Here is a 144,179-nt window from a genome sequence, read left to right on the forward strand (position 1 = left end):
TAAAAAAAATATGTATTCGTCCTGGCTGAGTTATTGTCTGAGTTAATTTAGTTTTTTCCCCTAAATGAAAATATACTATACCTACAACCTAGGGATTCATATTTTCTCGAAAATCTACCAAGAATCCATTGACATAGCACAAAAATCTACCAAGATTCCCAAGAGTCCAGGGACATACCACAAAAATCACAAGTGCCTGTTTAAAGTGTTTACAACTTTGTGGTGTTGAAAACACAAACCATGTTGAAGCGCCTGAAGTCGGTATCCTTTGCTTATTGGTTGTAAGGTAAATTGGCACAGTAACCTGTTGCTGGAATATTCATTGAAAATATTTTATATAGTTATAAGGAATAGTATGTTCACATCTTACGTAAGTATAAATGTGAAATGTATTCCTATTCAGCATCTACATGGAGATAATTATTATCTGTAAGCAGTGAGGAAAACCCATACTTTGAAATGAATTGTTATGACATTGAATTGTTATACGATTGAAGCCCCTAAGACCATCAAAAACTTTTACAGATGCACCATTGAGAGCATTCCGTTGTGCTGTATCACCACCTGGTATGGCAACTGCACCACCTGCAACCACAGGGCTCTCCAGAGGGTGGTGCACACAGCCCATCACATCACCGGGGGCACACTGCCTACCCCTCAAGACATCTACAGCACCCGGTCACAGGAAGGCCAAGAAGATCATCAAGGACTTCAGCCACCCCGAACCATGGCCTGTTCACCACGACACCATTTAGAAGGCGGAGAATGTACAAGTGCATCAAAGCTGGGGCCGAGAGACTGAAAAGCAGCTTCTATCTCCAGGCCATCAGTCTGTTAAATAGTCACCACTAGCCAGCCTCTACCCAATACCCTGCCCTTAAAACCTCTTAGTTATCCCTTCATGCGGCAATCCCTTTAGCGGGATCGATTTGACAACATCCGGTGAAATTGCAGAGCGCCAAATTCAAACTAGAGAAATATCAATATTCAGCATTCACGAAAATATAAGTGTAATATATCAAAATAAAGCTTCACTTCTTGTTAATTCAGCCGCTGTGTCAGATTTCAAAAAGGCTTTACGGCGAAAGCACACCATGTGATTATCTGAGGACAACGCCCCGCATACAAACACATGAAAATAATTTTTCAACCCAGGCAGGTGTGACCCAAAAGTCAGAAATAACGATATAATAAATGCCTTACCTTTGAAGATCTTCTTCTTTTTGCAATCCCAAATATCTCCGTGACACAATGAATGGTCGTTTTGTTCGATAAATGCCTTCTTTATATCCCCAAAATGTCCATTTATTTGGCGCGTTTGATTCAGAAATACACCGGTTCCAACTCGCCCAACATGACTACAAAGTATCTAATAAGTTACCTGTAAACTTGGTCCAAACATTTCAAACAACGTTCCTAATCCAACCTCAGGTATCCTAAAATGTAAATAATCGATAAAATTTAACACGGGATAATCTGTTTCCAATACTGAAGAAAAATAACACGGAGCGTGCTCCTGTTCACGCGTAACAAAAGATGGGGGACGTTCAGAGTGACACGTACAAAGAACAGCACTACTTCTTCATTTCTCAAAAGAAAAACATCGACTAATTTCTAAGACTGTTGACATCTAGTGGAAGCCATAGGAACTGCAACCAGGTTCCTAATAATTAGGGTATCCCATAGAAAACCATTGGAAAATCCTATGACCTCAATTTTTTTCCCCCTGGATGGTTTGTCCTCATGCTTTCGCCTGCCAAATCAGTTCTGTTATATTCACAGACATTATTTTAACAGTTTTAAAAACTTTAGAGTGTTTTTCTATTCAAATCCTAGCTTCTGGGCCTGAGTAACAGGCAGTTTACTTTGGGCCCGCTTTTCATCCGGACATCAAAATACTGACCCCTAGCCTTAAGAAGTTTTTAAACCTTAGTCACTGTTCTAACCAGCTATCAGCATTACTGTTGGAGCTAGGAACATCAGCATTACTGTTGGAGCTAGAAACATCAGCATTACTGTTGGAGCTAGAAACATCAGCATTACTGTTGGAGCTAGGAACATCAGCATTACTGTTGGAGCTAGAAACATCAGCATTACTGTTGGAGCTAGAAACATCAGCATTACTGTTGGAGCTAGGAACATCAGCATTACTGTTGGAGCTAGAAACATCAGCATTACTGTTGGAGCTAGAAACATCAGCATTACTGTTGGAGCTAGAAACATCAGCATTACTGTTGGAGCTAGGAACATCAGCATTACTGTTGGAGCTAGGAACATCAGCATTACTGTTGGAGCTAGAAACATCAGCATTACTGTTGGAGCTAGGAACATCAGCATTACTGTTGGAGCTAGAAACATCAGCATTACTGTTGGAGCTAGGAACATCAGCATTACTGTTGGAGCGAGGAACATCAGCATTACTGTTGGAGCGAGGAACATCAGCATTACTGTTGGAGCTAGAAACATCAGCATTACTGTTGAAGCGAGGAACATCAGCATTACTATTGGAGCGAGGAACATCAGCATTACTGTTGGAGCTAGGAACATCAGCATTACTGTTAGAGTGAGGAACATCAGCATTACTGTTGAAGCGAGGAACATCAGCATTACTGTTGAAGCGAGGAACATCAGCATTACTGTTGGAGCGAGGAACATCAGCATTACTGTTGGAGCTAGGAACATCAGCATTACTGTTAGAGTGAGGAACATCAGCATTACTGTTGGAGCTAGAAACATCAGCATTACTGTTGAAGCGAGGAACATCAGCATTACTGTTGGAGCGAGGAACATCAGCATTACTGTTGGAGCTAGGAACATCAGCATTACTGTTAGAGTGAGGAACATCAGCATTACTGTTGAAGCGAGGAACATCAGCATTACTGTTGAAGCGAGGAACATCAGCATTACTGTTGGAGCGAGGAACATCAGCATTACTGTTGGAGCTAGGAACATCAGCATTACTGTTGGAGCGAGGAACATCAGCATTACTGTTGGAGCGAGGAACATCAGCATTACTGTTGGAGCTAGGAACATCAGCATTACTGTTGGAGCTAGGAACATCAGCATTACTGTTGGAGCTAGAAACATCAGCATTACTGTTGGAGCTAGAAACATCAGCATTACTGTTGGAGCTAGAAACATCAGCATTACTGTTGGAGCTAGGAACATCAGCATTACTGTTGGAGTGAGGAACATCAGCATTACTGTTGGAGCTAGAAACATCAGCATTACTGTTGGAGCTAGGAACATCAGCATTACTGTTGGAGCGAGGAACATCAGCATTACTGTTGGAGCTAGAAACATCAGCATTACTGTTGAAGCGAGGAACATCAGCCTTACTGTTGGAGCGAGGAACATCAGGATTACTGTTGGAGCTAGAAACATCAGCATTACTGTTGAAGCGAGGAACATCAGCATTACTGTTGGAGCGAGGAACATCAGCATTACTGTTGGAGCTAGGAACATCAGCATTACTGTTAGAGCGAGGAACATCAGCATTACTGTTGAAGCGAGGAACATCAGCATTACTGTTGAAGCGAGGAACATCAGCATTACTGTTGGAGCGAGGAACATCAGCATTACTGTTGGAGCTAGGAACATCAGCATTACTTTTGGAGCGAGAAACATCAGCATTACTGTTGGAGCGAGGAACATCAGCATTACTGTTGGAGCTAGGAACTTCAGCATTACTGTTGGAGCGAGGAACATCAGCATTACTGTTGGAGCGAGGAACATCAGCATTACTGTTGGAGCTAGGAACATCAGCATTACTGTTGGAGCGAGGAACATCAGCATTACTGTTGGAGCGAGGAACATTAGCATTACTGTTGGAGCTAGAAACATCAGCATTACTGTTGGAGCTAGAAACATCAGCATTACTGTTGGAGTGAGGAACATCAGCATTTACTGCTCTGTTGTGCTAGGAACATCAGCATTTCACTGTGTTGGGTATTACTGTTGGAGCTAGGAACATCAGCATTTCACTGTGTTGGGTATTACTGTTGGAGCTAGGAACATCAGCATTTCACTGTGTTAGGTATTACTGTTGGAGCTAGGAACATCAGCATTTCACTGTGTTAGGTATTACTGTTGGAGCTAGGAACATCAGCATTTCACTGTGTTAGGTATTACTGCTCTGTTGGAACTAGGACCATCATAATTTACTGCACCTGTCAGCATTACTGTTGGAGCTAGGAACATCATCATTTACTGCACCTGTGTTAGGTATTACTGTGGGAGCGAGGAACATCAGCATTACTGTTGGAGCGAGGAACATCAGCATTACTGTTGGAGCTAGGAACATCAGCATTACTGTTGGAGCGAGGAACATCAGCATTACTGTTGGAGCTAGGAACATCAGCATTACTGTTGGAGCTAGGAACATCAGCATTACTTTTGGAGCGAGGAACATCAGCATTACTGTTGGAGCGAGGAACATCAGCATTACTGTTGGAGCTAGAAACATCAGCATTACTGTTGGAGTGAGGAACATCAGCATTACTGTTGGAGCGAGGAACATCAGCATTACTGTTGGAGCGAGGAACATCAGCATTTACTGCTCTGTTGTGCTAGGAACATCAGCATTTCACTGTGTTGGGTATTACTGTTGGAGCTAGAAACATCAGCATTTCACTGTGTTAGGTATTACTGTTGGAGCTAGAAACATCAGCATTTCATGTGTTGGGTATTACTGTTGGAGCTAGGAACATCAGCATTTCACTGTGTTAGGTATTACTGTTGGAGCTAGAAACATCAGCATTTCACTGTGTTGGGTATTACTGTTGGAGCTAGAAACATCAGCATTTCACTGTGTTGGGTATTACTGTTGGAGCTTGGAACATCAGCATTTACTGCTGTGTTGGAGCTAGGAACATCATAATTTACTGCACCTGTGTTAGGTATTACTGTTGGAGCTAGAAACATCAGCATTTCACTATGTTAGGTATTTGAATGGTGCCAGAGGGGATGGCTGCCGTTTTATGGGCTCCTAACCAATTGTGCTATTTAGTGTTTTTTTTTGCATTGTTTGTAACTTATTTTGTACATAATGTTGATGCTACCGTCTCTTATGAGAGCGATTACTAACCTCAAACTGGACAAAGATTTTTTTCTTTAATGAGTCTGACATGTAGGATATAATGTTGCTCTCAGACAAGGCCCAAATCCCTGCCATTCCCATGAAGAAAATAAGGAAATACAGGGGCGCAGATCAAGGTGCCTTGTGAGAATTAGTCGTAAGTGGGTAACCCACCTCTACGATACGTTCTATTGGCCAACGTGCAATCACTGGAGAATAAACTGGATGAGCTCCGTTCGAGACTATCCTACCAACAGGACATTAGTATAGTATCTTATGTTTTCACCGAGTCGTGGCTGAACAACGACACAGATAATATACAGTTGTCTGGGTTTTCCGTGCATTGGCAGCACAGAACAGCTACATCCGGTAAGATGAAGGGTTGAGGGGTGTTTGTCTATTTGTCAATAACAGCTGGTGCGCGATTTCTAATATTAGCGTAGTCTTGAGGTTTTGCTCGCCTGAGGTAGAGTACCTCATGATAAGCTTGTAGACCACACTATCGACCAAGAGAGTTTATCTATATTCTGTATTAGTCAATACAGGACTAAGATTGAATCCTACTAAACCGGCTCTGACGCTCACCTGATGTGGCAGGCCTTAAAATATTATGGACTACAAACGGAAACACAGCCATGACGAGCTAAATTACTTCTATGCTCGCTTCGAGGCAAGCAACACTGGAGCATGCATGAGACCACCAGCTGTTCAGGACGACTGTGTGATCATGCTCTCTGTAGGCGATGTGAGCAAGACCTTTAAACAGGTCAAAATTCAAAAGGCCGCGGGGCCAGACGGATTACCAGGACTTGTGCGCGCAGACCAACTGGCTTCACTGACATTTTCAACCTCTAGCTGACCAAGTCTGTAATACCTACATGTTTCAAGCAGACCACCATAGTCCCTGTGCCCAAGAAAGTGAAGGTAACCTGCCTAAATGACTACCGCCCCGTAGCACTCACGTCGGTAGCCATGAAGTGCTTTGAAAGGTTGGTCATGGCTCACATCAACACCATCATCCCAGAAACACTAGACCCACTCCAATTCGCATACCGCCCCAATAGATCCACAGATGACGCAATCTCAATCACACTCCACACTGCCCTTTCCCAACTAGACAAAAGGAACACCTATGTGAGAATGCAGACAGGGGCAATATTTCTGGGAATTAATGGGCAGATATTGTTTTAGGTTTGGCCTTTTTAAGACAATAGTGGCTAACCAGGGGTGGGATAATGTCAACGTTGCGTTGATTGCGGTGTCTGATACTTGTGAGATTGCATGTACTTTCAGAATTGTTTGGAGAACTACTCATAGGTGGGCTGCGAGCTACTGGTAGATAACGATCGACCTGTTGGAGGCCCCTGTTGTAGTGACTCCACAGTAATGACCTAAATGACAGAGTGAAAAGAAGAATACAAATATACAGAATGCAAATATTCGAAAACATCCATCTTGTATGCAACAAGGCACTAAAGTAATACTGCAAAAAAAGAGAAAAGGATTACACTTTTTGGGCTAAATGCAAAGCCTTACACAACATCACTGAATAACTGCCTCCTTATTTTCAAGCATGGTGGTGGCTGCGTCATTGGTATGGGTATGCTTGACAGCGGCAAATATTGGGGAGTTTTTCAGGATGAAAAAAAATGGGATGGAGCTGAGCACAGACAGAATCCTAGAGAAAAATCTGCTTCAGTCTGCTTTACACCAGACACTGGGAGAGGAATTCACCTTTCAGCAGGACAATTTTTATTTTTTATTTATTTAACCTTTATTTAACCAGGAAGGGCTCATTGAGATTTAAAATCTTTTTTTCAAGAGCGTCCTGGCCAAGATAGGAAGTATCAAGTCATTACAAAAATGACAGACAAACAACATGAAAAACTACAAGTAATCTAGTAAAAACCATAGAATTCACAAGAGTATAACAAAATCAAAAACAGTAAATTAAAAACATTGACAGGTCAGGTCTCAAGATCATTCATCAGTGATTTAAAAATACCAATCGGGACAAGTTCTTCCAGTATAAAAGTATTTTGTAAGACGTTCCAAGACGATGGCGCAGAGTACATAAAAGCCCTTTTACCAAATTCAGTTCGAACATTTGGAACAGTTAGCAGGATAAAGTCCAGCGAACGAAGAGAGTACCCACCACATTTCTGAACAATAAAAATGCCCAAATAAAAAGGTAGTAAACCCGAAATGGCTTTGTAAATAAAAGTATACCAGTGACTGAGCCTACGTGTGACTAGAGAAGGCCAGCCAACCCTGGTATACAAGGTGCAGTGGTGCGTAAGGGTTTTGCAGTTTAAAATAAATCTCAAAGTGCCATGGTAATGAGTGTCAATTGATCTCAAACACTGAGCGGAAGCATTCATGTATAAAATATCCCTATTGTCTAGTAAAGGCATAAATGTAGCTGATACTAGCCTCCTTCTGGCTTCAAAAGAAAAACAGGCCTTATTCCTAAAATAAAATCCCAATTTCAGCTTCAATTGTTTTGTAAGTTGTTGAATATGCAATTTAAAAGAGAGGCCGTCATCAATTAAAATTACAAGATATTTATATGAGGTTGCAACCTCAATCTCCTTGCCCTGACAGGTAGTAATAGGTGAAAGGTTCAGAGGTCTATTTCTTACTTTAGAAAACACCATTAGTTTAGTTTTGTCAGTATTGAGGAAAAGCTTCAATTGACACAAGGTATCTTGAACAGTATAAAAAGCAGTTTGCAAGTTTTGGAAAGCTTTTGGAAGAGACGAGGCACAACAGTAAATAACAGTATCATCAGCATAAAAATTAAGTTGCGCATTTTGGACATTTTTTTCTAAACCATTTATATAAATAGTGAATAAGAGAGGACCAAGTACAGAGCCTTGGGGCACACCATTAAATACAGACAATTTAACAGACATAAGCCCATCAAATTGAGTGCACTGCGTTCTATCAGACAGATAGCAAACCATGCAACTGCATGCTTTGACCTACACTCGACAATCTCTGCCTTAGTATAGCATGATCAACTGTATCAAAAGCTTTAGAGAGATCAATAAAAAGTGAGACACAGTGCTGTTTTTTGTCAAGGGCTTCAGTGATATAATTTAAAACCTTCATGGCTCCTGTAATTGTGCTATGCTTCTTGCTGAAGCCCGATTGGTACATTGATAAAATAGAGTTAGTAAAGAAAAACTCTTTTAGCTGTTCACTCACAAGGGTTTCAAGTATTTTCACCAGGGGTGACAGCTTTGAGATTGGCCTCTAATTATTTAAAAGAGTTGGATCTCCCCCTTTTAAAAGTGGTAGGACAAATGCTGATTTCCAGATCTTTGGAATTTCATTACATTCCAGGGTTAGATTGAACAGATATGTAAGAGGTCCAGCTATGAAATCAGCTGCCAGATTTAAAAAGCAGGGATCCAAAAGATCGGGACCTGCAGGCTTTCTCTGATCTAAGGATTTCAGGGATTTATGTACCACCTGCACTGAGAATGGCAAAAAGCTAAAAGTTTGACCAGCTCTCACTGGTTCATCCACACAGGGTTGTACAAAGACATAGGACACTGAATCAAACAGCCTACCAGATGATACAAAGTGCTCATTGAAACAATTCAGCATTTCAGTTTTGTCATATACAGCAACAGTAATAACATACAACACAAGGCAAGGCCAAATCTTCACTGGAGTTGCTTACCAAGAAGCCAGTGAATGTTCCTGAGTAGTCGAGTTACAGTTTTGACTTAAAGGAATACCTGGGGATTTTGACAATGAGGCCCTTTATGTACTTCCCCAGAGTCAGATGAACTTGTGGATACCATTTTTTTGTCCAGTATGAAGGAAGTTAAAGGTAGATTCTCAAGCCAATGCTAACTACCATTAGCGGAATGACTGGAAGTCTATTGGTATCTACTAGCATGCTATCGAGAAGATTGAAATACTGCCCGTTTTAAATTATACTGCCTTTTCTGTCAGCATTCTAGGCTATCTAATGCTAAAGCAGCACATTGTATTCCATGAAAATGTGATGCCTAGCATTGGGGTAGCTTACCGGAAATGTTGTGGAATCCAATGTGTTGCTTTAGCATTAGCAAGCCTAGCATGCTAATGAAAAAGCAATGGCTAGTCTAGCATGCTGACGGAAAAAGGGATCTGATTCTGATTAAACCTCATAAAAAGACAGTTTTATCATGTGGATGCTTGATAACTAAATACTCTTTGTCTTTGTCAGGAGAGAGACCAGACTTAGAAACCACAGCCAGAGACGTCCAAACCAGTGAGACCAGAACAGCGTTCCCACTGTGGAATGAGTTTGTCGGTTATATGACCTGAAAATACACGAGAGAACGCACATTGGAGAGACCCCTTACCACTTCTACCAGTGTGGGAAGACTTTTACCCCATTTAGGAAACCAGAAAAAGCACGAGAATACACACAGAAAGGAGGAAGATCTTCCACTGCTCTCAGAGTGGAAAGACATTTACTATGTTATGGTCCCTGAAAATGCATGAGAGAATAAACACAGGAGAGAAGCCTTACCACTGTTCTCGTTGTGACATGAGTTTAATGTGGTTAGGGAGCCTGAAAAAGCATGAGAGGACACACAGACGACAAAAGCCCTACCAATGCTCCCTGTGTGAAAATAGTTTTACACAGTTGGGAAACCTTAACCAGCATGAGAGGACACTAAATGGGTTAGGGTTAAGGGAAGGGTTTAGCTAACCCTTCCCCTAACCCCTTTAGCTAACCCTTCCCCTAACCCCTTTAGCTAACCCTTCCCCTAACCCCTTTAGCTAACCCTTCCCTTAACCCTAAGCCCTTTAGCTAACCCTTCCCCTAACCCCTTTAGCTAACCCTTCCCTTAACCCTAACCCCTTTAGCTAACCCTTCCCCTAACCCCTTTAGCTAACCCTTCCCTATACCCTAACCCCTTTAGCTAACCCTTCCCCTAACCCCTTTAGCTAACCCTTCCCTATACCCTAACCCCTTTAGCTAACCCTTCCCCTAACCCCTTTAGCTAACCCTTCCCCTAACCCCTTTAGCTAACCCTTCCCCTAACCCCTTTAGCTAACCCTTCCCTTAACCCCTTTAGCTAACCCTTCCCTTAACCCTAACTGTGTATTTGTATTTATTACGGATCCCCATTAGCTGCTGCCAAAGCTACTCTTCCTGGGGTCCAGCAAAATTAATTAAGGCAGATTAATAAAAAAATGTAAACATTACAATACATTCACAGATTTCGCAACACATTGTGTGCCCTCAGGCCCCTACTCCACCACTACCACATATCTACAGTACTAAATCCATGTGTATATATAGTGTGTATGTTATCGTGTGTGTGTGTGTGTGTGTGTGTGTGTGTGTGTGTGTGGTGTGTGTGTGTGTGTGTGTGTGTGTGTGTGTGTGTGTGTGTGTGTGTGTGTGTGTGTGTGTATGCATGTGTCTGTGCCAATGTTTGTGTTGCTTCACAGTCCCCGCTGTTCCATAAGGTGTTTTTTTAATCTGTTTTTAAAATCTAATTTTACTGCTTGCATCAGTTACTTGATGTGGAATAGAGTTCCATGTAGTCATGGCTCTATGTAGTACTGTGCACCTCCCATAGTCTGTTCTGGACTTGGGGACTGTGAAGAGACCTCTGGTGGCATGTCTTGGGGGGTATGGGTGGGTGTCCGAGCTGTGTGCCACTAGTTTAGACAGACAACTCGGTGCATTCAACAAGTCAATACCTTTCATAAATAAAAGTAGTGATGAAGTCACTCTCCTCCACTTTGAGCCAGGAGAGATTGACATGCATATTATTAATATTAGCTCTCTGTGTACATCCAAGGGCCAGCCGTGCTGCCCTGTTCTGAGCCAATTGCAATTTTCCTAAGTCCCTCTTTGTGCCACCTGACCACACGACTGAACAGTAGTTCAGGTGCTACAAAACTAGGACCTGTAGGACCTGCCTTGTTGAAGCTAACCCTTCCCTTAACCCCTTTAGCTAACCCTTCCCTTAACCCCTTTAGCTAACCCTTCCCTTAACCCCTTTAGCTAACCCTTCCCTTAACCCCTTTTGCTAACCCTTCCCTTAACCCCTTTTGCTAACCCTTCTCTAAACCCCTTTTGCTAACCCTTCCCTTAACCCCTTTAGCTAACCCTTCCCTTAACCCCTTTAGCTAACCCTTCCCTTAACCCCTTTAGCTAACCCTTCCCTTAACCCCTTTAGCTAACCCTTCCCTTAACCCCTTTTGCTAACCCTTCCCTTAACCCCTTTTGCTAACCCTTCCCCGTTTAGCTAACATGCTAAGTAGTTGCAAAGTAGCTAATTAGCTAAAATGCTAAAGTTGTGCATGATGAGATTTGAACTCACAACCTCTGGGTTGCTAGACATTCGTGTTATAGGGAAATAAACATGGACAGGTTCTTTGTGAGTATCGACTCTACCAAAAAGGGACATTTTGGCTTGAAATACAGCTTTGCTAAACATCGGTTTCAGACCGAGGTAAAATTTGTTTTATATTGGATATTCGTTTTTCTCTTATCAGTGGCTATTGAACCAAACATGTCATGTATATTCTGAATCAGGGGGTGGATGGAGAAAAATTCCCCACTTTTTCAAAGTTTTTATAATAACATTTCATATTTAAATCTTCAATAGCTCTTAAACAATGCGTGCCATGACTATGAAAATGATATATTCTGAATGGGGGGGGAGGATGGACATTTTTGTTGTTGTTGGGAAATGTTTATTTTTGAGATGCTTTCAATCTTAAAATAGGTCTTACACAAAGCTGACCATACAAAGACATCCAGGTTTATTACAAGTGATGTGATACAGGATTTTATACAGTACAGCATTAAGAATGAAGTACATTACAGTATAAAATGAAACAACAGCATATGGAAGTACATTACAGTATAAAAGGCAAACTTATATGTCTGTTTACAACAGTTCTTCTGCAGTGACGACCCTTTGGCCTGAGGATAATGAGGGCAGATGGTTGTTGACCTGAGGTGGACCTCTCAGTGACTCCCCAGTAGGGACTGTTGACCTGAGGTGGACCTCTCAGTGACTCCTCGGTAGGGACTGTTGACCTGAGGTGGACTTCTCAGTGACTTCCCGGTAGGGACTGTTGACCTAAGGTGGACCTCTTAGTGACTCCCCAGTAGGAGAAATAATAAATAAGCTTAATAAATCATTTATTAATAAATAATAATTAAACAAGCTTAGTACTGTAAATCCTCAACACCGAAGGCCATGGGGCACCAAACTAATAGCATCTAATGTCTACCCAGACTAATAGCATCTAATGTCTACCCAGACTAATAGCATCTAATGTCTACCCAGACTAATAGCATCTAATGTCTACCCAGACTAATAGCATCTAATGTCTACCCAGACTAATAGCATCTAATGTCTACCCAGACTAATAGCATCTAATGTCTACCCAGACTAATAGCATCTAATGTCTACCCAGACTAATAGCATCTAATGTCTACCCAGACTAATAGCATTGACACCCAATATTTGTTTAGTTTTTTTTACACCGACTCTCTTGCACACTTACTGGACTCTACCCACACATAGTACAACGACACTCCAACACACACACACACACACACACACACACACACACACACACACACACACACACACACACACACACACACACACACACACACACACACACACACACACACACACACACACACACACACACACACACACACACACACACACACACTCTCTCTCTTCACAAATGCTGCTGCTACTCTGTTTATTATCTATCCCGATTGCCTAGTCACTTTTACCCCTAACTACATGTACATATTACCTCAATTACCTCAACTACCTTGTACTCCTGCACATTGACTTGGTACCAGTAGTCCCTTGTACCACAGGAGGTTGGTGGCACCTTAATAATAGTGGAATGGTATCAAATACATCAAACTCATGGCATCTATTCACTTCATTGGGGTTATGAAGTGTTTCCTCAGAAACTTCCTGTGACAAAATAACATTAGATTAGAGATAGAGGAAAACAAACCTAACTGTGCATGCCCCAGGCCCAGGCCCATCGTCAGACCACAGACAAAGAGGTGCACTGAAAACTGCACACAAGTTATAATATAACCATCTCATTGCAAATGGGGAGGGAACACCAGAATTATATTTCTGTTTTAAAGAAATTAGTTAAACCCTTCAGATAACTCCTCCTTTACCCTGTCCATTGAGCAATGTATGCTTTCTTAACATTGTCCAATCCAAAAATCAAGAGTGTTTACCTCACTGTACAATCTACCCCTTGATTCAGACCTGTCCCTCTGCTTCATACTGAGCCTCCCAGCTGCAGTTTCGCCACATTCTTATTGACAACCCCAACATCTGTCTCTGAAATGGTCAATTATATGAGGTCAACTACCTGCCCCTTGGACCCTGTTCCCACAGTACTCATACAACCCAGCCTCACTCTTCTCAGTCCAACTATAACCACAATCATAAATAACTCTTAATTCAGGCACTGTGCCTTATTCCCTGAAGACTGCCTCCATTAAACCAACCTTGAAAACACCTGGACTAGACCCCAACACCCTAAACAACCAATAAAACACCTGGACTAGACCCCAACACCCTAAACAACCAATAAAAAACACCCGGACTGGACCCCAACACAATTACAAACCAACTTACAACCTGCCCTTTATTTTATTAACTTGTATTTTCCCAGGCAGGTCAATGACAGCCTGGAACTCCTGTTCTTTATTTATTTATTTTTAATTTACCTTTACTTAACTAGGCAAGTCAGTTAAGAACAAATTCTTATTTAGGATGACGGCCTACCGGGCAACAGTGGGTTGACTGTCTTGTTCATGGGCAGAGAGAGATTTTATTTTTTACCTTGTCAGCTCGGGGATTCAATCCAGCAACCTTCAGGTTACTGGCCCAACTCTCTAACCACTAGGCTAACTGCCACGGGGCCCTGTTCCAGGTCTGCCACAGAGCTCTGTTCTAGGTCCACTCCTGTTCTGTATAATATACATGCTGCCACAGAGCTCTGTTCCAGGTCCACTCCTGTTCTTTATAATAAACATGCTGCCACTTGGTATGCTAATACAACTTTATGCTGATGATGCACAAATGTATGTAAGGACAAAAGGAACAACACAAACTGTAACAACACAAACTGTAACATCCAAACGGACAGACTGTCTAGATGGGGACACAGACTAACAACCAAACGGACAGACTGTCTAGATGGGGACACAGACTAACAACCAAACGGACAGACTGTGAGCAAAATCCAAGCCATGAGGTCGAAGGATTTGTCTGTAAAGCTCCGAGACAGGATTGTGTCGAGGCACAAATCTGGGGAAGGGTACCAAAACATGAAGTCACCCTTTTTTTCCCTTTTTTTCTCCTACAAATGACGTCACACAGAAATGTGTGTCTTTTCACACGAATTAAGCCACACAAAACGCACGAAATCTGCCGAAATAAATTTAGTCAACGTTTACACGAATGAATGTGAGATTGTTTTGGTTGGAGTGATGCCGGCTGTGTGAACACATTGCAAATAGGCTCAGAATAACTCCTGATAAAGTTGGGTAGCTGATATTCAGAGCTTAAATAGCGAAACGGATTAGTCACCGGAATCAGGACTAATAAAGCCAATGCAACAGCTTGCTTTACAAACGTTGGACCTAATATGGATGGGAATTCATACAATTCCACTGCAGGCCGACAAGGTAGGCTACACCCCAGTAAGCACACACAGTCCGACACCGACGTCTTTTGGAAGTCTTTTTTTTTTTTGTCCTGACCAGAACTCTTTATTTGGTGCAGTCCAGACAGACCTTGATTTCCACATTCCACGGAGGTTGGTTTTTGGTCTGGTTTGGGCCGGGCCGGGCCTTGATTTTGGTCCAAACATAGACATCTATAGATGACGTTTTTTCAAATTTCATTCAGAACCGAAAATGAACCTGATTTCAACGTCCTGAAAATACTTATTTTCAGCTTTCATTCAGAAGTTAAATTGAACCTAACTTCAACATCTGGAAAATATGTAACTTAGATGTCTTTTCAACGTAATTTTGATAATGTGGACTATTCTAGTTTTGCAAGGGAAGCAATATTTTTGTCTCAGAATGTCCAGGACCAGTCCTGAATGCAGGAGTAGCACTACTTTTGTGAGAGAAAAATGTTTTCCTGCACTGCAGACGGCTATATCAGTCCACTAATACAGGTGTCGTAAAGGCCCAGTGCGCTAATACAGGTGTTGTAAAGGCCCAGTGCGCTAATACAGGTGCCGTAAAGGCCCAGTGCACTAATACAGGTGTCGTAAAGGCCCAGTGCACTAATACAGGTGTCGTAAAGGCCCAGTGCACTAATACAGGTGTCGTAAAGGCCCAGTGCGCTAATACAGGTGCCGTAAAGGCCCAGTGCACTAATACAGGTGTCGTAAAGGCCCAGTACACTAATACAGGTGTCGTAAAGGCCCAGTGCACTAATACAGGTGTCGTAAAGGCCCAGTGCACTAATACAGGTGTCGTAAAGGCCCAGTGCGCTAATACAGGTGTCGTAAAGGCCCAGTGCGCTAATACAGGTGTCGTAAAGGCCCAGTGCGCTAATACAGGTGTCGTAAAGGCCCAGTGCACTAATACAGGTGTCGTAAAGGCCCAGTGCACTAATACAGGTGTCGTAAAGGCCCAGTGCACTAATACAGGTGTCGTAAAGGCCCAGTGCACTACTTTTGTGATTATGTTTATTTAAATGTTTTCTTAATATTTTTTTATTTTTCAGGTGATGCTGCAACACCCTCAGCACCCAAACTTCCCACGGCTATGAGAGAGAACTCAGATTTCTCTGCAATGTAGGTAAACTAATGACAACACCATCTATATTGCTCCGTTACACTAATATCTCCCAGTGCCTCAAACCGAGGAGAAAAATAAAAGTTGATCAACTCAAACAAACCGGCCATAATGTCAACCTGTGCATGAGATGAAGCCAAGCCTGCCAAGTAGCCTACACTAACGTTTCTGCATAATGAAGGCTCTTTCTCATAATAAAGTGCAACTGGATGGGCCTCCTGAGTGGCGCAGCGGTCTAAGGCACTGATCAGTGCTAGAGGCATCACGGGTTCGATCCCGGGCTGTGTCGCAGCCGCCGATACCGGGAGACCCATGAGGTGGTGCACAATTGGCCCAGCATCGTCAGGGTTAGGGGAAGATTTGGCCCGGCTGGGATGTCCTTGTCCCATCACGCTCTAGCGACTCCTTGTGGCGGCCGGGCGTATGCACGCTGGCTTCATTTGCCAGCTGTACTGCGTTTCCTCCGACACATTGGTGTGGTTGGCTTCCAAGTTAAATGATTAGTGTGTCAAGAAGCAGTGCGGCTTGGCGGGTCGTGTTTTGGAGGACGCATGGCTTTCGACCTTCGCTTCTCTCTCTGCACAGGAGTTGCAGCGATGGGACAAGACTGTAACTACCATTTTGAAATAAAAAATAAAAAAGGATAATTAAAAAAAACTGGAACTGAATTATTTTTTGTTATAACATGATCTTTCTCGTAATAACAACATTTACATTTACATTTACATTTAAGTCATTTAGCAGACGCTCTTATCCAGAGCGACTACAAATTGGTGGATTCACCTTATGATATCCAGTGGAACAACCACTTTACAATAGTGCATCTAAATCTTTTAGATTACTTTATCCTATCCTAGGTATTCCTTAAAGAGGTGGGGTTTCAGGTGTCTACGGAAGGTGGTGATTGACTCCGCTGTCCTGGTGTCGTGAAGGAGCTTGTTCCACCATTGGGGTGCCAGAGCAGCGAACAGTTTTGACTGGGCTGAGCGGGAACTGTGCTTCCTCAGAGGTAGGGAGGCGAGCAGGCCAGAGGTGGATGAATGCAGTGCCCTTGTTTGGGTGTAGGGCCTGATCAGAGCCTGAAAGTACGGAGGTGCCGTTCCCCTCACAGCTCCGTAGGCAAGCACCATGGTCTTGTAGCGGATGCGAGCTTCAACTGGAAGCCAGTGGAGTGTGCGGAGGAGCGGGGTGACGTGAGAGAACTTGGGAAGGTTGAACACCAGACGGGCTGCGGCGTTCTGGATGAGTTGTAGGGGTTTAATGGCACAGGCAGGGAGCCTGTGATCTTTCTCGTAATAATGACATATTTCTTGTTATAACATGATCTTTCTCGTAATAACGACATATTTCTTGTTGTAACATGATCTTTCTCATAATAACGAGATCATGGATTATTTCATTATAACAAGTAATTGAACTATTTCCTAATAATGTGATCTTATCTCGTCATTATATATTTTTTTATTGTAGTGGCGGCATACGCCAACGTACTTCTCTTTGTATGTCGCAATATAATAATACTATTTAATAAAAATAAACATTTGTAATTCTCTGAACTGCTTTATCCACTCCAGTCAGCAGATGGCGGTGTGTGTATTTCAGGTGAAGCTACCAGCATGACGTCTAATCTAGTGGACGGGACGATTCTTCAACAACAACAACAGTTGGTCATCCACCTCCGTAGCTTGTTAGCTAACAGCCGAAACACTAAAATTATTTAGCCACTGTCGGTGTATATTAGCCAATGTGTTTGAAACACAAGTCTGTCGAATAGCTGGTTGCCGCATTTAATTTCATTTTACGTTGCTAGTAGTTAGCTAGCTGACTGGTTAAATCAGAAGTAGCACTCGGCTAATCATTAATGCTAACCAGCTAACTAACATCCCCGACCATGAGTTCCCTAAACTACTCCCTCCCTGCTAAAGAAGAGGAGGTCTGCTGGACAGAGAAAGAATCTCTCGCGAAAGAAGAGAAGGAAGAAGAAGCTGTCACAGTTAAACAAGAAGTAGAGGATGAGGCTGTTACAGTGAAAGAAGAAGAGAAAGACGTTACAGTGAAAGAAGAAGAATCGTTCAGGTTGAAGGAGGAGAAAGAGCAGGATGCAGTGTTTGGAGTGAAAGAGGAGGAGGGGGAGTTGACGGTCACAGTGGAAGAAGTGTTTGGAGTGAAGGAAGAAGGGGAGATTACTGTCACATTGGATGAGGAAGAGGGAGAATTAGAGAAGACTAGAAATCTGATTAACACCAGTGAGTACCATCTTAAAAACAGGGCCACAAATTCTGCAGTTGTTGAACTAATGTCTGGTTTTTAAAAGAGCATTCGACACTTGACTATGTTGTTCTGTATTGTAGGAACTGTTTAAAGGTACAAAGAATGGTGGTCAACCAACCAAACGTTAATGGATTAAAAGGCTTCCCATTATATTACCTATTCATACACAATTCATTAAATCCATATCAACAATCCTTCCCCATTCCTGTAAAAAAATGTGTCTAGACAGGACAACCCCATAGATCTAGTCAAGTATATGGTTTCCAATAGAGGGCATTTGTATAAACCTTGCTACAGTGACTAATGAAAGTCTGCATTTTGCTGCCCTAAAATTAAAACAAAAAAAGAGATTACATTTGATATTTGTCCCTACTTACCTACACAATCGGCTCCACATTTTCAAAGTGAAAGAAACATTATATATATAACATTTAATTACAAATTCACCCCAGAGTGAATACTTACAGCTGTGGAATCATTATGAAGACAATTCTACCAACTTTCATAACTCTTAGGTTAATAAACTGTTACAGTGCATTCAGGAAGTACTCTTAGGTCAATATACTGTTACAGTGCATTCGGGAAGTACTCTTAGGTCAATATACTGTTACAGTGCATTCGGGAAGTACTCTTAGGTCAATATACTGTTACAGTGCATTCGGGAAGTACTCTTAGGTCAATATACTGTTACAGTGCATTTGGGAAGTACTCTTAGGTCAATATACTGTTACAGTGCATTAGGTCAATATACTGTTACAGTGCATTTGGGAAGTACTTTTAGGTCAATATACTGTTACAGTGCATTCGGGAAGTACTCTTAGGTCAATATACTGTTACAGTGCATTCGGGAAGTACTCTTAGGTCAATATACTGTTACAGTGCATTCGGGAAGTATTCAGACCCCTTGACTATTTCTACATTTTGTTACATTACAGCCATATTCTAAAATGAATTAAATAAATAAAAATTCTCATCAATCTACACGCAATACCCCATAATGACTAAACGAAAACAGGTTTTTAGAAATGTTTGCAAATGTATTAAAAATAAAAAACACATACCTTATTTATATAAGTATTCAGACCCTTTGCTGTGAGACTCAATTGAGCTCAGGTGCATCCTGTTTCCATTGATCATCCTTGAGATGTTTCTACAACTTGATTGGAGTCCACCTGTGGTAAATTCAATTGATTGGACATGATTTGGAAAGGCACACACCTGTCTATATAAGGTCCCATAGTTGACAGTGCATGTGAGAGTAAAAAACCAAGCCATGAGGTCGAAGGAATTATCCGTAGAGCTCAGAGACAGGATTGTGTCGAGGCACAGATCTGGAAAAGGGTACCAAAAAATGTCTGCACCCCAAGAACACAGTGGTCTCCATCATTCTTAAATGGAAGAAGTTTGGAACCACCAAGACTCTTCCTAGAGCTGGCTTCCCGGCCAAACTGTGAATCAGGGGAGACAGAAATCCAGAGTTCCTCTTTGGAGATGGGAGAACCTTCCAGAAGGACAACCATCTCTGCAGTACTCCACCAATAAGGCCTTTATGGTAGAGTGGCCAGACGGAAGCCACTCTTTAGTTAAAGTGGCACATGACAGCCCGCTTGGAGTTTGCCAAAAGGCACTGAATGATTCTCAGACCATGAGAATCAAGATTCTCTGGTCTGATGAAACCAAGATTGAACTCTTTGGCCTGAATGCCAAGTGTCACGTCTGGAGGAAACCTGGCACCATCCCTACGGTGAAGCGTCATGCAGTGACGCTCCCCATCCAACGTGACAGAGCTTGAGAGGATCTGCAGAGAAGAATGGGAGAAACACCCCAAATACATGTGTGCCAAGCTTGTAGGGTCATTTCCAAGAAGACCAGAGGCTGTAATCGCTGCCAAAGGTGCTTCAACAAAGTACTGTAAAGGGTCTGAATTCTCATGTAAATGTGATATTTCAGTTTCTTTGTGCAAAAATGTCTAAAAACCTGTTTTTGCTTTGTCATTATTGGGTATTGTGATGTCATTATGGGTATTGTGATGTCATTATGGGATATTGTGATGTCATTATGGGATATTGTGATGTCATTACGGGGTATTGTGTGTAGATTGATGAGGGGAAAAAAACAACAATTTAATCAATTTTAGAATAAAGCTGTAACGTAACAAAAAAGTGAAGGGGTCTGAATACTTTCCGAATGCATTGTGTGTCCGCACTATATCCTCTGCTGGAAAGATGAAATAAAACTAATTTAGGGGAGACCGGGGGCAATTATAAAACTTTGAATTTCTCCAAACAGAAACAAGACAGACTGATGAAACTCATCCAGTACATGTCCATTTAGATTCACTCCCTGCTTGAAAGTTTTAAAATGTTTGTTTTTTAGGGGTGAAAGTCGTTTTTCCCCCCGCCGGCTTTATTTTCCTTATACAGTCCTGAACATTAATGTCCAAGAATTCAAACTAGCATGATTGACATGTTCCGCTATTGTTGTCTCTTGCTAGGCACACGAGGTGTTGTCATGACAGCTGGGTTGGTTAACACCTTGTTACAATTGCCCCCAACGCAGTGTTAACATTGCCCTAAGCCAAGCAGCCAAATTATGAAAACAACTAGTGATTTAACTTTAGGATAGTATAAATTATACATGAATGATCATATACTCACTTTAACCAGCCTTGGGGTCCTGTAGCAGCCAAACAAGTTCTAAAGAGATATGGGCACCATGATGGCCATCAGACAGATGTTTTGAGAGGAAATGAATGGCAATGCAAAAACAGGGCTGTTACCGTAAATATTGGTTACGTACATAAAAATACTTATATTTCTAGCAAAATCATTACATACGTCTATGATAATTCATAAACATGAATGGTTTTGAAGTTAAGTAGATTTATTTAGTACAATTTTTCGGTGTTACATCGACTGTTACAATTGGCCCTGGCACGGGGGGCAAATGTAAAGTCCAGACTTCTCAGATTAAAATCAATATTGTGATCTGACCATTTTATGCACAGACCTATAAATGGTATGAATGATTATGAGACAGATGTGCGTTTGTTATTTCAAACAATGAATTTGCCTAGTTCAAGTGTTTCTGAGAAATTGAGTAAAACACCCCAAAAAAGTACAATTGCCCGTGATCTCCCCTACTCATTAAAATAATGTTTTTAATGAAAACATGTAGTTCCTCTTTTTAAAATGTTTTCTAAATGCAATAAGGCACTCAAACCTGTGGATTATGGTGAATAACACACTAACAACAGCCCTTGTGTTATTCATGATAATTCACAAATTCACCTGCCTTATTGTGTAAATTAAATGACCTGAGGCATAGATAGATGACACAACGCCACAGATGATGTCATAGATAGATGACACAACACAACGCCACAGATGATTTATATATATATATATATATATATATATTTAACCTGAGGCATTTAATCCAGATCAAAATTATTCTTCCTTGTCTTGGTTCTGTCCTCTTCATGACCTAAACATCTAAGGACTTAAAGACACCATTGAGATTTTAAAAACAAATGATGTAGAGCTTCAAATCACGTTTAAAAAATCTATATTTATTTTGCCCTCTAGTGGGATGTTGAGTATAGACTCATTGAGGGGTTGATGATTAGTTGACAAGTAGAATCAGGTGTCCCGGGCCACAACAAAATGTGTGCTGTTGGGGGTACTGGAGGACTGGAGTTGGGAACCACTGTCATAGAGGATGATGTCATCCTCCTGAGAAGGATGAGCTGTCCAATCAGCAGTCTACTTGCATGAATATTTTTTTGTGACCATTATACGCCCACACCATTCCAACACAGAAAAGCTGCTTTTTAACTTAATTACAATTTTGTTGGAAGGAAAACTATTTAACTCCTATTGTACTTATACAGTGAGCACCATAATTCATTGGACACTGACCATTTATTTGTTATTTTGCTCCTGTACTCTAGCACTTTGAGTTTGAAAGGATACAATGACAATGAGGGTGAAGTGCAGACTGTCAGCTTTAATTTGAGGGTATTTTCATACATATCGGATGAACCGTTTATAAATTATAGAAGCTTTTGTACATAGCCTCCCCCCCCATTTTCGTGCATCAAAAAACATTGGACAGTTTAACATAATTTAGAATGAAGTAATCATTGTTAATATTTGGTCGCATATCCTTTGCATGCAATGACTGCTTGAAATCTGCGATGCATCGACATCACCAGACGCTGGGTATCTTCCCTGGTGATGCTCTGCCAGGCCTGTACTGCAGCCATCTTCAGTTCCTGCTTGTTTCGGGGACTTATTGCCTTCAGTCTCCTCTTCAGCATGTAAAATGCATTTTCAATTGGATTCAGATCCGGTGATTGACTCGGCCAGTCAAGGATTTTCCACTTTTGGCCATCAAAAACCCCTTCGTTGCTCTAGCAGTATGTTTAGGGTCATTGTCTTGTTGCATGATGAAGTTCCATCCAATGAGTTCGGAGGCATTTGGTTTTATCTGAGCAGATAAAATACACTGCTCAAAAAAATAAAGGCAACACTTAAACAACACAATGTAACTCCAAGTCAATCACACTTCTGTGAAATCATACTGTCCACTTAGGAAGCAACACTGATTGACAATAAATTTCACATGCTGTTGTGCAAATGGAATAGACAACAGGTGGAAATTATAGGCAATTAGCAAGACACACCCAATAAAGGAGTGGTTCTGCAGGTGGGGACCACAGACAACTTCTCAGTTCCTATGCTTCCTGGCTGATGTTTTGGTCACTTTTGAATGCTGGCGGTGCTTTCACTCTAGTGGTAGCATGAGACGGAGTCTACAACCCACACAAGTGGCTCAGGTAGTGCAGCTCATCCAGGATGGCACATCAATGCGGTGTAGTGTCATTGTATCCTTTCAAACTCAAAGTGCTAGAGTATAGAACCAAAATAACAAAAAAATGGTCACTGTCCAATGAATTATGGTGCTCACTGTATATCGGTCAGTGTAGTGTCCAGAGCATGGAGGCGCTACCAGGAGACAGGCCAGTACATCAGGAGACGTGGAGGAGGCCGTAGGAGGGCAATAACCCAGCAGCAGGACCGCTACCTCCGCCTTTGTGCAAGGAGGAGCAGGAGAAGCACTGCCAGAGCCCTGCAAAATGACCTCCAGCAGGCCACAAATGTGCATGTGTCTGCTCAAACGGTCAGAAACAGACTCCATGAGGGTGGTATGAGGGCCCGACGTCCACAGGTGGGGGTTGTGCTTACAGCCCAACACCGTGCAGGACGTTTGGCATTTGCCATAGAACACCAAGATTGGCAAACTCGCCACTGGCGCCCTGTGCTCTTCACAGATGAAAGCAGGTTCACACTGAGCACATGACAGACGTGACAGAGTCTGGAGACGCCGTGGAGAACGTTCTGCTGCCTGCAACATCCTCCAGCATGACCGGTTTGGCGGTGGGTCAGTCATGGTGTGGAGTGGCATTTCTTTGGGGGGCCGCACAGCCCTCCATGTGCTCGCCAGAGGTAGCCTGACTGCCATTAGGTACCGAGATGAGATCCTCAGACCCCTTGTGAGACCATATGCTGGTGCGGTTGGCCCTGAGTTCCTCCTAATGCAAGACAATGCTAGACCTCATGTGGCTGGAGTGTGTCAGCAGTTCCTGCAAGAGGAAGGCATTGATGCTATGGACTGGCCCGCCCGTTCCCCAGACCTGAATCCCATTGAGCACATCTGGGACATCATGTCTCGCTCCATCCACCAACGCCACGTTGCACCACAGACTGTCCAGGAGTTGGCGGATGCTTTAGTCCAGGTCTGGGAGGAGATCCCTCAGGAGACCATCCGCCACCTCATCAGGAGCATGCCCAGGCGTTGTTGGGAGGTCATACAGGCACGTGGAGGCCACACACACTACTGAACCTCATTTTGACTTGTTTTAAGGACATTTCATCAAAGTTGGATCAGCCTGTAGTGTGGTTTTCCACTTTAATTTTGAGTGTGACTCCAAATCCAGACCTCCATGGGTTGATAAATTGTATTTCCATTGATTATTTTTGTGTGATTTTGTTGTCAGCACATTCAACTATGTAAAGAAAAAAGTATTTAATGAGATTATTTCTTTCATTCAGATCTAGGATGTGTTGTTTAAGTGTTCCCTTTATTTTTTTTGAGCAGTATATTTCTCTAGACTTCAGAATTCCTTGTTCTACTTCCGTCTGCAATCACATCATCGATGAAGACAAGTGAGCCTTTTCCACTGGCAGCCATACAGGCCCAAGCCATAACACCCCCTCCACCATGTTTCACGGATGACGTGGTATGCTTTGGATCATGGGCATGTCTTTTTTTTCTCCACGCTTTCCTCTTTCCATCACTCTTGTACATGTTATCTTTGTTTCATCTGTCCACAATACTTTTTTTTTCAGAACTCTTGGGGCTCTTTTAGGTGCTTTTTAGCAAACTGTAATCTCGCCTTTCTGTTCTTCAGGTTTATCAGTGGTTTGCATCTTGTAGTGTACCTTCTGTAGTCCTGCTGGTGTAGTCTTCTACGTATGGTAGACTTTGACACATCTACACCTGCATCCAGGAGAGTGTTTTTGATCTGTTGGGCTGTTGTCAGGGGGGTTTTCTTCACCATAGAGAGTATTCTCCGGTCATCCACTACAGTGGTCTTCCTCAGTCTACCGGGTCTTTTGACATAATTGAGTTCACCGGTTGTTTTTTTTCTTGTTAATGATGAACCAAACTGTTGACTTGGGCGTGCCCAGTGTTTTTGCAATGTTCCTGATTGATTGATTGATTTTCTTTTCTGAGCCTTATGACGGCCAGCTTCATTTGCATCGACACTGCTGTCTTCCTCATGTTGTCACACCCCAACAACAACCTCCAAAGGCAATAGCAAAGTCTTGAATCAATACTGTTCATCAACAGCGCTCCTGCATTCACTAACGACACAAATGAACACACCTGTGAAGCCAATTCAACGAATACTTGTAGTGCCTTAAAATAGGGGGGACCATGTACAAAAGGTGCTGTCATTTCTAAACGGTTCATCCGATATGTATGAAAATACCCTCAAATTAAAGCTGACAGTCTGCACTTCACCCTCGTTGTCATTGTATCCTTTCAAACTCAAAGTGCTAGAGTATAGAACCAAAATAACAAAAAAATGGTCACTGTCCAATGAATTATGGTGCTCACTGTATATCGGTCATATTTCGTAGAAATCTGGAAACAGTGGACAGTTACTTTAAATAAGATAAGCTAACATTGCTAATAATAAAGTTACCTATCTTATCAAGCTAGCTAAAATCGTATTAGTTGAAGAATTGGTCCGACTTAAAAAGCACTTGAACCAGTTTCCCACTTCCAAGGAGTACATGAATGCCCCGTAGTTCCACCATGTCATAGAAACAAACACAGGTGCTGATTGTAAAAAGATTTGATTAATGCAACAGAATAATTCAAATGTGGAACGACACTAGTAGATGTTCATTATATACATCTACATGATGTATTGTTACACCATGTAGGAGCAGTATAGACCTAGTCTGTTCATTATATACATCTACATGATGTATTGTTACACCATGTAGGAGCAGTATAGACCTAGTCTGTTCATTATATACATCTACATGATGTATTGTTACACCATGTAGGAGCAGTATAGACCTAGTCTGTTCATTATATACATCTACATGATGTATTGTTGTTACACCATGTAGGAGCAGTATAGACCTAGTCTGTTCATTATATACATCTACATGATGTATTGTTACACCATGTAGGAGCAGTATAGACCTAGTCTGTTCATTATATACATCTATATGATGTATTGTTACACCATGTAGCAGCAGTATAGACCTAGTCTGTTCATTATATACATCTACATTATGTATTGTTACACCATGTAGGAGCAGTATAGACCTAGTCTGTTCATTATATACATCTATATGATGTATTGTTACACCATGTAGCAGCAGTATAGACCTAGTCTGTTCATTATATACATCTATATGATGTATTGTTACACCATGTAGGAGCAGTATAGACCTAGTCTGTTCATTATATACATCTACATGATGTATTGTTACACCATGTAGGAGCAGTATAGACCTAGTCTGTTCATTATATACATCTACATGATGTATTGTTACACCATGTAGGAGCAGTATAGACCTAGTCTGTTCATTATATACATCTACATGATGTATTGTTACACCATGTAGGAGCAGTATAGACCTAGTCTGTTCATTATATACATCTACATGATGTATTGTTACACCATGTAGGAGCAGTATAGACCTAGTCTGTTCATTATATACATCTACATGATGTATTGTTACACCATGTAGGAGCAGTATAGACCTAGTCTGTTCATTATATACATCTACATGATGTATTGTTACACCATGTAGGAGCAGTATAGACCTAGTCTGTTCATTATATACATCTACATGATGTATTGTTACACCATGTAGGAGCAGTATAGACCTAGTCTGTTCATTATATACATCTACATGATGTATTGTTACACCATGTAGGAGCAGTATAGACCTAGTCTGTTCGTTATATACATCTACATGATGTATTGTTACACCATGTAGTAGCAGTATAGACCTAGTCTGTTCATTATATACATCTACATGATGTATTGTTACACCATGTAGCAGCAGTATAGACCAAGTCTGTTCATTATATACATCTACATGATGTATTGTTACACCATGTAGGAGCAGTATAGACCTAGTCTGTTCATTATATACATCTACATGATGTATTGTTACACCATGTAGGAGCAGTATAGACCTAGTCTGTTCATTATATACATCTACATGATGTATTGTTACACCGTGTAGGAGCAGTATAGACCTTGTCTGTTCATTATATACATCTACATGATGTATTGTTACACCATGTAGGAGCAGTATGGACCTAGTCTGTTCATTATATACATCTACATGATGTATTGTTACACCATGTAGGAGCAGTATAGACCTAGTCTGTTCATTATATACATCTACATGATGTATTGTTACACCGTGTAGGAGCAGTATAGACCTCGTCCGTTTTATTTTTTCTGTAGTGAGGCAGCTTGATGTACCAGTACACCCCCTAGACAGGACACTAGTCCAGGGCCTTATTCCCAATCTATCTCCTAAATGCTGAGTGCCAAACAGATACATTAGTGTTAAACTAAATAGTCTCCTATTTTTGTCTTTGGCAGGAGAGAGACCAGACTCTCACTCTGACAGCAGCAAGACTCCTTCAGGCGAACCAGAGCCAGAGCTGTCCAAACCAGCGAGACAACACCACTGCTCTCAGTGTGGAAAGAAATATACCAGGTTATGGAACCTGAAAAGGCATGAGAGAACACACACAGGAGAAAATCCTTTCCAATGCTGCCAGTGTGGAATGTGTTTTACCCAGTTAGGGTACCTTAAAGACCATAAGAGAACACACACTGGAGAGAAGCCTTACCACTGCTCTCAGTGTGGGAAGAGTTGCTCCCAGTTAGGGAATTTGAGAACGCATGAGAGAATACACATAGGAGAGAAGCTTAACCAATGCACTAAATGTAGAAAGAGATTTTCCTCTTCCGAATACTTGAGAATACACTCAGGCGAGACACCTTATAACTGTTCTCAGTGTGCAAAGAGTTTTACCCGATTAGGGTCCCTGAAACGACATGAGAGAACACACACAGGGAAAAAGTATTTCCTCTGCTCCCTGTGTGGAAAGTGTTTTACTGAGTTAGGCAACCTGAAAAAACATGAGAGGATACACTCAGGAGAAAAGTCTAGTTTTTCCTCATTGGATTATCTGAAAAAACATAAAATAATTCACTCTGGAGTACCACCTTACCAGTGCTCAGACTGTGGGAAGAGATTTAGCCGATTAAACCACCTGAGACGGCATGAGAGAACACACTCAGGAGAGAAGCCCTACCAATGCTCCCAGTGTGGAAAGCGTTTTACCCAAGCTGCACACTTAAAATATCATAAAAGAACACACACAGGAGAAAAACCTTACCTTTGCTCCCAGTGTGGAAAGAATTTCACCATGTCATGTAACCTGAAAAAACATGAGAGAATACACTCAGGAGACAAGCCCTATCAATGCGCCCAGTGTGGAAAAATGTTTACCCAGCTAGGGGACATGAAAAAACATAAGAGAATACACACAGGAGAAAAACCCTACCACTGCTCCCACTGTGGGAAAAGATTTACCTCATCAGGGGACTTGAAAAAGCATAAGAGGACACACACAGGAGAAAAACCTTATCATTGCTCCCAGTGTGGAAAGAGTTTCTCAGAGTCAAGTAACATGAAACAACACGAGAGAAAACACTCAGGAGAGAAGCCCTACCACTGTTCCCACTGTGAAAAGAGTTTTACCTCATCAGGGACCCTGAAATATCATGAGCTAACACACTCTGTAATGAAGCGTTTCCAGGGTTCCCATTGTGAAAGGAGTTTTAAGAAGTTAGGGAAACTGAAGCAGCATGAGAAAATACACACTAGGGAGAAGCCTTTTGGAACTGTTCCCACTGTGGAATGATATGTGCCTGGTTAAGGCAACTGAAATTACATGAAAGAAGCCACACTGGAGAGAAACCTTACCAATGCTTTCAGTGTGGAAAGATATTTACCCAGTTAGGGAAAGACCATGAGGTAACACACAAGGGAGATTTCTTACCACTGCTCATAATGTGGAAACAAATTCTTCATATCACATGGACTCAAAGTGCATCAGGGAGTACACATACGGCTCCCACACTCTGCTCACAACATTGACATAGATACAATGGCACTGCCTGTACACTGACAGACTCCATAATGAGACTGATACAATGTTGCGATCTCTATGCGACAACGAGACAGAGAATGAGGAAGTGGATAGAATCTCCTTATGATTATCAGTAAAATGAACAAACTTCAAAAATATTGATGACTAAAGACCACCAAGCTTTAGAGTAGTTAGAAGGGAGACATTTTGGTTCTTAGAAGGTCTCTCTGCTTCTGAGAGGAGCTGGCTACAGTACCGGGAGACATCTTGGGTCTTAGAAGGTCTCTCTGCTTCTGAGAGGAGCTGGCTACAGTACCGGGAGACATTTTGGGTCTTAGAAGGTCTCTCTGCTTCTGAGAGGAGCTGGCTACAGTACCGGGAGCAGCAGGCCCGCTTCTGGGGGCTGGCTCGTCCGGGAGACAGGGTCGGGTCTCTGCTTCTGAGAGGAGCTGGCTACAGTACCGGGAGACATTTTGGGTCTTAGAAGGTCTCTCTGCTTCTTAGAGGAGCTGGCTACAGTACCGGGAGACATTTTGGGTCTTAGAAGGTCTCTCTGCTTCTGAGAGGAGCTGGCTACAGTACCGGGAGACATTTTTTATATTTTTGGCAGAGACATAAAAATGCTTATCATGAGTTTGTGTGACTCTAGGTAAGTAGAAAAATAACAAATCTCAATCTCGCAGTATCCCTTTTTAAGCCATGTCAGTGTCTGGAATAATATTCACCATTCTTTCTGCCATGAGTCATTTATAACCAGTGGTGTACAGTACTTAAGTAAAAATACTTGAAGTACTACTTAAGTTGTATTTGGGAGGGGGGGGGGGGGGAATCTGTACTTTTACTTCACTACATTCCTAAAGAAAATAATGTACTTTTTACTCCATACATGTTCCCTGACACCCGAAAGTACTCGTAACATTTTGAATGCTTAGCAGGACAGGAAAATATTGTAATTCACACACTTATCAAGAGAGCATCCCTGGTCATCCCTACCACCTCTGATCTGGTGGACTCTCTAAACACATGCTTCGTTTGTAAATGCTGTCTGAGAGTATTAATTTAAGAAACAATCAAATCGTGCCGTCCAGTTTTCTTAATATAAGGAATTTGAAATTATTTATACTTTAACTTTTGATACTTAAGAATATTTTAGCAATTACATTTACTGTTGACACTTAAGTATATACCAAATACTTTTACTCAAGTAGAATTTTACTGGGTGACTTTTGCTTGAGTGTCACGTTCTGACCTGTAAAGGTGTTATTTGTTAGTGTTTAGTTTGGTCAGGACATGGCAGGGGGTATTTGTTTTATGTGGTTCAGGGTGGTTGTGTGTATGTGTCCATGTAGAGAGGGGTATTTGATTTATTAGTCCAGGGTTTTGGTTATTGTTCTATGTTAGTTTATTTCTATGTTCTGTCTAGTCATTTGTATTTCTATGTTTAGTTAATTGGTGTTGGGGCCTTCAGTTGGAGGCAGCTGTCTATCGTTGCCTCTGATTGAAGGTCCTATAATTAGGGGTGTGTTTGGATTGTGGGTAGTTGTATTCTGTTTTGTGGTCTTCACCTGACAGAACTGTTTGTGCCATTTTCGTAATTGTATACGTGTTTCATTTTGTTTCACCTTCTTCAATATTAAAAAAAGAAGATGAGTATACACTTCCCTGTTGCGTCTTGGTCTCTAACCTACGACAACCGTTACATTGAGTCATTTTCTATTAAAGTATCTTTACTTTTACTCTAGTATAACAATTGGGTACTTTTTCCACCACTGTTTCATAATTCATATTATTTTTATAAACAATATCATGACACCCGCACACTGTTAAATACTAATTTGCCATCGATAAACAAACAAAAACCTACTCACCAGTTATTGCGGTCAATTTTTCAGGATCCAATCTGTCTTTTATTCTATCCCTATTTTCTTCTCCATGTTTAGCTTTGAAACCTATAATTGTTCAAAATGAAATACGTTCAATGTGTCAAATAATTCTCCAAAGTCATAATGACACAGCCAGATATTTAAATGTGTTGTGTCTGAAGATGACTCGGGCTTAGCTGTACAACGCTACAAATAATACATACATATACATACTGTACCACAGCCATCGACAAACAGAACGGACATTCCCATCTGAAACAGGACTGTACCACAGCCATCGACAAACAGAATGGACATTTCCATCTGAAACAGGACTGTACCACAGCCATCGACAAACAGAACGGACATTCCCATCTGAAACAGTATACTCTACCTCAGCCATCGACAAACAGAACGGACATTCCCATCTGTAACAGTACTCTACCTCAGCCATCGACAAACAGAACGGACATTCCCATCTGTAACAGTATACTGTACCACAGCCATCGACAAATAGAATGGACATTCCCATCTGTAACAGTATACTGTGCCACAGCCATCGACAAACAGAACGGACATTCCCATCTGAAACAGTATACTCTACCACAGCCATCGACAAACAGAACAGACATCCCCATCTGTAACAGTATACTGTACCACAGCCATCGACAAACAGAACGGACATTCCCATCTGAAACAGTATACTGTACCACAGCCATCGACAAACAGAACGGACATTCCCATCTGAAACAGTATACTGTACCACAGCCATCGACAAACAGAACGGACATTCCCATCTGAAACAGTACTGTACCACAGCCATCGACAACAGAACGGACATTCCCATCTGTAACAGTACTCTACCTCAGCCATCACAAATAGAATGGACATTCCCATCTGTAACAGTACTCTACCTCAGCCATCGACAAACAGAACGGACATTCCCATCTGAAACAGTACTGTACCACAGCCATCGACAAACAGAACGGACATTCCCATCTGAAACAGTACTGTACCACAGCCATCGACAAACAGAACGGACATTCCCATCTGAAACAGTACTGTACCACAGCCATCGACAAACAGAACGGACATTCCCATCTGAAACAGTACTGTACCACAGCCATCGACAAACAGAACAGACATCCCCATCTGAAACAGTATACTGTACCACAGCCATCGACAAACAGAACGGACATTCCCATCTGAAACAGTACTGTACCACAGCCATCGACAAACAGAACAGACATCCCCATCTGAAACAGTACTGTACCACAGCCATCGACAAACAGAACAGACATTCCCATCTGAAACAGTACTCTACCACAGCCATCGACAAACAGAACGGACATTCCCATCTGAAACAGTATACTCTACCACAGCCATCGACAAACAGAACGGACATTCCCATCTGAAAGTGTTGTTTTGGGTGAACAGCAACTAGCCTCTTTTCACAGGCGATGTACATTGCCTTCAGAAAGTATTCACACCACTTGACTTTTTCCACATTTTGTTGTGTTACAGCCTGAATTTAAAATGGTTTAAATGTACTTTTTTGTGTGTGTCTCTGGCACACAATATCCCATAATGTCAAAGTGGAAAAGTCTTGACTCAAGTATTCAATCCCTTTATTATGGCAAGCCTAAATAAGTTCTAGAGTAGAAATGTGCCACAGCCATCGACAAGTCACATAAGTTGCATGGACTCTGTGTGCAATAATAGTGTTTATCATGATTTTTGAATGACTGCCTCATCTCTGTACCTCACACATACAATTATCTGTAAGGTCCCTCAGTCAAACAGTGAATTTCAAACAGATTCAACCACAAAGATCTGGGAGGTTTTCCAATGCATCGCAAAGAAGGGTAGATGGGTAAAAATAAAAAAAGCAGACATTGAATATCCCTTTGAGCATGGTGAAGTTAATTACACTTTGGATGGTGTATTAATAGTCACTACAAAAATACAGGTATGCTTCCTAATTCGGTTGCCGGGGAGGAAGGAAACCGCTCAGGGATTTCACCATGAGGCCAATTCTATTTTATGTATTTTATTTCACCTTTATTTAACCAGGTAGGCCAGTTGAAAACAAGTTCTCATTTACATGATGGGTTGCCAATGCAGTGGCAACCCATCATTCAGGGAAGGTGGGGCTTGCCTTTAAATAACAAAAAAGTTGGGGGGGCATGCCTGTTTTGCATTTTATTTTTGCATTAATACGTGTCATATATCAGTTTGCAAACAATGTAAAAAATAAAATAAAAAAATATATATATACAGTCGTGGCCAAAAGTTTGGAGAATGACACATTAATTTCCACAAAGTTGGCTGCTTCAGTGTCTTTAGATATTTTTGTCAGATGTTACTATGGAATACTGAAGTATAATTACAAGCATTTCATAAGTGTCAAAGGCTTTTATTGACAATGACATGAAGTTGATGCAAAGTGCTTGGAGTTTGTCAGAATTTGTGGGTTTTTGTTTGTCCACCCGCCTCTTGAGGATTGACCACAAGTTCTCAATGGGATTAAAGTCTGGGGACTTTCCTGGCTATGGACCCAAAATATTGATGTTTTGTTCCCCGGGCCACTTAGTTATCACTTTTGCCTTATGGCAAGGTGTTCCATAATGCTGGAAAAGGCATTGTTTGTCACCAAACTGTTCCTGGATGGCTGGGAGAAGTTGCTCTCTGAGGATGTGTTGGTACCATTCTTCATTCATGGCTGTGTTCTTAGGCAAAATTGTGAGTGAGCCCACTCCCTTGGCTGAGAAGCAACCCCACACATGAATAGTCTCAGGATGCTTTACTGTTGGCATGACACAGGACTAATGGTAGCGCTCACCTTGTCTTCTCTGGACAAGCTTTTTTCCGGATGCCCCAAACAATCGGAAAGGGGATTCATCAGAGAAAATGACTTTACCCCAGTCCTCAGCAGTCTAATCCCTGTACCTTTTGCAGAATATTAGTCTGTCCCTGATGTTTTTACTGAAGAGAAGTGGCTTCTTTGCTGCCCTTCTTGACACCAGGCCATCCTCCAAAAGTCTTCGCCTCACTGTGCGTGCAGATGCACTCACACCTGTCTGCTGCCATTCCTGAGCAAGCTCTGTACTGGTGGTGCCCCGATCCCGCAGCTGAATCAACTTTAGGAGACAGTCCTGGCGCTTGCTGGACTTTCTTGGGCGCCCTGAAGCCTTCTTCACAACAATTTAACCGCTCTCCTTGAAGTTCTTGATGATCCGATAAATGGTTGATTTAGGTGCAATCTTACTGGCAGCAATATCCTTGCCTGTGAAGCCCTTTTTGTGCAAAGCAATGATGACGGCACGTGTTTCCTTGCAGGTAACCATGTTTGACAGAGGAAGAACAATGATTCCAAGCACCACCCTCCTTTTGAAGCTTCCACTCTGTTATTCAAACTCAATCAGCATGACAGGGTGATCTCCAGCCTTGTCCTCGTCAACACTCACACCTGTGTTAACAAAATAATCACTGACATGATGTCAGCTGGTCCTTTTGTGGCAGGGCTGAAATGCAGTGGAAATGTTTTTGGGGGATTCAGTTCATTTGCATGGCGAAGAGGGACTTTGCAATGAATTGCAATTCATCTGATCACTCTTCATAACATTCTGGAGTATATGCAAATTGCCATCATACAAACTGAGGCAGCAGACTTTGTGAAAATTAATATTTGTGTCATTCTCAAAACTTTTGGCCACGACTGTGTGTGTGTGTGTGTGTGTATATATATATATATATATCATTGAGTTAATATGATCTCATTTTTTGTTTTCTTGAGTAAGTTAACTCTAAATTGCAGGTGTTTCAACCTTGCTCAGTGCTTTCTGTGGTGGTGGGGCAAGCCAGCAGAAAATATGTAGCGTTGTGCCGTGATTGGCTCAGTTTTCTGTCACTCATGGGGACACTACGTCACCGCCAAGTCTAAGGATAGACATGGAAAATTCAAGCCCCTTGGTTGCTGCCATAGAGTTACATTAGACGTGCCCATCCAAGAAGGCTCAAGGTCATTGGCCACAGATAAAATGACGTCAAATTACGTTACATCTACAGTATATTCACATCATCATTTCAAAATCTTAGCGAGCAGTCATCATCATGAATCATGTCGACAATCTACTGGCAAATTATTTTTAATCCTTGTCATATGAAGAGAAATAATGAAGAGAAATGATAGATAAAATGTATTGGTGGCCATTGGACATAAACATTACACAACAAGTCGCAAATTCAACAATGAGTGGTGAGTCCAAAAATCTATTGTATGCACCTGCATAAATGATTTAGTATGCCTGGGAGATATGGAAACTGTAGCTAAGAAAGTAATACTAAGTGTATGTTGTGTAGTAAGCTGTTAGTTGCCCATGTGCCTCACCCTAATAATTTGGTCTATTTTCCCCTCTTAATTTCACCTACTGTTCTGACTTGGTGGTGCACATGTAGCCTATAGCCTGTTTTAGAGAAATTGAATCATTGAATATTGTAAGAGCTTTCATTGTCTGCTCATATGCCCCCTTATCAGTTCTGACTTGGTCTACAGGGAGAATACTGTAAGAATGGCCCATGTTCTGAATTCTGTCACTGTACATTTCAAAAGTGCTGAACAAATAGTTATATTGACAACATCTGTCCTAGCTCGCTCATTAATGTCTTAATCGAAATTATGGATTGCCTCTTATGCGCTTGTCGTCCCCTTATGCCATAGTTTGTACATCTCACTTGTCAGTAGAAACCACATTTGTTTAAGCAAGTCAGCCATATCAGCTATGTTTTTTTAAAGGCAGTAAATGAGGCTGAATTAACTGTTTTGCTTAGTGTTGTGTAGTGGCTTTGCTACCATGCATCCCACATTTTCTTTATATTTGCCCCACCAAGATTTACATGCTAAAATCGCCACTGGGCCACTGGAGACTTTAAAACGGTTAGAGTTTAATGGCTGGGATAGGTGTAAACTGATGACGGATCAACATTGTAGTTACTCTGCAATACTAACCTAATTGACAGAGTGAAAATGTGACCGAAAGGCTCGATTCGGTCTTATGTAGCAAAATTTGAAATTGTGTTGTTTTTTTTTTACATTGGATAAAAGTAGAGACTCAGAGCTAGAAAATGGTATATAATACACTGCATTTGAGGAACAATGGGAAAGTAATTCTGCTTTGAAAGTTGATAAACTTGTAACCTCACTTTTGAGAAAATGCCCTTGAATGTTTTGGTACACCTACTGGAGAACTCTTCTTTGTCAGCACCCATTCAGCATCGTTCACACCCTCTTAAGCCTTAGCCCCACCCATCTCTTTAAGGATTCACATGTGAGGCTATGTACTAAACAACCAAAGATTTGAAGACTAAAGGCTGGCTTATACTACGGGTGTGTTCGTAAATTTAATATGGAGTGCCAGATCTGAGATACGAATAATATTACTACACAGATCATACACGTAACGTTAGCTAGCTAGCTAGCTAGCCAGCTAGCGTTAGCTAGCTAACATTACACTTTAACTTGAAAACGACTGACAAAATTAGAAACATGTAATATCTGAAAATGTAGCTAGCTAGACTCTCTTACCTGTATACATGGATGGACGCTTCTCTCTCTCTGTCACGGATGCCATGGTTGCCCTTTAGTTTGAAGATGTAATCCGGAAACAGGTGTTTTATACAACAGCCTTCTGTGTGTTCTCTTTTCGACTCTGTCTGCATATTTGCAACACACGCCAGAATTTTCTCCATCTCCTTAGCTATCATACTCTAATTTCACTGATTTCAAAACTCGGTCCTCCAGAAAGTGGAGAGCAACACTTATGCAGTTCTACTACAACCATGCCACTCATTATCTCAGCCAATCATGGCTAGCAGGAAGGTTTGCTTGTCTTTTTCTGTGGCTAAACCAACTAGGTTCACAATTAAAAATGTAATTCGTATTTACAGATGGCATACAAGTTTGTTATTAAGGCACATGAAAGTTCACATGTACCAGATTGCATTTATGCCACAAAAAAAAAACTTTTGATATTTTGTTTTTAAGTTTACGTTCAAATGGCTCTCCTCTGAAGCATTGACGCTTGACATACGCCTAGTTTCCAGAAACGAGTCACAAATAAGGAAGACTGTACAGAATATTCCAAAACATCCATCCTGTTTGCAACAAGGAACAAAAGTAATACTGCAAAAAATGTGGCAAAGCAATTTACTTTTTTTTTCTGAATACAAAGTATTATGTTTGGGGCAAATCCAATGCAACACATTACTGAGTACCACTCTCCATATTTTCAAGCATAGTGGTGGCTGCAGCAGGTTATGGGTATGCTTGTAATCGTTATGGACTGGGGAGTTTTTCAGGATAAAAAATAAACGGAATAGAGCTAAGCACAGGCAAAATCCTAAAGGAAAACCTGGTTCAGTCTGCTTTCCACCAGATACTGGGAGATGAATTCACCTTTCAGCAGGACAATAACCTAAAACACAAGGCCAAATATATGTTGGAGTTGCTTACCAAGAAGACAGTGAATGTTCCTGAGTGGCCGAGTTACAGTTTTGACTTAAATCTGCTTGAAAATCTATGGCAAGACCTGAAAATAGTTGTCTAGAAATGATCAATAACCAATTTGACAGAGCTTGAAGATTTTTTTTAAGAATAATGGGCACATGTTGTACAGTCCAGTTGTGAGACTCACCCAGAAAGACTCACAGCTGTAATCGCTTTTTCTTTTTCTAATATTCTATTTTTTACAAATTCATTTTAATCCCACTTTTTAACAACAAACTGTAGTAGCAGTATAGACCTAGTCTGTTCATTATATACATCTACATGATGTATTGTTAGACTGTGTAGGAGCGGTATCGACCTAGTCTGTTCATTATATACATCTACATGACGTTTTATACACTGAACAAAAATATAAATATAAAAAAATATATAAAAGTTTCATGAGCTGAAATATAAGATCCCTGAAATTTTCCATATGCAAAAAAAGCTTATTTCTCTCAAATGTCTCAATGTTTGAGAGAAAATATTTGGCATGGGTCCTCAGATCCTCAAAAGGTTTTACAGCTGCACCATTGAGAGCATCCTGACGGGTTGCATCACTGCCTGGTATGGCAACTGCTCGGCCTCCGACCGCAGGGCACTGCAGAGGGTAGTGCGCACGGCCCAGTACATCACCAGGGTCAAGCTTCCTGCCATCCAAGCCCTCTATACCAGGCGGTGTCAGAGGAAGGCCCTAAAAAAGACTCCAGCCACCCTAGTCAAAGACTGTCCTCTCTGCTACCGCACGGCAAGCGGTACTGGAGCGCCAAGTCTAGGAGCAATAGACTTCCAAACAGCTTTTACCCCCAATCCATAAGACTCCTAAACATCTAATCGAATGGCTACCCAGACTATTTGCATTGCCCCCCCCCCCCCCCCACGCTGCTACTACTCTGTTATTATCTATGCATTGTCACTTTGATAACTCTACCTACATGTAAATATTACCTCAATTACTTCGACACCGGTGCCCCCACACATTCACTCTGTACCCCCTGTATATAGCCTCGCAATTGTTATTTTACTGCTGCTCTTTAATTATTTGTTACTTTTATCTCTTACTTTTTATTTTATTTTCTTAAAACTGCATTGTTGGTTAAGGGATTGTAAGTATGCATTTCACTGTAAGGTCTACACCTGTTGTATTCTGACATATACAATTTGATTTGATGTGCACAAATTTGTTTACATCCCTGTTAGTGAGCAAGTGGGTGGGCCTATGCCTGATCCACTATCCCAGGTCCACCCATGGATGAGCCCCTGCTCAGTCATGTGAAATCCATAGATTTGGGCCAAATTAATGTATTTCAATTGACTGATTTCCTTATATTAACTGTTTTTTGCATGTTGCGTTTAAATACAACATGCAAATATAAAAATACACGTTCTTCTCAACTGCGTTACCCACTCCAGTCAGCAGTTGGCGATGTGTCTTTCAGGCGATGCTTTCAGTGTGACGCGTAATCTAGTGGACGGGACGCTTCCTCGATAACAACAGCTAGTTATCCACCTCGTTATCTTGCTAGCCAAAATACCCGAAACAGTTAAGCTCTTTAGACACTTTCGGTGCATCAACCACTCTGCTTTGAATACACTTCTGTCGTATCTAGTTGCCCCATTTAATTTCATATTTACGTTGTTAGTCAGCTGGCTGGTTAAATTAGGCTAATCGCTCATGCGAACTAGTTACGTTAGCTAGCTAACATCTCCGACCATGAGTTCACTAAGTTACTCTGCTCCTGCTAAAGGAGAGGAGGTCTGCTGGACGGAGAAAGAAGGCATGTGGTTGAACATTGTCGTGAAAGAGGAGAAGGAAGAAGAGGATGTCACCGTAAAAGTAGAGGGTGAGGCTGTTACAGTGAAAGGAGAGGAAGACACGATCAGAGTGAAAGAGGAGGAGGAGGATGTTACAGTAAAAGAAGAGGAGGATGCCGTTTTTGGAGGAATGAACGAGGGAGAGATAAATGGCACATCGAAAGAGGAGAAGGAGACGGGAGAGCTGATTAACGCCAGTGAGTAGTACTATCTTAAACGGGCAGAACTCTGCAGTTGTTGAACTAATGTGTGGTTTTCAAGGGGCGTTCTATTGACGTTTTATACTTGAATAAGTTGTTCTTTACTGTAGGAATTGTTAAAGCTACAATGTAAGGTTTGTATACCATTAAAGAGCGGGCCACCAACAAAAGGTTAACGATGGATCAAATGCATTAAAATTAATGACATGGATTTAAATACTGTAGTCCTAATGATCTATTATAGAGCTCTGTTCAGCCTGTAAACATGACATTATCTATTATTATAGAGCTCTGATCAGCCTGTAAACATGACATTATCTATCTATAATAGAGCTCTGCTCAGCTTGTAACATGACATTATCTATTATTATAGAGCTCTGTTCAGCCTATAAACATGACATTATCTATTATTATAGAGCTCTGCTCAGCCTCTAACCATGACATTATCTATCTATAATAGAGCTCTGCTCAGCTTGTAACATGACATTATCTATTATTATAGAGCTCTGTTCAGCCTATAAACATGACATTATCTATTATTATAGAGCTCTGTTCAGCCTATAAACATGACATTATCTATTATTATAGAGCTCTGTTCAGCCTGTAAACATGACATTATCTATTATTATAGAGCTCTGCTCAGCCTAAAGACATGACATTATCTATTATTATAGAGCTTTGCTCAGTCTGTAACATGACATTATCTATTATTATAGAGCTCTGCTCAGCCTAAAGACATGACATTATCTATTATTATAGAGCTCTGTTCAGCCTGTAAACATGACATTATCTATTATTATAGAGCTTTGCTCAGTCTGTAACATGACATTATCTATTATTATAGAGCTTTGCTCAGTAATAGTCTGTTAATCATGTCTGTCTCTAGTAGTAGTAAACTCAGCAAACAAAGAAACGCCCCTTTTTCAGGACCCTGTCTTTCAAAGATAATTGGTAAAAATCCAAATAACTTCACAGATCTTCATTGTAAAGGGTTTAAACACTGTTTCCCATGTTTGTTCAATGAACCATAAACAATTAATGAACATGCACCTGTGGAACGGTCGTTAAGACACTAACAGCTTACAGACGGTAGGCAATTAAGGTCACAGTTCTGAAAACATAGGACGCTAAAGAGGCCTTTAAACTGACTCTGAAAAACACCAAAAGAAAGATGCCCAGGGTCCCTGCTCATCTGCGTGAACGTGCCTTAGGCATGCTGCAAGGAGGCATGAGGACTGCAGATGTGGCCAGGGCAATAAATTGCAATGTCTGTACTGTGAGACGCCTAAGACAGCGCTACAAGGAGACAGGACGGACAGCTGATCGTCCTCGCAGTGGCAGACCACGTGTAACAACACCTGCACAGGATCGGTACATCCGAACATCACACCTGGGGGACAGGTACAGGATGGCAACAACAACTGCCCGAGTTACACCAGGAACGCACAATCCCTCCATCAGTGCTCAGACTGTCCGCAATAGGCTGAGAGAGGCTGGACTGAGGGCTTGTAGGCCTTTTGTAAGGAAGGTCCTCACCCCAGATATCACTGGCAACAACGTCGCCTATGGGCACAAACCCACCGTCGCTAGACCAGACAGGACTGGCAAAAAAGTGCTCTTCACTGACGAGTTGCGGTTTTGTCTCACCAGGGGTGATGGTTGGATTCGCGTTTATCGTCAAAGGAATGAGTGTAACACCGAGGACTGTACTCTGGAGCGGGATCGATTTGGATGTGGAGAGTCTGTCATGGTCTTGGGTGGTGTGTCACAGCATCATCGGACTGAGCTCGTTGTCATTGCAGGCAATCTCAACGCTGTGCGTTACAGGGAAGACATCCTCCTCCCTCATGTGGTACCCTTCCTGCAGGCTCATCCTGACATGACCCTCCAGCATGACAATGCCACCAGCCATACTGCTCGTTCTGTGCGTGATTTGTTATGTTCATACAAATATTTGCTGAAAATGAACGCAGTTGACAGTGAGAGGACGTTTATTTTTGGTGGTGGTAGTGGTAGTAGTCTGTTAATCATATATGTCTGTAATAGTAGTAGTAGTGGTAGTAGCAGTAGTAGTAGTAGTAGTGGTAGTAGCAGCAGCAGTAGTAGTAGTAGTGGTAGTAGCAGTAGTGGTAGTAGTAGTGCACCATCATTAAGTTTGCTGATGACAACCGGGGTAGGCCTGATCAATGATGAGACAGCATATAGGGAGGAGGTCAGTGACCTGACCGTGTGGTGCAAGGACAACGACCTCTCTCTCAAAGTGATCAAGACAAAGGAGATTATTGTGGACTACTGGAAAAGGAGGACCGAGCACGCCACCATTCTCATAAATGGGGCTGTAGTGGAGCAGGTTGAGAGCTTCAAGTTCTTTGGCGTCCACATCACCAACAAACTAACATGGTCCAAGCACACTAAGACAGTCGTGAGGAGGGCACAACAAAACCTATTCACTCTCAAGAGACTGGAAAGATTTGGCATGGATCCTCAAAAGGTATTACAGCTGCACCATCGAGAGCATCCTGATGGGTTGCATCACTGCCTGGTATGGCAACTGCTCAGCCTCCGACCGCAAGGCACTACAGAGGGTAGTGTGTACGGCCCAGTACATCACCGGGGCCACACTTCCTGTCATCCAGGACCTCAATACCAGGCAGTGTAAGAGGAAGGCCCTAAAAATGGTCATAGACTACAGCCACCCTAGTCATAGTGGTACTGCACGGCAAGCGGTACCGGACAGCCAGCTTCTACCCCCAAACCATAAGACTCCTGAACAGCTAATCAAATGGCTACCCAGACTATTTACACTCCCCCCCCCTCCCCCATACGCTGCTGCTACTGTCTGTTATTATCTATGCATGGCCACTTTAATAACTCTACCTACGTGTACATAATTACCTCGACGCCGGTGCCCCCTGCACATTGACTCTGTACTGGTACCCCATGTATATAGCCTCCACATTAACTCTGTACCGGTACCCCCTGTATATAGTCTCCACATTGACTCTGTACCGGTACCCCCTGTATATAGTCTCCACATTGACTCTGTACCGGTACCCCCTGTATATAGCCTCCACATTGACTCTGTACCAGTACCCCCTGTATATAGTCTCCACATTGACTCTGTACCGGTACCCCCTGTATATAGCCTCCACATTGACTCTGTACTGGTACCCCCTGTATATAGTCTCCACATTGACTCTGTACCGGTACCCCCTGTATATAGCCTCCACATTGACTCTGTACCGGTACCCCCTGTATATAGCCTCCACATTGACTCTGTACCAGTACCCCCTGTACATAGCCTCCACATTGACTCTGTACCGGTACCCCCTGTATATAGTCTCCACATTGACTCTGTACCGGTACCCCCTGTATATAGCCTCCACATTGACTCTGTACCAGTACCCCCTGTATATAGCCTCCACATTGACTCTGTACCGGTACCCCCTGTATATAGCCTCCACATTGACTCTGTACCGGTACCCCCTGTATATAGCCTCCACATTGACTCTGTACCAGTACCCCCTGTATATAGCCTCCACATTGACTCTGTACCGGTACCCCCTGTATATAGTCTCCACATTGACTCTGTACCGGTACCTCCTGTATATAGCCTCCACATTGACTCTGTACCAGTACCCCCTGTACATAGCCTCCACATTGACTCTGTACTGGTACCCCCTGTATATAGTCTCCACATTGACTCTGTACCGGTACCTCCTGTATATAGCCTCCACATTGACTCTGTACCAGTACCCCCTGTATATAGTCTCCACATTGACTCTGTACTGGTACCCCCTGTATATATCCTCCACATTGACTCTGTACCGGTACCCCCTGTATATAGCCTCCACATTGACTCTGTACCAGTACCCCCTGTACATAGCCTCCACATTGACTCTGTACCGGTACCTCCTGTATATAGCCCTGCTATTATTATTTACTGCTGCTCTTTATTTGTTATTCTTATCTCTTACTTTTTAAAATATATTATCTTAACTGCATTGTTGGTTAAGGGCTTGTAAGTAAGCATTTCACTGTAAGGTCTACACGTGTTATATTTAGCACATGTGACAAATGACATTTTATTTGAGCAGTAGTAGATGTAGTGGTGGTGGTAGTAGTAGTAGCAGTATTGGTAGTAGCAGTAGTAGATATAATAGTAGTGGTGGTGGTAGTAGTAGCAGTATTGGTAGTAGCAGTAGTAGATATAATAGTAGTGGTGGTGGTAGTAGTAGCAGTAACGGTAGCAGCAGTAGTAGTAGTAGTAGTAGTAGTAGTAGTAGTAGTAGTACTGCTAGGGGTAGTAGTAGTACTGCTAGGGGTAGTAGTAGTACTGCTAGGGGTAGTAGTAGTACTGCTAGGGGTAGTAGTAGTAGGGGTAGCAGTAGTACTGGTAGTAGTGGTAGCAGTGGTAGCGGTAGCAGTGGTAGCAGCTGCAGTAGTAGTGGTAGCAGTAGGTGTAGTAGTAGCAGCAGTAATGGTAGTAGCAGCAGCAGTAGTAGCAGAAGTAGTGGTAGTAGTAGTAGCAGCAGTAGTTGTAGTAGTAGTGATAGCAGTAGCGGTAGTAGTGGTAGCAGCAGTAATGGTGGTAGTAGTAGTGGTAGTAATAGTAGTAGCAGTAACAGTAGGAGTGGTGGTAGTAGCAGTAGCGGTGGTAGTAGCAGTAGCGGTGGTAGTATTAGCGGTGGTAGTAGTAGTAGTAGCAGCACAGTAGTGGTAGTAGTAGCAGCACAGTAGTAGTAGTAGTAGTAGCAGCGATAGCGGTTGTAGTAGCAGTAGTAGTAGTAGCAGTAGCGGCAGCAGTAGCGGTAGTAGTGGTAGCAGCAGTAATGGTGGTAGTAGTAGTGGTAGTAATAGTAGCAGCAGTAACGGTAGGAGCGGTGGTAGTAGCAGTAGCGGTGGTAGTAGCAGTAGCGGTGGTAGTAGCAGTAGCGGTAGTAGTAGTAGTAGTAGTAGCAGCACAGTAGTGGTAGTAGTAGCAGCGATAGCGGTTGTAGTAGCAGTGGTAGTAGTAGTAGCAGCAGTAATAGTAGTAGCGATAGTAGTAGTGTTGGTAGTAGTAGTAGCGGTAGTAGTAGCAGCAATAGTAGTAGCAGTAGCGGCAGCAGTAGCGGTAGTAGTGGTAGCAGCAGTAATGGTGGTAGTAGTAGTGGTAGTAATAGTAGCAGCAGTAACGGTAGGAGCGGTGGTAGTAGCAGTAGCGGTGGTAGTAGCAGTAGCGGTGGTAGTAGCAGTAGCGGTGGTAGTAGCAGTAGTAGTATTAGCGGTGGTAGTAGTAGTAGTAGTAGTAGCAGCACAGTAGTAGTAGCAGCACAGTAGTGGTAGTAGTAGTAGTAGCAGCACAGTAGTGGTAGTAGTAGCAGCGATAGCGGTTGTAGTAGTAGTAATAGTGGTGGTGGTAGTAGTAGTAGTAGTAGCAGCAGTAATAGTAGTAGCAGTAGCGATAGTAGTAGTAGTGTTGGTAGTAGTAGTAGCGGTGGTAGTAGTGGCATTAGTAGTAGTAGTAGCAGCAATAGTGGTAGTAGTAGCAGTAGTAGTAGTAGCAGTAGCGGTAGTAGTAGTGGTAGTAGCAGCAGTAGTGGTAGTAGTAGTAGTTGTAGTAGCAGTAGTGGTAGCAGCAGTAATGGTAGTAGTAGTAGTAGTAGCGGTGGTAGTAGTAGTAGCAGCAATAATGGTAATAGCCGTAGTGGTAGTAGTGGCATTAGTAGTGGTAGTAGTAGTAGTAGCAGTAATGGTAGTAGTGGTGGTAGTAGTAGCAGCAATAGTGGTAGTAGTAGTAGTAGCAATAGTAGTAGTTGTTGTAGCAGTAGTAATGGTAGTAGATTAGTAGTAGTAGTAGTAGTAGGAGCAGCAGCAGTAGTAGTAGTATTAGCGGTGGTAGTAGTAGCAGCAGTGGTGGTAGTAGTAGTAGTAGTAGTTGTGGTAGTAGTAGCGGTTGTAGTAGTATCAGAGGTAGTGGTTGTAGCAGTAGTACTGGTAGTGGTAGTGGTGGTGGTAGTAGTAGTAGTAGTAGTAGTATTAGCAGTGGTAGCGGTGGTGGTGGTGGTAGTAGTAAAATGCATCTTTGTAAAACATAAAAAGTGTTTTCTATTAAACCCTAATAACTCCACTTCTCTTCTCTTAATCAACTTGAACCTTGACCCATTTAAGTGTTTTGAATTGTTAGGAGTCCACAAGGGAGGATGTTTAATGCTTCCATGCAACGGTCTCTTTCAGCCCGCTCATAAGACAGCATCCTGTTACAATGCTGCTTGCAGCTATATTTATTATGACGGAAATTGGAAATGTTCTGAAAACCTGACCTCAAATGTTCTGACCTTTTAGATTATTGAGGGATCTAGTCTGGATTAAACCTCATGGGCATTAGGATTATAAATACCTGGTCACTTTCCCCAATTTTCCTGGTTTTCCAAGATGCCCAGAATCATTAAGCAGGAAATCCGAAATCCACCAAACCAGGATTTCTGAAAAGCCTGGGAATTCTGGGTATTCAACCCTAATAGGAAGACAGTTTTACCATGTGGAGGTATCATTCAGGTCTCTGTTTAACTACATACTTTGTCTTTGGCAGGAGAGAGACCAGACTCTCACTCTGACAGCGGGAAGAGTCCTTCAGGGGAACCAGACCCAGAGACGACCAAACCAGCAAGACCGCATCACTGTTCCCACTGTGGAAAGAGTTTTACCTGGTTAGGGTACCTAAAACAGCATGAGAGAACACACACAGGAGAAAAGCCTTTCCAATGTTCCAAGTGTGGAAAGAGTTTTACTGTGTTAGTCAACCTGAAAAGGCATGAGAAACTACACTCTGGAGAAAAGCCATTCCAGTGTTCCCAGTGTGGAAAAAGTTTTACCCGGTTAGGGCACTTAAAAGAGCATGAGAGGACACACACAGGAGAAAAGCCTTACCACTGCTCCCAATGTGAAAAGAGATTTTCAAGATCAGGGGACCTAAAAAGTCATGAGAGGACACACACAGGAGAAAAGCCTTACCAATGTTCTCAGTGTGAGAAGAGTTTCACCCAGGTAGGGAACCTGAAAATACATAATAGAATACACTCTGGAGAGAAGCCTTACCATTGCTCCCAATGTGGAAAGAGTTTTACCTGGTTAGGGAGTCTGAATTCGCATGAGTGGACACACAGAGGAGAGATGCCTTACCACTGCTCCCAATGTGAAAAGCGTTTCAACCAGTTGGAGCACCTGAAATCACATGAAAGAACACATTCAGGAGAGAAGCCTTTCCGCTGCTCTTATTGTGGAAAAACGTTTTCCCAGTCAGAAGACTTGAAATCACATGAGAGAATAGAGAGGCTGTGCTCTGACTTATGTTTTTGATCGGAAATGTGTGTGTTTTGAAATCATATTGTTTATATGAAACCTGGCTCACAAATATAAATTATATTGTTTATATGAAACCTGACTGACATTGTTTATATGAAACCAAATAGGCCTACTCTTGTTTTTTTCATCCTGAGACATGGTCAATTAAAAATATCTCTAAGTCTGGGTAGGCTGGGTGGGAGGTAACCCAATGGGTATGTCTGGGTAGCCTTTTGACCTTTTATTAAAACAGGTTTGGCTTCATTGGTGGATAGATGATTGTAGATGCAAGGATGGCTTTCTTAGGTTATTGAAAGGAAACTGAAACGGTGTCAAACAAGGCATATCTACATGGGCAGTAAATGAAATACACTTCAACAAAGTTCCAAATCTACAGTCTTGGCCAAAGGTTTTGAGAATGACACAAATATTAATTTTCACAAAGTCTGCTGCTTCGGTTTGTATGATGGCAATTTGCATATACTCCAGAATGTTATGAAGAGTGATCAGATGAATTGCAAAGTCCCTCTTTGCCATGCAAATGAACTGAATCCCCCAAAAACATTTCCACTGCATTTCAGCCCTGCCACAAAAGGAACAGCTGATATCATGTCAGTGATTCTCTCGTTAACACAGGTGTGAGTGTTGATGAGGACAGGGCTGGAGATCACTCTGTCATGCTGATTGAGTTCGAATAACAGACTGGAAGCTTCAAAAGGAGGGTGGTGCTTGGAATCATTGTTCTTCCTCTGTCAATCATGGTTACCTGCAAGGAAACACGTGCTGTCATCATTGCTTTGCACAAAAAGGGCTTCACAGGCAAGGATATTGCTGCCAGTAAGATTGCACCTAAATCAACCATTTTTATTGGATCATCAAGAACTTCAAGGAGAGCGGTTCAATTGTTGTGAAGAAGGCTTCAGGGTGCCCAAGAAAGTCCAGCAAGCGCCAGGACCGTCTCCTAAAGTTGATTCAGCTGCGGGATCGGGGCACCACCAGTACAGAGCTTGCTCAGGAATGGCAGAAGGCAGGTGTGAGTGCATCTGCAAGCACAGTGAGGCGAAGACTTTTGGAGGATGGCCTGGTGTCAAGAAGGGCAGCAAAGAAGCCACTTCTCTCCAGGAAAAACATCAGGGACAGACTGATATTCTGCAAAAGGTACAGGGATTGGACTGCTGAGGACTGGAGTAAAGTCATTTTCTCTGATGAATCCCCTTTCCGATTGTTTGGGGCATCTGGAAAAAAAGCTTGTCCGGAGAAGACAAGGTGAGCGCTACCATCAGTCCTGTGTCATGCCAACAGTAAAGCATTCATGTGTGGGGTTGCTTCTCAGCCAAGGGAGTGGGCTCACTCACGATTTTGCCTAAGAACACAGCCATGAATAAAGAATGGTACCAACACATCTTCCGAGAGCAACTTCTTCCAACCATCCAGGAACAGTTTGGTGACAAACAATGCCTTTTCCAGCATGATGGAGCACCTTGCCATAAGGCAAAAGTGATAACTAAGTGGCTCGAGGAACAAAACATCAATATTTTGGGTCCATAGCCAGGAAAGTCCCCAGACCTTAATCCCATTGAGAACTTGTGGTCAATCCGCAAGAGGCGGGTGGACAAACAAATCCACAAATTCTGAAAAGCTCCAAGCATTGATTATGCAAGAATGGGCTGCCATCAGTCAGGATGTGGCCCAGAAGTTAATTGGCAGCATGCCAGGGCGGATTGCAGAGGTCATGAAAAAGAAGGGTCAACACTGCAAATATTGACTCTTTGCATCAACTTCATGTAATTGTCAATAAAAGCCTTTGACACTTATGAAATGCTTGTAATTATACTTCAGTATTCCATAGTAACATCTGACAAAAATATCTAAAGACACTGAAGCAGCAAACTTTGTGAAAATTAATATTTGTGTCATTCTCAAAACTTTTGGCCACGACTGTATATATACAATATAAATCAACACTTGTTAAGGTTTCTAGCAGTAAACAGGCTTTGAATATTATGTAGAACTCTTAATCAGAGGCGATAACAATACTAAAGAGTTACACTACATGACCAAAAGTATGTGGACACCTGTTGTCAAAGATCTTATTCCAAAATCATGGGCATTAATATGGAGTTGGTACCCCCCTTTTGCTGCTATAACAGCCTCCACTCTTCTGGGAATGCTTTCCACTAGATGTTTGAACATTGCTGCAGGGACTTGCTTCCATTCAGCCACAAGAGCATTAGTGAGGTCAGGCACCGATGTTGGTCGATTAGGCCTGGCTCGCAGTCAGCGTTCCAATTCATCCCAACGGTGTTCCATGGGGTTGAGGTCAGGGCTCTGTGCAGGCCAGTCAAGTTTTCCCACACTGATCTCGACAAACCATTTCTGTATGGACCTCGCTTTGTGCACCAAGCATTGTCATGCTGAAACAGGAAAGGGCCTTCCACAAACTGTTGCTACAAAGGTGGAAGCATAGAATCATCTAGAATGTCATTGCTGTAGCATTAAGATTTCCCTTCACTGGAACTAAGGGGCCTAGCCCGAACCATTAAAAACAGCCCCAGACCATTATTCCTCCTCCACCAAACTTTGGCTCTATGCATTGGGACAGGTAGCATTCTACTGGCATCCGCCAAACCCAGACTCATCCGTCGGTCTGCCAGATGTTGAAGCATGATTCATCACTCCAGAGAATGTGTCTCCACTGCTCCAGAGTCCAATGGAGGCGAGCTTTACACCACTCCAGCCGATGCTTGGCATTGCACATGGTGATTTTAGGCTTGTGTGCGGCTACTCGTCCAAGGAAACCCATTTCATGAAACTCCCGAAGAACAGTTCTTGTGTTGACGTTGCAGATGATTTTTACGCGCTACGTGCTTCAGTACACTCCTACTACTTCGCGTCTGAGCCGTTGTTGATACAAGAAGTTTCCACTTCACAATAACAGCACTTACGGTTGACCGGGGCAGAAATTTGACAAACTGACTTTATGGAAAGGTGGCATTCTATGACGGTGCCACATTGAAAGTCACTGAGCTCTTCAGTAAGGGCCAATGTTTGTCTATGGAGATTGCAAGGCTGTGTGCTTGATTTTATACACCTGTCAACAGCGCGTCTGGCTGAAAATAGCAGAATCCACTAATTTGAAGGGGTGTCCACATACTTTTTTTTATTATATAGTGTACCTTGGCCACCACACACCACATTCATGTGATACACTCAGTCAATAAACACATCTCTAGGGTTCCATGCTGGTCCATAGTCACAGTCAATAACACATCTCTAGGGTTCCATGCTGGTCCATACTCAGTCAATAAACACATCTCTAGGGTTCCATGCTGGTCCATACTCACAGTCAATAACACATCTCTAGGGTTCCATGCTGGTCCATACTCACAGTCAAAAACACATCTCTAGGGTTCCATGCTGGTCCATACTCACAGTCAATAACACATCTCTAGGGTTCCATGCTGGTCCATACTCACAGTCAATAACACATATCTAGGGTTCCATGCTGGTCCATACTCACAGTCAATAACACATCTCTAGGGTTCCATGCTGGTCCATACTCACAGTCAATAACACATCTCTAGGGTTCCATGCTGGTCCATACTCACAGTCAATAACACATCTCTAGTGTTCCATGCTGGTCCATACTCACAGTCAATAACACATCTCTAGTGTTCCATGCTGGTCCATACTCACAGTCAATAACACATCTCTAGGGTTCCATGCTGGTCCATACTCAGTCAATAACACATCTCTAGGGTTCCATGCTGGTCCATACTCACAGTCAATAACACATCTCTAGGGTTCCATGCTGGTCCATACTCACAGTCAATAACACATCTCTAGGGTTCCATGCTGGTCCATACTCACAGTCAATAACACATCTCTAGGGTTCCATGCTGGTCCATACTCAGTCAATAACACATCTCTAGGGTTCCATGCTGGTCCATACTCACAGTCAATAACACATCTCTAGGGTTCCATGCTGGTCCATACTCACAGGCAATAACACATCTCTAGTGTTCCATGCTGGTCCATACTCACAGTCAATAACACATCTCTAGGGTTCCATGCTGGTCCATACTCACAGTCAATAACACATCTCTAGGGTTCCATGCTGGTCCATACTCACAGTCAATAACACATCTCTAGGGTTCCATGCTGGTCCATACTCACAGGCAATAACACATCTCTAGTGTTCCATGCTGGTCCATACTCACAGTCAATAACACATCTCTAGGGTTCCGTGCTGGTCCATACTCACAGTCAATAACACATCTCTAGGGTTCCATGCTGGTCCATACTCCCAGTCAATAAACACATCTCTAGGGTTCCATGCTGGTCCATACTCAGTCAAAAGGTTTAGCCCCAGCCTTTTCAGGTTGATGAGGTGTCATAGCAGTGTGTTAAAAAGAAATCTGCCATCAAGGTTAAGGGTGGCTACTTTGAAGAATCTTTGAAGAAAATATATTTTGATTTGTTTAACACTTTTTTTGGTTACTACATGATTCCATATGTGTTATTTTATAGTTTTGATGTTTTCACTATTTTTATACAATGTATAAAATAGTAAAAAGAAAGAAAAATCCTTGAATGATTAGGTGCATCCAAACGTTTGACTGGTAGTGTACATCTACATGATGTATTGTTGTTACACCATGTAGGAGCAGTATAGACCTAGTCTGTTCATTATATACATCTACATGATGTATTGTTACACCATGTAGGAGCAGTATAGACATAGTTGTTAATTGTAATATATGTTTAGGTGAATTAATATGAAATTATCTTAAATGCAGATGTGCAGTAGTATTGCATTTAAATATTCACTCAATAAAAATCTGCACCAATGGATGAAAACATGCTTCTCTTTGTACGTTTCCATATAATATTGACTTCTATAATAAACTTTTTGTCTGAAAATAAAATATTTTCCTTAACTGTGTTACCTACTCTAGTCGGCAGTTAGCGATGTTCGTATTTCTCGCGATACTACTGGCGTGACCTATAATCTAGTGGACGGGACACTTCAACAACAACAGTTTGCCACCTCGCCGAAATGTTCAAGGTCTTTATAATGTTTCGGTGTATATTAGCCATTGTGTGTAAAACACACGTCTACCAGTTACCCAATTTAATTTCATATGTACGTTGTTAGCTAGCTGGCTGGTTAAATTAGCCTGTCACTAGTCTAATCGATAATGCTAGCTAGCTATTTAGCTAGCTAACGTCCTCGACCATGAGCTCACTAAGATACTGTCCCCATACTAAAGAGGAGGCCTGCTGGACGGAGAAAGAAACTCTCGTCAAAGAGGAGAAGGAAGAGGAGGCTGTTACAATACAAAAACAAGTAGAGGGTGAAGCTGTTACAGTGAAAGAAGAAGGGACTGTTAAAATAGAAGTAGAGGGTGAGGCTGTTACAGTGAAAGAAGAAGAGATGGACCGTAGAGTGAATGAAGACAAAGGAGAGTTCAGAGTGAAAGAGGAGGGAGATGTTACCAAAGATGTTTATATCTGTGATGTAAAAAAAGAGGAAGAGGATGCAGTTTTTGGAGTGGAGGGAGAGATTACTGTCACATTGGAAGAAGAAGAAGAGGAGGAGACAGGGGATCTGATTAACACCAGTAAGTAACCGAAGTACAGTTGTTTTTATATCCAACATGAAAATGTTAACATTATATTAAATTATTCAAAACAAGCCTTGCCTACTTTTACAACCTTTGATTTGCATCTAAGTGTTGATTTGACAAACACATCAAGACATAAAAAATGCATTTAAATCTCTGATCTGCAATAACTTTTTTCATGGATTGTCAACATCAAGCTAAAAATACGAATTACTCTAAAAACATCTGGCCTATTTTTTTAAATCTTTGATTTGCATCAAAAGTAAAGTTACATACACATGGTTAGCAGATGTTATTGGTGACATACACATGGTTAGCAGATGTTATTGGTCACATACACATGGTTAGTAGATGTTATTGGTGACATACACATGGGTAACAGATGTTATTGGTCATATACACATGGTTACAGATGTTATTGCGAGTGTAGCGAAATGCTTATGCTTCTAGATCTGACAGTGCAGCAGTATCTAACAGGTAATATCTAACAATTCCACAACAAACCCTAATACACACAATCTAGTAAAGGAATGAGATGAGAATATATAAATATAAATATATGGATGAGCAGTGACAGAGTGGCTAAGATGCAATAGATATTAAAGAATAGATAGTGAAGGATACAGTATATACATAAGAGATAAGTAATGTGAGATATGTAAACATTCTTAAAGTGCAATTATTAAAGTGACTAGTGTTCCATTTATTAAAGTGGCCAATGATATCAAGTCTGTAGGTAGGCAGCCGCCTCTCTGTGCTAGTGATGGCTGTTTAACAGTCTGATGGCCTTGAGATAGAAGCTGTTTTTCAGTCTCTTGGTCCCAGCTTTGATGCACCTGTACTGACCTCGCCTTCTGGATGTTAGCGGGGTGAACAGGCAGTGGGTCGGATGGTTGTTGCTTATCCATTTTGGCAATATAATAAGCATTCAAATGACGCCCACCTGACGCAGATTCCGATTTATAATGTAATGTTTTTTAGATTGTGTAAACAACAACAGTAATTGTGTGTTGGTGGGGAAGCAGGGCTGTGTTCCAAACAAAAAACGACAATTGGGCTTCAGTTCCTCAACTGCAAAGCTAGGAGAGCTAAAAAAAAAACACCTTATAGTTGAAGGCTCTTCTCTTGAATCATAAAAGTGCATTGAAATTACACTATATATGCAAAAGTATGTGGACACCCCTTCAAATGAGTGGATTCGGCTATTTCAGCTACACCCGTTGCTGACAGGTGTACAAAATCGAGCACACAGCCATGCAATCTCCATAGACAACCATTGGTAGTAGAATGGCCTTACTGAAGAGCTCAGTGACTTTCAACGTGACTCAGTCATAGGATCCCACCTTTCCAACAAGTCAGCTTGTAAAATTTCTGCCCTGCTAGAGCTACCTGGGTCAACTGTACATTTTGTTATTGTGATGTGGAAACATTTAGGATCAACAACGGCTTAGCCGCAAAGTGGTAGGCCACGCAAGCACACAGAACGGGACCGCCAAGTGCTGATGCGCTTAGCGTGTAAAAATCGTCTGTCCTTGGTTGCAACACTCACTACCGAGTTCCAAACTGCCTCCGGAAGCTTCATGAAATGGGTTTCCATGGCTGAGCAGCCACACACAAGGCTAAGATCACCATGCTCACTGCCAAGCGTCGGCTGGAGTGGTGTTAAGCTCGCCGCCATTGGACTCTGGAGCAGTGGAAACGCGTTCTCTGGAGTGATGAATCACGCTACACCATCTGGAAGTCCGACGGAAGAATCTGGGTTTGGCGGGTTTCAGGAGAACGTTACCTGCCCCAATGCATAGTGCCAACGGTAAAGTTTGGTGGAGGAGGAATAATGGTCTCGGGCTGTTTTTCATGGTTCAGGCTAGGCCCCTTATCTTATCTAGGCGATTCTGTGATTGCATCTTTGTGGCAACAGTTATGGGAAGGCCCTTTCCTGTTTCAGCATGAACATGCCCCCCAGTACACAAAGCCAGGTCCATACAGAAATGGTTTGTCGAGATCGGTGTGATAATATGAAAATGAATCCAACTAAAGGAATCCAATTAAATGATTCACTCAATTCCAGATGATGTTCAGGAAATGTCTGACTAAGTTTGGATGCTGCAGGGTTTACAGGCCCTGCGTGTTATATCTCAGCATAGCACTCTGGCTGAGCTCCTGGGATTCTCTCAGCTGACTGTTCTGGAGCTCTGTTGTAGTTCTGTTGGATTGGACCTGTGTGTGTTCCCCTGAATGCTACTGCAGCGTAACGGTCTCTCTGGGTAGACGGTTGGGCTAATGGTTATCTTGGCCAAAGGCTGTGCAACCAAATACTAGCTCCAGGGTTCCAATAGTTTTATCTATGCCATTTGTCTTTTTTTAATAAAAAATAAATAAATACTATTATAAAACTTCAGTTTAGATGATACAGACATGTCGTTATGCTCCTTATAGCTCTAACATATGGAGTATTTCTATATTCTGAAATACACATTTTTTTCACATTAATTTATAGATTAGATTAATATAAAGATTAAATATTAAGATAAAATAAGATTATAAATTAAAATTATTATTAGAAATATCTCTTTCTAAATTACCCTTCATTGGGGGGGATCTAGTCTGGATTAAACCACATAGGAAGATAGTTTTATCATGTGGAGGTTTCATTCAGGGCTCTGTTTAGTATTTAACTAAATCATTTGTTGTCTTTGACAGGAGAGAGACCAGACTCTCACTCTGACAGCGGGAAATGTCCAGCCAGACGACACCACTGCTCCCAGTGTGGAAAGCATTTTACCAAGTTACAGAACCTAAAACAGCATGAGAGGACACACAAAGAAGAAAAGCCTTTTCAATGCTTTCAGTGTGAAAAAGGATTTTCATGTTCACAGGATTTTAAAGAGCATGAGAGGACACACGCAGGAGAAAAGCCCTTCCAATGCTCCCAGTGTGGAAAGGGTTTTAACCGGTTAGGGAACCTGAAAGAACATACAATAATACACACAGGAAAGAAGCCCCACCACTGCTCCCAGTGTGGAAAGAGTTTTAACCGGTTAGGGAATCTGAAAAAGCATGAGAGAATACACTCTGGAGTGAAGCCTTACCAATGTTCCTATTGTGGAAAGAATTTTACTCAGTTAGAGAACCTGAAGGAACATGAAAGGACACATACAGGGGAGAAACCCCACCATTGTTCTCAGTGTGGAAAGGCTTTTACCACGTCACGAAACCTTAAAGAGCATAAGACGAAACACACAGGAGAAAAGCCTTTCCACTGCTCCCTGTGTGGAAAGAATTTTACCCATTTAGGGAACCTGAAGAAACATGAGAGAATACACTCTGGAGATAAGCCATACCCCTGTTCCCACTGTGGAAGGAGTTTTAGGTGGTTAGGGACCTTAAAGCAACATGAGAGAACACACACAGGAGAGAAGCCTTTCCAATGTTCCCAGTGTGGAAAGGGTTTTACCCAGATAGGTAACCTAAAAGTTCATGAGAGGACACACTCAGGAGAAAAGCCTTTCCAATGTTCCCAGTGTGGAAAGAGTTTTACTGTGTTAGAGAGCCTAAAAGAACACAAGAGAATACACACAGGAGAGAAGCCCTACCAATGCTCCCACTGTGGAAAGAGTTTTAGGGGGTTAGGGAACCAGAAAAAACATGAGAGGACACACACAGGAGAAAAGCCTTACTAATGTTCTCAATGTGGAAAGAGTTTTAACCAGTTAAGCACCTGAAATCACATGAAATAAAACATTTAGGAGAGAAGCCTTTCCACTGCTCTCATTGCGTAAAGACATTTTAGTTCCAGGTGTATGATTTCCGCCAGTCGGCATGGCCTCTAGACTTGCCTGTAACTTGGAGAGGGTGGAGCTTTTGGTTCCGGTTCCGATCCCAGTTCTATCTCGTCACGTATGGATCCAGAACTTCATCAAGTGTTACCAACCCAGTAACTAACCCACGGATGTTGTTGCACTCGCTTTGTCTAGGGGTGCTAAGCCTAGTTACATGGTCTGTAACCTGAATGAATGTATGCATTTATGTGAGAAATCAGTTCATGGACCTAGTGTTGAATTCCCAGGGAGACGGCAACCTTACCTTGGTCCAGGGGCAGCTCGCTTGACCTCTTGGTCGGCCAGTCCAAGCGGACTATTATTTGTTTAGATGGTGACGAAACATAAATATGCTGACCAAAATCATCATCAGCAAAGTCTTCACCACCATGTTATGACAACCAAGGACAATGCTAGCAGTTCCAGTCCAGACGAGCCTACCTCCTCCTCTTCCCTGTACTCAAAGGGCAATGGCCGTAAGGTTAAAGAAGTGTTTGTACCAGTTGGTCTGGACAGTGGGAAGTCCATCCTGTCTGACTGTGCCCACCCTTTACACCAGGGGTTCTTAAACCTTTTTCAGCCTGGGACCCAAATTAAAAATTCGGTGTTTTCCTGGGACCCAAGCTTATTGAAATATGCAACTTTGTGTAAATATTGGTTGATTTCATTGCCCTTATGCCTAAAACAAATGCAATATAAACAAAAACAAATAACATTGAAAATAAATACACATATAAAGCCTATTCATGTTTATTTTTCCCCATTAAAAAAAACTTTTGCTGTTAAAATACAATAAGTCATTTTCATTCTGAACTGGAATAAACTGATTGATCACATCACACAGATGTATAACAGAACACACACACAGGCTCAGTTTTTGATAGTGCAACCCTAAGTAACAGTACAGATGAAAAATGGTCAGGCCTACTGTACATCTTACTGTAGAAAGTATTGTTGAATAAAAATCTAAGTAGGAACTGTTTCTGTTAAAGTACAATAACTATTTGTATTATTCTGAACTGGAATAAATTGATCAAACCACACAGGTTGAAGTTTTCAACAAGCATGTCTATTCTGGACTCCGGTTTTGACAGAGCAACACGGAGGTCATGCTCAGCATTGAGTCTGTTTCTGTACTTGTTTTTATTTTTTTTTTTAAGTATGCCAGAGTTGAGAACCCTGACTCGCATAGGTATGTGGTGCCAAACTGTGTCAGAACATCTCCTGATTTCTCAGTCAGGCAGGAGACCACTTCCTGCTGTAGACGAGCAACCCGGAACTATGCGAGTGTGTTTGCATCAAAAAGCATCTAGCTTCAATCTGTTTATTCCAGTTCAGAATAAAAAAGTATTACTTGTATTTTAACAGCAACAGTTCCAATCTGGATTTGTTTCCAATCTATGTACAGTAGTTCTGTACAGTCGTTCTGATCATTTTTCATCTTCATCTGTATTTACTGTTACTTACGGTAGCACTATCAGTAGCTAGCTAGCTTGCTTTAGCTAACGTTAGCTATTAGCTGTGTACAAGGCCAGGGGATTGTTTAAAAGAGAAACTCACATCTACTACTATGAGAGATAGTACTCCCTTATTTCTGCTTATCATCACCTGTTATAAAATGACAATAATGCCTTGCTAGCTGAATTACTGTTCTGAACTAACTCCCTGGGTTCACCGTCATGCTCTGGATGTTTGTTCAGGATGTGTCATTATATTCATTTGTTCGTGTTGAGAGACTCGTTACTAAGCACTTCCCCGCACAAAACACATTGTGGTCGCTCCTCGTTATTTCTCAAAGTTTGTGTGAAACCAAGAGAGAGAAACTCATCGCTGTATTTGCGTTTCATGATGATTGAGCTTGACACCGTTAGATACAGCGGCTAGTGGGAATGACAAGTCAGTGGCTGACGGCGCATCATCTGCTGCTGAACGACCGCGCTGCAGCGTGTGGGTCGAGAAGTGATCTTCGAGAAAACTGCAGAAAAAAAGATCAGGTTAACCGCGAAGAACACGGGCATCTCCCTCTCGCGAAGCTGCCAAACTGAGCAGAGAGCGCTGCTAAGCATAGAGTGCAGATGCATTTGGCAAAATCAATTCCGGTAATCAATTAAATAATTATACATTTACAATGATGACACGTTGCGACCAACCATTAACATGTCCGCGACCCACTTCACGACCCATACTTTAAGAAAGGCTGCTTTACACAATGAGAAAAACATCCCTGAAACCACACTATTGACATCTTACCTTATTCTTTAGGTCAGCGTTTCCAAAACTCGGATCTGAAGACCCCAAGGGGTGCATATTTAGTTTTAGTTTTACTTCATTACACAGCCGATTCAAATAAACAAAGCTTGATTATGAGTTAAATTCAGTACTGGCTTAACTGTTTAAGTAACAGAGACAGAATGCAATATGTAATTTAGGTAAATAGTTTAGGGTATGGCCTTGTCTGCAAGGAATGCTCCTCGAAGTCAGATGCTGATGACAAGTAGCACTTTGCTGTGCAGATGACATCGAAACCGCCCTGCTGGGGGAAAGGCGTTCCAAATGTCTTAAGGTTATTATAGATGGTGGTGGTGGTGGTGGGGATGGTGGTGGGGTTGTCGACAACTGTTGCTGAAATACATGGGTAAGTTGACATATAAATACATCCCAGGGGGCTCTCTAAGGATTGGAGTGTCTGACAGGGGGCTCCCTAAGGATAGGAGTGTCTGACAGGGGGCTCCCTAAGGATAGGAGTGTCTGGCAGGGGGCTCCCTAAGGATAGGAGTGTCTGGCAGGGGGCTCCCTAAGGATAGGAGTGTCTGGCAGGGGGCTCCCTAAGATAGGAGTGTCTGACAGGGGGCTCCTAAGGATAGGAGTGTCTGCAGGGGGCTCGCTAAGGATAGGAGTGTCTGGCAGGGGGCTCCTTAAGGATAGGAGTGTTTGGCAGGGGGCTCCCTAAGGATAGGAGTGTCTGCAGGGGGCTCCTAAGATAGGAGTGTGTGGCAGGGGGCTCCTTAAGGATAGGAGTGTTTGGCAGGGGGCTCCTAAGGATAGGAGTGTCTTGCAGGGGGCTCCTAAGATAGGAGTGTCTGGCAGGGGGCTCCTAAGATAGGAGTGTCTGGCAGGGGGCTCCCTAAGGATAGGAGTGTCTGGCAGGGGGCTCCCTAAGGATAGGAGTGGTCAGTGTCTGGCAGGGGGCTCCCTAAGGATAGGAGTGTCTGGCAGGGGGCTCCTTAAGGATAGGAGTGTTTGGCAGGGGGCTCGCTAAGGATAGGAGCTCGGCTCCCAGTGTCTGGCAGGGGGCTCCTCTAAGGATAGGAGTGTCTGGCAGGGGGCTCCTCTAAGAGATAGGAGTGGTCAGTGTCTGGCAGGGGGCTCCCTAAGGATAGGAGTGTCTGGCAGGGGGCTCCCTAAGGATAGGAGTGTCTGGCAGGGGGCTCCCTAAGGATAGGAGTGTTTGGCAGGGGGCTCCTTAAGGATAGGAGTGTCTGGCAGGGGGCTCCTCTAAGGATAGGAGTGTCTGGCAGGGGGCTCCCTAAGGATAGGAGTGTCTGGCAGGGTGGCTCGTCTAAGGATAGGAGTGTCTGGCAGGGGGCTCCCTAAGGATAGGAGTGTCTGGCAGGGGGCTCCTTAAGGATAGGAGTGTTTGGCAGGGGGCTCGCTAAGGATAGGAGTGTCTGGCAGGGGGCTCCCTAAGGATAGGAGTGTCTGGCAGGGGGCTCCTTAAGGATAGGAGTGTCTGGCAGGGGGCTCCCTAAGGATAGGAGTGTCTGGCAGGGGGCTCCTTAAGGATAGGAGTGTCTGACAGGGGGCTCCCTAAGGATATGAGTGTCTGGCAGGGGGCTCCTTAAGGATAGGAGTGTCTGGCAGGGGGCTCCCTAAGGATAGGAGTGTCTGGCAGGGGGCTCCTTAAGGATAGGAGTGTTTGGCAGGGGGCTCGCTAAGGATAGGAGTGTCTGGCAGGGGGCTCCCTAAGGATAGGAGTGTCTGGCAGGGGGCTCCTTAAGGATAGGAGTGTCTGGCAGGGGGCTCCCTAAGGATAGGAGTGTTTGGCAGGGGGCTCCCTGAGGATAGGAGTGTTTGGCAGGGGGCTCCCTAAGGATAGGAGTGTCTGGCACAGGGGGCTCGCTCTAAGGATAGGAGTGTCTGGCAGGGGGCTCCTTAAGCATAGGAGTGTCTGACAGGGGGCTCCCTAAGGATATGAGTGTCTGGCAGGGGGCTCGCTAAGGATAGGAGTGTCTGGCAGGGGGCTCCCTAAGGATAGGAGTGGTCAGTGTCTGGCAGGGGGCTCCCTAAGGATAGGAGTGTCTGGCAGGGGGCTCCTTAAGGATAGGAGTGGTCAGTGTCTGGCAGGGGGCTCCCTAAGGATAGGAGTGTCTGGCAGGGGGCTCCTTAAGGATAGGAGTGTCTGACAGGGGGCTCCCTAAGGATAGGAGTGTCTGGCAGGGGGCTCGCTAAGGATAGGAGTGTCTGGCAGGGGGCTCCCTAAGGATAGGAGGTCGTGTCTGGCAGGGGGCTCCCTAAGGATAGGAGTGTCTGACAGGGGGCTCCTTAAGGATAGGAGTGTTCTGGCAGGGGGCTCCCTAAGGATAGGAGTGTCTGGCAGGGGGCTCGCTAAGGATAGGAGTGTCTGGCAGGGGGCTCCTTAAGGATAGGAGTGTCTGACCAAATTCTGTGAACACACAGTCAATGTTATAAAACTCAATTTGGTCAAAACTAAGTCTGAAATATCGACGGCGGAGTGAAGAAAAACAGCTGGAACAGTGACGCATCATCTCTCTGCGACTTCTTCAACATTTCAATAACCGCCAAGGAGATTTCTCAATTGGTACGGACTGGGACACCTACCGAGCAGAATTCTGGACAAAATATGTTTCTGGGGACATGAAAACGACTCCCATCCCTTCCCATCTAAAATATTAATCTCAAGTATAACATTTCCCCAACATCTGCCAGGCTGTTGGCAATTTGGCCCACTTGACGCAACTAGACGCTTATCGTTCCTTCACTCAACTGAGTTCGGCCCTATCCCTGGTGCCAGCTGGGAAGCCTACCTGTAAAAACTATTTTTCGCTAAATCCTGAGAAATTACGGACCATGTAAAAAACTGTTGGTCACTATATCCGGCTAGAAGGACCACGTAAAAACGGTTGGCTGTGAATGCCCTCACCCGTCTGAGCGGTCGGCTGTGAATGCCCTCACCTGTCTGAGCGGTCGGCTGTGAATGCCCTCGCCCGTCTGAGCGGTCGGCTGTGAATGCCCTCGCCCGTCTGAGCGGTCGGCTGGAAATGCCCTCACCTGTCTGAGCGGTCGGCTGTGAATACCCTCGCCCGTCTGAGCGGTCGGCTGTGAATGCCCTCACCCGTCTGAGCGGTTGGCTGTGAATGCCCTCACCCGTCTGAGCGGTCGGCTGTGAATGCCCTCGCCCGTCTGAGCGGTCGGCTGGGAATGCCCTCACCCAATTACCAGTTGGCTCACCAATAGGATATTATTTACCAGTTGGCTCACCAATAGGATATTATTTACCAGTTGGCTCACCAATAGGATATTATTTACCAGTTGGCTCACCAATAGGATATTATTTACCAGTTGGCTCACCAATAGGATATTATTTACCAGTTGGCTCACCAATGGGATATTATTTACCAGTTGGCTCACCAATAGGATATTATTTACCAGTTGGCTCACCAATGGGATATTATTTACCAGTTGGCTCACCAATAGGATATTATTTACCAGTTGGCTCACCAATAGGATATTATTTACCAGTTGGCTCACCAATAGGATATTATTTACCAGTTGGCTCACCAATAGGATATTATTTACCAGTTGGCTCACCAATAGGATATTATTTACCAGTTGGCTCACCAATAGGATATTATTTACCAGTTGGCTCACCAATCGGATATTATTTACCAGTTGGCTCACCAATAGGATATTATTTACCAGTTGGCTCACCAATAGGATATTATTTACCAGTTGGCTCACCAATAGGATATTATTTACCAGTTGGCTCACCAATAGGATATTATTTACCAGTTGGCTCACCAATAGGATATTATTTACCAGTTGGCTCACCAATAGGATATTATTTACCAGTTGGCTCACCAATAGGATATTATTTACCAGTTGGCTCACCAATAGGATATTATTTACCAGTTGGCTCACCAATATGATATTATTTACCAGTTGGCTCACCAATAGGATATTATTTAGGAAACAATATTCTAAAAACCAAGAAGTATTTTTATATAATATGTCCCGATTATTCCATATATAATATATGTGTGGAGAAAAATGATGCTTATAAATGAAGGAGCACGAAAAGAAAAGCTGCTGATATAAAGCAGAGAGTTTCTATTCTCTACTTGCATATCATCATCTGCACATCTATCACTCCAGTGTTTATGCTACATTGTAATTATTTCGCCTCTATGGCCTATTTATTGCCTTACCTCCCTAATCTTACTACATTTGCACACACTGTACATAGATTTTTCTATTGTGTTATTGACTGTAGGTTTGTTTATCCCATGTGTACCTCTGTGTTGTTGTTTTTGTTGCAATGCTTTGCTTTATCTTGGCCAGGTCACAGTTGTAAATGAGAACTTGTTCTCAACTGGCCTACCTGGTTAAATAAAGGTGAAATAAAAAATAAATAAAATAATATGACGTTGCGAAATATTGCATTGTGGGTAGTGTAGAAGATAGCCGGAAATAAGTTAATAAATAGGTAATAACGCAAAAACATAACTGTTTGTACTTATAAGTAACCAGATCGTGACTACAACTCCGTTACTAAGTCTTTAACCACACTGTGTTGTTACACTGGTGAGTAAAAACTCATGCTTCCTACCCTTTAACTGAAAATAAAATATACATTTTACTCAACTGCGTTACCCACTCCAGTCAGCAGATGGCGATGTGAGGGTTTAAGGTAACGCTGCTAGTGTGACGTATAATCTAGTGGACGGAACGCTTCTTTCAACAACAGCAACAGTTAGTAAGACACCTCGGTAGCTTGCTAGACAAAATAGCCGAACAAATTAGACGCTTTCGTGTATATTAGCCACTGTGTTTTAAACCCACTTCTGACGTCTAGTTAGTTATCAGATTTAATTTCATATTTACGGTGTTGTTGTTATTATTCAGCTCGCTGACTTGTTAAGATAGCATTAGCCTAGCTAGCTAACATCTCCGACCATGAGTTCACTAAGCTACTCTCCTCCTGCTAAAGAGGAAGTCTGCTGGACGGCGAAAGAGGGTCTGTGGCTGAACATTGCCGTAAAAGAGGAGAAGGAAGAGGAGGATGTCACTATACAAAAACAAGTTGAGGTTGAGGCTGTTATCGTGGAAGAAGAAGAGAAATACATTTCAGTGAAAGAAGAGGAAGACGCGTTCAGAGTGAAAGAGGAGGAGGAAGAGAAAGAGGAGGATGCTGTTTTTGGAATGAAAGAGGAGGGGGAGATGATTGTTACATCGAAAAAGGAGGTGGAAGAAGAGGAGGAAACTGGATATCTGGGCCCGGTTTCCCAAACGCATCTTAAGGCGTCCAATGGTTCTAACGATGAACTTAGCCATAAGATGGTTTTGAGAAACCGTTCCCTGATTAACACTAGTAAGTACTGTCTTAAAAACAGAGGCACAAACTCTGCAGTTGTTGAACTGATGTGTGTTAAAAGGGGAAATATGCAGTTGCTACATCCATAATTTGACTTTTAAATTATTTCTATATAACCATTGATTCTTCTTCAGACTGTATACCACACGGGTATGGCAAAACATTTATTTTTACTGCTCTAATTATGTTGGTAACCAGTTTATAATAGCAATAAGGCACCTCGTGTGTTTGTAGTAAATGGCCAATATACCACGGCTAAGGGCTTTGTCCACGATGCAGCGTGCCTAAGAATAGCCCTTAGCCGTGGTATATTGGCAATATACCACACCCCCTCGTACCTTATTGCTTAAATATAACACATGCCTATAACACATGTCTCATGAGCTTAGTTAAACTGTCGTACCCCTTCAGAACCCCATATAAGCATTTGTTTTGTCCAATGTTTAGAAACAATGTAAATGTAAACCAACACTGTATAGCCTCAACATGGTTAAAACTGTAATGTTGATATCATGGATAGTCAGTCCTTGCATCCATAGGTTGTCTATGAATTTGAGAGTAGTTACATTTCTCCAGCCCCATCCATCTTATTACCAAAACAGTGGTGTAATGACAGTTTTGTTATTGTTTGAACTGCAGATTGGTTGGTTGATTGATGTGGCATTTTTTACTTCTACAGGATCAGTGTCTCGAAATCTGGACAGTTGCTGCTCTGACGGTAAATAATGTACTTACATTCATTAATCTTGTTCTGATTTGTCGTCCTAAGGGTCTTGTTTTGTTTGATAAAATCCATTTTTACCGTAATTTCCGGACTATTAAGCACACCTGAATATAAGCCGCAAACACTAAAATGTATATTTATTTATTTTTTAACATAAATAAGCCGCACATGTCTATAAGCCGCAGGTGCCTACCGGTACATTGAAACAAATGAACTGTACACAGGCTTTAACGAAACACGGCTTGTAACAAAAATAAATAGGCTTTAACGAAACACGGCTTGTAACAAAAATAAATAGGCTTTAACGAAACACACGGCTTGTAACAAAAAATAAAAAATGAGCAGTAAGCTTTAGTTGTCTTTTCCTCACGCTGCTGTTTCCAACGTCTTATCATCGACTCATTAAGACCAAGCTCCCGTGCAGCAGCTCTATTTCCTTTTCCAACAGCCAGATCAATCGCCTTCAACTTGAAAGCTGCATCATATGCATTTCTCCGTGTCTTTGCCATGATGAGGGTGACAAATGACTACCGTAATCAGAATGATGGGAAGTTTGAGAGCGCTCGATAAACAGTAAACAAAAAAGTTGTTTGACCGTAACCCGTTCGGCAATTTCATTGGTCTAATGAAAGCTTCATGCCGCCAAAAAACTGAGCACATCACAGAATGTGTTTTTTTGGAGAAAACAAAATTGAAAGCGGGAAAAATCCATATATTAGCCGCGTCATTGTTTAAGCCGCGAGGTTCAAAGCCTGGGAAAAAAGTTGCGGCTTATAGTCCGGAATTTACGGTATATCCTAACCGTTCCATGATGTATACAGCATTTTGTATGAATTCCAACTCTTTGAACTTGCAACAAAACAATTTATGAAATCTAATCAGCAAAACGTTGTTTAACCCGGTCAAGTTTGGTTCCTGTGCAATCCTCAGACACTCAAGAAGGCAACCAAACTTGCTTCATCATTCTACATTACGTATTGGCTACACAACATGTCAATTATCCCATGAAGGTCAGCCATCATTACGCACCAATGACACGAGCAGTGTTCACTTGATTGACAGTGTCTCGGTCCAATGACCACCTATCATTTTGAAACCTAGCTAGATAGCCAATGAGCTGGGCTTTCCAGCAGTATGTGAATGCCGTTTGTAGGACAAACAGCCATCATGCTAGAGCTGTGCGCAACAGAGTTCATTCTCTGTTGAAAGGAAACAGGACGCACGGTAGTTTACCTTACCCAGCGGTTCGTTCTCTTCTTCAAACTTTTCTCAAAGTTGAAAAAGTTAAACATGGCTACTAAGAGTGGAAAAACTAAATGGAAATCCAAGTATACACATTTTGATGATATTATTGCAGAAATTGACCGTGAGAGAGACACAGATGGAATGGATGGCGAATCTGTCAGTGACCACAGTTTTGATTCCAGCGCAGAAGAAATGTTTTTGGAAGGAAAAGATCCACTTTTAGATCAGTAAGTAAAATAGGTTTTTGCTTCTCATGCTAATGCAGTTGTTTAAATGGTTGCATATTCCTTTCAGATATTTGTATTGATTTATATATGTCTATATACACAGAGTACCAGTCAAAAGTTTGGACACACCTACTCATTCCAGGGTTTTTCTGTATTTGTACTATTTTCTACATTGTAGAAAAATTGTGAAGACATCAAAATTATGAAATAACACATATGGAAGTATGTGGTAACCAAAAAAAGTGTTAAACAAAATATATGTCATATTTGAGATTCTTCAAAGTAGCCACCCTTTGCCTTGATGAGAGCTTTGCACACTCTTGGCATTCTCTCAACCAGCTTCATGAGGTAGTCACCCGGAATGCATTTCAATTAACAGGCGTACCTTGTTCAACCTTGTTGAGGTATACACATAGGCTATGCTAATACATTGTATGTTATGTTGGCTATGACATGCTGTGGCTTTTTGACTGTCTTATTGATCCACATATTTCATTATAGTGATTGTGTTCCTTATACTCTATATAATATATATGTTTATAGATATGTGTATTTGATGTATTGATGCAGGGCTCACCCGTAATGTATTGATGCAGGGCTCACCCGTAATGTATTGATGCAGAGCTCACCCGTAATGTATTGATGCAGGGCTCACCTGTAATGTATTGATGCAGGGCTCACCCGTAATGTATTGATGCAGGGCTCACCCGTAATGTATTGATGCAGGGCTCACCCGTAATGTATTGATGCAGAGCTCACACGTAATGTATTGATGCAGGGCTCACCCGTAATGTATTGATGCAGAGCTCACACGTAATGTATTGATGCAGGGCTCACCTCTACTAAAATAAAGGTTAAATAAAATAACAGTAAACTTGAGATCTAACTGAATGTTTTTTTAATCCTCAATAGTGGTAGAGACTCTGACTCTGATGACCTCTGGGTGCCACTCCAAAGAGACCACAGTCCTCCATCCCCAACTCGTTCAAACGTAGGAACTGGTTCCTCCAGTCTGACCCCTGCTGCTGCTGTCTCTGGCTCCACACCCACCCCGGCCCGGCCATCTAGAGGTGTGAAGAGGCCAGCCCAGAAGCGGAGGAGGGCCAGTGAACCAGCGGCAACTACCACCGAGGCAGAGGACCGTTGGCACACTGTGCTAGAAGATGATGTGGAGCCACTTCCACCAACATTTAGACCGAAAAGACAGCCAGGACCTCAGCTGGACATGACTGCAAAGTACAGCCCCCTTCATCTTTTCCAGATGTTTTTCTCCTTGTCAGTTCTGGATTCGCTGGTGTCTAACACCAACAAGTATGGGGCTAAGAAACAAGCAGGCAAGAAAGAGGCATGGAAGCCCATTTCCGTCCAAGACCTGTACTGTTACATCTCACTGGTTATTTACATGGGGCTTGTGAAGTTGAAAAACCTGAAGGACTACTGGAGAACGTCAACACTCTACCGACTGCCTTTCCCCACAACTGTCATGTCTTGTAACAGGTTTCTGACTATCTCACGGGCGCTTCATATCAGTGACCCACAAGCTGACGACGACAATGACAAGAAGAGAGGCACAGCAAGCGTTGATAGGCTCTGCAAAATCAAACCTCTCTACCCCAGCATGGTTGAGGCCTGCAAGACCCATTTTCAGCCCAACCAGAACCTGTCCATAGATGAGAGGATGGTAGCCTCAAAGGCTAGGATTGGCCTCAAACAATATATGCGTAACAAGCCAACAAAATGGGCTTACAAACTGTTTGTTTTGACCGATTCTGTGTGTGCCTACACTTGGAATTGTTTTGTTTACGAGGGTAAATCCATCTCAGCCACTGGTAAGGGACTTAGTTATGATTCCGTTATGGAATTATTGGATTTTCCATTGCTTGGGACGGGCTACAAACTGTTTGTGGACAACTTCTACACAAGCCCTACCCTGTTCACAGACCTGAGGAAGCTGGATGTGTGGGCTTGTGGCACCATTCGTACCAACAGACAGGGCTTTCCAAAAACTAAAGTGAACGACATGCCTAAGAGGGCTGATAGGGGTACCATGAGATGGATTCGTAAAGATGACCTGCTCTTTGTAAAGTGGATGGATACCAGAGAGGTGGTCATGTGCACCACTATCCACAAATCCTTAAGTGGCAATCACGTCGTCAGGCGTGTGAAGGACGCTAATGGGGCATGGACCACAAAGAATGTCCCCATTCCTGCTGCTGTAAAGGACTACAACAAGAGCATGGGAGGTGTGGACCTGTCAGACGCTCTGATAGGCTACAACAATGTTCTCCACAAGACAAGGAAATGGTACAGGACAGTGTTCTATCACTTCATTGACATTGCTGTGGTGAATGCATTCGTCCTCCAGAAGGAAATGGCTAAGAGCTCTGGACAGACCTCCATGACACAGCTAGCCTTCAGAGAGCTGCTCATCCGGGAGCTTGCTGACTACGGCACAAAGTCCACAGCAGCACCTTCTGTCTGCTCTACATCTGTCCCCTCTACTCCTGTCACCAGAGGTGTTCACCTGCCAAAATACATCACTGCAGACCTGAATGTGCCTCTGGGCAAAAAGAGCACAGCAGGGAGGCGTCGTTGTGTTCTGTGCCACAAGAAATCTCCCATCACCTGCACTACTTGTGCTGTTACCCTCTGCTTCACACCAAAAAGAGACTGCTATGGGACTTGGCATCAGGAGCACAATCTGGTGTAGAGGACTGTGGGTGTTCTAAATCCTCTAATTGTAAATAAAACATGTTTTTCACTTTGTGTATGGTTTGCCTCACAAGTCCTCAATTGGCAGCTTCATTAAATAGTACCCGCAAAACACCAGTCTCAACGTCAACAGTGAAGAGGCGACTCTGGGATGCTGGCCATCTAGCCAGAGTTGCAAAGAAAAAGCCCTATCTCAGACTGGCCAATAAAAATAAAAGATTAAGATGGGCAAAAGAACACAGACACTGGACAGAGGAACTCAGCCTAAAAGGCTAGCATCCCAGAGCTAATAAATGTACTGTCAGAGCAAATATTATTCATTGTTTTTATGACATTTTTTTGTGTATTTCATTTTTTACTTTAGTTTATTTTGTAAATATTTTCTTAACTATATTTTCTTAACTGTGTTGTTGGTTAATTGCTGTAAGTAAGCATTTCACGGTAAGCTCTACACCTGTTTGTATTCGGCGCATTTAACAAATAAACTTTGATTTGATTTAGCTATACAGCCTGATAATCCAGTAATGGTGTATACCTAAATCAGCATGTTGTTTGTGCAACAGTATCTTCTAAATCAAAGAGGAATACACGAAGCAAGAATATGTTAGCTACATGAAGTAGCTAAGAGAAAATATGTAGCCAAAAATTAAACGGTGCTTTAGGAAACACTTATCAACACTTTGGTTCCTACCCTTTCACAATACAGTTGAAGTCGGAAGTTTACATACACCTTACCCAAATACATTTAAACTCAGTTTTTCACAATTCCTGACATTTAATCCTAGTACAATTCCCTGTCATAGGTCAGTTAGGATCACCACCAGGAAATGCAGAAGTTGATGATAATGCAGAATATTATTTTAGGTTGAAGTTGAGTTGAACAGTATAAAACAATCAGAATGGAGAAAGACCCATTGAAATCACTTAGAATGTATGTGTTGTCACCCCAGGGTCACAATACTACTCATAAAGAACATTTAGAATGTGTGTGTTGTCACCCCAGGGTCACAATACTACTCATAAAGAACATTTAGAATGTATTTGTTGTCACCCCAGGGTCACTATACTACTCATAAAGAACATTTAGAATGTATGTGTTATCACCCCAGGGTCACTATACTACTCATAAAGACACATTTAGAATTTAGAATGTATTTGTTGTCACCCCAGGGTCACTATACTACTCATAAAGAACATTTAGAATTTGTATTATTCAAAAACATCAAATACCATCTTTTTGTTTTCTACGGTTCTATGATATTTTGGCCATATTGCCCAGCCCGACTTGGGATTTGGTGTAGAATGCTCTGTGTGAGGCCGCCTTTTGAAACTCTCTGGATTCTGTGGATCTGAAGATCCTCTCCTATAAAATCTCCTTGCTTGTGGCTTTGTCCTCAGGTAAATGTGCTGGGGACCTCCACGTGTTATCCATACACCCTTCCTGTACTCAGTTCGCCTCGGGCGTCTCTTAAGGTGACATTTTCGTCCAAATGCAGCCTTTGCCCACGAAAGTCATGGCTAAATCAAATCAAATATTGTATTGGTCACATACACGTGTTTAGTAGATGTTATTGCGGGTGTAGCGAAATGCTTGTGCTTCTAGCTCCAACAGTGGAGTAGTATCTAAACGTAATATCTAACAATTACACAACATATACCCAATACACACATCTAGTAAAGGAGTGGAATTAAGACTCTACAAATATATGGACGAGCAATGTCAGAGAGGCAAGAATAAGATACAGTAGAATAGGATAGAATACAGTATATACATATATGAGTAATGCGAGATATGTAAACATTATTAAAGTGACATTATTAAAGTGACAAGTGATCCATTTATTAAAGTGGCCAATGACTTCAAGTCTATGTAGACAGCCGCCTCTCTGTGCTAGTGATGGCTGTTTAACAGTCTGATGGCCTTGAGATAGAAGCTGTTTTTCAGTCTCTCGGTCCCAGCTTTGATGCCCCTGTACTGACCTCACCTTCTGGATGATAGCGTGGAGAACAGGCAGTGGCTCGGGTGGTTGTTGTCCTTAATGATATGTTTGGCCTTCCCGTGACATCGGGTGGTGTAGGTGTCATGGAGGGCAGGTAGTTTGCCCCCGGTGATGCGTTGTGCAGACCGCACCACCCTCTGGAGAGCCCTGCGGTTGCGGGCGGTGCAGTTGCCGTGCCAAGCTGCAAACTTGATGGTTAAGTTGGAGGCGTGCTTTGGCCACGCAGTCATGGGTGAACAGGGAGTACAGGAGGGGACTGAGTAGGCAGCTCTGAGGGGGTTCTGTGTTGAGGATCAGCGTAGTGGTGTTATTTCCTACCTTCACCACCTGGGGGCGGCCCGTCAGGAAGTCCAGGACCCAGTTTCACAGGGTGGGGGTCAGACACAGGGCCTCGAGCTTAATGATGAGCTTGGAGGGTACTATGGTGGTGAATGCTGAGCTATAGTCAAAGAACATTATTCTTACATATGTATTCCTCTTGTCTAGATGGAATAGGGCAGTGTGATGGCGATTGCATCGTCTGTCGATCTATTGGGGCGGTAAGCAAATTGAAGTGGGTCTAGGGTGACAGGTAAGGTGGAGGGGATATGATCCTTAACTAGCCTCTCAAAGCACTTCATGATGACAGAAGTGAGTGCTACGGGGCGGGAGTCATTTAGTTCAGTTACCTTTGCTTACTTGGGTACAGGAACAATGGTGGACATCTTGAAGCATGTGGAGACAGCAGACTGGCATAGGGAGAGATTGGAAATGTCTGTAAACACACCAGCCAGCTGGTCTGCTCATGCTCTGAGGACGCGGGTAGGGATGCCTACTGGGCCGGGAGCCTTGCAAGGGTTAACACGCTTAAATGTCTTACTCACATCGGCCACGGAGAAGGAGAGCCCACAGTCCTTGGTAGAGGGCCGTGCCGGTTGCTCTGTGTTATCCTCAAAGCGGGCAGAGAAGGTTTAGCTTGTCTGGAAGCAAGACGTCGGTATCCGCGACATGGCTGGTTTTCCTTTTGTAGTCCGTGATTGTCTGTAGACCCTGCCACGTACGTCTTGTGTCTGAGCCGTTGAATTGCAACTCCACTTTGTCTCTATACTGACGTTTTGCTTGTTTGATTGCCTTGCGGAGGGAATAACTACACTGTTTGTATTCGGCCATATTCCCAGTCACCTTGCCATGGTAAAATGCGGTGGTTCACACTTTCAGTTTTGCGTGAATGCTGCCATCTATTCAAGGTTTCTGGTTAGAGTAGGTTTTAATAGTCACAGTGGGTACAACATCGTCTATACACTTCCTGATAAACTCATTCACGGAATCAGTGTATTCGTCAATGTCATTCTTGGAAGCTACCTGGAACAGTCCGCGTGATCAAAACAATCTTGAAACGTGGATCCCGATTGGTCAGACCAGCATTGAATAGGACTTAGAGTTTCTGCCTATAGGAAGAGAGGAGTAAAATGGAGTCATGGTCAGAGTTGCCGAAGGAGGGCGGGGGATGGTCTTATAGCCATCCCGGGAAGTTGGAGTAACAGTGGTCGAGTGTTTTGGCAGCAAGAGTACTAGAGTCAATATGTTGATAGAACTTCAGCATTCCTTTTCTCAAATTTGCTTTGTTAAAATCCCCAGCTACAATAAATGCAGCCTCAGGATATGTGGTTTCCAGTTTGCATAAAGTCCAGTGGAGTTCTTTGAGGGCCGTTGTGGTATCAGTTTGAGGGCCGTTGTGGTATCAGTTTGAGGGCCGTTGTGGTATCAGTTTGAGGGCCGTTATGCTATCAGTTTGAGGGCCGTCGTGGTATCAGCTTGAGGGCCGTCGTGGTATCAGCTTGAGGGCCGTCGTGGTATCAGCTTGAGGGGGGATATACACGGCCGTGGCTATAACCGATGAGAATTCTCTCTGCAGATAATACGGTCGGCATTTGATTGTGTCCTTAGCTTTTGAGCAAATTCCCTTTTTGCCTCTTTTTTTTGGGGGGGGGGGGGGGGGGGGCGCAACAGAGGTCACATGCCCTGTATCCGATCCGAGCTTTTCGACCCGCGATATCCGGTTATGTGACCAGCTTTTGGCAGCGTCTCTCCCACTGGCATATAGCAGCAAGGGGCAAAGGTTACCTAGAGGTGTACACGCCCACTCCACCAGGGGTCTGGCAGCTTCTTGGGCAATATTTAAAGGTTTGACTGTAGGAGATATTTGTGCTGCGGTGAGTTGGGCATCACCACCCATTTGTGTGAGGTTTTATTACTCAGCTGTGCTTACAGCCGGGAAAGGGGAAAGTCACTAGGCAGCGCACCATGTGCGCAATACCCAGACTGCCGCATCTTGCGGGGCCGTTTCATTTAGTGTCCGTTGGGGTTGGCTTGGGATGGGATTCTATTCCCCCATAGTATGTTGTACCGATGTTGACTGACTGAAACGGAACCTAATGTCATGACTTTAACTACTATTCCCTGAAGGAGGGAAACGAGGAACAACATCTGTTTGGCCTCGCACCACCCGTTTCTGAGCTCAATGAAGAGTGGTATTAAATTGAAGGAATGAATCCGAGCCTCACACTTATCACCGGTGGAAGGCTGGACAGCCAGCCAGACGCAGATTTAATAGTATGTTGTGCCTCGTTTCCCTCCTTCAGGGAACAGTAGTTATAGTCATAATGTTACACTTGTCATATGATGTATTAAGCGCTTAACAGTTAAATTAGGCCTCGGCATTGAACTTCAACTTAAATACTGGATCTTGCTTTCGGACAGTTTTTTGTATTCATATCTCTGAAATGGACTCAAACTACGTAACATTTAGTGTCTCCTTACATTACGCGGGGAAAAACAGTTTGTGCACAGAAATCCTAAATTATTTTGAAAAATCCAATGGTATAATGGTTGATATAAGTTGACAAATGACCAGTGGTGGAAGAAGTACTCAATTATCATAATTGAGTAAAGGTAAAGATACCTTAATAGAAAATGACTGAAAGTCACCCAGTAAAGTCACCCAGTAAAATAGTTATTGAGTTGAAGTCGAAAAGTATTTTGGTTTTAAAATACTTAAGTATCAAAAGTAATTAGATTTGGTAAAACATACTTACCAAAAGTAAAAATAATTTCAAATTCTTTATATCAAGCAATCCCGACGGCACAATTTAAAATTTATTTTTATTGATGGATAGCCAGGGGCTCACTCCCAACACTCAAATGAAGCATTTTATGTTTAGTGAGTCTGCCAGATCAGAGGCAGTAGGGATGACCATGGATGTTATCTGTTTAGTGAGTCTGCCAAATCAGAGGCAGTAGGGATGACCAGGGATGTTCTGTTTAGTGAGTCTGCCAGAGCAGAGGCAGTAGGGATGTTCTCTTGATAGGTGTGTGAATTGGACCATTTTCCTGTCGAAATGTAACAAGTACTTTTGGGTGTCAGGAGTAAAAAGTACATTATTTTCTTTGGGAATGTAGTGGAGTAAAAGTTGGTAAAAATATAAATAGTTGTAACGGCTGTCTGAGGAAGAAGTGGAACAAAATGCGGCGGAGTTAGGGTTCGTCATATTTAATTACACGAACACTATGCAATTTACAAAAACAACAAAACTGACAGCCAACACAGTCCTGTCAGGTGCAACCACAATGACAAGCACAATTACCCACACCACGGAAACGTAGGCAACTTATGTGTGACTCCCAATCAACCACAACCCTCTACAGCTGTGCTTGATTGGAAGTCACACGGCCAAAATTAAATGAAACAATAAAACACTCACTCCCTTCTGCCACGTCGTGACCCAACTACACCCTCTACTGGTCAGGACGTGACAGTACCCCCCCCTCAAGGTGCAGACCCCGGGATGCACCTAAAAAAAGGAAAACACACAAAAAAATCCCCAACAAAAAGGAACACCTAAACAATAAGGGAGGGTGGCTGCCGTCACCGACGGCACTGTGCTACACCCTCCCTCCCCAACCCACCTATCCTGGAGGTGGCTCAGGTGCAGGACGTGGACCTCGCTCCACCTTCGGCGTCGCCCACTCTGTTGGCGCCGATCGCTGCACCCGGCAGACGGGCCACTCGGGCTGACCCTGGCAGACGGACCACTCGGGCTGGGCCGGAAGGCATGCGGGCCACTCGGGCTGATCCTGGCAGTCCGGCCGCCCCGGCAGAACAGGGCAGTCCGGCCGCCCCGGCAGTCCGGCCTCTCCGACGACTGTTGACTGGCGGGCCGCTCCGACGACTGTTGACTGGCGGGCCGCTCCGACGACTGTTGACTGGCGGGCCGCTCCGACGACTGTTGACTGGCGGGCAGCTCCGACTCTGGATTCACCAGGCTGGGGAGACATAACGGAGGCCTGGCTCTGGGCGCAGGCCCTGGACTCACCAGTCTGGGAAGGCCCGCTGGAGGCCTGGTTTGAGGAGGTGGCACAGGAGAGACCAGGGTGGAGAGACCCACTGGAGGACCGGTCCGTGGAGGAGACACGGGCTTGACCAGGATAGGGAGATCCACTGGAGGACTGGTCCGTGGAGGAGACCACGGGCTTGACCCGGATAGGGAGACCCACTGGAGTACTGGTCCGTGGAGGAGGCACGGGCTTGACCAGTATAGGGAGATCCACTGGAGGACTGGTCCGTGGAGGAGACACGGGCTTGACCAGGATGGGAAGACATGCAGGAGGCTTGGTTCTGGGCGTAGGTACAGGATGTGCAGGGCTGGGAAGACATGCAGGAGGCCTGTTTCTGGGCGCAGGCACAATCTTTACCAGACAACCAGCACGCACCTCAGGACGAGTATGGAGAGCTGCCTCAGGTGACATCATACCCACGACACGCTCATTAGGGCGAATGCCGTACTTTATGCACCACACTAGCAGCTCTCTCATCTCTCTCTCTCCTAATTTTCCCATTAACCCCGTCACAGTCTCTGTCTCATATCCCTCGCTCACCTCCAATGTCATCCCGACTGGCTCTGGTTCCGACCTCAACTCCACCGACTGTCCCGTGTGCCCCCCCCAAAAAAATTCTTGGGGCTGCCTCTCGCGCTCGTTGCGCTCTCTCTCCTCGTAGGTATCGCCTCTCCGCTCTCGCCGCTTCAATCTCCCACTGCGGGAGGCGATAATCCCCAGCCTGAGTCCATGGTCCCTCTCCGTCCAGGATCTGTTCCCACGTCCATTTGTTCATAACGCAGTAGTCCTGCTGCTCCTTCCTCTTCCGCCGCTTGGTCCTGGTTTGGTGGGTAATTCTGTAACGGCTGTCTGAGGAAGAAGTGGACCAAAATGCGGCGGAGTTAAGGTTCGTCATATTTAATTACACGAACACTGTGCAATTTACAAAAACAACAAAACTGACAGCCAACACGGTCCTGTCAGGTGCAACCACAATGACAAGCACAATTACCCACACCACACAACGGAAACGTAGGCAACTTATGTGTGACTCCCAATCAACCACAACCCTCTACAGCTGTGCTTGATTGGAAGTCACACGGCCAAAATTAAATGAAACAATAAAACACTCACTCCCTTCTGCCACGTCCTGACCCAACTACACCCTCTACTGGTCAGGACGTGACAATAGTAAAGTACGGATACCCCAAAAACCTACTTTAGTAGTACTTTAAAGTATTTTTACTTAAGTACTTTACACCACTGCAAATGACAAACTGCATGCGATGCAACAGCCAAAGTGCGGGGAAAATGTTGTTTAGAAGGAATGTCTAGAATATCTATCAGGGAACAATACTGTTCTCCACATTGGATCCAATATCCCTAACAAATGTATGTTCATAACATTTACAGTAGGTTCTAGTCTGATTGATTTACAGCAGAGTTTGATTGATTTACAGTAGAGTCTAGTCTGATTGATTTACAGTAGGGTCTGATTAGATCTAACAAAGCATCAAGGTAATGTGATAAGGTTTTATGGGTTTCTGTGTGTCAGTTTGGACACAGAGATACTTTCCACATAATGTGTAGAGATCTGTTCCTTGATTGATAGGCTATTGTACAACACACAGAGCTATTTTCCTTTATTCAGGACATTTAGAATGACAACTCATTACAGAGTATCCTAGTGGGATTATTCACAAAGTATTATTGGGTCCTACAGTAGGTCATTGTTATTGTTAGGTGAAATTATGGGTCCTAGGTCTATGTTAAACATTAGGAACACCCTCCTAATATTGAGTTGAACAGCCTCAATTCGTCGGTACATGGACTCTACAAGGTGTCGAAAGCGTACCATAGGGGGTTTGGCCCATGTTGAATCCAATGCTTCCCACAGCTGTGTCAAGTTTGCTGGATGTCCTTTGGGTGGTGGACCATTCTTGATACACCCCGGGAAACTGTTGATCGTGAAAGCCCAGCAGCGTTGGGGGTTCTACTAAGCTAACATATGGAATTGTTTTAAGGTGGATCATTTAGCTATTTAGAATTTTAGGACCCCTTTTAGGTTTCAAAATATATATATACAAAAAAAATATTTGATGAAACATTGAATTTCGCCTCACTGCTATTAGCCCATAGAAATGCACTGAATAACAGATCCATACATGGAATAATAGATCCATATATGGAATAACAGATCCATACATGGAATAACAGATCCATATATGGAATAACAGATCAATACATGGAATAACAGATCCATATATGGAATAACAGATCCATACATGGAATAACAGATCCATACATGGAATAACAGATCAATACATGGAATAACAGATCCATATATGGAATAACAGATCCATACATGGAATAACAGATCCATACATGGAATAACAGATCAATACATGGAATAACAGATAGTAAAAATTCGAATCTAATCTAAAAACAAATTTAATTAACACATGTTATACCCCTTTCTTTTGCCACCAAATGATATACTGTAGACTAACATTCATTTATTAAACTGGTACCGGACTACGTTCAGACCAGTCTTGTCAGGCTTCTGTGTGTACACATGTACGTGTTTGTGAGAGACTTACCTTTCCACAGAGGGATCATATTATTGTGTTGCCAAAAACTGTTCAGATGTTTTTGTGAGAAGACTGATTTTCGGAATGTCTCATGGTCTGACAAACACCGATATATCTCTACCACCTTTCACCGCATCTTAAACAGACACATTTTTATGGCATTGGTTTGTATTATGCTAATTAGATTACAGTGGGGGGTGAACACATCAACTCAAGGGGGTTAACCTGTCTCCTCCCATTCATCTACACTGATTGAAGTGAATTTAACAAGTGACATCAATAAGGATCATATCTTTCACCTGGATTCACCTGGTCAGTCTGTCGTGGAAAGAGCAAGTGTTCATAATGTTTTGTACACTCAGTGTAAATAGACTTTTATTCCTGTAAGTTCACATGTGGAACTGCATGAAATGTGTTTTTGTTTCCAGTCATTTAGAAATGTGATCCCAATGTCCCACATTGTCCTCTTTATTAATAGAAAGACTCATATACAGTATAGTATTAGTTTAAAACTAAAATGGACCAATCCTGGATCGCCACCTGTATTATCAGCCACTGAAATAGGACAGACTTTGTCCCCTCTCTGTTTGTCTGCTCAACCCAGAGTGAAATCAAAACACCCCATGTAGCCCATGGCAACCTGATGACTCAGAGTCACGTCATAAACAAGTAGAATGACCACCGTGGGGGAAAACAACTGATGTTCACCATCTGGGACCATTCAACAGCCTAGATTTACCAGGTTATTACTAAATAAACTGTTAACCATCTGGGACCATTCAACAGTCTAGATTTACCAGGTTATTACTAAATAAACTGTTCACCATCTGGGACCATTCAACAGCCTAGATTTACCAGGTTATTACTAAATAAACTGTTCACCATCTGGGACCATTCAACAGTCTAGATTTACCAGGTTATTACTAAATAAACTGTTCACCATCTGGGACCATTCAGCAGTCTAGATTTACCAGGTTATTACTAAATAAACTGTTCACCATCTGGGACCATTCAACAGCCTAGATTTACCATGTTATTACTAAATAAACTGTTCACCATCTGGGACCATTCAACAGCCTAGATTTACCAGGTTATTACTTAATAAACTGTTCACCATCTGGGACCATTCAACAGTCTAGATTTACCAGGTTATTACTAAATAAACTGTTCACCATCTGGGACCATTCAAAAGTCTAGATTTACCAGGTTATTACTAAATAAACTGTTCACCATCTGGGACCATTCAACAGTCTAGATTTACCAGGTTATTACTAAATAAACTGTTCACCATCTGGGACCATTCAACAGTCTAGATTTACCAGGTTATTACTAAATAAACTGTTCACCATCTGGGACCATTCAACAGTCTAGATTTACCAGGTTATTAGTAAATAAACTGTTCACCATCTGGGACCATTCAACAGTCTAGATTTACCAGGTTATTACTAAATAAACTGTTCACCATCTGGGACCATTCAACAGTCTAGATTTACCAGGTTATTATTAAATAAACTGTTAACCATCTGGGACCATTCAACAGTCTAGATTTACCAGGTTATTACTAAATAAACTGTTCACCATCTGGGACCATTCAACAGTCTAGATTTACCAGGTTATTACTAAATAAACTGTTCACCATCTGAGACCATTCAAAAGTCTAGATTTACCAGGTTATTACTAAATAAACTGTTCACCATCTGGAACCATTCAACAGTCTAGATTTACCACCAGGTTATTACTAAATAAACTGTTCACCATCTGGGACCATTCAACAGCCTAGATTTACCAGGTTATTACTAAATAAACTGTTCACCATCTGGGACCATTCAACAGCCTAGATTTACCAGGTTATTACTAAATAAACTGTTCACCATCTGGGACCATTCAACAGTCTAGATTTACCAGGTTATTACTAAATAAACTCTTCACCATCTGGGACCATTCAACAGTCTAGATTTACCAGGTTATTACTAAATAAACTGTTCACCATCTGGGACCATTCAACAGTCTAGATTTACCAGGTTATTACTAAATAAACTGTTCGTCATCTGGGACCATTCAACAGTCTAGATTTACCATGTTATTACTAAATAAACTGTTCACCATCTGGGACCATTCAACAGTCTAGATTTACCATGTTATTACTAAATAAACTGTTCACCATCTGGGACCATTCAACAGTCTAGATTTACCAGGTTATTACTAAATAAACTGTTCACCATCTGGGACCATTCAACAGTCTAGATTTACCAGGTTATTACTAAATAAACTGTTCACCATCTGGGACCATTCAACAGCCTAGATTTACCAGGTTATTACTAAATAAACTGTTCACCATCTGGGACCATTCAACAGTCTAGATTTACCAGGTTATTACTAAATAAACTGTTCACCATCTGGGACCATTCAACAGTCTAGATTTACCAGGTTATGACTAAATAAACTGGTCACCATCTGGGACCATTCAACAGCCTAGATTTACCATGTTATTACTAAATAAACTGTTCACCATCTGGGACCATTCAACAGTCTAGATTTACCAGGTTAATACTAAATAAACTGTTCACCATCTGGGACCATTCAACAGTCTAGATTTACCAGGTTATTACTAAATAAACTGTTCACCATCTGGGACCATTCAACAGTCTAGATTTACCAGGTTATTACTGCTAAATAAACTGTTCACCATCTGGGACCATTCAACAGTCTAGATTTACCATGTTATTACTAAATAAACTGTTCACCATCTGAGACCATTCAACAGCCTAGATTTACCAGGTTATTACTAAATAAACTGTTCACCATCTGGGACCATTCAACAGTCTAGATTTACCAGGTTATTACAAAATAAACTGTTCACCATCTGGGACCATTCAACAGCCTATATTTACCATGTTATTACTAAATAAACTGTTCACCATCTGGGACCATTCAACAGCCTAGATTTACCAGGTTATTACTAAATAAACTGTTCACCATCTGGGACCATTCAACAGTCTAGATTTACCAGGTTATTACTAAATAAACTGTTCACCATCTGGGACCATTCAACAGTCTAGATTTACCATGTTATTACTAAATAAACTGTTCACCATCTGGGACCATTCAACAGCCTAGATTTACCAGGTTATTACTAAATAAACTGTTCTTCATCTGGGACCATTCAACAGCCTAGATTTACCAGGTTATTAGTAAATAAACTGTTCACCATCTGGGACCATTCAACAGCCTAGATTTACCACCAGGTTATTACTAAATAAACTGTTCCCCATCTGGGACCATTCAACTGCCTAGATTTACCAGGTTATTACTAAATAAACTGTTCACCATCTGGGACCATTCAACAGTCTAGATTTACCAGGTTATTACTAAATAAACTGTTCACCATCTGGGACCATTCAACAGTCTAGATTTACCAGGTTATTACTGCTAAATAAACTGTTCACCATCTGGGACCATTCAACAGCCTAGATTTACCAGGTTATTATTGCTAAATAAACTGTTCACCATCTGGGACCATTCAACAGTCTAGATTTACCAGGTTATTACTAAATAAACTGTTCACCATCTGGGACCATTCAACAGTCTAGTTTTACCAGGTTATTACTAAATAAACTGTTCACCATCTGGGACCATTCAACAGTCTAGATTTACCAGGTTATTACTAAATAAACTGTTCACCATCTGGGACCATTCAACAGCCTAGATTTACCAGGTTATTACTAAATAAACTGTTCAACATCTGGAACCATTCAACAGTCTAGATTTACCAGGTTATTACTTCTAAATAAACTGTTCACCATCTGGGGCCATTCAACAGTCTAGATTTACCAGGTTATTACTAAATAAACTGTTCACCATCTGGGACCATTCAACAGTCTAGATTTACCAGGTTATTACTAAATAAACTGTTCAACATCTGGAACCATTCAACAGTCTAGATTTACCAGGTTATTACTTCTAAATAAACTGTTCACCATCTGGAACCATTCAACAGCCTAGATTTACCAGGTTATTACTTCTAAATAAACTGTTCACCATCTGGGGCCATTCAACAGTCTAGATTTACCAGGTTGTTACTTCTAAATAAAAACACTTTTTAGGGTTCTCAGGATTTCACAATTGTTGTTTTGATTATTGCTTGAACAGTCGCTAAGATAATATGTGATCTGTTACAGAAAACTGTGTGTGTCGCACATCACCACTTCACAGGAGAGGCATTTGAACGAAACCATTTTTTTCTCCAGAAATGTCTTCTGGAACATGTGAACTTTCATGTGCCTTAATAACAAACTTGTATGCCATCTGTAAATCCCAATAAAATTATTACAATTTAGTTGGTTTAGCCACGGAAAAAGTCAGGAACCTTCCCTCTAGCCACGATTGGCTGAGATAATTGATGGGCTGGACATGCCAAGAGATGAGTTCGGATTGGTCTGCCATGTAGCAAGCTTCTGTCTATAACATGAGCTGCTCAGTATCTTTCTAATGTTTCCTCTTTTCTCTCATGTTATTCCATTGATACCAGGCACCTGCAACAAAAAGATCAGCTCAGATGTGCGAGTGCCTTTTTCGAAGTTGTGATGGTGGCAAAATACCTCATTTTGGATGCAGCGGTTGTTAGCTTGAATGCTAACGCTCATTGACATAGGCTGTCAGCAAAGCTAGCCAAAGAGCAAGTGTTTTTTAAGTTGTGATAGTATGTATTTTGGATCAAACAGTTGTTAGCCTGAATGCTAATGCTCATTGACAGGCTGGTAGCAAAGCTAGCCAAAGAGCAAGTGCTTTTTAAGTATAAAGCAATTGATTTGCGATGATGACACAAACATTATACTTTCAAATGAGCCTTACAATTGTAATTTAAAAGTAGTGTGAAATGGACTCATAAGCAACCTGTAAATGGGGGATATTTTTGCTGGCAGCCTATGAGAACTCCCCTGAGTTTTCCCCCAATGAGAGTGAATTAGTGAATAGCGACACAGATCTTTAATTCTGCAATTTTTGTAATCACAAGAAAGGGGCCTATATTGGTGACCAAGAGTCGTCTGGCACACTGCTTAGGGTTTCAGCAACTTTAATAACTTATTTATAGCGTAGAACCATCCACTTTACTTCTAATATATAAAAAAAACAAGACAGAATGTGAATGTTGTTGCTCACTTGACTGTTTTATTAATACTATTTTCAAATAAGTTTATAAAACCATTTAAACATTCATTACAGATGTAAGTTGTTGTACAACATCATTGGCATCACCTTTTAGCTCAAAATCAACTGTAGATTTCTACTGTAGATTTCTACTTAACCATCTGTCTGACTTTGTTGTTCAGACAGGAGAGAGACGTGACTATTGTGGATCCACTGGTGAGCCTCAACAACATCATGAAGCTGACGAGGCAGAGAAGAGTCTCTCCACATCAGAACGTCTCAAACACCAACAGAGACCCAGGGGGAAGAAACCTCACCACTGCTCTGACTGTGGGAAGAGTTACTCAAGATTAGATTCACTAAAGGTACACCAGAGAATTCACACTGAAGAAAAAACGAATAGTTTTATCAATGTGGGAAGAGTTTCACTACATCTAGCCAGCTGACTATACACCAGAGAAAACACACATGAGAGAAGCCTTACCATTGCTCTGACTGTGGAAAGAGTTTAGCTGTCTCAGGATATTTACAATCACACCAGAGAACACACACAGGAGAGAAGCCTTATAGCTGTCATCAATGTGGGAAGAGCTTTGCTCACTCAAACACACTGATATCACACTTGAGAATACACACTGGAGAGAAATCTCACAGCTGCTCTCATTGTGGGAAGAGATGCACATCTCTAGCAACCCTTAAAATACATCAGAGAATCCATACAGGAGAGAAACCTTATAGCTGTGCTGACTGTGGGAAGTGTTTTGGTTTGTCAGGACATTTAAAATTACACCAGAGAACACACACAGGAGATAAACCTTATAGGTGTGATCAATGTGGGAAGAGTTTTAGTCACTCAGGCGGCCTGATAGTACATCAGAGAATCCATACAGGAGAGAAACCTTATAGCTGTGATCAATGTGGGAAGAGATTTGTTACATCTAATAGTCGTAATATACACCAGAGAACACACACAGGAGAGAAACCTTACCACTGCTCTGACTGCGGAAAGAGTTTTGTTTCGACAGGACATTTAAAAGTACACCAGACAACACACACAGGAGAGAAGCCTTATAGCTGTAATCATTGTGGGAAGAGTTTTGTTACATCTGGCAGCCTGAAAAGACACCAGAGAACACACACAGGAGAGAAGCCTTATAGCTGTGATCAATGTGGGAAGAGTTTTGTTACATCTAGCTGTTGTACTATACACAAAAGAACACACACAGGAGAGAAACCGTATCACTGCTCTGACTGTGGAAAGAGTTTTGTTTCATCAGGATGTTTAAAATCCCACCAGAGAACACACACAGGAGAGAAGTGTCATAGCTGTGATCAATGTGACAAGAGATACTCTGATAAAATATCTCTGATAAAAGATCTCTGATTAAACATCAGAAAATTCATACATGAAGGAGTTTATCAATTAAATAATGTCACAATTTAGAATGTTTAACATTGTAGTAGGAGTATTTTCATTAATAATGTCACAATGTAGAACCCTAAACGTTTTCCCCCGTTTCTATTGATTTCAGCACAATATTAGCCTCATCAGGGGAAAAATCCAGGCTCTGAATTAACAAAAAGTACTATTTATGTCATTAACAAAAAGTGATTGACAAATAAAGTGTTGCGTTACACTTACGTTGGCAACCCACTTAAATCAAAATGCATCACTTCAAACTTTAGCTGGCTGTTTTCTACTAATTGTCCTCTAACCAGTGATGTACACATTATTCCCAGACTCCATGTGTTTTTTTAACTGTTCTAACCCTACGTGCAATCTCATCTCCCCCTTTCGCGCAATTGATTTCATATCGATATGAGTGATGACAAATAAGTGTTGCGTTTCTCTTCGTTTTAGGGACCCCTACATTTAAATGCATCAGTCCAAAATGTAGCCGACTGTCTTCTACAGGTTGTCGTCTAACCAGTGAGGTAAAATATATCTCCCATCTCCTTGTGTTTTTTGTTGTTGTGTTAGTTTCAACAGCACGTACAACCTGATTTCCCCCCTAATCGATATCAGTGGTTTCTTGCCAGTTGTTAAAACAGTGTTTTTGGTGCATGTGCAGTTTAGAAGGTGCTCGTTTCCATTTTTTTTTTTTAAGTAATATGATTACTATTGTGTTTGTGTAGATAGTACATTTCATGTTTAAGTTGTCAATATATCACAAACTGTTTCTGCATATTGGTTATTGATTAGGACACGTTAAAACTGTTTTGACATTGGGCTCTCCCACCTAGCAAAATGACATTGAAAAGACAACAAGACTATACCCGAGGTCCAAACTACGTTCGGTTTTGGTTGAAAGTTGAAAATATGTATTTTTCAGGTCCTTGTTTCAACGACTTGAAAACAACTTAATTCAACGTACTTGCAGCCTATACACATGGACGCAGTATTAAAAAAAATGGGTCTATGAACAATCCATCATCACTCCAGTATTTCTTTACAACATTCAGGTTGTAGTTGTCTTCTTTCCACTGAAGAAGTATGACTCAAATCACCTACTATATTTTATTCATATAATATAAATATTATTTTTATTTCAAACATTCAGCCTGAAAAAATATAAATGTTTAATAATTCCATTCCTCACCATTAATTAAGTGAATTATTGCCAATACATATTAACATTCTGTTTTGATATTTCATCATATTTGCATTTCATGTAACATTTAGTCATCTTAATTATTTATGCAACCGACTGACCATTTTTGGGTTCAAATTATATTGTTTACAAAGAATGGAATAAAACAAGCTTTTCCTTAGAATGCTCATTAGTCTTTCAGTTTTTGTTATTCTTTAGTTTTTTTATCCTTATGATTGTTGTGTAGTAAATATTTCAGTTTTTATTGTTATTGCTTTTATTCGTCCATGTCTGAAATGTGCTGTATAAATAAAGCTTGATTTGAACATATTGTAAAACAAATGAACCCAATGACCGACCAATCAACAGACTTGCGAAACCAATGAACAAATATGTGCAAAAGCAACACGTATCTTGGTCCATTCTAGTATGAAAAACAGATTAAATTCAGTATATCTTCCACTGTCAAAATAGTACATTGTATGTAAGTTTAGTATCTTTTTTCAACCAATCCAGTAAAATTTTTTGGTTGAAAATGATTTTTTTTTAAATAAATAAGTCAAAGGATTCAACTACTGAAAACTGAAACAAATGGATCAAACAGTATCAATCCCACTTTTCCAGCCTGCTGAAGGCGTGGTGGAGTGGTAAACACCACCCCCAGCTCTACCAGGGGCTTGAGGTGGTCTCCCACAGCTCTGCTTATGTCATGTTCTGTGGCCTTGCTGTTCCATTTCTTGACTGCCCCTGTAACACAGAAACACATTTAGTCATATTATATAAAACACTCAAAGTAATGGATATGGAGCATCTACAGCCTCAGTTACACCTGGCACCTAAATGTGACTTCCGTCATCCGATCAAGCTGGTCTGGATGCACAAAAGTCACAATGTGCTCGCATTAGATTTAGATTTGCCGGGATGGGCATTGTGTTCGGAATTTGACAGTCTGGACGCAATCAGGCCACCGAATATGCATAAGAAATGTAAAGAGACGGGGTGAATGAGTGGGGAAAGTACATTCTACACTGAAGAAAAATGTAAACGTAACATGTAAGGTGCTGGTCCCATGTTTCATGAGCTGAAATAAAAGATCCCAGAAATGTTCCATACGCACAAAAACCTTATTTCCCTCACATTTTGTGCACAAATTTGTTTACATCCATGTTAGTGAGCATTTCTCCTTTACCAAGATAATCCATCCACCTGACAGGAGTGGCATATCAAGAAGCTGATTAAACAGCATGATCAACAGATGCATATCTGTATTCCCAGTCATTTGAAATCCATAGATTAGGGCCCAATTTATTTATTTCAATTGACTGATTTCCTTATATGAACTTTAACTCAGTAAAATCTTTGAAATTGTTGCATTTATATTTTTGTTCAGTATAGACAAATTACATTCATACTAACAAAGAACAAATGTGTGTGCCTGAGGGGAAATTGACTTACATACAGACAAAAGGGGTGAGAAATTACACCAATATCAGTGGACAAGTTGCACTAATGTAAATAAACATAGATGATGGAACATATTCCCTTTTGCTGATGTTATGAACCGCTAAGGGAACATAAATATTTACCATCTAAACCATGTGTGACCTCTCACCTCTCTGGCTGTAGAAGTGTTCTTCCTAACCAGTCCCTCAACAGCTCTCTGACTGAGCTCCACCCTCACTGGGTCTTCAGATGAGAGGAAGGCTGAGGAGGGATGGAAGGATGAATGGATCAATCAGTCAACAAGTCAGTAATATAAAGAGAGTGTTGATCATCTTAAATGTCCATCTCCCACCCATGGAGAGACCTATATACTGTATCCAGGGTTGGGTAGGTTACGTTCTAAATGTAATCTGTTAGTTACTAGTTACCTGTCTAAACGTGTCATCAGTAACGTAACTGTTGGATTCCCCAAACTCAGTAATGTAATCTGATTACTTTCAGTTATTTTTTAACTTTCAGTTATTACTTTCCCCTTAAGAGGCAAAGGTTAGTACCACAGTCATAAAATCTGATTTAAAACCTAACCTTTACCATACTGCTAACCCTAATGCCTAACCCTTACCTTAACCACACTGCTAACCCTAATGCCTAAACCTTACCTTAACCACACTGCTAACCGTAATGCCTAACCCTTACCTTAAATAACCCCAACCTTTTCCACACTGCTAACCCTAACACCATGCCCAAAACGGACACATCGCATGTGCGAGAGCGATGCAAAATACATTTACACATGCATGTTATTCAATCATTGCACCCATTCTGCTCGCTCGCGCCAACGAGCGTCTGCGTTGCCAGGCGCTAAAATAGAAGTTGATTCTATTTGTGATGCAGAACCCGCTGCAAGTCCTGCCTCTCCCATCTCCTCATTGGTTTTTAGAAGCATATACCCAGTTAGTTGGTTGCCAATCGCCATATAAAGTCGCAAAGAAGAAAAAGAAGCCTGGAAGGAGGAGATATTACTAGAAACGATTCAGGTTGATCCTGTTGAAAGAAGGCTTGTATAGCTCTATTGTTGTTGAATTGACTGAAATAAAAGCAAATCTTTCCTACTGATGAGTCAACAGGGTTAATCGTAGGTAATATTCTAAAAACAAAGAAGTATTTTTATATAATATGTCCCGATTCCATATGTAATATCTGTGTGGAGAAAAATGATGCTTATAAATGAAGGTCCATAACAAGAATAGCTGCCGATATAAAGCAGATAGGATCCTCCCTCACCAGCTGTCAGAGCATCTCACAGATCACTGCACCTGTACATAGTCCATCTGTAAACAGCCTATCTACCTACCTCATCCCCATACTGTATTTATTTATCTTGCTCCTTTGCACCCCAGTATCTCTACTTGCACATTCATCTTCTGCACATTCTACCATTCCAGTGTTTAATCGCTATATTGTAATTACTTCGCCACCATGGCCTATTTATTGCCTTACCTCCCTTATCCTACCTCATTTGCACATGCTGTATATATACTTTTCTACTGTATTATTGATTGTATGTTTGTTTATTCCATGTGTAACTCTGTGTTGTTGTATGTGTCGAACTGCTTTGCTTTATCTTGGCCAGGTCGCAGTTGTAAATGAGAACTTGTTCTCAACTAGCCTACCTGTTTAAATAAAAAAAAATAGTTTCACTGGAACTTTCTCAATATTATAATTGCAAACCAACATGAAGCATACAGACTTGGTAGTACAGAGTAGATCAATATGACGTTGCGAAATATTGCATTTTTCCCACACTGTTGTTACATTGGTGGGTAAAAAAGAATGCCTCCTAACCGTTAACTTGTTGTCTGAAAGTAAAATATACATTTTATTCAGCTGCGTTACCCACTCCAGTCAGCAGATGGCGATGTGAGGGTTTAAGGTAACGCTGCTAGTGTGACGTATAATCTAGTGGACAGAACGCTTCTTTAAACAGCTGCAACCGTTATTCAGCCACCTCGGTAGCTTGCTAGACAAAATAGCCGAACAAATTAGACGCTTTCGCGTATATCAGACACTGTGTTTTAAACACACTTCTGTCGACTTGTTCGTTATCCAATTTATACATTTTTTTTACGTTGTTATTAGTCAGCTAGCTGACTTGTTAAGATAGCATTAGCCTAGCTAGCTAACATTCCCGACCATGAGCTCACTAAGCTACTCTCCTCCTGCTAAAAAAGAGGTCGTAAAAAAGGAGGAGGAAGATGTTACAATACAAAAACAAGCAGAGGGTGAAGCTGTTACTGTGAAAGAAGAAGAGATAGACGTTACAGTGAAAGAAGAGGAAGACGCGTTCAGAGTGAAAGAGGAGGATGTTACTATAAAAGAAGAGGATGTTACTGTAAAAGAAGAGGATGTTACTGTAAAAGAAGAGGATGTTACTGTAAAAGAAGAGGAGGTTACTGTAAAAGAAGAGGAGGTTACTGTAAAAGAAGAGGAGGTTACTGTAAAAGAAGAGGAGGTTACTGTAAAAGAAGAGGAGGATGTTACTGTAAAAGAAGAGGATGTTACTGTAAAAGAAGAGGAGGATGTTACTGTAAAAGAAGAGGAGGATGTTACTGTAAAAGAAGAGGAGGATGTTACTGTAAAAGAAGAGGATGTTACTATAAAAGAACAGGAGGAAGAGAACGTTTTTGGAGTGAAAGAGGAGGGGGAGATGACTGTCACATCGAAAAAGGAGGAAGAAGAAGGGGAAGCTGGATATCTGGGGCCGGTTACAGAAACGCATCTTAAGGCGTCCAATGGTGCTAACGATGAACTTAGCCCTAAAATGGTTTTGAGAAACCGTTCCCTGATTAACACTAGTAAGTACTGTCTTAAATACAGAGGCACAAACTCTGCAGTTGTTGAACTGATGTTTGGTTTTAAAGGGGAAATCTGTAGTTGCTACATCCATATTTTGACTCTTAAATTATTTATTTATTTATAGCCATTGATTCTTGAAGAATATAACACATGCCTCATGAGCTTAGTTCAATTGTTGTACCCCATCAGAACCCCAAATAAGCTTTTTATACTCCAATGTTTAGAAACAATGTAAATCAACACTGTATAGCCTCAACATGGTTAAAACTATAATGTTGATATCATGGATGGTCAGTCCTTGCATCCGTAGGTCCGTCTATGAATTTGAGAGTAGTTACATTTCTTCAGCCCCATCATCATCTTATTACCAAAACAGTGGTGGAATTACAACTTTGTTATTGTATTAACTGCAGATTAGTTGATTGATGTGTGGCTTGTTTAAAGGGACAACGTAGGTTTTAAACAGCAACAAATGGCTGCCTAGAGACTTGGTTTGGTTAACAGCTGAGGGATGGGGGCTGGAGAAATACAACCACTCTCAAATTCATAGAGAAAGCTATTGTAGCAACCTTAACCCCAAACCTAGCGACCTCGTCAAGAAGTTCAGACATCTTGGCGTAACAGTTGTAAGGTGTTGGCTTGACAGTCGCTGGACCCAGGTTTGAGTTCAGCTCAGGGCTACCCCCTGAATTGACTACACTATAAATACAAGGACTGGCCATCCATGAGGTCAAAATGATAGTTTTAACCTGATTTCGAGGCTATACAGTGTTGGTTTACAAACAGTGGGGCTATACAAGCTTATGTTTTGGTTTCTATACAAGCTTATGTTTTGGTTTCTGTTGGGGTTATACAAGCTTATGTTTTGGTTTCTGTTGGGGTTATACAAGTTTATGTTTTGGTTTCTGTTGGGGTTATACAAGCTTATGTTTTGGTTTCTGATGGGGTTCAAAACAGCTGAAACATTTGAGTCATTTCTAAGTTATATTCTTCAAGAATCAATAGCTATTATGGCTGACCCTATTTAGTCGTTTGTTCGGTCAGATTGTTTTAGTCAAACTGTCGCAAATATATACTTATGTACGTACAGTCACTGTGGCGTCGATGCACTTATTAATGAAGCCGTTGACTGATGTGGTAAACTCCTCAATGCCACCGGATGAATCCCTGAACATATTCCAGTCTGTTTTAGTGAAACAGTCCTGTAGCTGAGCATCCGCTTCATCGGACCACCTCCTTATTGAGCTGGTACTTCCTGTTTCAGGGTTTGCTTGTAAGCAGGAATCAGGAGGATAGAGTTATGTTCATATTTACCAGATGGAGGGAGAGGGAGAGCTTTGTATGTGTCCCTATGTGTGGAGTAAAAGTGACCTAGAGTTTCTTTTCCCTCTAGTCCCCCCTGATCTTACCAGACTCTGCTGTTCTGATCTAGTTTTTCCCTCTAGTCCCCCTGATCTTACCAGACTCTGCTGTTCTGATCTAGTTTTTCCCTCTAGTCCCCCCTGATCTTACCAGACTCTGCTGTTCTGATCTAGTTTTTCCCTCTAGTCCCCCTGATCTTACCAGACTCTGCTGTTCTGATCTAGTTTTCCCTCTAGTCCCCCCTGATCTTACCAGACTCTGCTGTTCTGATCTAGTTTTCCCTCTAGTCCCCCCTGATCTTACCAGACTCTGCTGTTCTGATCTAGTTTTCCCTCTAGTCCCCCCTGATCTTACCAGACTCTGCTGTTCTGATCTAGTTTTTCCCTCTAGTCCCCCTGATCTTACCAGACTCTGCTGTTCTGATCTAGTTTTCCCTCTAGTCCCCCCTGATCTTACCAGACTCTGCTGTTCTGATCTAGTTTTTCCCTCTAGTCCCCCCTGATCTTACCAGACTCTGCTGTTCTGATCTAGTTTTTCCCTCTAGTCCCCCCTGATCTTACCAGACTCTGCTGTTCTGATCTAGTTTTTCCCTCTAGTCCCCCCTGATCTTACCAGACTCTGCTGTTCTGATCTAGTTTTTCCCTCTAGTCCCCCCTGATCTTACCAGACTCTGCTGTTCTGATCTAGTTTTTCCCTCTAGTCCCCCCTGATCTTACCAGACTCTGCTGTTCTGATCTAGTTTTCCCTCTAGTCCCCCCTGATCTTACCAGACTCTGCTGTTCTGATCTAGTTTTTCCCTCTAGTCCCCCCTGATCTTACCAGACTCTGCTGTTCTGATCTAGTTTTTCCCTCTAGTCCCCCCTGATCTTACCAGACTCTGCTGTTCTGATCTAGTTTTCCCTCTAGTCCCCCTGATCTTACCAGACTCTGCTGTTCTGATCTAGTTTTTCCCTCTAGTCCCCCCTGATCTTACCAGACTCTGCTGTTCTGATCTAGTTTTTCCCTCTAGTCCCCCTGATCTTACCAGACTCTGCTGTTCTGATCTAGTTTTTCCCTCTAGTCCCCCCTGATCTTACCAGACTCTGCTGTTCTGATCTAGTTTTCCCTCTAGTCCCCCCTGATCTTACCAGACTCTGCTGTTCTGATCTAGTTTTCCCTCTAGTCCCCCTGATCTTACCAGACTCTGCTGTTCTGATCTAGTTTTCCCTCTAGTCCCCCCTGATCTTACCAGACTCTGCTGTTCTGATCTAGTTTTTCCCTCTAGTCCCCCCTGATCTTACCAGACTCTGCTGTTCTGATCTAGTTTTTCCCTCTAGTCCCCCCTGATCTTACCAGACTCTGCTGTTCTGATCTAGTTTTCCCTCTAGTCCCCCCTGATCTTACCAGACTCTGCTGTTCTGATCTAGTTTTTCCCTCTAGTCCCCCCTGATCTTACCAGACTCTGCTGTTCTGATCTAGTTTTTCCCTCTAGTCCCCCCTGATCTTACCAGACTCTGCTGTTCTGATCTAGTTTTTCCCTCTAGTCCCCCCTGATCTTACCAGACTCTGCTGTTCTGATCTAGTTTTCCCTCTAGTCCCCCTGATCTTACCAGACTCTGCTGTTCTGATCTAGTTTTCCCTCTAGTCCCCCCTGATCTTACCAGACTCTGCTGTTCTGATCTAGTTTTTCCCTCTAGTCCCCCCTGATCTTACCAGACTCTGCTGTTCTGATCTAGTTTTTCCCTCTAGTCCCCCTGATCTTACCAGACTCTGCTGTTCTGATCTAGTTTTCCCTCTAGTCCCCCCTGATCTTACCAGACTCTGCTGTTCTGATCTAGTTTTTCCCTCTAGTCCCCCCTGATCTTACCAGACTCTGCTGTTCTGATCTAGTTTTTCCCTCTAGTCCCCCCTGATCTTACCAGACTCTGCTGTTCTGATCTAGTTTTTCCCTCTAGTCCCCCCTGATCTTACCAGACTCTGCTGTTCTGATCTAGTTTTTCCCTCTAGTCCCCCCTGATCTTACCAGACTCTGCTGTTCTGATCTAGTTTTTCCCTCTAGTCCCCCCTGATCTTACCAGACTCTGCTGTTCTGATCTAGTTTTTCCCTCTAGTCCCCCCTGATCTTACCAGACTCTGCTGTTCTGATCTAGTTTTCCCTCTAGTCCCCCCTGATCTTACCAGACTCTGCTGTTCTGATCTAGTTTTTCCCTCTAGTCCCCCCTGATCTTACCAGACTCTGCTGTTCTGATCTAGTTTTTCCCTCTAGTCCCCCCTGATCTTACCAGACTCTGCTGTTCTGATCTAGTTTTTCCCTCTAGTCCCCCCTGATCTTACCAGACTCTGCTGTTCTGATCTAGTTTTTCCCTCTAGTCCCCCTGATCTTACCAGACTCTGCTGTTCTGATCTAGTTTTTCCCTCTAGTCCCCCCTGATCTTACCAGACTCTGCTGTTCTGATCTAGTTTTTCCCTCTAGTCCCCCCTGATCTTACCAGACTCTGCTGTTCTGATCTAGTTTTTCCCTCTAGTCCCCCTGATCTTACCAGACTCTGCTGTTCTGATCTAGTTTTTCCCTCTAGTCCCCCCTGATCTTACCAGACTCTGCTGTTCTGATCTAGTTTTCCCTCTAGTCCCCCCTGATCTTACCAGACTCTGCTGTTCTGATCTAGTTTTTCCCTCTAGTCCCCCCTGATCTTACCAGACTCTGCTGTTCTGATCTAGTTTTCCCTCTAGTCCCCCCTGATCTTACCAGACTCTGCTGTTCTGATCTAGTTTTTCCCTCTAGTCCCCCCTGATCTTACCAGACTCTGCTGTTCTGATCTAGTTTTCCCTCTAGTCCCCCCTGATCTTACCAGACTCTGCTGTTCTGATCTAGTTTTCCCTCTAGTCCCCCTGATCTTACCAGACTCTGCTGTTCTGATCTAGTTTTCCCTCTAGTCCCCCTGATCTTACCAGACTCTGCTGTTCTGATCTAGTTTTTCCCTCTAGTCCCCCCTGATCTTACCAGACTCTGCTGTTCTGATCTAGTTTTTCCCTCTAGTCCCCCCTGATCTTACCAGACTCTGCTGTTCTGATCTAGTTTTTCCCTCTAGTCCCCCCTGATCTTACCAGACTCTGCTGTTCTGATCTAGTTTTCCCTCTAGTCCCCCCTGATCTTACCAGACTCTGCTGTTCTGATCTAGTTTTTCCCTCTAGTCCCCCCTGATCTTACCAGACTCTGCTGTTCTGATCTAGTTTTTCCCTCTAGTCCCCCCTGATCTTACCAGACTCTGCTGTTCTGATCTAGTTTTTCCCTCTAGTCCCCCCTGATCTTACCAGACTCTGCTGTTCTGATCTAGTTTTTCCCTCTAGTCCCCCCTGATCTTACCAGACTCTGCTGTTCTGATCTAGTTTTTCCCTCTAGTCCCCCCTGATCTTACCAGACTCTGCTGTTCTGATCTAGTTTTTCCCTCTAGTCCCCCCTGATCTTACCAGACTCTGCTGTTCTGATCTAGTTTTTCCCTCTAGTCCCCCTGATCTTACCAGACTCTGCTGTTCTGATCTAGTTTTCCCTCTAGTCCCCCCTGATCTTACCAGACTCTGCTGTTCTGATCTAGTTTTCCCTCTAGTCCCCCCTGATCTTACCAGACTCTGCTGTTCTGATCTAGTTTTTCCCTCTAGTCCCCCCTGATCTTACCAGACTCTGCTGTTCTGATCTAGTTTTCCCTCTAGTCCCCCCTGATCTTACCAGACTCTGCTGTTCTGATCTAGTTTTTCCCTCTAGTCCCCCTGATCTTACCAGACTCTGCTGTTCTGATCTAGTTTTTCCCTCTAGTCCCCCCTGATCTTACCAGACTCTGCTGTTCTGATCTAGTTTTCCCTCTAGTCCCCCCTGATCTTACCAGACTCTGCTGTTCTGATCTAGTTTTTCCCTCTAGTCCCCCCTGATCTTACCAGACTCTGCTGTTCTGATCTAGTTTTTCCCTCTAGTCCCCCCTGATCTTACCAGACTCTGCTGTTCTGATCTAGTTTTTCCCTCTAGTCCCCCCTGATCTTACCAGACTCTGCTGTTCTGATCTAGTTTTTCCCTCTAGTCCCCCCTGATCTTACCAGACTCTGCTGTTCTGATCTAGTTTTTCCCTCTAGTCCCCCCTGATCTTACCAGACTCTGCTGTTCTGATCTAGTTTTTCCCTCTAGTCCCCCCTGATCTTACCAGACTCTGCTGTTCTGATCTAGTTTTTCCCTCTAGTCCCCCTGATCTTACCAGACTCTGCTGTTCTGATCTAGTTTTCCCTCTAGTCCCCCCTGATCTTACCAGACTCTGCTGTTCTGATCTAGTTTTTCCCTCTAGTCCCCCCTGATCTTACCAGACTCTGCTGTTCTGATCTAGTTTTTCCCTCTAGTCCCCCCTGATCTTACCAGACTCTGCTGTTCTGATCTAGTTTTTCCCTCTAGTCCCCCTGATCTTACCAGACTCTGCTGTTCTGATCTAGTTTTTCCCTCTAGTCCCCCCTGATCTTACCAGACTCTGCTGTTCTGATCTAGTTTTTCCCTCTAGTCCCCCCTGATCTTACCAGACTCTGCTGTTCTGATCTAGTTTTTCCCTCTAGTCCCCCCTGATCTTACCAGACTCTGCTGTTCTGATCTAGTTTTTCCCTCTAGTCCCCCCTGATCTTACCAGACTCTGCTGTTCTGATCTAGTTTTTCCCTCTAGTCCCCCCTGATCTTACCAGACTCTGCTGTTCTGATCTAGTTTTTCCCTCTAGTCCCCCCTGATCTTACCAGACTCTGCTGTTCTGATCTAGTTTTTCCCTCTAGTCCCCCCTGATCTTACCAGACTCTGCTGTTCTGATCTAGTTTTCCCTCTAGTCCCCCTGATCTTACCAGACTCTGCTGTTCTGATCTAGTTTTTCCCTCTAGTCCCCCCTGATCTTACCAGACTCTGCTGTTCTGATCTAGTTTTTCCCTCTAGTCCCCCCTGATCTTACCAGACTCTGCTGTTCTGATCTAGTTTTCCCTCTAGTCCCCCCTGATCTTACCAGACTCTGCTGTTCTGATCTAGTTTTTCCCTCTAGTCCCCCCTGATCTTACCAGACTCTGCTGTTCTGATCTAGTTTTTCCCTCTAGTCCCCCCTGATCTTACCAGACTCTGCTGTTCTGATCTAGTTTTTCCCTCTAGTCCCCCCTGATCTTACCAGACTCTGCTGTTCTGATCTAGTTTTTCCCTCTAGTCCCCCCTGATCTTACCAGACTCTGCTGTTCTGATCTAGTTTTTCCCTCTAGTCCCCCCTGATCTTACCAGACTCTGCTGTTCTGATCTAGTTTTCCCTCTAGTCCCCCTGATCTTACCAGACTCTGCTGTTCTGATCTAGTTTTCCCTCTAGTCCCCCCTGATCTTACCAGACTCTGCTGTTCTGATCTAGTTTTTCCCTCTAGTCCCCCCTGATCTTACCAGACTCTGCTGTTCTGATCTAGTTTTTCCCTCTAGTCCCCCCTGATCTTACCAGACTCTGCTGTTCTGATCTAGTTTTTCCCTCTAGTCCCCCCTGATCTTACCAGACTCTGCTGTTCTGATCTAGTTTTCCCTCTAGTCCCCCCTGATCTTACCAGACTCTGCTGTTCTGATCTAGTTTTTCCCTCTAGTCCCCCCTGATCTTACCAGACTCTGCTGTTCTGATCTAGTTTTTCCCTCTAGTCCCCCCTGATCTTACCAGACTCTGCTGTTCTGATCTAGTTTTCCCTCTAGTCCCCCTGATCTTACCAGACTCTGCTGTTCTGATCTAGTTTTTCCCTCTAGTCCCCCCTGATCTTACCAGACTCTGCTGTTCTGATCTAGTTTTTCCCTCTAGTCCCCCCTGATCTTACCAGACTCTGCTGTTCTGATCTAGTTTTCCCTCTAGTCCCCCCTGATCTTACCAGACTCTGCTGTTCTGATCTAGTTTTTCCCTCTAGTCCCCCCTGATCTTACCAGACTCTGCTGTTCTGATCTAGTTTTTCCCTCTAGTCCCCCCTGATCTTACCAGACTCTGCTGTTCTGATCTAGTTTTTCCCTCTAGTCCCCCCTGATCTTACCAGACTCTGCTGTTCTGATCTAGTTTTTCCCTCTAGTCCCCCCTGATCTTACCAGACTCTGCTGTTCTGATCTAGTTTTTCCCTCTAGTCCCCCCTGATCTTACCAGACTCTGCTGTTCTGATCTAGTTTTTCCCTCTAGTCCCCCTGATCTTACCAGACTCTGCTGTTCTGATCTAGTTTTCCCTCTAGTCCCCCTGATCTTACCAGACTCTGCTGTTCTGATCTAGTTTTTCCCTCTAGTCCCCCCTGATCTTACCAGACTCTGCTGTTCTGATCTAGTTTTTCCCTCTAGTCCCCCCTGATCTTACCAGACTCTGCTGTTCTGATCTAGTTTTTCCCTCTAGTCCCCCCTGATCTTACCAGACTCTGCTGTTCTGATCTAGTTTTTCCCTCTAGTCCCCCCTGATCTTACCAGACTCTGCTGTTCTGATCTAGTTTTTCCCTCTAGTCCCCCCTGATCTTACCAGACTCTGCTGTTCTGATCTAGTTTTTCCCTCTAGTCCCCCCTGATCTTACCAGACTCTGCTGTTCTGATCTAGTTTTTCCCTCTAGTCCCCCCTGATCTTACCAGACTCTGCTGTTCTGATCTAGTTTTCCCTCTAGTCCCCCCTGATCTTACCAGACTCTGCTGTTCTGATCTAGTTTTCCCTCTAGTCCCCCCTGATCTTACCAGACTCTGCTGTTCTGATCTAGTTTTTCCCTCTAGTCCCCCTGATCTTACCAGACTCTGCTGTTCTGATCTAGTTTTCCCTCTAGTCCCCCTGATCTTACCAGACTCTGCTGTTCTGATCTAGTTTTTCCCTCTAGTCCCCCCTGATCTTACCAGACTCTGCTGTTCTGATCTAGTTTTCCCTCTAGTCCCCCCTGATCTTACCAGACTCTGCTGTTCTGATCTAGTTTTTCCCTCTAGTCCCCCCTGATCTTACCAGACTCTGCTGTTCTGATCTAGTTTTCCCTCTAGTCCCCCCTGATCTTACCAGACTCTGCTGTTCTGATCTAGTTTTTCCCTCTAGTCCCCCCTGATCTTACCAGACTCTGCTGTTCTGATCTAGTTTTCCCTCTAGTCCCCCCTGATCTTACCAGACTCTGCTGTTCTGATCTAGTTTTTCCCTCTAGTCCCCCCTGATCTTACCAGACTCTGCTGTTCTGATCTAGTTTTTCCCTCTAGTCCCCCCTGATCTTACCAGACTCTGCTGTTCTGATCTAGTTTTTCCCTCTAGTCCCCCCTGATCTTACCAGACTCTGCTGTTCTGATCTAGTTTTCCCTCTAGTCCCCCCTGATCTTACCAGACTCTGCTGTTCTGATCTAGTTTTCCCTCTAGTCCCCCCTGATCTTACCAGACTCTGCTGTTCTGATCTAGTTTTTCCCTCTAGTCCCCCCTGATCTTACCAGACTCTGCTGTTCTGATCTAGTTTTTCCCTCTAGTCCCCCCTGATCTTACCAGACTCTGCTGTTCTGATCTAGTTTTTCCCTCTAGTCCCCCCTGATCTTACCAGACTCTGCTGTTCTGATCTAGTTTTTCCCTCTAGTCCCCCCTGATCTTACCAGACTCTGCTGTTCTGATCTAGTTTTTCCCTCTAGTCCCCCCTGATCTTACCAGACTCTGCTGTTCTGATCTAGTTTTTCCCTCTAGTCCCCCTGATCTTACCAGACTCTGCTGTTCTGATCTAGTTTTTCCCTCTAGTCCCCCCTGATCTTACCAGACTCTGCTGTTCTGATCTAGTTTTTCCCTCTAGTCCCCCCTGATCTTACCAGACTCTGCTGTTCTGATCTAGTTTTTCCCTCTAGTCCCCCCTGATCTTACCAGACTCTGCTGTTCTGATCTAGTTTTTCCCTCTAGTCCCCCCTGATCTTACCAGACTCTGCTGTTCTGATCTAGTTTTCCCTCTAGTCCCCCCTGATCTTACCAGACTCTGCTGTTCTGATCTAGTTTTCCCTCTAGTCCCCCCTGATCTTACCAGACTCTGCTGTTCTGATCTAGTTTTCCCTCTAGTCCCCCTGATCTTACCAGACTCTGCTGTTCTGATCTAGTTTTCCCTCTAGTCCCCCCTGATCTTACCAGACTCTGCTGTTCTGATCTAGTTTTCCCTCTAGTCCCCCCTGATCTTACCAGACTCTGCTGTTCTGATCTAGTTTTTCCCTCTAGTCCCCCCTGATCTTACCAGACTCTGCTGTTCTGATCTAGTTTTCCCTCTAGTCCCCCTGATCTTACCAGACTCTGCTGTTCTGATCTAGTTTTTCCCTCTAGTCCCCCCTGATCTTACCAGACTCTGCTGTTCTGATCTAGTTTTCCCTCTAGTCCCCCCTGATCTTACCAGACTCTGCTGTTCTGATCTAGTTTTTCCCTCTAGTCCCCCCTGATCTTACCAGACTCTGCTGTTCTGATCTAGTTTTCCCTCTAGTCCCCCCTGATCTTACCAGACTCTGCTGTTCTGATCTAGTTTTTCCCTCTAGTCCCCCCTGATCTTACCAGACTCTGCTGTTCTGATCTAGTTTTTCCCTCTAGTCCCCCCTGATCTTACCAGACTCTGCTGTTCTGATCTAGTTTTTCCCTCTAGTCCCCCCTGATCTTACCAGACTCTGCTGTTCTGATCTAGTTTTTCCCTCTAGTCCCCCCTGATCTTACCAGACTCTGCTGTTCTGATCTAGTTTTTCCCTCTAGTCCCCCCTGATCTTACCAGACTCTGCTGTTCTGATCTAGTTTTTCCCTCTAGTCCCCCCTGATCTTACCAGACTCTGCTGTTCTGATCTAGTTTTCCCTCTAGTCCCCCCTGATCTTACCAGACTCTGCTGTTCTGATCTAGTTTTCCCTCTAGTCCCCCCTGATCTTACCAGACTCTGCTGTTCTGATCTAGTTTTTCCCTCTAGTCCCCCTGATCTTACCAGACTCTGCTGTTCTGATCTAGTTTTCCCTCTAGTCCCCCCTGATCTTACCAGACTCTGCTGTTCTGATCTAGTTTTCCCTCTAGTCCCCCCTGATCTTACCAGACTCTGCTGTTCTGATCTAGTTTTTCCCTCTAGTCCCCCTGATCTTACCAGACTCTGCTGTTCTGATCTAGTTTTTCCCTCTAGTCCCCCCTGATCTTACCAGACTCTGCTGTTCTGATCTAGTTTTTCCCTCTAGTCCCCCCTGATCTTACCAGACTCTGCTGTTCTGATCTAGTTTTTCCCTCTAGTCCCCCCTGATCTTACCAGACTCTGCTGTTCTGATCTAGTTTTCCCTCTAGTCCCCCCTGATCTTACCAGACTCTGCTGTTCTGATCTAGTTTTTCCCTCTAGTCCCCCCTGATCTTACCAGACTCTGCTGTTCTGATCTAGTTTTCCCTCTAGTCCCCCCTGATCTTACCAGACTCTGCTGTTCTGATCTAGTTTTTCCCTCTAGTCCCCCCTGATCTTACCAGACTCTGCTGTTCTGATCTAGTTTTTCCCTCTAGTCCCCCTGATCTTACCAGACTCTGCTGTTCTGATCTAGTTTTTCCCTCTAGTCCCCCCTGATCTTACCAGACTCTGCTGTTCTGATCTAGTTTTTCCCTCTAGTCCCCCCTGATCTTACCAGACTCTGCTGTTCTGATCTAGTTTTTCCCTCTAGTCCCCCCTGATCTTACCAGACTCTGCTGTTCTGATCTAGTTTTTCCCTCTAGTCCCCCCTGATCTTACCAGACTCTGCTGTTCTGATCTAGTTTTTCCCTCTAGTCCCCCCTGATCTTACCAGACTCTGCTGTTCTGATCTAGTTTTCCCTCTAGTCCCCCCTGATCTTACCAGACTCTGCTGTTCTGATCTAGTTTTCCCTCTAGTCCCCCCTGATCTTACCAGACTCTGCTGTTCTGATCTAGTTTTTCCCTCTAGTCCCCCCTGATCTTACCAGACTCTGCTGTTCTGATCTAGTTTTCCCTCTAGTCCCCCCTGATCTTACCAGACTCTGCTGTTCTGATCTAGTTTTTCCCTCTAGTCCCCCCTGATCTTACCAGACTCTGCTGTTCTGATCTAGTTTTCCCTCTAGTCCCCCTGATCTTACCAGACTCTGCTGTTCTGATCTAGTTTTTCCCTCTAGTCCCCCCTGATCTTACCAGACTCTGCTGTTCTGATCTAGTTTTTCCCTCTAGTCCCCCTGATCTTACCAGACTCTGCTGTTCTGATCTAGTTTTTCCCTCTAGTCCCCCCTGATCTTACCAGACTCTGCTGTTCTGATCTAGTTTTTCCCTCTAGTCCCCCCTGATCTTACCAGACTCTGCTGTTCTGATCTAGTTTTTCCCTCTAGTCCCCCCTGATCTTACCAGACTCTGCTGTTCTGATCTAGTTTTTCCCTCTAGTCCCCCCTGATCTTACCAGACTCTGCTGTTCTGATCTAGTTTTTCCCTCTAGTCCCCCCTGATCTTACCAGACTCTGCTGTTCTGATCTAGTTTTTCCCTCTAGTCCCCCCTGATCTTACCAGACTCTGCTGTTCTGATCTAGTTTTTCCCTCTAGTCCCCCCTGATCTTACCAGACTCTGCTGTTCTGATCTAGTTTTTCCCTCTAGTCCCCCCTGATCTTACCAGACTCTGCTGTTCTGATCTAGTTTTTCCCTCTAGTCCCCCCTGATCTTACCAGACTCTGCTGTTCTGATCTAGTTTTCCCTCTAGTCCCCCCTGATCTTACCAGACTCTGCTGTTCTGATCTAGTTTTTCCCTCTAGTCCCCCCTGATCTTACCAGACTCTGCTGTTCTGATCTAGTTTTTCCCTCTAGTCCCCCCTGATCTTACCAGACTCTGCTGTTCTGATCTAGTTTTTCCCTCTAGTCCCCCCTGATCTTACCAGACTCTGCTGTTCTGATCTAGTTTTCCCTCTAGTCCCCCCTGATCTTACCAGACTCTGCTGTTCTGATCTAGTTTTTCCCTCTAGTCCCCCCTGATCTTACCAGACTCTGCTGTTCTGATCTAGTTTTCCCTCTAGTCCCCCTGATCTTACCAGACTCTGCTGTTCTGATCTAGTTTTTCCCTCTAGTCCCCCCTGATCTTACCAGACTCTGCTGTTCTGATCTAGTTTTTCCCTCTAGTCCCCCCTGATCTTACCAGACTCTGCTGTTCTGATCTAGTTTTTCCCTCTAGTCCCCCCTGATCTTACCAGACTCTGCTGTTCTGATCTAGTTTTTCCCTCTAGTCCCCCCTGATCTTACCAGACTCTGCTGTTCTGATCTAGTTTTTCCCTCTAGTCCCCCCTGATCTTACCAGACTCTGCTGTTCTGATCTAGTTTTTCCCTCTAGTCCCCCTGATCTTACCAGACTCTGCTGTTCTGATCTAGTTTTTCCCTCTAGTCCCCCCTGATCTTACCAGACTCTGCTGTTCTGATCTAGTTTTTCCCTCTAGTCCCCCTGATCTTACCAGACTCTGCTGTTCTGATCTAGTTTTTCCCTCTAGTCCCCCCTGATCTTACCAGACTCTGCTGTTCTGATCTAGTTTTTCCCTCTAGTCCCCCCTGATCTTACCAGACTCTGCTGTTCTGATCTAGTTTTTCCCTCTAGTCCCCCTGATCTTACCAGACTCTGCTGTTCTGATCTAGTTTTTCCCTCTAGTCCCCCCTGATCTTACCAGACTCTGCTGTTCTGATCTAGTTTTCCCTCTAGTCCCCCCTGATCTTACCAGACTCTGCTGTTCTGATCTAGTTTTCCCTCTAGTCCCCCCTGATCTTACCAGACTCTGCTGTTCTGATCTAGTTTTCCCTCTAGTCCCCCCTGATCTTACCAGACTCTGCTGTTCTGATCTAGTTTTCCCTCTAGTCCCCCTGATCTTACCAGACTCTGCTGTTCTGATCTAGTTTTCCCTCTAGTCCCCCCTGATCTTACCAGACTCTGCTGTTCTGATCTAGTTTTTCCCTCTAGTCCCCCCTGATCTTACCAGACTCTGCTGTTCTGATCTAGTTTTCCCTCTAGTCCCCCCTGATCTTACCAGACTCTGCTGTTCTGATCTAGATTTTCCCTCTAGTCCCCCTGATCTTACCAGATTCTGCTGTTCTGATCTAGTTTTTCCCTCTAGTCCCCCCTGATCTTACCAGACTCTGCTGTTCTGATCTAGTTTTTCCCTCTAGTCCCCCCTGATCTTACCAGACTCTGCTGTTCTGATCTAGTTTTTCCCTCTAGTCCCCCCTGATCTTACCAGACTCTGCTGTTCTGATCTAGTTTTTCCCTCTAGTCCCCCCTGATCTTACCAGACTCTGCTGTTCTGATCTAGTTTTCCCTCTAGTCCCCCCTGATCTTACCAGACTCTGCTGTTCTGATCTAGTTTTTCCCTCTAGTCCCCCCTGATCTTACCAGACTCTGCTGTTCTGATCTAGTTTTTCCCTCTAGTCCCCCTGATCTTACCAGACTCTGCTGTTCTGATCTAGATTTTCCCTCTAGTCCCCCTGATCTTACCAGACTCTGCTGTTCTGATCTAGTTTTTCCCTCTAGTCCCCCCTGATCTTACCAGACTCTGCTGTTCTGATCTAGTTTTTCCCTCTAGTCCCCCCTGATCTTACCAGACTCTGCTGTTCTGATCTAGTTTTCCCTCTAGTCCCCCCTGATCTTACCAGACTCTGCTGTTCTGATCTAGTTTTTCCCTCTAGTCCCCCCTGATCTTACCAGACTCTGCTGTTCTGATCTAGTTTTTCCCTCTAGTCCCCCCTGATCTTACCAGACTCTGCTGTTCTGATCTAGTTTTTCCCTCTAGTCCCCCCTGATCTTACCAGACTCTGCTGTTCTGATCTAGTTTTCCCTCTAGTCCCCCCTGATCTTACCAGACTCTGCTGTTCTGATCTAGTTTTCCCTCTAGTCCCCCCTGATCTTACCAGACTCTGCTGTTCTGATCTAGTTTTTCCCTCTAGTTCCCCCTGATCTTCCCAGACTCTGCTGTTCTGATCTAGTTTTTCCCTCTAGTCCCCCTGATCTTACCAGACTCTGCTGTTCTGATCTAGTTTTTCCCTCTAGTCCCCCTGATCTTACCAGACTCTGCTGTTCTGATCTAGTTTTTCCCTCTAGTCCCCCCTGATCTTACCAGACTCTGCTGTTCTGATCTAGTTTTTCCCTCTAGTCCCCCTGATCTTACCAGACTCTGCTGTTCTGATCTAGTTTTTCCCTCTAGTCCCCCTGATCTTACCAGACTCTGCTGTTCTGATCTAGTTTTTCCCTCTAGTCCCCCCTGATCTTACCAGATTCTGCTGTTCTGATCTAGTTTTTCCCTCTAGTCCCCCCTGATCTTACCAGACTCTGCCGTTCAATCCTGTCGATGCATAGAAAAACCAGCTAGATGTATATTGTCCTTTTTCAGCCATGACTCTGAGAAGCAGCTATATTATATTAGTATATTACAGTTCTTAATGTTCCGTTGATAGGAGAGTCTCAAACAGACCTCGTCCAGTTTATTCTCCAGTGATTGCACATTCGCCAATAGAACTGAGGGTAGAGGAGATTTATTCACTCTAGTCTCATCAGGGTGCCCCCTGCGCCGGCCTCTATAGAACCTTCTTCAAGTGTCGGGGATTTGGGCCTGATCCCGGACAATCAATATGTCTTTCTCCTCTGACTTATTGAAGTAAAAGTCCTCGTCCAAGTCAAGGTCAGTGAAAAGTGTTCTGATATCCAGAAGCTCTTTTCGGTCATAGGAAACAATGGTGGAAACATTATGTTTAAAACAAGTTATGATCATCATAAAAAACCTCACAAAATACCACAATTGGTCAGGAGCCAATAAAACGTCCGCTTTCCAATGCAGCACCATTCTAAATACAATTTTCACGAATTAGACTACGTGAACAAGAAGCACAATATATTTTAATGGATGTGAGATAATTACCTTCTCTGTAATATAGTATAGCTTTGAAATCGTGACATTATGTACTTTCGAGGAAAATAGGCAGGTTTCTTGACTGGTTTTTAGAAGGGGTTTCGTAACTATTAGCTTAGCAAGCACGTGACGCAGCATGACAACGTGAACTCGATTGGTCGACAGTCTGTTGGACGGGCGTTAATGTTTGGAAACTTTTAAAACTTTTCCAGAAAGTTTTTCCTTTAAAACATTTTGGTTTACTAGCCTGTTAAATTTGAATCCAATGACGCGTTTGCTCTCAGTTAATCATGTGCTTGTGGATATTTCAATTCCTGCTGTTTTGTTGTGATTGGCTTTATGAGCTGTGCTGGTTGGAATTTCGTGGAGTACCAGCGTTAGCCTACGTTGCTACCATCATGCCGCCCAAAGTTAAAGAAGGTTGGAGTAATGGAGAGAACAGTGTTTAACTATGACAGGTATGTGATCTTTTACATCAACACAAATATGTCCACAAGCAATCGTTACAGCAACAGGAAAATAGCTTCAACAGCCTTGTCCAAATACTGGTGGACTCAACTAACAAAAGAAAGGACGATCTGACCAGAGAGGTGCAAGACCTTAAGAACAGTTTACAGGTCTCCCAGGGAGAGGTTCATGTCCTGAAAGAGACTTGCAGCAAGATGGCAACAAACTGTATGTCCCCGTGAGATGACATCATCACTGTCTGTGAATTATTATTACAGATGACATCATCACTGTCTGGGAATTATTATTACAGATGACATCATCACTGTCTGAGAATTATTATTACAGATGACATCATCACTGTCTGAGAATTATTATTACAGATGACTGGGGAAACAGACTATCTAGAGCACGTGTCAAACACAAGGACCACCGGTCCGTGACACATTTCTATATGACCCGCGCCGTTATTTGGGTTGTCAATTCAGTTTGGCCTGCTTCCATACCGCTCGTGATGCGCTGCACTACAAGTCCCAGAAAGCACTGCCAACGTGCTGCACGCCTAACGTCAGTGGATTACCACAGACACACCCCTCTTCCCAGATCCACACACAGACCCACACACGAGCCAGCCAGTGTGCTGTATCATAACACTAATGGTATCTACCAGACTGAAAGATTAAACATGTTGTAGGCTTAACAATGAATAACCTAAAAACGAAACTATTTTATTTAACACATATTAAACCCCTTTTTTAGGCACCAAACAACTTCTATACGCTGTAGACTTCCATTCATTTATTAGACTGGTACCGAACTACCTTCAGACCAGTCTTGTCAGGTTTCTGGGCCTCCTAAAGCAAAACAATGTAGGTGATCATATTAGTGTTGGAGCCCAAACTTTTTGGACGCTACAAACGTTGTTTTTTTTCCCGTGAGAAGACTGATTTTTACAACATCACTGTAGCTCTGCCACCTTTCGGCGCTGATGAGGAAGGCTGATATCGGCAGATGCAGTGGATTGAGATGCAGCCTATATACAGATACAGATATCTGTAGCTTAAACAGACAGGTTCTTATGGTGATTTTAGTATTATATACGAATTACGTTTCAGTGGGTGTGAACACATCAACTCTAAGGGGTTAACCTGTCTCCTCCCCCCTCATCTACACTGATTTGGACTGGATTTAACAAGTGACATCAATAAGGATGATGTTTTTCACCTGGATTCACCTGGTCAGTCTGTCGTGGAAAGAGCAGGTGTTCATAATGTTTTGTACACTCAGTGTATATAGTCATTTATTCCTGTAAGTTCACATGTGGAACTGCATGAAATGTGTTTTTGTTTCCAGTCATTTAGAAATGTGATCCCAATGTCCCACATTGTCCTCTTTATTAATAGAAAGACTCATATACAGTATAGTATTAGTTTAAAACTTAAATGGACCAATCCTGGATCGCCCCCTGTATTATCAGCCACTGAAATAGGACAGACTTTGTCCTCTCTCTGTTTGTCTACTGAACCCAGAGTGAAACCAAAACATCCCATGCAGCCCATGTTAACCTGATGACTCAGAGTCACGTCATAAACAAGTAGAATGACCACCGTGGGGGGAAAAAACTGATGTTCACCATCTGGGACCATTCAACAGTCTAGATTTACCAGGTTATTACTGAATAAACTGTTCACCATCTGGGACCATTCAACAGTCTAGATTTACCAGGTTATTACTAAATAAACTGTTCACCATCTGGGACCATTCAACAGTCTCGATTTACCAGGTTATTACTAAATAAACTGTTCACCATCTGGGACCATTCAACAGCCTAGATTTACCAGGTTATTACTAAATAAACTGTTCACCATCTGGGACCATTCAACAGTCTAGATTTACCAGGTTATTACTAAATAAACTGTTCACCATCTGGGACCATTCAACAGTCTAGATTTACCAGGTTATTACTAAATAAACTGTTCACCATCTGGGACCATTCAACAGTCTAGATTTACCAGGTTATTACTAAATAAGCTGTTCACCATCTGGGACCATTCAACAGTCTAGATTTACCAGGTTATTACTAAATAAGCTGTTCACCATCTGGGACCATTCAACAGTCTAGATTTACCAGGTTATTACTAAATAAACTGTTCACCATCTGGGACCATTCAACAGTCTAGATTTACCAGGTTATTACTAAATAAACTGTTCACCATCTGGGACCATTCAACAGTCTAGATTTACCAGGTTATTACTAAATAAACTGTTCACCATCTGGGACCATTCAACAGTCTAGATTTACCAGGTTATTACTAAATAAACTGTTCACTATCTGGGACCATTCAACAGCCTAGATTTACCAGATTATTACTAAATAAACTGTTCACCATCTGGGACCATTCAACAGTCTAGATTTACCAGGTTATTACTAAATAAACTGTTCACCATCTGGGACCATTCAACAGTCTAGATTTACCAGGTTATTACTAAATAAACTGTTCACCATCTGGGACCATTCAACAGCCTAGATTTACCAGGTTATTACTAAATAAACTGTTCACCTGTAAGGACTGTCATCAGGAATGGACCAAGGCGCAGCGGAATGTGGATACTCATATTTTTAATAAACACGAGTAAAGCATCCACAGGACAAAAAACAATAAACACGACAGGAACAGTTTTGCAGGCACACAAAACGCAATGCAAAAACAACTACCCACAACCCCAAAGAAAAACACACACCTGTTTATAGGACTCCCAATCAGAGGCAACTAGAACCACCTGCCTCCAATTGAGAGTCCAACAACCAATCTACCCATAACACAAAAACCTCTGCCACGTCCTGACCAAAACTAATACAATTGCTCCCTCTGCTGGTCAGGACGTGACAGTACCCCCCCCCCCCCCCCCAAAGGTGCAGACCCCGGAATGCACCTTAAAAAAGAAAACACAAAAAATCCCCAATACCCCAACAAAACCAATAAACAATACCCCGTAAACAATAAGGGAGGGAAGGGAGGGTGGCTGTCGTCAACGACGGCACTGTGCTACACCCTCCCTCCCCAACCCACCTATCCTGGAGGTGGCTCAGGTGAGTGACGTGGACCTCGCTCCACCTTCCGCGTTGCCCACTTCGGTGGCACCGATGGCTGCACCGGGCAGACGGGCCACTCGGGCTGACCCGGGCAGACGGACCACTCTGGCTGGGCCGGAGGACAGGCGGGCCACTCTGGCTGGGCCGGAGGACAGGCGGGTCACTCGGGCTGGGCCGGAGGACAGGCGGGCCACTCGGGCTGGGCCGGAGGACAGGCGGGCCACTCGGGCTGGGCCGGAGGACAGGCGGGCCACTCAGGCTGGCCCGGAGGACAGGCGGGCTGGACCGGAGGACAGGCGGGGCACCCTGGCAGATCCGGGCAGGCGGGCCACTCTGGCTGATCCGGGCAGGCGGGCCACTCTGGCTGATCCGGGCAGGCGGGCCACTCTGGCTGATCCGGGCAGGCGGGCCACTCTGGCTGATCCGGGCAGGCGGGCCACTCTGGCTGATCCGGGCAGGCGGGCCATTGGCTGATCCGGGCAGGCGGGCCACTGGCTGATCCGGGCAGTCGGGCCACTCTGGCAGCTCCGGGCAGTCGGGCCACTCTGGCAGCTTCGGGCAGTCGGGCCACTCTGGCAGCTCCGGGCAGTCGGGCCACTCTGGCAGCTCCGGGCAGTCGGGCCACTCTGGCATCTCCTGACTAGCGGGCCACTCTGGCTGATCCGGGAAGACGGGCCGCTCTGGCATCTCCTGACTAGCGGGCGGCTCTGGCGGCTCCTGACAGGCGGGCGGCTCTGGCGGCTCCTGACAGGCGGCGGCTCTGGCGGCTCCTGACAGGCGGGCGGCTCTGGCGGCTCCTGACAGGCGGGCGGCTCTGGCGGCTCCTGACAGGCGGGCGGCTCTGGCGGCTCCTGACTGGCGGGCGGCTCTGGCGACTCCTGACTGGCGGGCGGCTCTGGCGACTCCTGACTGGCGGTCGGCTCTGGCAGCTCCTGACTGGCAAGGCTGGGCTGACGCACTAGACGCCTGATGCGTGGGGCTGGTACTGGACATGCCAGCCTGGAGACACGCACCACAATGCTAGTGTGTATAGCGGGAAACACCGGACCGTAGAGGCGCACTGGCGGTCTTGAGCGCAGGGTTGGCATCACCCCTTCAGGCTTGATGCTCACTCCTCCCTGGCATATGCGGGGCGCTGGTACTGTGCGTGCCGGCCTGAAAATCCCAGGCCTCACCACAGCCCCTACCACAAAGCACGGGACCTGTCCAGTCTGTCTCTGCCCCACAAGGGTACGGGGAGCTGGCCTGGGGCTCCAATCTCGCCCCGCCAAACAGCCCTTGTGCCCCCCCAAAATTTTTTATTGGGGCTGCCTTTCGGGTTCCCTTAGCTCCCTTCGTTTGTCCTCCCAGAATCGTCGTTCACTCTGCCAAGTCCATTCATCAACCCGATGCTCCTTCCTCCTCCGCTGCTTGGTCCTTATGTGGTGGGTAGTTCTGTAAGGACTGTCGTCAGGAATGGACCAAGGCGCAGCGGGAATGTGGATACTCATATTTTTTATAAACACGAGTAAAGCATCCACAGGACAAAAAACAATAAACACGACAGATTTACCAGGTTATTACTAAATAAACTGTTCACCATCTGGGACCATTCAACAGTCTAGATTTACCAGGTTATTACTAAATAAACTGTTCACCATCTGGGACCATTCAACAGTCTAGATTTTCCAGGTTATTACTTCTTTTTGGGGTTCTCATAGGCTTACAATTGTTGTTTTGATTATTTCTTGAGTCGCTAAAATATTTGTTTTTGATCGTTGCAAAATACCTATTTTGGATGCAGCAATTGTTAGCCTGAATGGTAATGCTCATTGGCGTGCTGGTAGCAAAGGTAGCCAAAGAGCATTTTACTTATTGAAGATGGCACAAACATTATATTAAGCAGGAGATTCAAGCGAGCCTTGCAATTATAATCCAAAAGTAGTGTGAAATGCACTCATTAGCAACCTGGAAATGGAGGCTATTTTTGCTGTCAGCCTATGAGAACTCCCCTGAGTTTTCCCCCACGGTGGTGAATTAGTGAATAGCAACACAGAGCTTAATGTGAGTTTCCTTGAGTAGCACTCCTGGTCTTGCTCAGATAATGTGTGGTAATATGTAGAATACATTGTGAAAAACTAAAATCTTCGCTCACCATTTTTGCTCCATGCAGATATACTACATCCATAACTAGTGGTTTCTGTATTAGCAGGGAGGAGTTTCTGCAACATATTGCATGTGCTTCGCCCTCGTGCGGCAATTTCAGCACAGAAAGGGGACTATATTCTAGCCTAGAGTCATCAATGTTACTACTCAAGTGAAAAAAATAAGACAAAATATGACTGTTGTTGATCACTTACTGTCATATTAAGACAATTGTCAAATAAGTTTATAAAAGCATTTAAATATTCATTACAGATGTAAATTGTTGTACAACATCATGGGGATCACCTTTCAGCTAAAATAAACAGTGGGTTTCTGCTGTTATGGGCCTTTAACCATCTGTCTGACTTTGTTGTTCACACAGGAGAGAGACGGGACTATCGTGGATCCTCTGGGGAGCCTCAACAACATCATGAAGCTGACGAGGCAGAGAAGAGTCTTTCTACATCAGAACACCACAAGAAACACCAGCGGAAACCCACAGGGAAGAAATCTCATTACTGCTCTGACTGTGGGAAGAGTTACTCAAGATTAGATTCACTAAAAGTACACCAGAGAATTCACACAGGCGATACAGCTCATTGCTCTGATTGTGGGAAGAGATTCACCTCTTCAGCAGACCTAAAAAGACATGAGAGAATCCATACAGGAGAGAAGCCTTATAGCTGTGATCAATGTGGGAAGAGATTTACTCACTCAAGCTGTCTGAAGGTACATCAGAGAACACACACTGGAGAGAAACCTTATAGCTGTGATCAATGTGAGAAGAGATTTATTTGTTACATCTAGCCGTCTGACTATACACCAGAGAACACACACAGGAGAGAAACCTTATAGCTGTGATCAATGTGGGAAAGGTTTTAATGTTCGAAGCGGCCTGAAAACACACCAAACAACACACACAGGGGAGAAATCTTTTAGTTGCTCTGACTGTGGGAAGACCTTTTCAAAATTATATACATTACAATTACACCAGACAATTCACACTGGGGAGAAACTTTATAGCTGTAATCAATGTAGGAAGAGTTTTAATCACTCAAGCTTGCTGAAGGTACATCAGAGAACACACACAGGAGAGAAATCTTTTATAGCTGTGATCAATGTGGGAAGCGATGTGTTACATCTAGCAGACTGACTATACACCAGCGGACACACGAGAGAACCCTTGTAGCTGTAATCGATGTGGGAAGAGTTTTACTCAGCCAAACATCCTGATATCACACCAGAGAACACACATAGGAGAGACACCTCATAGCTGTGATCGATGTGGGAAGAGATACGCTGGTAAAAGATCTCTCATTAAACATCAGAGAAAATACATATATGAAGGAGTTGTTTCATGACATCAATACGATAATGTCACAGTGTAGAATGTTTTAACATTGTAGTAGGAGTATTTTAATGATGTCACAATGTAGAACCCTAAACGTTTACTTTTTTTTTTTTTACATTTTAGTCATTTAGCAGACGCTCTTATCCAGAGCGACTTACAGTAGTGAATGCATACATTTCATACATTTTTTCCCCGTACTGGTCCCCCGTGGGAATCACAACCCTGGCGTTGCAAACACCATGCTCTACCAACTGAGCCACACGTTTGCCCCCTGTTCTATTGATTCCAGCATGATATGGATATTAGCCTCAGGGGGAAAATCCAGGCTCTGAATTGAAAGAGTCCTATTGATGTGACACAACAAGAGTTGTGTTACACTTACCACGTTGGCGACCCACTTGAATCAAAATGCAACACTTCAAAATGTAGCTAGCTATTTTCTACAAATTGTCCTCTAACCATTGATGTACACATTATTCCCATATTCCATGTTGTCCATTAAGTAATGGTTTTAAAACAATGATGATCATATTTAAAAAACTATGGCACTTATATACCAAGTCCTAGACTGTTTTCTAATGAGAATCATGAACGTCGAGTTGATAAACGAGATCCTTTGAGCTGTTAGTTTTAACGGGACGTGCAACCTCATCTCCCTCCTCTCGCGCAATTGATTTCAACGTGATATCGATATGAGTGATGAGAAAAACGTGTTGCGTTTCTCTTAGTTTTGGGGACCCCTACATTTAAATGCATCACTCCAAAATGTAGCTGACTGTTTTCTGCAGGTTGTCCTCTAACCAGTGAGGTAAAATATATCTCCCGTTTCCATGTGTTTTTTTTAGTTGTGTTAGTTTCAACAGCACATACAACCTGATTTCCCCCCTATCAGGGATTTATTGTTACAGCAGTGTTTTTGGTGGTTGTGCAGTTTTATAAGGTGGTTGTTTAAAAAAATACAAGTAATATGATTACTATTGTGTTTGTGTAGATAGTACATTTTATGTTTAGGTTGTCAATATATCACAAACTGCCTCTTCATGTTGGTTATTGATTTGGACACGTTAAAACTGTGTTTTGACATTGGGCTCCTCCCACATAGCAAAATGTAGTTGAAAAGAAGACTGCCCTGACATCCAATCTACGTTTTTTTTAAAACATTTATTTAAAGACGTATTTTTTCAACGATTACATTTTTTATTATTCCATGCCTCACCATTAAGTGAATTACTGCCAATAGATATTAACAAAGGGGTGTACATTTTGTTTTGATATTTCGTCATATTTACATTTCATGTAACATTAATCATAATTATTATTTATGCAACCAACTGACCATTTTTTGGTACAATTATATTGTTTACAAAGAATGGAATAAAACAAGCTTATATTTTTGGTTGGATATTACGTCCTATTCTTACTATTTTAATCAATGACATTTCCTTAGAATGCTCATTAGTATATCAGTTTTTATTGCTATTCTTGAGTTTTTATCCTCTTATGTTTGTTGTGGTGCAAATATTTAGTGTAGTTTTTATTTTTATTCGTTTTTATTACTTTTTTCCCTGTGAAGCGCATTGCGTTGCATCCATGTCTGAAATGTGCTGTATAAATAAAGCTTGATTTGATTTGAACATATTGTAAAACAAATGAACCCAACCACCGACCAATCAACAGACTCTATCAAAACCAATGATGAAATATGTGCTAAAGCAACACAAATCTTGGTCCATCTCAGTATATATTCAGTGTATCTTCCACTATGTCTAAATAGTGCATAGTATGTAAGTTCCTTATCACTTTTCAACCAATCCAGTACATTTTTGTTGAACATTTTGAAATTGTAGTGTAATATAGAAATACTCATCAACTGGCTGAGTCACCATTTAGTTTGGAAATGATCCAACCATTATGTAGGTTTGGTGGAAATGATCCAACCATTATGTAGGTTGGTGGACATGATCCAACCATTATGTAGGTTGGTGGAAATGATCCATCCATTATGTAGGTTGGTGGACATGATCCAACCATTATGTAGTTTGGTGGAAATTATCCATCCATTATGTAGGTTGGTGGAAATCCCCATCGACTGGATGAGTCCCATCGACTGGATGAGGGGTCTACATTACACTCAGTGCCCTCCACTAATATTGGCACTCTTGGTAAATATGAGCAAAACGTTTATCCTCTTGGTCTTTCATTCAAAATATTCACAAAAATCTAACCTTTAATTAAAGTCACATAATTAAAAGAAGAAAAACATTCTTATCAAATATATGTGTGGCACAATTATTGGCGCCCCTTCCTTCAATACTTTGTGCAACTTCCCTTTGCCAAGATAACATCTCTGACTGAGTCTTCTCCTATAATGCGTAATGAGGTTGGAGAACACATGGCAAGGGATCTGAGACCATTCCTCCATACAGAATCTCTGATGCTGAGGTCCACACTTGTTAACTCTCCTCTTCAGCTCATCCCACAGGTTTTCTATGGGGTTTAGGTCAGGGGACTGGGATGGCCATGGCAAAACCTTGATTCTGTGGTCAGTGAACCATTTTTGGGTTGATTTTGAGGTGTTCTTTGGATCATTGTCCTGCTGGAAGATCCAACCACGGCCCAGTTTAAGCTTCCTAGCAGAGGCAGTCAGGTTTTGGTTTAATATCTGCTGGTACTTGATGGAGTCCATGATAATATGTTTCCTAACAAGTTGTCCAGGGCCTTTGGAAGAAAAACAGCCCCACAACATCAAAGATCCACCACCATAGTTCACAGTGGGGATGAGGTACTTTTCTGCATGGATATCTTTCTGTCTACGCCAAACCCACCTCTGGTGTTTGTCTCCAAAAAGCTATATTTTGGTCTCATCTGAACATAGAACCCGGTCCCATTGAAAGTTCCAGTAACGTTTGGCAAACTGTAGGCGCTTGAGTTTGTTGTTTGATGACAGCAAAGGATTTTTTCATGTCTACCATCCCAAACAACTTGTGGTTACGTAGGTGGCGTCTGATCGTAGTTTTGGAGACTTTCTGACGCCAAGACCCAACTAACGTCTGCAATTGTCCAGCTGTGATCCTTAGAGATTGTTTTGGCCACTCTAACCATCCTCCTCACTGTGTGTGGGGTCAATATAGACACGTCTTCTTTCAAGCCGATTGTTAACATCTTCAGTTGCTTTAAACTTCTTAATTATTGCCCTGATTGTGGAAATGGGCATTTTCAACCGTTACGCTATGGGAACTTGGCCTGTGTCAGCTTATATTTATACCCCAGTGAAACAGGAAGTCATGGCTTACCACGTAAGTGTTCCTAATCACTCAGGTGAATTTAAAAAAACGTAAAATATGAATTTTAATATACATCTGTTAGATTTTACTAATAAGAATTTCTAGGGGTGCCAATAATTGTGGCACACATGTTTCGGAGAATTTCTTTTTCAACCATTTTACTTCAATTAAAGGCTCAATTTGTGTGAATATTTTTCTGTGAAACACAAAGAGGATAAACAGCAAATACATTGTTTTCACAGCCCGATTTTGCTCATATTTACCAAGAGTGCCAATATTAGTGGAGGGCACTGTAGATGTGTAATAATGATGTTGAATAATAATAATAAACTACATTAATCAATCTGACTCCATTACCATGTGAATGCTATAGGGCCCATAATAGAATCCAGTGGATATAGCCAAGGTTGTGAGCCTTGCATCAACACTCAGAATATTTTAAGATGCAAGTGTCTAGGTTTACCATTATGCAATTATTATTAAGTTGAGGAACAAGGAGCTAATATCTTGCAATTGATGTATTAGCATTAAATGATTGAGCAGAGATGCACAGTTAGAGACCGAGCATATATGCTATGAGAGATGTTAGAGACCGTGCATATATGCTTATACAGTGCCTTCAGAAAGTATTTAGACCCCTTGACTTTTTCCACATTTTGTAACGTTACAGCCTTATTCTAAAATTCTCAATACCCCATAATGACAAAGCAAAAACAGATTTGAGATATTTTGCAAATTAAAAAAATTAAAAAATAAAAGTAAAAATCACAATTACATTATTCGGACCATTTAAGTATTCAAGTATTCAGACCATTTACTCAGTACTTTGTTGAAGCACCTTTGGCAGCGATTACAGCCTTGAGTCTTCTTTGGTATGATGCTACAAGCTTTGCACACCTGTATTTGGGAAGTTTCTCCCATTTTTCTCTGCAGAGCCTCTCAAGCTCTGTCAGGTTGGATGGGGAGCGTCGTTGTACAGCTATTTTCAGGTCTCCAGAGATGTTCGATTGGGTTCAAGTCCGGGCTCTGGCTGGGCAACTCAAGGACATTCAGAGAAATCCTGAGACACCTTTGATAATTGTCTCCGTACTCAATAAATGGTGAAACACTATTTATTTATTTTTTAAACCTTTATTTAACTAGGCAAGTCAGTTAAGAGCAAATTCTTATTTACAATGACAGCCTACCCCGGCCAAACCCGGACAACACTGGGCCAAATTGTGCGCCGCCCTATGGGACTCTCAATCACGGCCGGATGTGATACAGCCTGGAATGGAACCAGGGACTGTAGTGACGCCTCTTGCACTGAGATGCAGTGCCTTAGAACACTCGGGAGCCCCACTATTTGTGATGGTGTCCTTTGTTCCAATGTATCTGTATGAATCGTCCATTTCTCTCAGTCATAGTTAGTAGAATAATGAATGGATTGGTAAGATTTTAGAAGATTAGTAGGAAAGTGAATCATGTAAACCATTTACATGTACTCACATTCATGTGAACATTTAGTATTTGAAACTCAAACATTCATTTCCCAAACGGCTTTTTCTATAATCCTACAGGCTCTTTATCAGTTTCCATACCTTATATTCCAATGCATCCAACATTATGCATGCCCACCATGGTATTGGGCAGCTGCTATTTGAGAACTCATCTGGTTTAGAAATCAAACTCTGGGTATTTTATTGCACAGCACATTGTACAACTGTTTTTAGAGAAGATTGTACTGCAAGGTGTGCTATATGTGTAGGCTATGCCGTATGTGTAGGATATGCTATATGTGTAGGATATGCTATATGTGTAGGATATGCTATATGTGTAGGCTATGCTATATGTGTAGGCTATGCAATATGTGTAAGCTATGCTATATGTGTAGGCTATGCTATATGTGTAGTCTATGCTATATGTGTAGGCTATGCTATATGTGTAGTCTATGCTATATTTGTAGGCTATGCTGTATGTGTAGGCTATGCTGTATCTGTAGGCTATGCCATATGTATTGGCTAATATGCAGCTGGCCTCATTAAACCTCCATTCTAGACACAAACACATATTTCTATATACATTACTGTTCAAAAGTTTGGGGTCACAATTTCCTTGTTTTTGAAAGAAAATCAAAAACATTTGTCCATTAATATAACATCAAATTGATCAGAAATACAGTGTAGACATTGTTAATGTTGTAAATGACTATTGTAGTTGGAAACAGCTGATTTTGAATGGAATATCTACATATGCGTACAGAGGCCCATTATCAGCAACCATCACTCCTGTGTTCCAAAGGCACGTTGTATCAGCTAATCCAAATGTATAATTTTAAAAGGCTAATTGATCATTAGAAAACCCTTTTGCAATTATGTTAGCACAGCTGAAAACTGTTGTTCTGATTAACCTGAAGCAATAAAACTGGCCTTCTTTAGACTAGTTGAGTATCTGGAGCATCAGCATTTGTGGGTTCGATTACAGGCTCAAAATGTCCAGAAACAAATAGCTTTCTTCTGAAACTCGTCAGTATATTCTTGTTCTGCGAAATGAAGGCTATTCCATGCGAGAAATTCCCAAGAAACTGAAGATCTCGTACAACGCGGTATACTACTCCCTTCACAGAGCAGCGCAAACTGGCTCTAGCCAGAATAGAAAGAGGAGTGGGAGGCCCCGGTACACAACTGAGCAGATGCTTCACAAGTCCTCAACTGGCAGCTTCATTAAATAGTACCCGCAAAACACTAGTCTCAACGTCAACAGTGAAGAGGCGACTGCTATGCAGAGTTGCAAAGAAAAAGCCATATCTCAGACTGGCCAATAAAAAAATAAGATTAAGATTGGCAAAAGAACACAGACACTGGACAGAGGAAGATTGGAAAAAAGTGTTATGGGCAGACAAATCTAAGTTCGGATCACAAAGACGAACATTCGTGAGACGCAGAAAAAGTGAAAAGATGCTGGAGTGCTTGACGCCATCTGTCAAGCATGGTGGAGGCAATGTGATTGTCTGTGGGTGCTTTGGTGGTGGGAGATTTGTACAGGGTAAAAGGGATTTTGAAGAAGGAAGGCTATCTACTATTATTCTGACAGGGACAGGCTATCACTCCATTTTGCAACACTTAATTGGACCCAATTTCCTCCTACACCAGGACAATGACCCAAAGCACAGCTCCAAACTACATAATATCTATTTAGGGAAGAAGCAGTCAGCTGGTTTTCTGTCTATAATGGAGTGGCCAGCACAGTCACCGGATCTCAACCCTATTGATATGTTGTGGGAGCAGCTTGACCGTATGGTATGTAAGAAGTGCCCATCAAGCCAATCACACTTGTGGGAGGTGCTTCAGGAAGCATGGAGTGAAATCTCTTCAGATTACCTCAGCAATTGACAACTAGAATGCCAAAGGTCTGCAAGGCTGTAATTGCTGCAAATGGAGGATTCTTTGACGAACGCAAAGTTTGAAGGACACAATTATTATTTCAATTAAAAATCTTTATTTATAACCTTGTCAACGTCTTGACTATATTGCCTATTCATTTTGCAACACATTTCATGCATGTTTTCATGGAATACAAGGACATTTCTAAGTGACCCCAAACTTTTGAACGGTAATGTACATGCTATTCCGCATTTATTTTTGGTTATAATCATGTTACAATGCTGAATGTACAAAACATTAGGAACACCTGCTCTTTCCATGACATAGACTGACTGGTGAATCCAGTTGAAAGCTATTGATGTCACTTGTTAAATCCACTTCACACAGTGTATATGAAGGGGAGGAGACAGGTTAAAACCTCTATGGGCTAGGTGGGACGCTTGCGTCCCACCTACTCAACAGCCACTTTAAGCCTGTGGCGCGATTTTCAAAACCTTAAAAATCCTATTACTTCAATTTCTCAAACATATGACTATTTTACAGCTATTTAAAGACAAGACTCTCGTTAATCTAACCACACTGTCCGATTTCAAAAAGGCTTTACAACGAAAGCAAAACATTAGATTATGTCAGCAGAGTACCAAGCCAGAAATAATCAGACACCCATTTTTCAAGCCGGCATATAATGTCACCAAAACCCAGAAGACAGCTAAATGCAGCACTCACCTTTGATGATCTTCATCAGATGACAACCCTAGGACATTATGTTATACAATACATGCATGTTTTGTTCAATCAAGTTCATATTTATATCAAAAACCAGCTTTTTACATTAGCATGTGACGTTCAGAACTAGCATACTTCCGGGGAATTCGCTAACATTTTACTAAATTACTCACGATAAACGTTCACAAAAAGCATAACAATTATTTTAAGAATTATAGATACAGACCTCCTCTATGCACTCGATTATGTCCGATTTTAAAATAGCTTTTTGGTGAAAGCACATTTTGCAATATTCTAAGTACATAGCCCAGGCATCACGGGCTCGCTATTTAGACACCCGGCAAGTTTAGCACTCACCATAATCATATTTACTATTATAAAAGTTTGATTACCTTTTGTTGTCTTCGTCAGAATGCACTCCCAGGACTGCTACTTCAATAACAAATGTTGGTTTGGTCCAAAATAATCCATCGTTATATCCGAATAGCGGCGTTTTGTTCGTGCGTTCCAGACACTATCCGAAATGGTAAAGAAGTGTCGCGCGCATGGCGCAATTCGTGACAATAAAATTCTAAATATTCCATTACCGTACTTCGAAGCATGTCAACCGCTGTTTAAAATCAATTTTTACGCAATTTTTCTCGTAGAAAAGCGATAATATTCCGACAGGGAATCTCCTTTTCGGCAAACAGAGGAAAAAATCACAAAGGCGGGGGCGGTCGGGTCACGCGCATAAGCCCAGAGTCCCTTGATCGGCCACTTGAGAAAGGCGATAATGTGTTTCAGCCTGGGGCTGGAATGACGACATTCTGTTTTTTCCCGGGCTCTGAGAGCCTATGGAAGACGTGGGAAGTGTCACGTTAGAGCAGAGATCCTTAGTAAAAGATAGAGATGGAAAAGAAGTTCAAGAAATGGTCAGACAGGCCACTTCCTGTAAAGGAATCTCTCAGGTTTTGACCTGCCATTTGAGTTCTGTTATACTCACAGACACCATTCAAACAGTTTTAGAAAATTTAGGGTGTTTTCTATCCATATGTAATAAGTATATGCATATTCTAGTTACTGGGAGGAGTGGTAACCAGATTAAATCGGGTATGTTTTTTATCCAGCTGTGTCAATACTGCCCCCTAGCCCTAACAGGTTTAAAGAAGTATTTTTAAGCCTTGAGGCAGTTGAGGCAGTGTGTATGTGTGCCATTCAGAGGGTGAATGGGCAAGACAAAAAATGTAAGTGCCTTTGAATGGGATATGGTAGTAGGTGCCAGGCTCACCGGTTTGAGTGTGTCAAGAACCATCCAAAGGACATCCAGCCAACTTGACACAACTGTAGGAAGCATTGGAGTCAACATGTGCCAGCATCCCTGTGGAATACATTTGACACCTTGTAGAGTCCATGCCCAGATGAATTGAGGCTGTAAAAGGGGGTGCTACTCAATATTAGGAAGGTGTTCTTAATGTTTTGTATATTCAGTGTAAAGTTGAAGTCGGAAGTTTACATACACTTAGGTTGGAGTCATTAAAACTCATTTTTCAACCACTCCACAAATTCCTTGTTAACAAACTATAGTTTTGGCAAGTCGGTTAGGACATTTACTTCGTGCATGACACAAGTATTTTTTCCAACAATAGTTTACAGACAGATTATTTCACTTATAATTCACTGTATCACAATTCCAGTGGGTCAGAAGTTTACATACACTAAGTTGACTGTGCCTTTAAACAGCTTGGAAAATTCCAGAAAAGGATGTCATGGCTTTAAAAGCTTCTGTTAGGCTAATTGACATCATTTGAGTCAATTGGAGGTGTAGCTGTGGATGTATTTCAAGGCTTACCTTCAAACTCAGTGCCTCTTTGCTTGACATCATGGGAAAATCAAAAGAAATCAGCCAAGACCTCATAAAAAAATTGTAGACCTCCACAAGTCTGGATCATCCTTGGGAGCAATTTCCAAATGACTGAAGGTACCACGCTCATCTGTACAAACAATAGTACGGAAGTATAAACACCATGGGACCATGCAGCCGTCATACCGCTCAGGAAGGAAACGCGTTTTGTCTCCTAGAGATGAACGTACTTTGGTGCGAATTGTGCAAATCAATCCCAGAACAACAGCAAAGGACCTTGTGAAGATGCTGGAGGAAACAGGTACAAAAGTATCTATATCCACAGTAAAACGAGTCCTATATCGACATAACCTGAAAGGCTACTCAGCAAGGAAGAAGCCACTGCTCCAAAACCGCCATAAAAAAGCCAGACAACGGTATGCAACTGCACATGGGGACAAAGATTGTAATTTTTGGAGAAATATCCTCTGGTCTGATAAAACAAAAATAGAACAGTTTGGCCATAATGACCATCATGATGTTTGGAGGAAAAAGGGGGAGGCTTGCAAGCTGAAGAACACCATCCCAACCGTGTAGCACAGGGGTGGCAGCATCATGTTGTGGGGGTGCTTTGCTGCAGGAGGGACTGGTGCACTTCACAAATAGATGGCATCATGAGGTAGGAAGATTATGTGTATATATTGAAGCAACATCTCAACACATCAGTCAGGAAGTTAAAGCTTGGTCGCAAATGGGTCTTCCAAATGGACAATGACCCCAAACATACATCCAAAGTCGTGGCAAAATGGCCTAAGGACAACCAAGTCAAGGTACTGGAGTGGCCATCACAAAGCCCTGACCTCAATCCTATAGAACATATTTGGGCAGAACTGAAAAAGCGTGTGCGAGCAAGGAGACCTACAAACCTGATTCAGTTACACCAGCTCTGTCAGGAGGAATGGTTCAAAATTCACCCAACTTATTGTCGGAAGCTTGTGGAAGGCTGCCCGAAATGTTTGACCCAAGTTAAACAATTTAAAGGCGATGCTACCAAATACTAATTGAGCGTATGTAAACTTCTGACCCACTGGGAATGTGATGAAAGAAATAAAAGCTGAAATATATCATTCTCTCTGCTATTATTCTGACAGGGACAGGGAATTTTTACTAGGATTAAATGTCTGGAATTGTGAAAAACTTAGTTTAAATGTATTTGGCTAAGGTGTATGTAAACTTCCGACTTCAACTGTATGTTCAAACTATTGTCACCAATCAACTGCATCACACTCAAAATAATTCAATTTCAGATGCTAATCTGGTCGACGACATTAGCTAGCTAAATTGGTTAGCTAACAAAACCCATTATGATGGTAAGCTAGCATGCTAGCTAGCCTGACTGCTACTTCAGTAATAATTGTTTGCAACAATAACAGCTGAGTTTAATGTCTTAAACAGTCCAAAACAACATATACTGTAAGCATGTTAGAAAAAAAAACAAGTATTATGAAATGTACATGCAAAATGCAAATCAGAACAATGTTCCTTGTTCTGTACAGTGACTTTCCTTGTTCCTTGTTCTGTACAGTGGCTTTCCTTGTTCCTTGTTCTGTACAGTGACTTTCCTTGTTCCTTGTTCTGTACAGTGGCTTTCCTTGTTCCTTGTTCTGTACAGTGGCTTTCCTTGTTCCTTGTTCTGTACAGTGGCTTTCCTTGTTCCTTGTTCTGTACAGTGGCTTTCCTTGTTCCTTGTTCTGTACAGTGGCTTTCCTTGTTCCTTGTTCTGTACAGGGGCTTTCCTTGTTCTGTACAGTGACTTTCCTTGTTCCTTGTTCTGTACAGTGACTTTCCTTGTTCCTTGTTCTGTACAGTGACTTTCCTTGTTCCTTGTTCTGTACAGTGACTTTCCTTGTTCCTTGTTCTGTACAGTGGCTTTCCTTGTTCCTTGTTCTGTACAGTGACTTTCCTTGTTCCTTGTTCTGTACAGTGGCTTTCATTGTTCCTTGTTCTGTACAGTGGCTTTCCTTGTTCCTTGTTCTGTACAGTGACTTTCCTTGTTCCTTGTTCTGTACAGTGGCTTTCATTGTTCCTTGTTCTGTACAGTGACTTTCCTTGTTCCTTGTTCTGTACGGTGGCTTTCCTTGACAGAGATGTCCTTGCATCCAGAAAACTAGACATCCCTCTCTCCCCAAGATGTTTCGCTCTTTCAACAGGATGTCCCTTTCAACATCCCCCATAGGGCTCCCCTAGTGGTCAATGATAACAGTACAAACCCCTCTCTCCCCTTTCAACGGGATGTCCCTTTGAACATCCCCTCTAGGGCTCCCCTAGTGGTCAATGATAACAGTACAAACCCCTCTCTCCCCTTTCAACGGGATGTCCCTTTGAACATCCCCTCTAGGGCTCCCCTAGTGGTCAATGATAACAGTACAAACCCCTCTCTCCCCTTTCAACGGGATGTCCCTTTGAACATCCCCTCTAGGGCTCCCCTAGTGGTCAATGATAACAGTACAAACCCCTCTCTCCCCTTTCAACAGGATGTCCCTTTGAACATCCCCTCTAGGGCTCCCCTAGTGGTCAATGATAGCAGTACAAACCCCTCTCTCCCCTTTCAATAGTGATGTCCAGCTCAACATCCATTCAACGGCTCTCCTAGTGGTCAAAGCTGAGCGGTACACATCCCCTCACTCAGAGAAGTCTCGCTCTTTCAGCAGGATGTCCAGGTGCTCAGTACGGAAGGTCTTTGTCTTCCTCAGAGTTATAGCTGCCCCTCTGTCTGCAGATGGAAGGAGCCGAGATTTGGGACGTACGGAGAGGATTACTTTGATGGACTTTATAGCAGAAATGAATGAAGTGTTGATGAAGAGTCTAATAAAAACCATGAGCTGGGCTTCCCCCCCCCCCCCCAAAACGTTGGTAGAGGTTCTGACTAATGGTGAGTAAACTGAGGGCTATAAAAATTAAATAAATATAATTTATTGGGTAAACCACCAACGTTTCGGCATCACCCTGAAGAAGGCACAGTGATGTGCCTTACAGTGAAATGCTTGCTTACAAGCCCTTAATTAACCAACAATGCAGTTTTAAGAAAATACAAAAAAAGTAAGATAACAAATAATTAAAGAGCAGCAGTAAATAACAATAGCGGGGCTATATACAGGGGGTGTCATGCCTGCTCCCGCTCTCCCCACCGGCGTTTGAGGGCGCCATGCTCCCCAGCATTGCACACTCCTGCCACCATCATTACGCACACCTGCCTTCCCCCCGTCACGCGCATCAGCGATTATTGGATTCACTTGGACTCTATCACCTCTGTCATTACCTTCCCTATATATGTCTGGTTCCCCGCTCTGTTCCCTGCTTCAGCACTGATTGTCGTATGTCGTTGTTTACCCGTGTGCTGACGCTTTGCCTGTCTTGTTACATGTTTGTTCCTGATTAAATGTTGACTCCCCGTACCTGCTTCTCATCTCCAGCGTTGGTCCTTACAGGGGGTGAATCAATGTACAGAGTCAATGTGCGGGGGCACCGGTGTCGAGGTAATTGAGGTAAGATGTACATGTAGGTAGAGTTATTAAAGTGACTATAAATAGATAGTAACAGAGAGTAGCAGCAGCGTAGAAGAAGGGGCTGGGGGATGGGGCAATGCCAATAGTCTGGGTGGTCATTTGATTAGGTGTTCAGGAGTCTTATGGCTTGAGGGATGAAGCTGTTTAGAAGCCTCTTGGACCTAGACTTGGCTCTGCGGTACTGCTTTCCGTGCGGTAGCAGAGAGAACAGTCTATGACTAGGGTGGCTGGAGTCTTTGACAATTTTTAGGGCCTTCCTCTGACACCGCTTGGTATAGAGGTCCTGGATGGCAGGAAGCTTGGCCCTGGTGATGTACTGGGCCATACGCACTACCCTCTGTAATGCCATGCGGTCGGAGGCCGAGCAGTTGCCATACCAGACAGGGATGCAACCCGTCAGGATGCTCTCGTTGGTGCAGCTGTAAAACCATCTGAGGATCTGAGGACCCATGCCAAATCTTTTCAGTCTCCTCAAGGAGGAATAGGTTTTGTCGTGTCCTCTTCATGTCTGTCTTGGTGTGCTTGGACCATGTTAGTTTGTTGGTGATGGGACGCCAAAGAACTTGAAGCTTTCAACTTGCTCCACTACAGCCCCATCAATGAGAATGGGGCCGTGCTCGGTCCTCCTTTTACTGTAGTTCATAATCAGCTCCTTTGTCTTGATCACGTTGAGCTGTAGTCAATGAATAGCATTCTCACATAGGTGTTTCTTTTGTCCAGGTGTGAAAGGGCAGTGTGGAGTTCAATAGAGATTGCATCATCTGTGGATCTGTTGGTGCAGTATGCAAATTAGAGTGGGTCTAGAGTTTCTGGGATAATGTTGTCGATGTGAGCCATGACCAGCCTTTCAAAGCATTTCATGATTACAGACATGAGTGCTACGGGTTGGTAGTCATTTAGGCAGGTTACTTTAGTGTTCTTGGGCACAAGGACTATGGTGGTCGGCTTGAAACATGTTGGTATTACAGACTCCGACAGGAAGAGGTTGTAAATGTCAGTGAAGACACTTACCAGTTGGTCAGTGACTGATGTGGTGTACTCATCAATGACATCGGAGGAATCCCGTAACATATTCCAGTCTGTGCTAGCAAAACTGTCCTGTCCTGTAGCTTAGCATCTGCTTCTTTTGACCACTTTTTTATTGATCAAGTCACTTGTGCTTCCTGCTTTAATTTTTGCTTCTAAGCAGGAATCAGGAGGATAGAATTATGGTCAGATTTGCCAAATGGAGGGCGAGGGAGCCCTTTGAATGCATCTCTGTGTGGAGTAAAGGTGGTCCAGAGTTTTTTCCCCTCTGGTTGCACATTTAACATGCTGATAGAAATGAGGTAAAACTGATTTAAGTTTCCCTGCATTAAAGTCCCCAGCCACTAGGAGCGCCGCCGCTGGATGACAATTTTTCTGTTTGCTCATGGCGGTATACAGCTCATTGAGCGAGGTTTTAGTGCCAGCATCAGTCTGTGGTGGTATGTAGACAATTACGAATAATACAGATGAGAACTCTCTAGGTAGATAGTGTGGTCTACAGCGTATCATGAGATACTCTACCTCAGGCAAGCAAAACCGCAAGACTTCCTTAGATATCGTGCACCAGCTGTTGTTTAGAAATATACAGTCATGGCCAAAAGTTTTGAGAATGACACAAATATTAATTTCCACAAAGTTTGCTGCTTCTGTGTCTTAAGATATTTTTGTCAGAAGTATAATTACAAGCATTTCATATGTGTCAAATGCTTTTATTGACAATTACATGAAGTTGATGCAGAGTCAATATTTGCAATGTTGACCCTGCTTTTTCAAGACCTCTGCAATCCGCCCTAGCATGCTGTCAATTAACTTCTGGGCCACATCCTGACTGATGGCAGCCCATTCTTGCATAATCAATGCTTGGAGTTTGACAGAATTTGTGGGGATTAAGGTCTGGGGACTTTCCTGTCCATGGACCCAAAATATCAATGTTTTGTTCCCCGAACCACTTAGCTATCACTTTTGCCTTATGGCAAGGTGCTCCATCATGCTGGAAAAGGCATTGTTCATCACCAAACTGTTCCTGGATGGAGAAGTTGCTCTCGGAGGATGTGTTGGTACCCTTCTTTATTCATGGCTGTGTTCTTAGGCAAAATTGTGAGTGAGCTCACTCCCTTGGCTGGTAGCGCTCACCTTGTCTTCTCCGGACAAGCTTTTTTCCGGATGCCCCAAACAATCGGAAAGGGGATTCATCAGAGAAAATGACTTTACCCCAGTCCTCAGCAGTCCAATCCCTGTACCTTTTGCAGAATATCAGTCTGTCCCTAATGTTTTTCCTGGAGAGAAGTGGCTTCTTTGCTGCCCTTCTTGACACCAGGCCATCCTCCAAAAGTCTTTGCCTCACTGTGAGCGCAGATGCGCTCACACCTGCCTGCTGCCATTCCTGAGCAAGCTCTGTACTGGTGGTGCCCCGATCCCGCAGCTGAATCAACTTTAGGAGATGGTCCTGGCTCTTGCTGGACTTTCTTGGGCACCCTGAAGCCTTCTTCACAACAATTGAACCGCTCTCCTTGAAGTTGTTGATGATCCGATAAAGGGTTTAGGCTCAATCTTACTGGCAGAAATATCCTTGCCTGTGAAGCCCTTTTGTGCAAAGCAATGATGACGGCACGTGTTTCCTTGCAGTTAACCATGATTGACAGAGGAAGAACAATGATTCCAAGCATCACCCTCCGTTTGAAGCTTCCAGTCTGTTATTCGAACTCAATCAGCATGACAGAGTGATCTCCAGCCTTGTCCTCGTCAACACTCACACCTGTGGGTTAGAAAGAATCACTGACATGATGTCAGCTGGTCTTTTTGTGGCAGGGCTGAAATGCAGTGGAAATGTTAGTTGGGGATTCAGTTCATTTGCATGGCAAAGAGGGACTTTGCAATTAATTGCAATTCATCTGATCACTCTTCATAACATTCTGGAGAATATGCAAATTGCCATCATACAAACTGAGGCAGCAGACTTTGTGAAAATGTATATTTGTGTCATTCTCAAAACTTTTGGCCATGACTGTACACAGGCCCTCGCCCTGTGTCTTACCAGAGGCTGCTGTTCTATCCTGCCAATAGTGTATAACCCACCAGCTGTATGTTATTGATGTCGTCGTTCAGCCACGAGTCGGTGAAACATAGGATATTACAGTTTTTAATGTCCGGTTGGAAGGATATAAGTGTTTTCCGTTTGTCCCATTTATTTTCCAGCGATTGAACGTTAACTAGCATTACGGAGGGCAAAGGCAGGTTAGCCACTCGTGGCCTGATCCTCACAAGGCACCCTGATCTCTTTCCGCGAAATCTCAGTCTCCTTCTCAAACGAATGACTGTGATGAGGGCCTGTTTTGGTGTTTGGAGTATATCCTTCCCATCCGACTCATTAAATTAAAATGATTCGTCCAATTTGAGGTGAGTAATCGCTGTTCTGATGTCCAGAAGCTCTTTTCGGTCATAAGAGACGGTTGCAGCAACATTATGTATAAAACAAGTTACGAACAACGTGAAAAAACAAACAAAATACAACGGTTGGTTAAGAGACAATAAAACAGCAGCCATCTCCTCCGATGCCATCTTCCAATTTATAGCAATGGTTATCAACTGTACTGCAGGGATGGAACGCAAGTATAATTGAGTTCTACTCCAGTCTAGTAGGTGGCGGTAATGCAACATTGCACGCCAACTGCCGTTAAACCTAATCGAAGAAGAAGAATCTAGTGGCCCACGTGACACGGGACGCTTCTTCAACAACAACACGGCTACTGATACATTCAGTCGCCACTCGGTAGCTAGCCAACGTAAAACCAAAACATTGAAGCTCTTTAGACCATTTTTGTGTGTATTGATCTCGGTGTAATTTGCTTGTTAAGTTTACACATTTGTTAAGGTTGATTATACTGAGCCTAGCACTAGGCTAATGCTAATTTTAGGTAGCCCAACCATGAACTCACAAAGACACTCAACCATTAACTCACAAAGATACTTCACCCCTGTTAAAGAAGAGGAGATCTGCTGGACGGAGAAAGAAGCTCTGGGTCTGAACATTGTCGTAAAAGAGGAAGAGGAGAATATTACAGTGAAAGAAGAGGAAGAAGCTTTCAGAATAAAACAGGAGGACGAGGAGGCTTTCACGTTGAAAGAAGAGGAGGATGTTACAGTGAAAGAAGAGAAAGAACCTTTTGGAGTGAAAGAGGAAAAGGAGGCTATCTCAATAAAAGAGGAGGAAAATGTTTTGGGAGTGAAAAAGGAGGAGGTTGAAGGAGAGGAAGTGGAGACTGGAGATCTGATTGACACTAGTGAGTATTGTCTTAAACACGGACACACAACTCAGTTGTTGATTTAATGTATGGCTTTAAAGCCAAAGGGGCATTCCACCATAGTTTTACAATTAAATATGTTGTTCAGTACCGTAGGAATTGTTAAATGGGAAATCTGCGATTGGTACCTACATGTTTGGACTTTTAAATGAATGATACAGAGGCCTAGCCATAGATTCTTAGAGAATATAACTTAGAAATACCCAATGAGCTTAGTTCAACTGTCCTACCTCACCAGAACCCAAACCTGGTGTACTCCATTGTGTGTAAACGATGTAATTGTAAACAAATACTCTATAGCCTCAAAACGTGGTTGAAATGGTCATTTTGATCTCAGGCATGGTCAGTCCTTGCATCCATAGCTCTGTCTATGAATTTGAGAGTGGTTACCTTTCTCCAAACTCATCCATCAGTGACAGTGGTGGGAAAAAGTACCCAATTGTCATACTTGAGTAAAAGTAAAGATACCTTATTAGAAAATTACTCAAGTGAAAGTAACCCAGTAAAACACTACTTGAGTAAGTCTTAGGTATATTTAAAACCAAATATTTTAACTATCAAAAGTAAATGTCATTGCTAAAATATACTGAAGTATTAAAAGTAAAAGTTTAAATAATTTCACATTCCTTATATTAAGCAAACCAAACGGCACAATTGTCAATTTAATTAATACATTTTTTGATAACCAGGGGCACACTCCAACACTCAGACATAATTTACAAACAAATCATTTTTGTTTTAGTGAGTCTGCCAGATCAGAGGCAGTATGATAAGTGCGTGAATTGAATCAGTTTCCTGTCCTGTTAAGCATTCGAAATGTAACAAGTACTTTTGGGTGTCAGGAGTAAAAAGTACATTATTTTCTTTGGGAATGTAGTGGAGTAAAAGTTGTAAAAAAAATTATAAATAGTAAAGTACAGATAACCCCAAAAAATGACTTAAGTAGTACTTTAAAGTATTTTTACTTAAGTACTTTTCACTACTGCAAGGTGACGCTAAAACTTTTAATTTAGCCTCTATACTCCAACGTTTTGGATTTGAGCTCAAATGTTTCATGAGGCCACAGTACAGAATACCCTCCAACCTTTTGTTGGAGGGTAAACAAGAATATAATATGTTTCTACATGCTACCAGGATTATGGATTATCATAAATGAATTGTGAATATTGATGACTAAGAAAGTTAGAGGCATAAACCTCAGACCCCCTAAGACATGCTAACCTCTCACCATTACAGAGGCATAAACCTCAGACCCCCTAAGACATGCTAACCTTTCACCATTACCAATAACAGGGTAGGTTAGAATGTTTTTGTGGTATGATATTCATGCCTCTAACTTTCTCACTAATCATTATTCATGATTCATTCATGATTATCTGTAACCATAGTAGCATCCACATGAATATAGAAGTGTTCAGAAACATGTACTATTCTTGTTTACAATAAAAGTGACTCCAAAATGACATAATACATTATTTAACATTCATTTATATTAGGCACAACATAATCTAAAACACAACCAAAACAAATTGCAAATTGCATCCGACAAGTTTGAGTCACAAACTTGATGAGGTCATTGCGTGCTATGAATATGGGACCAAATTCTACACGTTTGACTACTTTAATACACATACAGGCCTAAGTGAATTTGTCCAAGTACTTTTGACACCTTTTAAATGGGGAGACTAGATGCATATAGTGATTTCATTTCTAAATGGTCATTTCCATGTAAAAAGGACCAATGAGCACCAATGAGAAGTTCATGTGAAATTGGGTATCAAATGAAAGCTAAGAGATTGTATATATATTTTTTAAAATTAAGGCATATGTACATTTGAACCATTTTCCATCCCTATAAATTAGGAATAAGTAAAGGCTTTGATTTATTGTCAAACAGATGAAAAGGGGAACCTTAGAGAACCTCTAAGACCCCAGAGAAGGTATCAGAAATACATCAAAACACAATGTTGGAGTAAAGGCCCCGCCAACTAATATCAACACTTATATTTAGTTGTGGATTTTTTTTTTTCTGCCACTTTCAAATGGAACTGGTAGTGTTTTTAACTATTTTGCAGACATGAAGGAAACAGTCAATCATAATATCAGTCAAATTCCCAGTTTATGCTACAAAACCAACTCTATATGAGGTTTTTAAAATAGGTTCTACTTGATTCAACGTTCCATGATGTACACTAAGGCATTGTTGGTAGAATAGATGGATGCAGTTCAATGGATAATTAATATAATTCACCAATACATTTACATTTACATTTAAGTCATTTAGCAGACGCTCTTATCCAGAGCGACTTACAAATTGGTGGATTCACCTTATGATATCCAGTGGAACAACCACTTTACAATAGTACATCTAAATCTTTTAAGGGGGGGAGGGGGGGGGGGTTAGAAGGATTACTTTATCCTATCCTAGGTATTTCTTAAAGAGGTGGGGTTTCAGGTGTCTCCGGAAGGTGGTGATTGACTCCGCTGTCCTGGCGTCGTGAGGGAGCTTGTTCCACCATTGGGGTGCCAGAGCAGCGAACAGTTTTGACTGGGCTGAGCGGGAACTGTGCTTCCTCAGAGGTAGGGAGGCGAGCAGGCCAGAGGTGGATGAACGCAGTGCCCTTGTTTGGGTGTAGGGCCTGATCAGAGCCTGAAGGTACGGAGGTGCCGTTCCCCTCACAGCTCCGTAGGCAAGCACCATGGTCTTGTAGCGGATGCGAGCTTCAACAGGAAGCCAGTGGAGAGAGCGGAGGAGCGGGGTGACGTGAGAGAACTTGGGAAGGTTGAACACCAGACGGGCTGCGGCGTTCTGGATGAGTTGTAGGGGTTTAATGGCACAGGCAGGGAGCCCAGCCAACAGCGAGTTGCAGTAATCCAGACGGGAGATGACAAGTGCCTGGATTAGGACCTGCGCCGCTTCCTGTGTGAGGCAGGGTCGTACTCTGCGAATGTTGTAGAGCATGAACCTACAGGATCGGGTCACCACCTTGATGTTAGTAGAGAACGACAGGGTGTTGTCCAGGGTCACGCCAAGGTTCTTAGCACTCTGGGAGGAGGACACAATGGAGTTGTCAACCGTGATGGCGAGATCATGGAACGGGCAGTCCTTCCCCGGGAGGAAGAGCAGCTCAGTCTTGCCGAGGTTCAGCTTGAGGTGGTGATCCGTCATCCACACTGATATGTCTGCCAGACATGCAGAGATGCGATTCGCCACCTGGTTATCAGAAGGGGGAAAGGAGAAGATTAATTGTGTGTCGTCTGCATAGCAATGATAGGAGAGACCATGTGAGGATATGACAGAGCCAAGTGACTTGGTGTATAGCGAGAATAGGAGAGGGCCTAGAACAGAGCCCTGGGGGACACCAGTGGTGAGAGCACGTGGTGCGGAGACAGATTCTCGCCACGCCACCTGGTAGGAGCGACCTGTCAGGTAGGACGCAATCCAAGCGTGGGCCGTGCCGGAGATGCCCAACTCGGAGAAGGTGGAGAGGAGGATCTGATGGTTCACCGTATCAAAGGCAGCAGATAGGTCTAGGAGGATGAGAGCAGAGGAGAGAGAGTTAGCTTTAGCAGTGCGGAGAGCCTCCGTGACACAGAGAAGAGCAGTCTCAGTTGAATGACCAGTCTTGAAACCTGACTGATTTGGATCAAGAAGGTCATTCTGAGAGAGATAGCAGGAGAGCTGGCCAAGGACGGCACGCTCAAAGAGTTTTGGAGAGAAAAGAAAGAAGGGATACTGGTCTGTAGTTGTTGACATCGGAGGGATCAAGTGTAGGTTTTTTGAGAAGGGGTGCAACTCTCGCTCTCTTGAAGACGGAAGGGACGTAGCCAGCGGTCAAGGATGAGTTGATGAGCGAGGTGAGGTAAGGAAGAAGGTCTCCGGAAATGGTCTGGAAAAGAGAGGAGGGGATAGGGTCAAGCGGGCAGGTTGTTGGGCGGCCGGCCGTCACAAGACGCGAGATTTCATCTGGAGAGAGAGGGGAGAAAGAGGTCAAAGCACATTTCTTGATAGGCCAAAACATATTGCTATCAGGTTGTAAATTACAGCTGGCCTGGTACATTGTTTGCTGCCTCCATTCGGGATGTACTGTTTCAGTTTCAATGACTCAATATTTTGGACAAAAACAGACGAATGTAATGAAGGCTGGGAATGTCAATACAATCAGATTAGCAAGGCAAATGATCACAAGTCAGTGGCTAATAGGCTAGCGTATCTATGTATGTAGCTCTTTATTTAGCATGCTAAAAACATGGAGCCTAACCTTAGCTAGCTAGGTGCTGGGAGGATGTCATGTCATTGGAGGAGTCGGTGAGTGACTGACCTTTTCGAATCTGGTATCAGAACAGAATTTAACACTAGGCTACTAAATATATTTTCAGCTGTTTATTAATAGAATTAGTCAGGCAGAATAAATGGTAAATGCAATTTTCGTATATACGGGTTCACTGTAACACCTCGCAGGGCAAACAGAGAACTAACTGTTCAAACACAAAGTTATTTTTTAATGCTCTGACAGATAGTTCCCGCTCAGAGCGGGCCTGTCAGAGTAGAGGCTGAGCTTGGCACATCACTGTTGCCAGGCGTAGTTGTCTTCCAGCTTATCTTTGTGTTTTTCACCCAAAAGTCAGTAACCCCAAGGACAGTCTTTTTATTATGCTACAGTTATTCTCCCCTCTATCAGTTCCTCACGAACACATGTCCTTGAGCAGCTTCACAACCAGGCATTGTGTGTGTGTGTGTCACGAGTCTACTCAGCCTACACCCTAGCTGCCCAGCAACCCTCCAGTTAGTCACGTCTGTTCTATGTTAATGCAATACAAACCTGTTATGTTTAACATTAATGTATTCATATGCTATGCAACACATCTAGTTTAATGAAATATAACCCAACACTATGCTAGCTAGCTATGCTGAACATGAACGACTGTTGTCCAGTTAGCATATCTCTTCAGAAATTCACTCTGGCTAGCTACTCTGATTTCAGAGCACTCTCGTCTGAGTGTGCCAGAGCACAGAATAACTGATGATTTTACGAACACGCCAACACCCGTTGAATATGGCCGGTGACAGTAAACGTTGGCAAAAAAAGTAAGTTAGTCACGAACCGGCTAGATAACATGTAAACAGCTTAACCTGCTCTGCTAGGATGAGGAAAAGGTTCCGAGTGAGGTGTTCTCTCATTTGTATATGGAAGTAGCTAGCTAGCAAGCTAGCCAACTTTAGCCAGTTAGCTTGGGTGCTTGGTTGGGACAAGCATACATTGGCAGACAAGCTGCAGAAGGACAAACAGGCTGGTTACTATTGCATACCCATCGTTTATCAGTGCAATTTTGACATTTGAGAGGGTTTTATCTAATGTTCCTTTGTTAGATTTTAGCTCATCCTTGGTCTGGCTAGCATTAGTTGTTGTTGTGCATATAGGGAAATATAGCCTACCTTTTCATGGCTGTTTGATCAATAGGACTGTAAAGTTCCCAAATGTAAAGAGGACTCCCGTGGTGTTTCCATAGTTACAGAAATCCATCCAGGTGCATTTTGAGGCTTTTTGCCAAATGTGTTCTAATGATCTACAGTTGTAAACACACAGATCTACTGTAGCTCTGATTGGCTATAGCGCACCGGGTAGACTGTGGGTCCTGCCTGTAAACACACAGTCCAGTTCAAAGTGAATGATGTCAGGGCCCGTGTAGCAAATGGCTCGTTTGTATAAAGAGCTACTGTAGCTCTGATTGGCTATGGCGCACCGTGTAGACTCTGGTCCTGGACGAGACAGATGTTTTATTAGGTTGTATTTACTACAGAGTCTATTAATTCTCCAAACACACGACCACTTTCCCATTCTGTTTTGCTATAGAATATTCACAAATGCCTCAGTATAGGTCATTCCCAAACATTCTAAGAATTTATAAAAACGTGACAATGACCATATCTAAGTGCTCGCTTGTCAGAAATTGTAAAACAAAAAGTGTCATATTCTTCCTGGGGGTGTATATGAACAACTTTCAATGCAATGTAACGAAACAAAACTAATTATGCAAGACTTAGTATGCAAAACTAACTATGCGAGATATTTTGTTGTAGGCAGAACGCTATTGTATTGATAGGCATGACTCAGGCCCATACTCTACACAGACCTGTGCGCCATAACCAGTCAGAGCTGCAGTAGGCCTATATGGAAATAAACAATTGCCATATATGGATCTATGCTGTTCATTTTGAACTGGACTGTGTTTACAGCATGAGCGGTCGTGAGTAGATGCGCTTGTTTTGAGATCAAAGCGAGAGCTGCATGTAGCCACGTGGGCACATTTGTGCATTTGTTCATATCGTTTGCTAATTAGTGAGTTATTAGCCCAGTTATAGGTCATTTGTAGTCAGCAATAGGGGAGGGATTGTTTCCTACAAGAGCACAAAATGTGTACATTTCTAGCCATCTTTGAAAAGAGAGTCAGGTAAAGAGCTTTTTTTTGTCTTAAAGGGGCAGTGAGTAGCTAAGTAGCCAATAGGCAGAGGGTAGCATAATGTGTCTGATTCTCTGTAATAATGGTATGGGAATAATTATGTATTTTATTATAAATTGCACAGAATTTTCACAACATTCAAGTTTGCACTCACACACCTTTTGCTCAGTTATAAAAAAATATATATTAGATGTAACATTTGTGTCCTCCACCAACTGCTGTTTTCAGCTCTCACCATAGGTTTTTAATGTTTCTGATCTGGACTCTTGCCTGGTGACTCCAGAACAGTCCCGCGTCTCTTCTTAACCATTCCTGGGTGCATTTTCATGTGTGTTTGGGGTCGTTGTCCTGCTGGAAGAGCCACAACCTTCAATGGAGACCCAGTTTTTGGCCACTCTGATAATCTGCTGATTTCATGATGTCTTGCGCACGTTCAAGGCCCGCAGTACCAGAGGCAGCAAAGCAACCTAGTACATAATTTTTATAAAACAAATCAAGAAATAATCAAATGGTTTGACAACACTGTATGGAAGGTTTTAAATTATATCAAACTCAAACTGTTTATCTTTTCCTGTGATGAAGACATGAATGTCTCATGGTATGGTGGGGTATGCAAAATGGGTCAACTTTGAGCACCTTTATCTCCTGTATGTTTTGGCATTGAAGTCCAAAAAGTCACTTTCTGAGCACTACTTCCATTGGCAAACATGTATGGAAATTTCTTTTTTTTTTTAATATATCAAAAGGGATGCTTTCAAAAATGTATTGGATTTACCCTACATCCACTTTGTCAGAACAAGCTCTCTTTTATTGAGGGATCTAGTCTGGATTAAACCTCATAGGAAGACTGTTTTATCATGTGGAGGTTTCATTCAGGTCTCTGTTTAACTAGATACTCTGTCTGTTTTTGGTAGGAGAGAGACCAGACTCTCACTCTGACAGCGGGAAGAGTCCTTCAGGGGAACCAGACTTGGAGACGCCAAAACCAGCAAGACAACATCACTGCTCCCACTGTGGAAAGAGTTTTAGCTGGTTAGGGTACCTAAAACGGCATGAGAGGACACACACAGGAGAAAAGCCTTTCCAATGTTCTCAGTGTGGAAAGAATTTTACCGTGTTAGTTAACCTGAAAAGGCATGAGAAAATACACTCTGGAGAAAAACCTTATCACTGTTCCCACTGTGGAAAGAGTTTTACTCAGTTAGGGAACCTAAAACAGCATGAGTGGACACACACAGGAGAAAAGCCTTACCACTGCTTCCAATGTGAAAATAGATTTTCACGATCAGTGGACCTCAAAGCTCATGAGCGAACACACACAGGAGAAAAGCCTTTCCAATGTTCCCAGTGTGGAAAGAGTTTTACCGTGGTAGCTAACCTGAAAAGGCATGAGAGAATACACACTGGAGAAAAGCCATTCCAATGTTCCCATTGTGGAAAGAGTTTTACTCAGTTAGGGCACCTAAAAAAGCACGAGTGGACACACACAGGAGAAAAGCCTTATCACTGTTCCCACTGTGGAAAGAGATTTTCACGATCAGGGGACCTAAAAACTCATGAGACAACACACACACAGGAGAAAAGCCTTTCCAATGTTCCCAGTGTGGAAAGAGTTATATTAAGTCACGGTACCTAAAAGAGCATAAGAGAATACACACAGGGGAAAAGCTTATCCAATGTTCTTAGTGTGGTGAAGGGTTCTCTCAAATAGATGGTATGAAGATAGTTGAGAACAAAGCCTTATGTCCCTACAGTGGAGAATGTTTTACCATGTTAGTTAACCTGAAAATACATAAAAGAATACACTCTGGAGAAAAGCCTTTCCACTGCTCCTAATATGGAAATACTTTTACCAGGTTAGGGAGTCTGGGTTTACATGAGGGGACACACAGAGAAGAGAAGCACTACCACTGGTCCCACTGTGGAACAAGTTTTAACCAGTTAGAGAAGATGAAATCACACAAGGTGATAGAGGCTGTGTTCTGTTTTTGACTGATAATTTGGGTTTTTCTTTATGCCACCTGAAATCAAATAGTTTATATGAAATCTTCCTATAAAAATAGGCCTACTTAAAAAAAAAAATCATCTTGAGAAAATAGCTCAAAGGCTGGGTGGGCGGTAACCCAATGGGTATGTCTGGGTAGAACGGTGGGAGGTAACACAATGGGTATCTCTGGGTAGAACGGTGGGAGGTAACACAATGGGTATCTCTGGGTAGCCTTTTGACCTTCTATTAAAACAGGTTTTGCTCTTTGGTCTTCTGTGGGTGAATAGAGGATTGTACTGTAGATGTAAGGATGGAGAAATTATTGCATATTTAAGGATGGTTTCACTAGGGTGGATAGAGGATTGTAGAGATAAGGATGGTTTCACTATGATGTATAGATGATTATAGATGTAAGGATGGTTTCACTAGGGTGGATAGATGATTGTAGAGATAAGGATGGTTTCACTAGGATGTATAGATGATTATAGATGTAAGGATGGTTTCACTAGGGTGGATAGATGATTGTAGATGTAAGGATGGTTTCACTAGGATATTGAATGGAAACCGAAACAGGGTCAAACAAGGAATATCCACATGGGCACTAAATGAAATACACTTCAACAAAGTTCTAAAACTATATACAATACACTTGGTAATGTTTCTAGCTATAAACAGGCTTTGAATATCACTTAGCACTCTTAACCAGAGGTAACTACAAACAATATACATCTACTATAACAATACTAAAGAGATACCTTGGCCACCACACACCACATTCATGCCATACTCAGTCAATAACACATCTCTAGGGTTCCATGCTGGTCCATACTCACAGTCAATAACACATCTCTAGGGTTCCATGCTGGTCCATACTCACGGTCAATAACACATCTCTAGGGTTCCATGCTGGTCCATACTCACAGTCAATAACACATCTCTAGGGTTCCATGCTGGTCCATACTCACAGTCAATAACACATCTCTAGGGTTCCATGCTGGTCCATACTCACGGTCAATAACACATCTCTAGGGTTTCATGCTGGTCCATACTCACAGTCAATAACACATCTCTAGGGTTCCATGCTGGTCCATACTCACGGTCAATAACACATCTCTAGGGTTTCATGCTGGTCCATACTCACAGTCAATAACACATCTCTAGGGTTCCATGCTGGTCCATAGTCAGTCAATAACACATCTCTAGGGTTCCATGCTGGTCCATACTCACAGTCAATAACACATCTCTAGGGTTCCATGCTGGTCCATACTCATGGTCAATAACACATCTCTAGGGTTCCATGCTGGTCCATACTCACAGTCAATAACACATCTCTAGGGTTCCATGCTGGTCCATACTCACAGTCAATAACACATCTCTAGGGTTTCATGCTGGTCCATACTCACAGTCAATAACACATCTCTAGGGTTCCATGCTGGTCCATACTCACGGTCAATAACACATCTCTAGGGTTCCATGCTGGTCCATACTCACAGTCAATAACACATCTCTAGGGTTCCATGCTGGTCCATAGTCAGTCAATAACACATCTCTAGGGTTCCATGCTGGTCCATACTCACAGTCAATAACACATCTCTAGGGTTCCATGCTGGTCCATACTCACAGTCAATAACACATCTCTAGGGTTCCATGCTGGTCCATAGTCAGTCAATAACACATCTCTAGGGTTTCATGCTGGTCCATACTCACAGTCAATAACACATCTCTAGGGTTCCATGCTGGTCCATACTCACAGTCAATAACACATCTCTAGGGTTCCATGCTGGTCCATACTCGCAGTCAATAACACATCTCTAGGGTTCCATGCTGGTCCATAGTCACAGTCAATAACACATCTCTAGGGTTCCATGCTGGTTTGGTTGAGAGAGGACTGATGACTGCAGATGGGGGCATTTGAAGAGGTATCATAGCAGTGTGTTTCTTTAATTGATTGATATCATAGCAGTGTGTTTCTTTAATTGATGGATATCATAGCAGTGTGTTTCTTTAATTGATGGATATCATAGCAGTGTGTTTCTTTAATTGATGGATATCATAGCAGTGTGTTTCTTTAATTGATGGATATCATAGCAGTGTGTTTCTTTAATTGATGGATATCATAGCAGTGTGTTTCTTTAATTGATGGATATCATAGGAGTGTATTTCTTTAATTGATGGATATCATAGGAGTGTATTTCTTTAATTGAACAGGATTACACTACATGTACATCAGTTCACATTAGTTACATTTTACATTTACATTTTAGTCATTTAGCAGACGCTCTTATCCAGAGCGACTTACAGTAGTGAATGCATACATTTCATACAATTTCGTATATTTTTTTCTGTGCTGGGTTAACTGGTTGAACATGTCTAGCACGTTAACGCGGCATCCGACAATTTGATTTCCATGTGTTCTGACAACACTGATAAGATGTTGTCATGAAAAACATTCACTACCTCGTGCATGTTCCCATCAGTATTATTCCACCATGTCAGAGAAAACACAGGTGCTGATTGTTAAAAGGATTTGATTAATGCAACATATTTTCCTGAATACAAAAAGTACTCATATTGTTTAATAGTGTTAGCCACTAGTGGAGGGTCATTATATACATGTATAAATTGTTACACTATGTAGGAGGAGTATAGATCTAGCTGTTCATCTGTTTAAGTGAATGAATATGAAATTGTCTTAAATGCTTTTATATATATATATTATTTATTTTTTTGTCTATTAGCAGACGCTTTTATTTAGAGAGACTTACAGTAGTGAGTTCATACATTTTCATTCGTACTGGTCCTCCGTGGGAATCGAACCCACAATCTTGGCATTACTGTTCGATTCCCACGGGGGGACCAGTACGAAAGAAAATGCTCTACCAACTGAGCCATGCTCTACCAATAGTATATCAATTCTCACTCTTTAAAAATCTGCACAAGTCAATCATCACATGTTTGTTTTTGTACGTTTCCATATAACATCACACTTCAATTAAATAAAAAATAAACGTTTTGTCTGAAAATATTTTCCTTAACGGCGTTACCCACTCCAGTCAGCAGATGGCGACGTGCGTCTTTCAGGTGATGCTTCCAGAGTGTGACGTATAATCTAGTGGACAAGAGAACGCTTCTTCAACAATAACAAGTAGTCAGCTACCTTCATAGCCGACATAGGCAAAAACATTACATCTCTTTAGTCTGTTTTTGTATATATTATACCGTGTGTTTTAAACATACTTCTGTCGTATCTAGTTGTTGGCCCATTTAATGTAATATTTACGTTGTTTGTCGGGTAGGTGGCTAGCTAAGTTAGCATTAGCAACTAACCTAAGATTAATGCTATCTGGCTAGTTAACATCCCCGACCATGAGCTCACTATGCTACTCTCCCCCTACTAAAGAAGAGGACTGCTGGACAGAGAAAGAAGCTGTCGTGAAAGAGGAGAAGGAAGAGGAGGCTGTCACAGTAAAACAGGAAGTTGAGGCTGTTACAGTGAAAGAAGAGAAAGATGTTACTTTGAAAGTGGAGGATGTTACTGTGAAAGAAGAGGGAGAGATTACTGTCACGTTGAAAGAGGAGGGACAAGAGGAGGAGAAGGAGGGACAAGAAGAGGAAGATACGGGAGATCTGATTAATACTAGTAAGTCATGTTACTGTCTTAAAACAGGGGCACAAACTCTTCAATCATTGAAGATTGCAAGGTCACATGGTTGAAGAGCTATAGAAAGTTTCAAGTATTTATAGAAAAATGTGTACTTTATGGGAAAACCATAGGGTGCGCAATGTGTGTCCCGACCCTGTGAATAATTGAACGTTGGGTTGGGGTGTCTAGGTTACATGGCCAAGGACCTATTGAAAACGGAAGTGCTTTTTAAAAACATGTTCATTTTCTTAAAAAGTTTCTATTTTTTTTTACAAATATAGAGTGTGCAACATCCCTCTATGTTAGGAATAATGGACAGTTGTAATTATGTTTCTAAATCACGTGGTGAAAGAGCTTTTTAAATTGTTTTTAAAAATCGAATATTTAGATACATTTGTATAAGTGCTTCATGAGAAAACCAAAGGGTTTGCAATGGGTGTCCCTATTGTGTGAACAATCCTAAATTGGTTCAAGGTGTCTATGCAGAAGCAGATTGGTCATCTGGCAATTCTGAAATATGCCAGATGGGATGGACCCTTTTTTGTTGGGTGGGCTGGTCAAAATTGACACATACAAAAATATATTTTGTATATTAAAATGGTGACATGGCCGGCAGCCCCTGTGGCCTGTTAAGATCAGTGGGTAATGGTGACGTGGCCGGCGGCCCCTGGGCCTGTTAAGATCAGTGGGTAATGGCTGGCCCCCCTACCAAAATGGGCCGGCCCGGTTTTCTAATAGGTTGAGCTGAGGTCATGCAAACTCACATTCAAAGTCAAACGTATCATCAGCATAGACAGCCAAGGTCATGGACCGTCAAAATTGGAAAGGGTGCCTAAATGTAAAAAATACATTTTTTACGTAGTTATTAGACATTGATTACACTATCACTTGTATTTCATGCCACAACGATTCATCGATGCTGGTAAAATTGTCTTGCGCACCTACAATGCTGGTTATAAAAGAAAAGCTAGCTAGCTCTGTAGCTAGCTAACTATATAGCTAGGTGTCATCATCTAAAATAACCCTACATTTATAAGACAGTTTTTATTTGATTAATGGTGGTGGGACCCATCTACGTGAAGCTAGCCACAATAAGGATTAGCCACAATGGTGAACTTTGTGGTTAGCCTTCAAAATAAAAGTCTGGGATAATTCTACTATTTGTATTCATTTGCTTCACTGTCAATGACACTTTTACTTTGAAGGCACACCGCAATTTCACTATTGTGACTAATCCTTATTGTGGCTAGCTTTACAACACATAACCAAGTCCGGTCGAGCGTCACTAGTCAGATGAAGCTAGCTGGCTGCTTATAACGTTAGCTTTGGGCAACAGGGTTAAGTAGCTGACTAGCTAACATTATTTATTTTCATGAACTAAAGTTCAATTTCAATAGGCGAACAACAAGTGGCAACCAAGCTAATACTTACTCACAAGGATTCCTAAATCATTGCTAAGAATACTGAAAATGACTGCAGTTTCTACTAGAGGTCGACCGATTAATTGGAATGGCTGATTTATTAGGGTTGATTTAAAGTTTTCATAACAATCGGTAATCGATATTTTTGGACACCGATTTGTCGATTAAAAATAAATAAATTATATACAAAAATTAGATATATATATTTATTTTTTAAATTATTTTTTTACACCTTTTATTTAACTAGGCAAGTCAGTTAAGAACACATTCTTATTTTCAATGACGGCCTAGGAACGGTGGGTTAACTGCCTTGTTCAGGGGCAGAACGACAGATTTATACCTTGTCAGATTGGGTATTCAATCTTGCAACCTTACGGTTAACTAGTCCAACGCTCTAACCACCTGCTTTACATTGCACTCCACGAGGAGCCTGCCTGTTACGCAAATGCAGTAAGAAGCCAAGGTAAGTTGCTAGCTAGCATTAAACTTATCTTATAAAAAACAATCAATCAATCAATCATAATCACTAGTTAACTACACATGGTTGATGATATTACTAGTTTATCTAGCCTGTCCTGCGTTGCATATAATCGATGCGCATTCGCGAAAAAGGACTGTCATTGCTCCAACGTGTACCTAACCATAAACATCAACGTCTTTCTTAAAATCAATACACAAGTATATATTTTTAAACCTGCATATTTAGCTAAAAGAAATCCAGGTTAGCAGGCAATATTAACCAGGTGAAATTGTGTCTCTTCTCTTACGTTCATTGCACGCAGAGTCAGGGTATATTCAACAGTTTGGGCCACCTGGCTCGTTGCGAACTAATTTGCCAGAATTTTACATAATTATGACATGACATTGAAGGTTGTGCAATGTAACAGGAATATTTAGACTTAGGGATGCCACCCGTTAGATAAAATACGGAACGGTTCTGTATTTCACTGAAAGAAAAAAACGTTTTGTTTTCGAGATGATAGTTTCCGGATTCGACCATATTAATGACCTAAGGCTCATATTTCTGTGTGTTTATTATATTATAATTAAGTCTATGATTTGATAGAGCAGTCTGACTGAGCGGTGGTAGGCACCAGCAGGCTCGTAAGCATTCATTCAAACAGCACTTTCGTGCGTTTTGCCAGCAGCTCTTCGCGCTGTTTATGACTTCAAGCCTATCAACTCTCAAGATTAGGCTGGTGTAACCGATGTGAAATGGCTAGCTAGTTAGCGGGGTGCGCGCTAATAGCGTTTCAAACGTCACTCGCTCTGAGACTTGGAGTAGTTGTTCCCCTTGCTCTGCATGGGTAACGCTGCTTCGAGGGTGGCTGTTGTCGATGTGTTCCTGGTTCGAGCCCAGGTAGGAGCGAGGAGAGGGACAGAAGCTATACTGTTACACTGGCAATACTAAAGTGCCTATTAGAACATCCAATAGTCAAATGTATATGAAATACAAATGGTATAGAGAGAAATAGTCCTATAATTCCTATAATAAATACAACCTAAAACTTCTTACCTGGGAATATTGAAGACTCATGTTAAAAGGAACCACCAGCTTTCATATGTTCTAATGTTCTGAGCAAGGAACTTAAACGTTAGCTTTTTTACACATATTGGCACATATTGCACTTTTACTTTCTTCTCCAACACTTTGTTTTTGTAATTATTTATTTGAGGCTAAATTGTTTTGATAGATGTATTCT

At 42.6% G+C, this 144,179-nt stretch overlaps 5 protein-coding genes and 2 pseudogenes across 5 annotated transcripts in view; all 7 read left to right on the forward strand.

Moving 5' to 3' along the window:
• Window positions 1-17,576: 17,576 nt before the first annotated feature.
• LOC145862731 (uncharacterized) lies at window positions 17,577-29,352 on the forward strand. Its single transcript, XM_082967810.1, has 2 exons — window positions 17,577-18,175; window positions 27,415-29,352. The coding sequence occupies exons 1-2, from the start codon at window positions 17,821-17,823 to the stop codon at window positions 28,746-28,748; spliced, it is 1,689 nt and encodes a 562-aa protein (XP_082823936.1). The 5' UTR covers window positions 17,577-17,820; the 3' UTR covers window positions 28,749-29,352.
• A 9,334-nt stretch (window positions 29,353-38,686) lies between these two features.
• Window positions 38,687-46,848, forward strand: LOC106595703 (uncharacterized). Its single transcript, XM_014187066.3, has 2 exons — window positions 38,687-39,394; window positions 45,972-46,848. Exons 1-2 carry the CDS (start codon window positions 39,097-39,099, stop codon window positions 46,736-46,738), a joined length of 1,065 nt encoding a protein of 354 aa, XP_014042541.3. The 5' UTR covers window positions 38,687-39,096; the 3' UTR covers window positions 46,739-46,848.
• Window positions 46,849-51,734: 4,886 nt separating this feature from the next.
• On the forward strand, window positions 51,735-56,911 carry LOC145862760 (uncharacterized). The gene is made up of 2 exons (XM_082967812.1): window positions 51,735-52,347; window positions 55,051-56,911. Exons 1-2 carry the CDS (start codon window positions 51,963-51,965, stop codon window positions 56,028-56,030), a joined length of 1,365 nt encoding a protein of 454 aa, XP_082823938.1. The 5' UTR covers window positions 51,735-51,962; the 3' UTR covers window positions 56,031-56,911.
• A 25,673-nt stretch (window positions 56,912-82,584) lies between these two features.
• On the forward strand, window positions 82,585-86,388 carry LOC106593092 (uncharacterized; annotated as a pseudogene).
• An 18,869-nt stretch (window positions 86,389-105,257) lies between these two features.
• LOC145864240 (uncharacterized) lies at window positions 105,258-113,509 on the forward strand (annotated as a pseudogene).
• A 14,860-nt stretch (window positions 113,510-128,369) lies between these two features.
• On the forward strand, window positions 128,370-140,425 carry LOC106594553 (uncharacterized). The gene is made up of 2 exons (XM_014185922.3): window positions 128,370-128,942; window positions 136,340-140,425. Exons 1-2 carry the CDS (start codon window positions 128,564-128,566, stop codon window positions 137,059-137,061), a joined length of 1,101 nt encoding a protein of 366 aa, XP_014041397.3. The 5' UTR covers window positions 128,370-128,563; the 3' UTR covers window positions 137,062-140,425.
• A 108-nt stretch (window positions 140,426-140,533) lies between these two features.
• Window positions 140,534-144,179, forward strand: part of LOC106594562 (uncharacterized) — a 9,172-nt gene continuing 5,526 nt past the window's right edge. Inside the window, exon 1 of the mRNA XM_014185930.3 lies at window positions 140,534-141,052. Within this exon, the coding sequence (XP_014041405.1) occupies window positions 140,779-141,052 (274 nt within the window). The 5' untranslated portion in view covers window positions 140,534-140,778. The remainder of the gene's footprint in view (window positions 141,053-144,179) is intronic.

The sequence above is a fragment of the Salmo salar genome, chromosome 02 (genome assembly GCF_965601325.2).
Source record: "Salmo salar chromosome 02, fSalSal1, whole genome shotgun sequence".
Classification (NCBI taxonomy): Eukaryota; Metazoa; Chordata; class Actinopteri; order Salmoniformes; family Salmonidae; genus Salmo; species Salmo salar.

Coding starts and splice junctions, on each gene's coding strand:
- LOC106594553 (XM_014185922.3), top strand. CDS start 128,564: ATGCTAATTTTAGGTAGCCCAACCATGAACTCACAAAGACACTCAACC. Junction 128,943..136,339: donor TGGAGATCTGATTGACACTA/GTGAGTATTGTC, acceptor TGTTTTTGGTAG/GAGAGAGACCAGACTCTCAC.
- LOC145862731 (XM_082967810.1), top strand. CDS start 17,821: ATGAGTTCCCTAAACTACTCCCTCCCTGCTAAAGAAGAGGAGGTCTGC. Junction 18,176..27,414: donor TAGAAATCTGATTAACACCA/GTGAGTACCATC, acceptor TGTCTTTGGCAG/GAGAGAGACCAGACTCTCAC.
- LOC106595703 (XM_014187066.3), top strand. CDS start 39,097: ATGAGTTCACTAAGTTACTCTGCTCCTGCTAAAGGAGAGGAGGTCTGC. Junction 39,395..45,971: donor GGGAGAGCTGATTAACGCCA/GTGAGTAGTACT, acceptor TGTCTTTGGCAG/GAGAGAGACCAGACTCTCAC.
- LOC145862760 (XM_082967812.1), top strand. CDS start 51,963: ATGAGCTCACTAAGATACTGTCCCCATACTAAAGAGGAGGCCTGCTGG. Junction 52,348..55,050: donor AGGGGATCTGATTAACACCA/GTAAGTAACCGA, acceptor TGTCTTTGACAG/GAGAGAGACCAGACTCTCAC.